Raw genomic sequence first — 122,884 nt, 5'->3', positions numbered from 1 at the left:
AATCTAGAAATACTTGTGTTGAAGTTAGTGATTCCCGTAGCATGCACGTATGGTGAACAACTATGTTAGGAAATCGGAGCATAATTGATCTATTGATTGTCATCCTTTGTGTTGAGGTCGGGATCGCGCGATGGTTTACACCTGCCAACCCTTCCCCTCGGAGTATGCGGTTAGCACTTTGTTTCGATTACTAATAAAATCTTTTGCAACAAGTATGTGAGTTCTTTATGACTAATGTTGAGTCCATGGTATAGATGCACTTTCACCTTCCACCATTGCTAGCCTCTCTAGCGCCGCGCAATTCTCGCAGGTGCACAAACCCACCAAATTCCTTCCTCAAAACAGCCACCATACCTACCTACTATGGAATTTTCATAGCCATTCCTAGATATATTGCCATGCAACTACCACCGTTCCGTCTAATGACTTGCGCCGTCACTTTCATATTGCCATTGCATGATCATACTAGATCGTTGCACATCCCGGTACACTGTCGGAGGCATTTTCTATGGAGTCATCATCATTGTGATCTTCGAGCTTTGAGTAACTAAAAGTGTGATGATCATCATTATTAGAGCATTGTTCCATGTGAGGAAATAAAAAAAAGAGAGGCCAAAGAGCCCAAAAACCAAACAAAAAAGAGAAGAGAAAAAAATAGGCCAAAGAGCCCAAATAATAATAATAAAAGAAATGAGAGAAAAAGAGAGAAGGGACAATGCTACTATCTTTTTCCACACTTGTGCTTCATAATAGCACCATGTTCTTCATGATTGAGAGCTTCTTGCTTTGTCAGTACCATATGCTAGTGGGAATCTATATTTTATAACTTGGCTTGTATATTCCAATGATGGGCTTCCTCAAAACTACCCTAGGTCTTCGTGAGCAAGCAACTTGGATGCACACCCACTAGTTTTCCTCTTGAGCTTTCACATACTTACAGCTCTAGTGAATCTCTTGTATGGCAATCCCTACTCATTCACATTGATATCTATTAATGGGTATCTCCATAGCCTATTGATACGCCGAGTCAATGTGACCATCTCCTCCTTTTTGTCTCACAACCACCACCACACTCTATTCCACCTATAATGCTATATCCATGGCTCGCGCTCATGTATTGCGTGATAGTTATAAAAGTTTGAGAAAGTAAGAGTGCGAAAACAATTACTTGGCCAATTCCGGGGTTGTGCATGATTTACATTAGTTGTGTGAGGATGATGGAGCATAGCCAGACTATATGATTTTGTAGGGATAACTTTCTTTGGCCTTGTTATTTTGAAAGTTCATGATTACTTTGCTAGTTTGCTTGAAGTATTATTGTTTTCATGTCAATAGCAAACTATTGTTTTGAATCGTACGGATCTGAATATTCATGCCACGTGAAAGAAGTTGCAAAGGACAACTATGCTAGGTAGCATTCCACATCAAAAATTCATTCTTTATCACTTCCCTACTCGAGGGCGAGCAGGAGTTAAGCTTGTGGATGCTTGATACGTCTCCAATGTATCTATAATTTTTGATGGTTTCATGCTATTATCTTGTCAATCTTTGGATGTTTTGCATGCCTTTTATTTATTTTCTGGGACTAACCTATTAACTCACTTCCAAGTGCCAGTTCCTGTTTTTTCCATGTTTTTGACCCCTTTCAGAGGAGATTTTGAAACAGAGTCCAAACAGAAGAAAATCCCCGAAAAGATTTTTTTCTGGAACGGAAGAAGATCGGAGAGCTTGGGGGCCAAGCCAGAAGAGCCCCAGGGGCCCCACAAGCCCCCACCCCGCGGCCAGGGGGGCGCGCCATGCAGGCTTGTGGGCGCCCTGGAGGTCCCCTGACCTAGATCTTACGCCTATAGATTCCCAAATATTCCCAAAAAAAATCAGGGGAGCATCGTAATCACTTTTCCGCCGCCGCAAGTTTCTCTCTACGCAAGATCCCATCTGGGGACGTCCTGGTGCCCTGCCGGAGGGGGGATTCCGACACGGAAGGCTTCTCCATCAACACCATGACTTCTCCGATGACGCGTGAGTTGTTCACCATAGACCTACGGGTCCATAGCTAGTAACTAGATGGCTTCTTCTCTCTCTTGGATCTTCAATACAAAGTTCTCCATGATCTTCATGGAGATCTATCCGATGTAATCCTCTTTTGTGGTGTGTTTGTCGAGATCCTATGAATTGTGGATTTATGATCAGATTATCTATGAATCTTATTTGAGTTTCTTCTGATCTCTCTTATGCATGATTTCATATCCTTGTAATTTTCTTTGAGTTGTGGGTTTTGGTTGGCCAACTAGATCTATGATTCTTGCAATGGGAGAAGTTCTTGGTTTTGGATTCATACCATGCGGTGACCTCACCCAGTGACAGAAGGGGTAGCGAGGCATGTATCGTGTTGTTGCCATCAAGGGTACAAAGATGGGGTTTTCATCATTGGTTTGAGATTAACCCTCTTCATCATGCCATCTTGCTTAAAGCGTTACTCTGTTCATCATGAACTCAATACACTAGATGCATGCTGGATAGCGGTCGATGTGTGGAGTAATAGTAGTAGATGCAGAAAGTATCGGTCTAGTTGTCTCGGACGTGATGCCCATATGCTAGATCATTGCCTTAGATATCGTCATGAGTTTGCGCGGTTCTATCAATTGCTCGACAGTAATTTGTTCACCCACCGTAATACTTGCTATTTTGAGAGAAGCCTCTAGTGAACACTATGGCCCCCAGGGTCTACTCCACACCATATTTTCAGCCTTACACATTTTACTTCGTTGCACTTTCCGCGTTCAGATCTCACTTTTGCAAACAATCTTGAAGGGATGGACAATCCCTTTGATGCATTGGGTGCAAGTTTGTTTGTGTTTGCGCAGGTACTCTGGAATTGACGAGACCCTCCTTCTGGATCGATACCTTGGTTCTCAAACTGAGGGAAGTACTTGCTGCTTGTGTGCTGCATCACCCTTTCCTCTTCAAGGGAAAAACCAATGCAAGCCCAGTCTCCGTCAATGTGTCAATTTCTGGCGTTGTTGTTTGAGAAGTAGCAGTAATCTAGTGTTTTTCAAAAATTCTCTCGTTCCATGTCATTCGAAAAAAGTTTGTCAATAAGACTTGATAAACCTTATTGATGGATTCTTTTTTACGGGCATGAGATGGATGAATTTACAAAGCACAACCTTCTGTAACCAACCTTTATTTTCTGTTCCTTAGTTTCAATTTAGTAAAAATGCTATTATTTCTCTATTTTCCGTTCTATCTGTGCAATAGAAAAATAACCTGAAAACAAAAGTTCTCGGAACACCCTGAAAAATTAGTATGATTTTTTTGGAATATTTAAAAAATTTGGTACTAAGAACACATCACGGGGCTGCACCACTGGGCCAGAAGCCTGCAAGGCGCGACCACCCCCTTAGGCGCTCCATGGCTTGTTGGTCCCACGTGGGGTTCCTTCACTTGTTCTAGTACCTGATGACCCACAAGTATATGGTGTCAATTTTTGCCTTTTTGATAAGTAAGAGTGTCGAACCCAACGAGGAGCAGAAGGAAATGACAAGTGGTTTTCAGCAAGGTAATGTCTGCAAGTGCTAAAATTGTAAGTAGCGGAGTAGTTTGATAGCAAGATAATTTGTAACGAGCAAGTAACAAAAGTAGTAACAAAAGTGCAGAAAGGTGGCCCAATTCTTTTGAGGCAAAGGACAGGCCAAAACGGTCTTTTATGATAAGCAAAGTGTTCTTGAGGGTACACGGGAATTTCATCTAGTCACTTTCATCATGTTGTCTTAATTCGTGTTCGCTACTTTGATAATTTGGCATGTCGGTGGACCGGTGCTTAGGTGGTGTTCTTACTTGAACAAACCTCCTACTTATGATTAACCCTCTCGCAAGCATCCGCAACTACGATAAAAGTATTAAGAATAAATTCTAACCATAGCATTAAACTTTTGGATCCAATCTGTCCCTTACGGAATATCACATAAACTAGTTTTTAAGCTTCTGTCACTCTCACAACCCATCATCTAATAACTACTCCACAATGCATTCCCTTAGGCCCAAATATTGTGAAGCGTCATGTAGTCAAGGTTCACATGACACCACTAAGGGAATCACAACATACATATCATCAAAATATCGAACACGTATCAAGTTCACATGATTACTTGCAACATGATTTCTCCCGTGACCTCAGGAACAAAAGTAACTACTCACAAATGATAATCATGCTCAAAATCAAAGGGGTATTAAATAGCATAATGGATCTGAACATATAATCTTCCACCAAATAGACCATATAGTAATCAACTAGAAGATGTAATCAACACTACTAATCACCCACAAGCACCAATCTATAGTTCCGGTACAAAGATTGAACACAAGAGATGAACTAGGGTTTGATAGGAGTTGGTGTTGCTGAAGATGTTGGTGAAGATAGCCCTCCCCAAGATGGGAGAGTTGTTGCTGATGATGATGACGCTGATTTCCCCCTCCGGGAGGGAAGTTCCCCCGGCGGAATCGCTCCGCCGGAGGGCAAAAGTGCTCCTGCCCAAGTTCCGCCTCGAGACGGCGGAGCTTCATCCTGAAAGTCCCCTCCTTCTTTTTTCTAGTACAAAATGACTTATATACCAGAAGAGGAGCACCGGAGGTGGGCCTGGGTGAGCGGTGACACCCTCGGTTTAATCGTATGCTAATCATACACGCAAATGCGTACGATCAAACCCAAGGACTCACGGGAAGATATCACAACACAACTCTAGACACAAATAAAATAATACAAGCTTTATATTACAAGCCAGGGGCCTCGAGGGCTAGAATCTAGAAGCTCGATAAGCACACGAGTGAGCGGAAGCAACAAATATCTGAGTACAGACATAAAACATGGGGTGCGTTAGAGAAGGCTAGCATGAAAGAAACACGATCGAACAAGGCGAGGCCTCCTGCGTGGGATCCTCCTAACTACTCCTATCTTCGGCGGCCTCCATGAAGAAGACACCATCGGGTCGGCAGGAAACTCCATCTCTTGGGCTCCATCATCTGGTCGCAACAACGGATCAAGGGGACAAAAGGGGGGGGGAGCAAAGCAATGGTGAGTACTCATCCAAAGTACTCACAAGTCTTACATTAGAACTATTCTAAGTATGCATCAGTATCAAAGAAGGGGGTTTTATATGTGGACTGACTGCAGCAATGCGAGAAATAGAGAGAGAAGGCCTACTCCTATCGAATACTAGCATCTTCAGGGTCTTGCAGCAATAGACGAGAGTAGAACAGGTGTAACACAATTAATAGTCATATTGTTGCAGCAATATTAAAGTGAGGTCACGCCCAGAGATCCTCCCTCGACTCCCTGCAAGGAAGCAATCCTGAGGAAACTAATTCCATTTAAGTAACAATTGTAGTTGTATAAGATAAGGGCACAACTCCAAGTCGTCCTGTAACCGTGGACACGGTTATCCGAATAGTTAATTTTCATCCCTACAGGGGTGCACCACATTTCCCGTCATGCTCGATAACACTTTGGACAGACACACTTTTCTAGGTCCTGCCCGACCTCGGAATATCGACACGTCGCAGCCCCACCTAAGACTCAACAAAGAGGCCAGCCCGTCGGTCTAACTCCTAAGGACAAATGGTTCGTGGGCCCAGTTCCCCTTCGCGCTCCTGCATGATGTGTGGGTGGCCGACGTCAGTCCTAGCATCCCTTAATCACAAGCGTGATGCATCTCGGGCCCACTCGGGCGCGTGCCGCTCCATTGCTGACATCTGAAAAGCTTCGGCTCATACCGCGACATCGAGTACCCATAATTCTTCTCGTGTAGCTAGTTAGTGCGAAAAGGTCTCCAACCAACCCAGATCAAATACCCAAATCCATTATCATTTTAATTAGGCCATCGACACAATCTCGCGGGAATCCACCCGTCTAACAACTAATCACCAACGATCCCAGTAACATGGTCGAGTAACTGTGTGGTTGTAACATCGGGGGGAATCCGAGGTATCACCCTCGTTGGATTCCGAACGATGTATCCGTCAAGGTGGGCTTAAAGGAATCACCCTCGGGGGTCCCACACTTGAGGGGTTGCACGACAGAGGCATCGTTGGGAATGGTGAAAGAGGAACCACCCTCGATAAACACGACCAACTAGCTATACTATAGAGATATCATCAGGAGTGCTTAGCGAGGTGTCACCCTTGGTACCCGATAATATCTATTTAGCATCGTACTACTAAGGGGGGGTGTATCTGTTGTGTCGGGTCTGGCTCGTCGATCAGGGACTGAGATTTGAAAGCAAAGCGGAGCAACTGGACTACGGGGTCAGAAGGGATGACTGCTCCACCAATACTAAGAAGATTAGAGGTATAGTACTGAAAGTAGAAGTTCATCAAAAACAGGCTATGCATCACACATAGGAACTATCTACAACAGTAGTAAAATACTAATGCAAGCAAGAGGGAGAAAGACATAGGCAATATAGGGATGATCAAGGGGGTTTGCTTGCCTTGCTGCTCTGCGGCAAAAGGCTGGTCGGCAGGGTCGTAGATGTACCCGGCAGCAGCGTCAGTCTCGGGGTCTACCGGTAAGAAGAGGGGCAAGAAACAATAAATAATAGCAACGGTGCAACACAATGCATGACATGGCAAGATGCAGGCTAGACATGAGCTAACGCAGCAACATCCATCATAGACGGGTCTCGGGCTACTACCGGTCGGACGGAAAACGAAGGAAAAGTTCCATGTTTGCTATGCTAGGGACGCGTGACACACGAATGGACTGTGTATCCAGGTTCGTCTTGTTGTGGTGATCATCTTTCATGTTGAAAATATTTTGATGTGACTTACGGTTTATTTAATATTAATTTTTAAAGTTTTATTAATTATTTAGCAATTAAAAACATATTTAATTAATTTAATTATAAGCTATTACGACATGAGCATGATGTCATGCTGACATCAACAGTTGACTGGTCAATTGACGAGTGGGCCCCATGCGTCATAGACACAAGTTTTTAATCTATTATATACTTAAATCGATAGAAAACGAACGGTGACGATTCTACATTCTAAAAACTAAGACGCATCAACGGTGTAGATTAGGCAACTACTAGACATAAGAATTTTTTTTGAAGCAGATTGATGTACTACGGCAGCTAATCATGGAAGAGTCCACGCATAATTAAATATAGTACCGACATTACCTGGGACTTAAGCAAATCAGTCTATCCGGAATCATGCTATAGTCGTTTACGTGTGGCTAGCAAACTTGCTCTACTCCGGTTATAACAAGAAACGAAAAATAGATGTGTGCCCACGTACTATATAGCAGTGGGCCATGGAGAACACTTTTTACTTTCTCCGGCCAACCTAATTCACATGCTACTCATAGATGTTTGTCTATTGCTATTTTCAATTGTCTACTTCACGTGTTATAGAATAGTTTAGAAAATCACGTAGATGTTTGTGCCCTGAAGTTCATACCAGGGTAAATATGGCATAAAATCTTCTACTATTATATTATACTAGCAAAAGGGTCCGTGCGTTGCAACGGGAGAAAAAAACCACCATCTTCAATGACGATGACCACATTATGTTCATATCTCATCGCAAGAAAATATTTCTTCTTTTAATTTTATTCACAATTCACAAGTTGAAACAAGGTTCATATTTTTGAAAAAATATCATGGTTGTCAAAAAACTTGGTAACTCAAAGAATTATTCCGAATTTCAAGAAACATTTTTTTAAAATATAGCAAAAGGACCGGTGCGTTGCAACGGAAGAAAAAAACCACCATCTTCAATGACGATGACCAAATTATGTTCATATCTCATCGCATGATCTCAAAAATTTGTTCACAAATGCAAGAAAATATTTCTTCTTTTAATTTTATTCACAATTTACAAGCTGAAACAATATTCATATTTTTTTTAAAAATATCATGGTTATCAAAAAACTTGATAACTCAAAGAATTATTCTGAATTTCAAGAAACATTTTTTTAAATATACTATAATATTCTGATCCACGCTGACAATTAATTCTTCAAAATTCACTCAAGTATATAATCTGAAAGACTCAGAAGCATTACTGTTGAACTGCATACACTCGATCATTCGTGAACATTTTTACAAATTTGGGAACATTTTTAAAATCAAGAACATTTTATACTATTTATAAAAAATCCAAACAATATTTATATTACGAACTGTTTTCAAGTATTTTCTTGTGAATTGGCGAATAATTCATTTTTTAATTATCAAACATTTTTTAATTGCATTAAAGAAATTTCGCAAAATGATGGACTTTGTTTTATTCACGAATGTTTTCTCCAAAATTACTATTTTTATAATATGTAAACATTTTTAGATAAATCCCAAACAAATTTTGAATTTGCAAACATTTTATGTTTTATCAAACATTTATTTAAATCTAATGTTTTGAATTTCGAAAGTTTATTTCTGATTTATTTGAATTAGAAAAAATAAAAAGGAACAGATAAATAATAGTAACTAAAAAACTAAAAAAATAGGCCCCTCCCATGGGCTGGCCCAAATGCGCGTGCTGTGTATTTTCCAGCGAGCAGAACATAATATAGCTGGTCCCAATGCTTGGGCTGGCTCCCAGCTCAAATGTGGTATTTTCTGTAGTACCCCTTGAACAATAACATGTTCTCCTTTCACCCAGTGACTTTGGAAGTGAGTTAGATCATCTGCTTTCTCTTTATCTGATTTTGGACAGTATAGGCAGTTATCTGTTGAATTATCTCTCGTGGCAGCATGCCTTGCATTTTCATGTTTAGTACAGCATGGACATTCATGTGTATATCCGCTTACAATATCAGAAGGTTCAAGCTGCTTACTCAACTGTAGAGCATCCCTTTCGAGATTATTTAACCAATCTTTTGGAAACATCTGCCTCAACTTAAGGGCAATATCACCACAACCACCAAGTTCAGGTGGGGCGCAATTTATAGTCCCATCAGTATTAGCACACCACTTGGTAGTCTTAGGCTGGCAACTAGAAAAGTCTGGTTGTACATAGTTTATCAACTCTGGCGATGGATCACCACCATGCATATAGTCGATTCCTCTATTAGGATAAGACACCAGCTCTTCTCGACAAGAGCCCTCTAGATTATTTCCACGAAGCTCCTTATAGCATGCAATGCATAATTCATATGAGCAGTTTGGACAGCTTCTATGCAGATCAAAGATCGAAGTTCTGCAATTGTCACTTGACAAATAGAAAAAAATCATCAGTACAAAGTATAAAATAACAACAGGAAGTGAAAAAAAAACTCCAAAGTTGAATGAATGGAGCAGTCAGTACCAGAACATCCTCTCATCATTCCGGCAATCAGCCTGTTCAACACCCAGTTCAGACAATTCCAATCCTGTTTGGCAGAAAATAGGGTAAGTACTAACAATTAGTTGCAAGGCACAACTCTGTTTAGTTTCCACATGTTTTGGAGAATTGAGTTTACCTTGAATTTTGGCCTCAATTTCTCTCTCAACCATCTGATCCCTGTTCAGGTCACTCAAACAAGGCACCAGGTACTGCAACAGATATCTAGCATGTTTTACTTTAGTTTCACAAGCAATCTCATCAGCTCTTGCATCCAATGTATCTACCTTGTCTAATTTGACAGATGTGCTATTAATCTCATCGGAGCTTAGGAAGGAGTTGTCATTTGCTTCCGCCTGCGCCACCTCATCCTGTTGTTCAAGTGTGAGCTTGGTGCTGGACACTTCTCCAAGTCCAGGAGGTAAATAGATAGCATAGGAGAGAATTACTTCTTTCGGTTGGTTTCATGTTTGATGTTGCATGCTGTTATAGTCCCAAAAGGAACAAGTAACACTGGATCTTCGGCCTAACTATTCTTGTTTTAACTTGCAGATTCGAGAAACTCCGAGAAGACGCCTTCACTTGCGCGTTCATACTCAAGGCGTTGGGCATGACCCCTCCAACAACGGCTTCTTCCCAATCACGCACGCACATATTCACAGCCATGATGTGTAAGGTCTCTACTCCAGGAAAGCATCTCAAGAAACAGAGCAAAGTTCAGACTTTTTTAGGCACTCTGAAACGGACCTTGAGAGCTAGCACCTTGACGCTTGGAAGCACTGTATTCGGGCAAACATTTGTCACCCCAGCCTGCACGTCATCGCAACATCAATCAGACAATCATGCAAATGCAGCAAATCAAACCAGATATATAGGATAAAGCTCAAAGATTTGTAAGAATAGGATGGACTACCTTGATGATGGTGTTGCCGATCTCAAGCTGGTGGGTGGCCGTGTTCAAGTAGCCGAGCACGACGAGCTAGGGAGCATGCCCTATCTTGACCTTGGTGACCCCGTCAGCCTCACTGGTGTGCGTGCAGTAGATAATGAGGCGCTGCAGGCTTGGGGCGGACACGACGGCGACCTCGTCCGCCAGGGAATGCCAGAGCAGCACGCAGCGGAGGCTGCGGCTGCCAACGCGAACACGGTCGGGGTAGCCGTAGTTGGAGACGAGCGCCAGGGTCTCCAGCTGGGGACTGCAGGCCAGCACGTACTCGAGGTCGCGCTCCTCCGTGATGCCGTGGCAGAGGCCGAGCTCCTGGAGGTTGGGGAAGACGTCGGGGCCGCGCGGCAGGTCGGTGGTGAAGGGGAAGAGCCATACGCAGAGGTAGAGGCGGCGGAGCGAGGCCCCGCAGCGGAGGAGGGTCGCGGGATGTTGCACAAGCACGTCGAAGGAGAAGGGGCGGTTGCCGAGGGTCAGGTCCTCCACGCCCTTGTCGGCGAGGTAGCCGAGCCACTCCGCGAGCGCGAGGAAAGTCGTCCTCGCTGGACCCGCCGATGGGGATCTCGGCAATGCGGACGGCGCAGAAGGGGCTGGGTGGGAGGCGAGGACGCGGGACACCAGTGCGGCGGCGGGGATCGGAGACGGGAGGAGGTGGGCGTCGTCGAGGGCGAGCGGGGTGGCGCGCCAGAGCCCGCGCCGGTGCGGGCGGCATCCTTGACGGGGAGGTGGGAGACGACGTTGCAGAGGAGGGTGTCGGGGAGCGCGCTGATGCGGTCCTCGTCATCGTCGGAGGAGGTGATGGCTGCGGAGAGGTGGGCGTCGAGGGACAAGTTTATCGCGAAGCTGCGCGGGGCGAGGCCATCACCACAATCGGAGACGGGAGCGGCGTCCAGCGGCGGCGGCGATGCTAGTGCGCCCCCGTCCTGGTCGTCCGCGCCACCACTCGGCGGCCCTCTGTGAAGGACAAGAATGGATAAGCCATGGTGCCCGATGGTGATTGCAAGGGGGTTTACGTAAAAACAAAACGTTTTTTAACTCACAAAAGGACCGCGGGTTGAATACCCGAAAACAGAAGGACTTTTATGCAAAACCACCAGCGACGTACGGCAGAAGCGATCCGTGGTTTATTATTAAGGGAGAAAACAATAGACAAACAAACCATCACGTGCACCCACATGTGCTAAGAATATAAGCATTGTTGATTCTAATTTCAACAATTAAGATTAAAAGATAGAAAAATCACGTACAACTATAATGATCTAATTATTAGACACATCCAAGTGTAGAACCAGACCATGCTCATACAACCAAGAGTAAATCCATAATCAATCACGTATCTTGGTACATGGAAATAAACAAAACCCAGTCCTTCTAAGGCACGTATGTGGACTCATAAAAAATAATTGTAGGCGTTAGGTAGCAGTAGCACGTACATAATCTGCCCGAGTCCAATATCCAAACCTAAGTCATTCCTGCATGTTCTGATTGGAAAATAGGAGGCACATAAAATGGAACATCCTAGGGGCTGGAACCAGCCCTTTTACCATCCAAATTCGCCATGAAAGATAATCTTTTTATCCTTGCAAAGACAATATGGCTGCTTCCACTCCCGGGTATCATCACTAATGTTATCAGTGATTTTTATTTTTTTGCAAGAGGATGTCTTCAGTTAATTACCTGATGATATATTAGATAAAATCATAACTACCATAAATACATGGTTAAATATTTAGTAAAATAATTAGGTGGGTAGTTAAAATAAAAACTTATACTAAAAGTTTAAATAGAAATAAAATAAAATTAATGTAATTCATATATACTTAACATGTAGTAAAAAATACATAAACTCATGAATACTATTTGTACGCATGACTATTTGATTTATCGTATAAATTCGGCTTCATGCATGCAATACCATCATCATTGATGTCATCGGTTAATTATCTGATGGTATCGCTTTTTCATCTCATCCGCTCCATCAAATTGGAATCGTATATTCATACATTTCTCTAGATGTAGTTGAAAATAGGTCAACTCAAGAACACATGGAGGAATTTGATTTATGTACAAATTGAACCTTAACTAGAATGTAGAATTATAATTAAAATGAACAATCTGCATAGGACCATTCAATATCACAAAGCATGCAGCGACAATTGTATATATTAAACTTATAGTGTCACATACAAATATGCTTGAGTATATTAGATATATTGACGTATGGATTCATTTGTACAAACATGAGTTGTGTAAAAAATACTCGATCTAAGGTACTATTTGCATTAGTCATGATACCCGGGAGTGGAAGCAGCCAGATTGGTGATCATGAGCGTAGTTTTGGTCACCTATAAATGACGAGCAATGGTAGATTATGAAGACATGAATAGATTACAGATGTACTAAGGTTGGATGCAAGACAAAAAAATAGTCAAACCTATTTGCATATGGTATGCACATAACATAATAAATATTATTTTGGTAGAATGAGACAAGAGCTTATAAAAATAAAAATAATTTCAAGGATGCAATAAGTTGTTTCAGTCATGCTTAAAGATATAATTATCAGAAAAACACATAGGAGAAAGTGAAATGACATGTTTATAATTTATCAGCAAATGTTGTCCAATAATTTATGTGGTTCCATGAAAGTATACTAACAATGAAATTGTCATGAGTACGTGAGCCACAATGATGTGATTGTACATATATTCTCGACCCTAGAGATTTAGGATGTGTCTTATTGATAACATATAAGCAAGAAAGATAGTTAAATTACATATATTGTGCAGCATCATAACGAAAAGCAATAATTGGAGAGAAATATTTCAACAAAAGTCTGTAAACAACACATATCCTAGGCAAGTAGTACGATTTTTTTAATTATTTGTATCAGTCATGAAATAGTGAGATGGGATAAAAAATATTATAAGATTGGAGTTATAAACAAAAGGAAATAAGCAATTGGATTCACACATACTCCATCTGAAGTTTAGAATATTGTCATGATTTTCATCATGATCGAGAAATAATTTTTTTCTAAGTTCAGAATATCGACATGATTTTCTATATTATAGTCATTACTAATTTTAGATAAACCTATCAATACCGCATAATATCTCAAATGTAAAACAACTTTTATATTAATAGAAAACTCTAGCCGCTAGTGGGGGACCCACATGTCATACTCTAATTATTCTAATTACCTATTTAGTTAATTAACTAACTAATTAAATAATATATCTATTTATTTATTTAATAAAAGCATATTTTTATTTTTATATTTTCATTTTTATTTTTCTTTATAGCGTGTGGGGCCTCCCTGTAAGTAGGTGTGGAGGTTTGGCCCCACCGGTAAGTGGGAATAGCCACATACACAATTTTTACCTACCTACATTAATCATAATGTATTCCTCTCTATACATGATATTATATACATACATATATACATATAAAACATACGAGCATCTAATACATACATACATCTTTTTAGGTTTATTTTTCTCACTTCTCATCTCGTACCTCTGTGGCATCTCTTTGTTCATCTCAACAAAGAGAGAGAGAGAGGGGGCTATCTACACCTACACCTACATGATCTCAACGACGCCGGAATGGCACGCCGGTTGCCGGAATGGAACCGGGATGGCGCAAGAAAGGAGGCGGTGGGAGGAGCCCGAAAAGGGGCTCACCGGCGTTGATGAGAGGGCCCGGTGTAGCCGGAGTTCTCGGAAGGTGCGGAGGAGACGGCGTCGGATCCGGTGTGGAGGAGAACGAGGTGGTGGCGGTGGCGTTTCCGGCGAGGTTGTTGACGAAGGGGCCGGCCGGTTGGTGGAGCGGGGAGACGAGGATAACGCCTCGGTTGAGGCCGGCGGGGAGAGGGCGACTGATACGTCTCAAACATATCTATAATTTTTGATGGTTTCATGCTGTTATCTTGTCATGTTTGGATGTTTTATGTACCTTTTATATCTTTTTGGGACTAATTTATTAATTCAGTGCCAAGTGCCAGTTCTTGTTTTTTCTGTGTTTTTGGCTCTTTTCAGATCTGATTTTGGAACAGAGTCCAAACGGAATAAAATCCCCGAAATAAATTTTTCCTGAACGGAAGAAGATCAGGGGGCTTGTGGGCCAAGCTAGGAGAGCTACAGGGAGCCCACAAACCCTGTAGCCGCCACCAGGGGGCGACGGCTAGAAGGCTTGTGGCCTCCCTAGCGCCCCCTGACCTGGCTCCTTCGCCTATATATTCCCTAAAATACAGAAAAAATTAGGGAATCCACGAAAACACTTTTCCGCCGCCGCAAGCTTCCGTTTCCGCGAGATCTCATCTGGAGACACTTCCCGGTGCCCTGTCGGAGGGGACTTTGGAGTTGGAGGGCTTCTACATCAACATCATCGCCTCTCCAATGAATCGTGAGTAGTTCACTTCAGACCTACGGGTCCGTAGTTAGTAGCTAGACAGCTTCTTCTATCTCTTGGATCTTCAATACAAAGTTCTCCATGATCTTCATGGAGATCTATCCAATGTAATCCTCTTCGGCGGTGTGTTTGTCGAGATCCAATGAATTGTGGATTTGTGATCAGATTATCTATGATATATATTTGAGTCTTTGCTGAATTCTTATATGCATGATTTGATATCCTTGTAAGTCTCTCCGAGTCTTGGGTTTTGTTTGGCCAACTAGATCTATGATTCTTGCAATAGGAGAAGTGCTTGGTTTTGGGTTCTTACCGTGTGGCGACCTTTCCCAGTGATAGTAGGGGTGGCAAGGCACACATCGTGTAGTTGCCATCAAGGGTAACAAGGTGGGCTTTGTCGTAGATATGAGATTGTCCATCTACATCATGTCATCTTGCTTAAGGCGTTACTCTGTTCTTTTGGACTTAATACACTAGATGCATGATGGATAGCGGTCGACGTGTGGAGTAATAATAGTAGATGCAGAAAGTATCGGTCTACTTGTTTTGGAGGGTGATGCCTATAGATATAATCATTGCCATAGATGACGTCACGACTTTGCGCGGTTCTATCAATTGCTCGACAGTAATTTGTTCACCCACCGTCTACTTGCTTTCATGAGAGAAGCCACTAGTAAACACTACGGCCCCCGGGTCTATTCACACCTATCGTTTCCACTTCGCTTTTACTTCACTTTGTTACTTTGTTGCTTTCAGTTCTAACTTGGCAAACAATCTATAAGGGATTGACAACCCCTTCGTAGCGTTGGCAGCAAGCTTTTGTGTTTGTGCAGGCACTTGTGATACTCCTTCACTGGATCGATACCTTGGTTCTCAAAACTGAGGGAAATACTTACCACCACTGCGCTACATCACCCTTTCCTCTTCGAGGGAACACGAACGCAAGGCTCCAAGGCCATGGGGGAAATCCTTTGCATATTTGCCTAGGAAGTCCCTTAAGGCGTAGCCATAGCACAAGGATTCCTGGTGCCGTTGCTGAGGAGAATCAAGACAAGAATAGTCTCCCGTCAGCACGTGTTTCTGGCGCCATTGGAAGGTCTTTTGTTGCAGTAGCAGATGTATTTCTGGCGCTGTTGGCGGGGAAGGAGAGATCTATCCAAGTAGGTCTCACAAACTCATCTCGTGCATTTACTTTTTTGCCAGTTGCCTCTCGTTTTCCTCTCCCCCACTTCACATTTGCCCTTTTCATGTGCCTTTCTCCTTTGCCTTTTTCTTTTGCCTTTTGCCTTTTTGCCTTTTTCCGTTCCCTTTCGCCCGTTTAACTCGCCTGCTCTTAGGCTTGTTCGTGAGAGACCTTTTCTCATGGCCAAACCAAACTATTTCAGAAAATTGGAGGAGATTGAAGCTAATGTCAAAGGTTTCATGTCTTCTCAGTTTGACCAAAATAGTTACTTCCGTAGGGAACTAAAGGAGCATAATTCCTTTTTGGTCTGTTTGAATAAAGAAGTTGATGATATGGCCAATGATTTCCTTGCACTTAATTCTCAGATTGCTCACCTTGAAAAATTGGTGGGCCAAATTTCTGATAAGCAGGCTACCTTAGTCAATAAGATGGCAGCTAAACCTGAAATTTGTGATACAAATCATGAAGATCTTAAAGTGCTTGGTGTGACTCCTCTTGAATCTTTTTTCGCGTGTCAAACCTATTGCTGAAGGGGCTGGATATGAATCCACTTTGGTTGAAAAACGTCCCAATGATTCGGAGTCCACCCATCTTGATAAAGGTGTGGATAGTGTAGTAGGAGAAATCGAAATTTTGGGTAGTAATGGAACTCCCACTTTGGATTTGAAGGAATTCAATTATGATAGTTTCTCCTTGTTTGAATGCATTTCTTTGATGCAATCCATTGCAAACTCTCCACATGCTTATAGCCAAAGCAAAGCCTTTACCACGCATATCGTAGATGCTATGATGAAATCTCTTGAAGAGAAGCTCGAACTAGAAGTCTCTATACCTAGAAAACTTCATGATGAGTGGGAACCTACTAACAAAATCAAGATAAAAAACTATGAGTGCAATGCTTTGTGTGATTTGGGTGCTAGTGTTTCCGCGATTCCAAAGTCTTTATGTGATATTCTTGGTTTTCATGAGATTGAAGAGTGTTCTCTTAATTTGCATCTTGCGGATTCTACTATCAAGAAACCCATGGGCAGGATCGATGATGTTCTTATTGTTGCAAATAAGAACTATGTACCCATGGATTTTATTTTACTTGACATAGATTGCAATCCTTCATGTCCCATTATTATTGGTAGACCTTTCCTAAGGACTATTGGTGCTATCATCGATATGAAGGAAGCGAATATTAGATTTCAATTTCCTTTAAAGAAGGGCATGGAGCACTTTCCTAGAAAGAAAATAAGATTGCCTTATGAATCTATGATGAGGGCTACTTATGGTTTGAGCACCAAAGATGACTATACGTGATTCCATCACCTTTTGTCTAGCTAAGGGCGTTAAACAAAAGCGCTTGTTGGGAGGCAACCCAACGAATCTATCATTTTTCTTTCTGTCTTGTGTGTTCCACACTTTCATGATTCTGTTATGATTGTGTTTTTTGTGTTTCTTTTTGCGTTTGTGCCAAGCAAAACCGTTATGATTAGTCTTGGGGATGATCTATCGGTCATGCTGGAAAAGACAGAAACTTTCTACTCACGAAAAGAATTTTCAATTTTGTTTCTGTAAGAGCTTTTGAGTTGATTCTTTTTTCTGCTGATTCCTACACAAATTATTCAGACTGTCGTGATTGTTCAGAATTTTTGAAGTACCAGAAGTATACGAAGTATACAAATTACTACAGACCGGTCTGCTGTTAACAGATTCCGTTTCTGTTATGTTGGCTGCTTATTTTGATGAAACTATGGATAGTATCAGGGGGTATTAGCCATGGAAGATTGAAAATACAGTAACCCAACATCAGCACAAGTAGAATTTAAGTTTGCTACAGTACCTAAGGAAGTGGTGGTTTGCTTTCTTATACTAATGTTATCACGAGTTTCTGTTTAAGTTTCGTGTTGTGAAGTTTTCATGTTTTGGGTGAAGTTCTTATGGACAAAAAGATAAAGATTGGCAAGACCTCAATCTTGGGGATGCCCAAGGCACCCGAAGAGATTCAAGGATGTCGTAAAAGCCCAAGCTTGGGGAAGCCCCGGGAAGGCATCCCCTCTCTCATCTTCAATCAATCGATAACGTAACTTGGGGCTATATTTTTATTCACCACATGTTATGTGTTTTGCTTGGAGCGTCATGTATCGTAGTTGTCTTTTATTTTTGTTGTGTCACAATCATCCTTGCTGCACACCTAGAGAGAGAGACATGCACTCACCGTGATTTTTTCGAGCTTCACTTATATCCTTTGGTAGACAATTCAGCTCACATGTGCTTCACTTATATCTTTTGAGCTAGATACTTTTGCTCTATGTGCTTCACTTATATCTTTTAGAGCACAGGGGTGCGTGGCTTAGTAGTTGATCTATGCTTTGAAAGTAGTCTCAAAAGGGGTAGTTATCGAAAGGGATACGAAAGCTTCCACCTTCATGTGCATTGAATAATTACAGAAGTTTGATTCATCTCAATTAGTTTTGAGTTGTGGTTTTGGTAATATTGAAGTTATGCTAGTAAGGTGTTGTGGATCTAGAAATACTTGTGTTGAAGTTAGTGATTCCCGTAGCATGCACGTATGGTGAACCGCTATCTGATGAAGTCTGAGCATGATTAGTCTTTTGATTGTCATCCTTTGTGTGGCGGTCGGGATCGCGCGATGGTTTATACCTACCAACCCTTCCCCTAGGAGTATGCGTTGAATGCTTTGTTTCGATTACTAATAAAACTTTTGCAACAAGTATATGACTTCTTCATGACTAATGTTGAGTCCATGGTTTAGATGCACTTTCACCTTCCACCATCACTATCTTCTTAGTGCCGTGCAACTTTCGCCGGTGCACAAAACCCACCATTAGCCTCCCTCAAAACAGCCACCATACCTACCTACTATGGATTTTTCAAAATCATTCCGAGATATATTGCCATGCAACTACCACCATGACATGTGCCACTACTTCTACATTGCCATTGCATGATCATAAGATAGCTAGCATGATGTTTCCACTAATGTCTATGCCATGCTAAATCATTGTCACGGTACACTACCGGAGGCATTCCATATAGAGTCATCGTTGCTCTAAGTTTTGAGTTGAAAGTGTGATGATCATTACTGATGGAGCATTGTCCCATGCGAGGAAATAAAAGAGGCCAAATATGCCCACCAAAATAAAAAAAATAAAAAAAATAAGAGGCCAAAGAACCCACACAAAAAAATGATGAGAGAAAAAGAGAGAAGGGACAATGCTACCACCTTTCCACACTTGTGCATATTAAGCACCATGATCTTCATGACTAATAGTCTCTCGTTTTGTCACCACCATATACCTAGTGGGAAATTTTCATTATATAACTTGGCTTGTATATTCCAATGATAGGCTTCCTCAAAATTGCCTTAGGTCTTCGTGAGCAAGCAAGTTGGATGCACACCCACTAGTTTTCTTTAAGAGCTTTCACATACTCTTACCTCTAGTGCATCATTTGTATGGCAATCCCTACTCATTCACATTGATATCTATTGATGAGCATCTCCATAGCTCATTGATATACCTAGTTAATGTGACCATCTTCTCCTTGTTTTTCATGCAACCTCCACCACACTCCACACCACTTATAGTGCTAAAAGCATGGCTCACGCTCATGTATTGCGTGACACTTGAAAAGGTTTGAGAAAGTAAAGGTGTGAAAACAATTACTTGGCCAATACCGGGGTTGTGCATGATTTAAATTCTTTTTGCAATGATGATAGATCATAGCCAGACTATATGCTTTTGTAGGGATAACTTTCTTTTGGCCTTGTTATTTTGAAAGTTCATGATTACCTTGCTAGTTTGCTGGAAGTATTATTGTTTCCAAGTCAATAGCAAACCATTGTTTTGAATCTAATGGATCTGAACATTCACGTCACATAAGAGGAGTTACAAAGGACATATATGCTAGGTAGCATGAAAGCATGAAAAATTCATTCTTTATCACTTCCCTACTCGAGGACGAGCAGGTGTTCAGCTTGGGGATGCTTGATACGTCTGAAACGTATCTATAATTTTTGATGGTGTCATGTTGTTATCTTGTCATCTTTGGATGTTTTATGTACCTTTTATATCTTTTTTGGGACTAACTTATTAATTCAGTGCCAAGTGCTAGTTCCTGTTTTTTCTGTGTTTTTGGCTCTTTTCAGATCTGATTTTGGAACGGAGTCCAAATGGAATAAAATCCCCGAAATTAATTTTTCCCGAACGGAAGAAGATTAGGGGGCTTGTGGGCCAAGCCAGGAGAGCTACAGGTAGCCCACAAGCCCTGTAGCCGCCACCAGGGGGGAGGGGGGCGGCGGCTAGCAGGCTTGTGGCCTCCCTGGAGCCCCCCTGACCTAGCTCCTTCGCCTATATATTGCCTAAAATATAGAAAAAAAATCAGGGAATCCACGAAAACACTTTTCCGCCGCCGCAAGCTTCCGTTTCCGCGAGATCTCATCTGGAGACCCTTCCCGGTGCCCTGCCGGAGGGGACTTTGGAGTTGGAGGGCTTCTACATCAACATCATCGCCTCTCCAATGACTCATGAGTAGTTCACTTCATACCTACGGGTTTGTAGTTAGTAGCTAGATGGCTTCTTCTCTCTCTTGAATCTTCAATACAAAGTTTTCCATGATCTTCATGGAGATCTATCCGATGTAATCCTCTTTGGCGGTGTGTTTGTCGAGATCCGATGAATTGTGGATTTGTGATCAGATTATCTATGATATATATTTGAGTCTTTGCTGAATTCTTATATGCATGATTTGATATCCTTGTAAGTCTCTCCGAGTCTTGGGTTTTGTTTGGCCAACTAGATCTATGATTCTTGCAATGGTAGAAGTGCTTGGTTTTGGGTTCTTACCATGCGGTGACCTTTCCCAGTGACAGTAGGGGCAGCAAGGCACACATCGTGTAGTTGCCATCAAGGGTAACAAGGTTGGCTTTGTCGTAGATACGAGATTGTCCATCTACTTCATGTCATCTTTCTTAAGGCGTTACTCTATTCTTTGGGACTTAATACACTAGATGCATGCTGGATAGCGGTCGACGTGTGGAGTAATAGTAGTAGATGCAGAAAGTATCGGTCTACTTGTTTTGGACGTGATGCCTATAGATTTAATCATTGCCATAGATGACGTCACGACTTTGCACGGCTCTATAAATTACTTGACTGTAATTTGTTCATCCACCGTCTACTTGCTTTCATGAGAGAAGCCACTAGTAAACACTACGGCCCCCGAGTCTATTCACACCTATCGTTTCCACTTTGCTTTTACTTCGCTTTGTTACTTTGTTGCTTTCAGTGCTCACTTGGCAAACAATCTATAAGGGATTGACATCCCCTTCATAGCGTTGGGAGCAAGCTTTTATGTTTGTGCGGGCTCTTGTGATACTCCTTCACTGGATCGATACCTTGGTTCTCAAAACTGAGGGAAATACTTACCACCGCTGCGCTACATCACCCTTTCCGCTTCGAGGGAACACCAACGCAACGCTCCAAGGCCACGAGGGAAATCCTTCGCTATTTGCCTAGGAAGTCCCACACGTTTTTATTTTAACAACATAAAACCTTTCTTGTTCGACTTTAATTTTAGGTTTTGAATTTTGATTCGGTTTCAACTAACACGAGATCATTGATATAATTAACACTGACGTGGCATCATTAGCGCGGGATCACTGTTGCTTAATTACATGCATTACATAGAAAAAGGTGAGGATGTCACAATTCTCCCCTACTAACAAGAATTCTCGTCCCAAGAATTAAGAGGTAGAAGGAAAGAGCTCGGGGTAAGATGATCCTCGCATTCCTGATACGTCCCCAACATATCTATAATTTTTGATGGTTTCATGCTATTATCTTGTCAAACTTTGGATGTTTTGCATGCCTTTATATATTTTTTGGGACTAACTTATTAACTCAGTGCCAAGTGCCAATTCCTGTTTTTTCCATGTTTTTTACCCCTTTCAGAGGAGGATTTTGAACGGAGTCCGAACGGAATAAACTGTCAAAAAGATTTTTTCCGAAACAGAAAAAGATTGGCAAGCCGGAGAATCAGGGCAGGGGCCTGTAGGGAACCCACAAGCCCTCATGGCGCGGCCAGGGAGGCCCACGCCTCCCTAAAATCCTAGAAAAAATCAGGAGATCATCGAAAGTACTTTTCTGCCGCCGCAGGCTTTTGTCTCCGCAAGATCCCATCTGGGGCACGTTCTGGTGCCCAGCCGGAGGGGGGATTCGGACACGGAGGGCTTCGTCATCAACACCATGACCTCTCCGATGATGCGCGAGTAGTTCACCATAGACCTACGGGTCCATAGCTAGTAGCTAGATGGCTTCTTCTCTCTCTTCGATCTTCAATACAAAGTTCTCCATGATCTTCATGGACATCTATCCGATGTAACCTTCTTTTGTGGTGTGTTTGTCGAGATCCGATGAATTGTGGATTTATGATCAGATTATCTATGAATCTTATTTGAGTTTCTTCTGATCTCTCTTATGCATGATTTCATATCCTTGTAATTCTCTTCGAGTTGTGGGTTTTGTTTGGCCAACTAGATCTATTATTCTTACAATGGGAGAAGTGCTTGGTTTTGGGTTCATACCGTGCGGTGACATCACCCAGTGACAGAAGGGGTAGAGAGGCACGCATCGTGTTGTTTCCATCAAGGGTAAAAAGATGGGGTTTTCATCATTGGTTTGAGATTATCCCTCTACATCATGTCATCTTGCTTAAGGCGTCACTCTGTTCGTCATGAACTCAATACACTAGATGTATGCTGGATAGCGGTCTATGTGTGGAGTAATAGTAGTAGATACAGAAAGTATCTGTCTACTTGTCTCGGACGTGATGCCTATATGTATGATCATTTCCTTAGATATCATCATGACTTTGCGCGGTTCTATCAATTGCTCGACAATAATTTGTTCACCCACAGTAATATTTGCTATTTTGAGAGAAGCCTCTAGTGAACACTATGGCCCCCGGGTCTACTCCACACCATATTTTCAGCCTTACACTTTTCCTTCGTTGCACTTTCCGCCTTGAGATCTCACTTCGCAATCAATCTTGAAGGGATTGACAACCCCTTTATAGCGTTGGGTGGAAGCTCTTTGTGTTTGTGGAGGTACTCTGGACTTGACGAGATTCTCCAACTGCATTGATACCTTGGTTCTCAAACTGAGGGAAATACTTACTGCTCCTGTGCTGCATCACCCTTTCCTCTTCAAGGGAAAAACCGACGCAATCAAGAGAAGTAGCAAGAAGAATTCCTGGCGTTGCCGGGGAAGGACTTTTGTTACCGTAGCAGTGCCCAAGTGGCTTCATCTTCAGAATGGTTTGACCACTACACTTTAAGGAACTTGGTGACTTTGCGACGAGTTTTACGTTCAGCTTGGTCGAGAATGCAGACCAGATGCTCTTTATGGGAGAGGTCTTGTTCCAGCTCAAGTATATCCATGATCCACTTCTCGAATAAAATCTTTGAATCAGCGACAGAGCTGAGACACATGGAAGACACCGTGAACCTGAGGAAGGTTTGCCGGCAGTTCCAATTGATAAGGTATTTTTCCACACCCTTCGAGAATAGTGAAAGGACCAATATAGCGAGGAGCTAACTTTCCCTTGATCACAAAACGGTGTGCGCCTCTTATTGTTGTGACACGGAGATAAGCCTTTTCGTCAGATTGCTAGACCATATCTTGATGATGACGATCATACTGACTCTTCTGACGAGACTGAGGAGCCTTGAGATTTTCGTAATTAATTGCGGACTTGATCTTTAGCATGTCGGATAACATATGGACTGAAGAGTGATCGGTCCATTGAACGGTGGCCCTGGAATTTCATACGAAGCCAAGTGCAAAGGGTACCTTGGAGTCAAAAGATGTACATGAGAGTTAGGTTTCAATCCTATATAACTTTGGGTTATGGGTACGCCATGTGGGCCGAGAGTAGGCACATGGGTGACATAATATACGGTCTTGGTAGCAAGACATGTTAGGGGATAACCTGTCAGTTATGTTGGCAACAACATCGGTACCAAGGGCGGGGGACGAATAGAACCATTTTCCTGCACGTTGAAATGAGGCGGACCAATATGCAAGGTTCTCGTCCACCGGCGGCTACCGGGATGTTATCCACAATAGTAACAGGGTCTTACTGACAGAGTTTTATACCGAGAATCTTACCTAAGCAGGGAATTAACACTACTTAGATAAGTTATACCACAAGAAAGGTCAAAGAGACCAATGGGAAGGAAAATGTGTTCACACACACAAGTATTAAAGTATACCATTCCCGAGGAAAACATAGGGTATGGTATACATGATAGGTCAGCAAGTACATAACAATTTAGACAAAGAGGCAAGAAGAATCATGATGTTCACCCATACCAAGCGGTCTGGATAATTGATCAGGAACAATTTAGCATTGCGCTTCCAATGTTCCTGTTGAAACTTGAAGTACCACATCCGTGCTTCGGGGTAGTATCGACATGGTCATCCGATAAAGGTCGGACCAATGGGTACACAAAGAGGATTTATGAGGAACAACTTATGAAATAAGTCATATATTTTCCGCATGGTAGAATGGCTAATCTTACGTACGGAAGAATTTATAACAATAGGTCATGCGGCCCGGTGTGCCAGTCAACACATCACCGTACTGGTTTATATGAGACCAACGTTATAATTATTGGAAAATGTTCCAACCATCATGTATCTGCCCGAGATTCAAATCTGATTGGTGTCAGGGGTACCTCAGGCTCAGGATGCCTGAGAAGAAAGATGAAAAGCATAATTGCAATGGTTGCACTATAAATTCTATTAGTGACAATCATGCTAAAAATATGCAAAACCCTAAGCTTGGGGATGCTAGTTTTGCTATGTCCACTACTTGTTGCAATGATCGTGATTGGGGTGACAATTTTTCTTATGATCTTGAAAATTTGTTTAAGCCTCATGATGAATATGATATTTGCAATATTATTGAAATTGGGTTTGGAGAAGTCATGACTTTAGTTGATGATAATCCCACTATTTTTGAAGAGCGTCAACTTTGCATGCATGTGGATCATGAAAAGAATATCCTTTGTGATAGCTATATTCTTGAATTTGATTATGATCCCACATGCAATTGCTATGAGAGAGGAAAATATTGTGGTAGAAACTTTCGTGTTGCTAAATCACCTCTCGTTATGTTGAGATTGCTATTTTCTCGTTCTTCTTCCTTGCATATGGTAACTATTGGTTGTCTTGACAATCTGTTTTCCTATAAAATGCCTATGCATAGGAAGTACTCCCTCCGTCCCAAAATAAGTGTCTCAACTTTGTACTAGCTCTAGTACAAAGTTGTACTAAGCTTGAGACATTTATTTTGGGACGGAGGGAGTATGTTAGACTTAGATGTGATTTTCACATGCTTTATGATGCACTCGTTGTGCTTCAATTCTTGTCTTTTGTGTGAGCATCATTGAATTATCAATGCCTAGCTAAGGGTGTTAAAAAATAGTGCTTGTTGGGAGGCAACCCAATGAATTTATCTTTTTCTTTCTGTTTTGTTGCATCCACACTATCATAATTCTGTTGTGATTGTGTTTTTTGTGTTTCTTTTTGTGTTTGATCCAAGAAAAACCTTTATGACTAGTCTTGGTAATGGTTGTTTGATCGTGCTGGAAAAAGACAGAAACTTTTTGCTCACGAGATGATTTTTCATTTTTATTCAGAAAAAGCTTTTTGAGTTGATTCTTTTTGCTTCTGGTTGATATGACTTTTCTGAGGCAGTCGTAATTGTTCAGAATTTTTGAGGTACCAGAAGTATATGAAGTATACATATTGCTACAGACTTGTCTGTTTTTGACAGATTCAGTTTATGTTGAGTATGTTGCTTGTTTTGATGAAACTATAATTAGTATCGGGGGGTACTAGCCATGGAAAAGTGAGAATACAGTAGCCCAGCACCAATATAGATAGAATTCAACATTGCTACAGTACCAAAAGAGGAGGTAGTTTATTTCTTGTGCTAATGTTATCACGAGTTTCTGTTTAAGTTTTGTGTTGTGAAGTTTTCAAGTTTTGGGTGATGTTCTCATGGACAAAGAGATAAGGAGTGGAAAGGGCTCAAGCTTGGGGAATCCAAGGCATCCCGATCCAAATTCAAGGACACCAACAAGCCTAATCTTGGGGATGCCCCGAGAAGGCATCCCCTCTTTCGTCATCAATCCATCGGTAACATTACTTGGAGCTATATTTTTATTCACGACATGACATGTGTTTTGCTTGGAGCGTCTTGTATCTTAGGAGTCTTTTCTTTTTGTTGTGTCACAATCATCCTTGCTGCACACCCTTTTGAGAGAGAGAGACATGCACTCATCGTGATTTTGCTAGAATGCTCATAGTGCTTCACTTATATCTTTTGAGCTAGATAATTTTGCTCTATGTGCTTCACTTATATCTTTTAGAGCACGGCGGTGCGTGACTTGGTAGTTGGCTTATGCTATAAAATTAGTCCCGAAGGTGATAGGTACCCAAAAAGGATACAAAAACCTCCATCTTCATGTGCATTGAGTAGAAAGAGAAGTTTTGATTCCTCTCAATTCGTTTTGATACGTGGATTTGGTAAAATTATGAGTTACGTTAGTGGGGTGTTGTGAATCTAGAAATACTTGTTTTGAATTCAGTGATTCCCGTAGCATGCACGTATGGTGAACCGCTATGTTAGGAAGTCGGAGCATAATTGATCTATTGATTGTCATCCTTTGTGTTGAGGTCGGGATCACGCCATAGTTAACACCTACCAACCCTTCCCCTAGGAGTATGCGTTTAGCACTTTGTTTCGATTACTAATAAAAACTTTCGCAACAAGTATGTGAGTTCTTTATGACTAATGTGAGTCCATGGTATAGATGCACTTTCACCTTCCACCATTGCTAGCCTCTCTAATGCCGTGCAATTCTCGCCGGTACACAAACCCACCAAATGCCTCCCTCAAAACAGCCACCATATCTACCTACTATGGCATTTTCATAGCCATTCCGAGATATATTGCCATGCAACTCCCAGCCTTCCGTCTCATGACTTGTGCCGTCACTCTCATATTGCCATTGCATGATTGTAAGATAGCTAGCGAGATGTTTCAACATCATACGCCAAGCTAGATCGTTGCACATCCCGGTACACTGCTCGAGGCATTTCCTATAGAGTCATTTCTAAGCTTTGAGCTGTGAGTAAATAAAAGTGTGATTATCATCATTATTAGAGCATTGTGCCATGTGAGGAATAAAAAAATGGCCAAAGTGCCCAATAAAAAAAGGAGAAAATAGAAAAAAGAGGCCCAAGAGCCCAAATAAAAAAAGGAAAAAAAAGAGAAGAGACAAAAAGAGAGAAGGGACAATGCTACTATCTTTTTCCACACTTGTGCTTTGTAATAGCACCATGTTCTTCATGATTGAGAGCCTCTCGTTTCGTCACCACTATATGCTAGTGGGAATCTTCATTATATAACTTGGCTTGTATATTCCAATGATGGGCTTCCTCAAAATTGCCCTAGGTCTTCGTGAGCAAGCAAGTTGGATGCACACCCACTAGTTCTACTTTTGAGCTTTCACATACTTATAGCTCTAGTGCATCCTTTGTATGGGAATCCCTACTCATTCACATTGATATCTATTAATGGGCATCTTCATAGCCCTTTGATACGCCGAGTCAATGTGACCATCTCCTCCTTTTTGTCTCACAACCACCACCACACTCTATTCCACTTTTAGTGCTATATCCATGGCTTACACTCATGTATTGCGTGATAGTTATAAAAAGTTTGAGAAAGTAAGAGTGCGAAAACAATTACTTGGCCAATACCGGGTTTGTGCATGATTTACATTCGTTGTGTGAGGATAATGGAGCATAGCCAGACTATATGATTTTGTAGGGATAACTTTCATTGGCCTTGTTATTTTGAAAGTTCATGATTACCTTGCTAGTTTGCTTGAAGTATTATTGTTTTCATGACAATAGCAAACTATTGTGTTGAATCTTATGGATCTGAACATTCATGTCACGTGAAAAAAGTTACAAAGGACAACTATGCTAGGTAGCATTCCACATCAAAAATTCGTTCTTTATCACTTCCCTACTCGAGGACGAGCAGGAGTTAAGCTTGGGGATGCTTGATACATCTCCAACGTATCTATAATATTTAATGGTTTCATGCTATTATCTTGTCAAACTTTGGATGTTTTGCATGCCTTTTATATATTTTTTGGGACTAACTTATTAACTTAGTGCAAAGTGCGAGTTCCTGTTTTTTCCATGTTTTTGACCCCTTTCACAGGAGGATTTTGAACGGAGTCCAAACGGAATGAAATTGCCAAAAAGATTTTTTCCGAAACATAAAAGATCGGGAAGTCGGAGAATCAGGGCAGGGGGCCTGCAGGGACCCCACAAGCCCTCATGGCGTGGCCAGGGGGGGCGCGCCTCCCTGGCTTGTGGGCTCCCTGGGACACCTCTGCCCTAGGTTTTTCGCCTATATATTCCCTAAAACCCCAGAAAAAATCAGATCATCGAAAGTACTTTTCTGCCGCCGCAAGCTTTTGTCTCCGCAAGATCCCATGTGGGGCACGTTCTCGTGCCCTGCCGTAGGGAGGGTTCGGACACGGAGGGCTTCTTCATCAACACCATGACCTCTCCGATGATGCGTGAGTAGTTCACCATAGACCTACGGGTCCATATCTAGTAGCTAGATGGCTTCTTATCTCTCTTGGATCTTCAATACAAAGTTCTCCATGATCTTCATGGACATCTATCCGATGTAACCTTCTTTTGCGGTGTGTTTGTCGAGATCCGATGAATTGTGGATTTATGATCAGATTATCTATGAATCTTATTTGAGTTTCTTCTGATCTCTGTTATGCATGATTTCATATCCTTGTAATTCTCTTCGAGTTGTGGGTTTTGTTTGGCCAACTAGATTTATTATTCTTACAATGGGAGAAGTGCTTGGTTTTGGGTTCATACCGTGCGGTGACATCACCCAGTGACAGAAGGGGTAGCGAGGCACGCATCGTGTTGTTTCCATCAAGGGTAAAAAGATGGGATTTTCATCATTGGTTTGAGATTATCCCTCTACATCATGTCATCTCGCTTACGGCGTCACTCTGTTCGTCATGTACTCAATACACTAGATGCATGCTGGATAGCGGTCTATGTGTGGAGTAATAGTAGTAGATGCAGAAAGTATCGGTCTACTTGTCTCGAACGTGATGCATCTACTACTATTAATACACACATCTATGGATACTTGTCTGCATCTACTACTATTAATCCACACATCGACCGCTATCCAGCATGCATCTAGTGTATTGAGTTCCTGACAAACAGAGTAACGCTTTAAGCAAGATGACATGATGTAGAGGGATAAACTCAAACCAATGATGAAAACCCCATCTTTTTACCCTTGATGGCAACAACATGATGCGCGCCTCGCTACCCCTTCTGTCACTGGCTGAGGTCACCGCACGGTATGAACCCAAAACCAAGCACTTCTCCCATTGCAAGAATCATAGATCAAGTTGGCCAAACAAAACCCACAACTCGAAGAGAATTACAAGGATTTGAAATCATGCATATAAGAGATCAGAAGAAACTCAAATAAGATTCATAGAAAATCTGATCATTAATCCACAATTCATCGGATCTCGACAAACACACCGCAAAAGAAGGTTACATCGGATAGATCTCCATGAAGATCATGGAGAACTTTGTATTGAAGATCCAAGAGAGAGAAGAAGCCATCTAGCTACTAGCTATGGACCCGAAGGTGTATGGTGAACTACTCACGCACCATCGTAGAGGTCATGGTGTTGATGAAGAATACCTCCATATATGAATCCCCCCTCCGGCAGGGCACCAGAACGTGCCCAGATGGCGTCTTGCGAAGACAGAAGCTTGCGGCGGCAGAAAAGTATTTTCGTGGATCTCTCTCGCAGTTTCGGAATTTTTCTGAATTTATAGGCGGAAGAGGTAGGGCAAACGTGCCACAGGGGGCCGACAAGCCTGCTAGGCGCGGGACCCCCTGGCCGCTCCTAGGGGGCTTGTGGGGTCCCCTGCTGGCCCCTGCCTTGGTTCTCAAGTCTGACGCGTATCTTCTGTTCTGGAAAAAATATTTTCGGAAGTTTTATTCCGTTTGGACACCGTTTAAAATCCTCCTCTGAAAAGGGTCAAAAACACGGAAAAAACAGGAACTTGCACTTGGCACTGAGTTAATAAGTTAGTCCCAAAAAAGATATAAAAGGCATACAAAACATCCAAAGTTTGACAAGATAATAGCATGGAACTATCAAAAATTATAGATACGTTGGAGACGTATCAAGCATCCCCAAGCTGAACTCCTGCTCGTCCTCGAGTAGGGAAGTGATAAAGCCTGAATTTTTTAATGTGGAATGCTACCTAGCATAGTTGTCCTTTGTAACTTCTTTCATGTGACATGAATGTTCAGATCGATAAGATTCAAAACAATAGTTTGCTGTTGACATGAAAACAATAATACTTCAAGCAAACTAGCAAACTAATCATGAACTTTCGAAATAACAAGGCCAAAGAAAGTTATCCCTACAAAATCATATAGTCTGGCTATGCTCCATCGTCCTCACACAACTAATTTAAATCATGTGCAACCCCGGTATTGGCCAAGTAATTATTTTTGCACTCTTACTTTCTCAAACCTTTTACAACTATCACGCAATACATGAGCGTGAGCCATGGATATAGCACTATAGGTGGAATAGAGTGTGGTGGTGGTTGTGAGATAAAAAGGAGGAGATGGTCACATTGACTCGGTGTATCAAAGGGCTATGGAGATGGCCATTAATATATATAAGTGTGAATGAGTAGGGATTGCCATACAAAGTATGCACTAGAGCTATAAGTATGTGAAAGCTCAAAAGGAGAACTAGTGGGTGTGCATCCAACTTGCTTGTTCACGAAGACCTTGAGCAATTTGAGGAAGCCCATCCTTGGAATATACAAGCCAAGTTATATAATAAAGATTCCCACTAGCATATGGTGGTGACAAAGCAAGAAGCTCTCAATCATGAATAATATGGTGCTATTATGAAGCACAAGTGTGGAAAAAGATAGTAGCATTGTCCCTTCTCTCTTTTTCTCTTTTTTTATTAGGGTTCTTTGGCCTCTTTATTTTTATTTCCTCACATGGGAAAACGCTCTGATAATGACGATCATCACACTTTTATTTACTCACAGCTCAAAGCTTAGAACGATGATGACTCTATAGGAAATGCCTCCGGCAGTGTACCGGGATGTGCAACGATCTAGCTTGGCGTATGACGTTGAAACATCTCGCTAGCTATCTTACGATCATGCAATGGCAATATGAGAGTGACAACACAAGTCATGAGACGGAACGGTGGTAGTTGCATGGCAATATATCTCGGAATGGCTATGAAAATGCCATAGTAGGTAGGTATGGTGGCTGTTTTGAGGAAGGCATATGGTGGGTTTGTGCACCGGCGAAAATTGCGCGGTACTAGAGAAGCTAGCAATGGTGGAAGGTGAAAGTGCATCTATACCATGGACTCACATTAGTCATGAAGAACTCACATACTTATTGCGAAAGTTTTTATTAGTAATCGAAACAAAGTGCTAAACGCATACTCCTAGGGGAAGGGTTGGTAGGTGTTAACCATCGCACGATCCCGACCGCAACACAAAGGATGACAATCAATAGATCAATTATGCTGTGACTTCCTAACATAGCGGTTCACCATACGTGCATGTTACGGGAATCACTGACTTCAATACAAGTATTTCTAGATTCACAACACCCTACTAACATAACTCTTAATATTACCAAATCCACGTCTCAAAACTAATTGAGAGGAATGAAACTTCTCTTTCTACTCAACGCACATGAAGATGGAAGTTTTTGTATCCTTTTTGGGTACCTATCACCTTTGGGACTACTTTCATTGCACAAACCAACTACCAAGCCACGCACCGCCATGCTCTAAAAGATCTAAGTGAGGCACATAGAGCAAAATTATCTAGCTCAAAAGATATAAGTGAAGCACAATGAGCATTCTAGCAAATTCATGATGAGTGCATGTCTCTCTCAAAAGGTGTGCAGCAAGGATGATTGTGACACAACAAAAAGAAAAGACTCCTACGATACAAGATGCTCCAAGCAAAACACATATCATGTGGTGAATAAAAATATAGCTCCAAGTAATGTTACCGATGGATTGAAGATGAAAGAGGGGATGCCTTCCCGTGGCATCCCCAAGCTTAGGCTTTTTGGTGTCCTTGAATTTGGCTTGGGATGCCTTGGGAATCCCCAAGCTTGAGCTCTTTCCACTCTTTATCCCTTTTTCCATGAGAACATCACCCCAAACTTGAAAACTTCACAACACAAAACTTAAACAGAAACTCGTGATATCATTAGCACAAGAAAACAAACTACCACCTCTTTAGGTACTGTAGCAATCTTGATTTATATTTATATTGGTGTTAGGTTACTGTATTCTCACTTCTCCATGACTAGTACCCCCCGATACTATCCATAGTTTCATCAAAATAAGCAACCAACTCAACAAAAACAGAACCTGTCAAAAACAGACCAATCTATAGCAATCTGTATACTTCGTATACTTGTATTACCTCAAAAATTCTGAACAATTACGACTGCCTGGGAAAAAGGCATATAAATCATCCGCAAAAGAAATCAACCCAAAAGATCTTTCTGAATAAAAATGAAAAATAATCTCGTGAGCGAAAAGTTTCTGTCTTTTTCCAGCAGGATCAAACAACCATCACCAAAACTAGTCATAAAGGTTTTGCTTGGCTCGAACAAAAAAAGAAACACAAAAGACACTATCATAACAGAATTATGACGGCGTGGACGCAAGAAAACAGAAAGAAGAAGATAAATTCATTGGGTTGCCTCCCAACAAGCGCTATTGTTTAACGCCCTTAGCTAGGCATAAAGCGATAGAATCATGTATCGTCGTCTTTGGTGCTCAAACCATAAGTAGCCCTCATCATAGATTCATAAGGAAATCTTATTTTCTTTCTAGGAAAATGCTCCATGCCCTTCTTTAAAGGAAATTGAAATCTAATATTCCCTTCCTTCCTCTCGATAATAGCACCCATAGTCCTTTGGAAAGGTCTACCAAGAATGATAGGGCATTTAGGATTGCAATCAATGTCAAGCACAATGAAATCCACGGGTACATAGTTCCTATTTGCAATAATAAGAACAGCATTGATCCTTCCCATGGGTTTCTTGACAGTAGAATCCGCAAGACGCAAATTAAGAGAACACTCCTCTATCTCATTAAAACCCAGAACATCACATATAGACTTTGGAATCGCAGAAACACTAGCACCCAAATCACACAAAGCACTGCATTCATAGTTTTTGATTTTGATTTTTATAGTAGGCTCCCACTCATCATGAAGCTTTCTAGGGATAGAAACTTCCAATTCAAGTTTCTCTTCAAGAGATTTTATCATAGCTTCGACGATATGATCGGTAAAGGCCTTGTTTTGGCTATAAGCGTGTGGAGAGTTTAGCATGGATTGCATCAAGGAAATGCATTCAATCAAGGAGCAACTATCATAATTGAATTTCTTGAAATCCAAAGTAGTAATTTCATTACTACTCAAGGTTTTAATATCTTCTACTCCACTTTCAATGCTTTTAGCATCAAGATAGATGGACTCCGAATCATTGGGGGCGTTTTTCAACCAAAGTGGATTCATATCCAGCCCCATAATTATTAGGTTTGACACAATAAAACAAAGATTCAATGGGAGTCACACCAAGCACTTTAAGATCTTCGTGATTCTTATCACGAGAACACGCCTTTTTAAGCCATTCATGTCTAGCACGAATTTGGGCGGTTCTTTCTTTGCTCTCACTCATGGAAACACGCATAGCTTTCAAAGTTTCATCCATATTGATCTTGGGAGGAGCACATCTAACTTTCAAAGCATTAATATAACTAGACATTCTATCAACGCTCCTAGACAAATTGTCAATTTTGAGTAGTTTTTCCTCTATGTACACATTGAAAATCTTCTATGCGTTGATAAACTCTTTGATATTACTCTCTATATCAGAGGGTAATCTATTGTAATTTCCATGAGTATTGTTGTAGGAGTTGCCAAAGTTATTAGAGGGGTTACTAGGAAAAGGCCTATGAACGTAGTTTCCTCTAAAAGCATTGTTGTTGCCAAAATTATTCCTACCAACAAAATTAACGTCCAAGCTAGCGTTGCTACTCTCAATCAAGGAAGACAAGGGCATATCATTAGGATCTAAAGGAGCACTTCTACTAGCAACCAAATTCATTAACTCATCCATCTTAGCACTCAACGAGTTAATTTCTTCTATAGCATGTACCTTTTTACCAGTAGGTGACCTTTCAGTGTGCCACTCAGAGTAGTTCGTCATGATATTGTCTAGGAGTTTTGTGGCTTCTCCTAACGTGATTTCCATGAACGTTCCACTTGAGGCGGAGTCCAAGATATTTCTAGAAGCGAAATTGAAGCCAATGTATAAGATTTGTATAATCATCCAATGACTCAAGCCATGAGCGGGACAATTTCTAATCATCAATTTCATTATCTCCCAAGATTGTGCAACATGTTCATGATCAAGTTGCTTAAAATTCATAATATCATTACGAAGAGAGATAACCTTAGCCAGTGTAAAATACTTGGATATATAAGCATCTTTGCACTTGTTCCAAGAATCAATACTATTTTTGGGCAAAGACGAAAACCAAGTTTTTGCTCGATCTCGCAACGAGAAAGGAAAAAAGCTTAAATTTAATCACATCATTATCCACATCTTTATTCTTTTGCATATCGCAAAGCTCAGTGAAGGTATTAAGATGGGATGCAGCATCTTCACTAGGAAGGTCGGAGAATTGCTCTTTCATAACAAGATTCAGCAAAGCAACATTTATTTCGTATGATTCTGCACTAGTGGCGGGAGCAATCAGAGTACTAATAAAGTCATTATTATTATTATTCGAGAAGTCACAAAGTTTGGTGTTTTTAGTCATGGTGACTTCAGCAAGCAAGCAACCACACAAGCGAACAGAAAGCAAGCGAGAGAAAAGGGCGAACGAAAAAGGCAAGCGAACAAGGCAAATATTTTTGTAAATTTTTGTTTTTCAGAAGTGGGGGAGAGGAAAACGAGAGGCAAAAAAGTAAATGCAAGAGATGAGTTTGCGACAGTTACTTGGATGAGTTCTTGACTTGATCCTCCTCCGCAATGGCGCCAGAAATCCTTCTGCTGCCTCTTGAGAATGCGTTGGTTTTCCCCTTGAAGAGGAAAGGGTGATGCAGCACAAGAGCAGTAAGTATTTCCCTAAGTTTGAGAACCAAGGTATCAATCCAGTAGGAGAATCGCGTCAAGTCTAGAGTACCTGCGCAAACACAAAAGAGCTTGCACCCAACGCTATAAAGGGGTTATCAATCCCTTCAAGATTGATTGCAAAGTGAGATCTGAAGGCGGAAAGTGCAACGAAGTAAAAGAGTAAGGCTGAAAATATGGTGTGAAGTAGACCCGGAGGCCATAGTGTTCACTAGAGGTTTCTCTCAAAATAGCAAATATTACGGTGGGTGAACAAATTACTGTCTAGCAATTGATAGAACCGCGCAAAGTCATGACGATATCTAAGGCAGTGATCATACATATAAGCATCACGTCCGAGACAAGTAGATTGATACTTTCTGCATCTACTACTATTACTCCACACATCGACCGCTATCCAGCATGCATCTAGTGTATTGAGTTCATGACAAATAGAGTAACGCTTTAAGAAAGATGACATGATGTAGAGGGATAAAATCAAACCAATGATGAAAACCCCATCTTTTTACCCTTGATGGCAACAACATGATGCGTGCCTCGCTACCCCTTCTGTCACTGGGTGAGGTCATCGCACGGTATGAACCCAAAACCAAGAACTTCTCCCATTGCAAGAATCATAGATCAAGTTGGCCAAACAGAACCCACAACTCGAAGAGAATTACAAGGATATGAAAACATGCATATAAGAGATCAGAAGAAACTCAAATAAGATTCATAGATAATCTGATCATAAATCCACAATTCATCGGATCTCGACAAACACGCTGCAAAAGAAGATTACATCAAATAGATCTCCATGAATATCAAGGAGAACTTTGTATTGAAGATCCAAGAGAGAGAAGAAGCCATCTAGCTACTAGCTATGGACCCGAAGGTCTATGGTGAATTACTCACGCATCATCGGAGAGGTCATGGTGTTGATGAAGAAGCCCTCCGTATCCAAATCCCCCCTCCAGCAGGGCACCGGAACGTGCCCCAGATGGGATCTTGCGGAGACAGAAGCTTGCAGCGGCGGAAAAGTATTTTCGTGGATCTCTCTCGTAGTTTCGAAATTTTTCTAAATTTATAGGCGGAAGAGGTAGAGAAGACATTCCACAGGGGGCCCACAAGCCTGCTAGGCGTGCCCCCCTGGCCGTGCCTAGGGGGCTTGTGGGGTCCCCTGCTGGCCCCTGCCTTGGTTCTCAAGTCAGACGCATATCTTCTGTTCCGGAAAAAATCTTCTCGGAAGTTTTATTCCGTTTGGACACTGTTTAAAATCCTCCTGTGAAAAGGGTCAAAAACACGGAAAAAAGAGGAACTAGCACTTGGCACTGAGTTAATAAGTTAGTCCCAAAAAAGATATAAAAGGCATACAAAACATCCAAAGTTTGACAAGATAATAGCATGGAACTATCAAAAATTATTGATACGTTGGAGACGTATCAACACCCACTCACTAAGAATGAAACAATCAATTGTTAACCTCAAGGCAACAGGGTTGCCAGAAGTATTGGAATCACACATCAGAGTCCACTTGTTGGTATTTCGGTTTGAAACAACACGGGACCAAGAAATGAATGGTGATGTCGAGAAGTATCACTATATCAAGAATTCTTAAGAGGTGCAATGATGCTCACAACATTCTTGACATAAAAGATAGTAATACTCCAAGGTAGAAGATAACATAAGCTGAATAGCAAGGAAATTAAGGGACAACACAAAATATGAACATGTTTGTGTTGGAGGGAAGGTAAACAATGACGTCAATGATAATACAATCATCGAGGGGCAAGGATGGTATTTGTCAACATGCATTCGATTGATACCCTGCAAGAGCTCAGAATGCTGATGATGATCACAACACATTTGTCGAGAAATTTCATGAAGATGTAATCGTTCAACGACAACATCAAGCAAGGGAATGATGAAGTAAGAGGTTGTCGGAATCACAGATAAGACTGCTAGCTTAGAATTGTGATTGCCTTTAAGGACAACCGACATGATGTGGAAAGCTCGATGCAAGCTTAATGCATAGTTAAAATTGTGTTCCAGGGATGAAGGGTATAGATAGAATGGTCGAGCTCCAACATGACGATGATTATGTAGCTTAACAGCTTGCAATTACATGATTGAGTACAAACTCGTAAACAAGGAAGATTACTAAAAGTTGTTGAATCGCAATGCGTACTCGATTTAGTTATCAATGTACTCGCGTGTCCAACAACTCAAACACGAGGAAACTGGAATTAAAGAAAATATGATAGTTGATGAAGAGCTCACAAGAGGTTATATAGCTCTGTGATATCCTCCGGCTACACGGGATAACACTCGGAGGTAGATCAACATTAAGGCTTAGACCGATGTATTGATCTGAAGAAGACAAGTACTTTAACTCGTCTGAGAATGAAATCAAGGTAGGACAACATGGTCGGAACCACCATTGCAAAGTACCCAATCATGGACACAAGATCAAAGCATACGATGAATGATTATTGATATGAGAAGTTTCTATGGTAAGAACAACGTCGTTTCCATGGGCATGAACACAAGGTTCAAGGTCGACTCCCACTTCATCAATGCATCACCTGCCATTTACTCCTCGACTTTGATCAGGTTGTAGCATTGAAAGGATATTCGGAAAAGCACTAGAAGAGTAATACTCATGAAAACTCGTTGGATCATATTGATTTAGGAGGGCATAGGTTCAACCCATCGGGGCATCTTAGGAACATTTACCACAAACTGGAAGAGTAAATAGCACATGCTTGACAACAGAGCATGGCCGGCAAAGGCATAGGATGCAATTTATCAGATGGAGAAGACACAATTTACCAAGGGCACTATGTATCAGGGGAAAAATATGACAAGAATTTTCTTTTTAAAAAAAGTAAAGGACTCCGTTGGATAATAACACAGCAATGGGTCTGACCATCCACAACGACCTCATGTGAGTATTTGGTACCCAATCAGAGGAAGATAGGATGCAATGCATCGGGTTATAGAACATCTGGAAAATATCAATAATTAATTACAAAAGGAAATATGATTTCCAGCTTGGTGTATCGTAATCAGATGCTCCGGTCAAATGCAAGTAAGTTGAATGAACTTAGATGGACAATCAATCAAAGTTGATTTGTTGAGAACGAGCTCCGTCTCGAAGGACGTTGGAGCTGGAAGATAATTTATGAGTCACAACAGATGATTGTGTGAATTCACACCAAGGTAGAATCAATAAGATCATAGGAAAATCAGAAAGGATTTTAATGAATGCTGCTAGACATATGGATTTAACCATAGTGCAAGCAAGTGAGAAAGGTCAAGAGTAATAGGCTACTGGGGATTCCAAAAGATCGAATAGTAATTCGAAGAACTCTCGAAATCCATGACAACTGATGATGGACGAATCCCCGATAAGATAATTCGTTGCCTCTCGTAAAACAAGAGCAATTGGAAAAGAAAGTATGGACGACATTTGTATGTCGTCATCCATAGGGGTTGACGGAGGAAGGAAAATCGCAGAAGCGATGAGCACAAGTTCTCAAGAGAAACATCGGAGAGTATCATCGGAGTCTTCTGACGGATCAAGCCATCGTCTGGAATACGGGGCTCTCCGGGAGGAAGTATTTACGAGAACCTAATGTTAGAGTTAGCAAAATCTTTAACCCGAAAGAGAAGAGAGAGTAGAACACAGAGTATAGAAAAGGAGTAAAAGATACTAATACCACCCAATTGAGATGTGGGCACGTAAGCCACAACATCAGTGTTAGTAAAGTTTTTCAAACACTAGACTCAACTTCGGGCAAGGAGTTGGAAAGGGGGCTACCTACAGGCAGTCGGCTCTGATACCAACTTGTGACGCCCTCGGTTTAATCGTACGCTAATCATACACGCAAATGCGTACGATCAAACCCAAGGACTCATGGGAAGATATCACAACACAACTCTAGACACAAATAAAATAATAGAAGCTTCATATTACAAGCCAGGGGCCTCGAGGGCTAGAATACAAAATCTCGATAAGCACACGAGTCAGCAGAAGCAACAAATATCTGAGTACAAACATAAAACATGGGGTGCCTTAGAGAAGGCTAGCACGAAAGAAACATGATCGAACGAGGCGAGGCCTCCTGCCTGGGAACCTCCTAACTACTCCCATCTTCGGCGGCCTCCACGAAGAAGACACCATCGAGGCGGCATGCGTCGATAGGAAACTCCATCTCCTGGGCTGCATCATCTAGTCGCAGCAACGGATCAAGGGGACAAAGGGGGGAGCAAAGCAACGGTGAGTACTCATCCAAAGTACTCACAAGTCTTACATTAGAACTATTCTAAGTATGCATCAGTATCAAAGAAGGGGGTTTTATATGTGGACTGACTGCAGCAATGCGAGAAATAGAGAGAGAAGGCCTAGTCCTATTGAAGACTAGCATCTTCAGGGTCTTGCAGCAATAGACAAGGGTAGAACAGGTGTAACACAATTAATAGTCATATTGTTGCAGCAATATTAAAGTGAGGTCATGCCCAGATATCCTCCCTCGACTCCCTACGAGGAAGCAATCATGAGGCAACTAATTCCAGTTAAGTAACAATTGTAGTTGTATAAGATCAGGGCACAACTCCAAGTTATCCTGTAACCGTGGATACGGCTATCCGAATAGTTAATTTTCATCCCTGCAGGGGTGCACCACATTTCCCGTCACGCTCGATAACACTCTGGCCGGACACACTTTTCTGGGTCCTACCCGGCCTCGGAATATCGACGCGTCGCAGCCCCTCCTAAGACTCAATAGAGAGGCCAGCCCGCCGGTCTAACTCCTAAGCACAAAGGATTCGTGGGCCCAGTTCCCCTTCGCGCTCCTGCATGATGCGTGGGCGGCCGACGTCAGTCCTAGCATCCCTTAATCAGAAGCGCGATGCATCTCAGGACCACTCGGGCGCGCGCCGCTCCATTGCTGACATCTGAAAAGCTTCGGCTGATACCACGACGTCGAGTACCCATAATTCTTCCCGCGTAGCCGGTTAGTGCGAAAAGGTCTCCAACCAACCCAGATCAAATACCCAAATCCATTATCATTTTAATTTGGCCATCGACACAATCTCGCGTGAATCCACCCGTCTAACAACTAATCATCAATGATCCCACTAACATGGTCGAGTAACTGTGTGGTTGTAACATCGGGGGGAATCCGAGGTATCACCCTCGTTGGGTTCCGAACAATGTATCCGTCAAGGTGGGCTTAAAGGAATCACCCTCGGGGTCCCGCACTTGAGGGGTTGCACGACAGAGGCATCGTAGGGAATGGTGAAAGAGGAATCACCCTCGATAACCATGACCGACTAGCTATACTATAGAGATATCATCAGGAGTCCTTAGCGAGGTATCACCGTCGGTACCCGATAGTATCTCTGTAGCGTCGTACAACTAAGGGGGTGTATGTGTTGTGTCGGTTCAGGCTCGTCGATCTGGGATCGAGATTTGAAAGCAAAGCAGAGCAACAGGACTACGGGGTCAGAAGGGATGACTGCTGCACCTATACTAAGCAGATTAAAGGTACAATACTGAAGGTAGCAATTCATCAAAAACAGGCTATGCATCAAATATAGGAACTATCTACAACAGTAGCAAAATACTAATGCAAGCAAGAGGGAGAAAGACATAGGCGATATAGGGATGATCAAGGGGGTTTGCTTGCCTTGCTGCTCTGCGGCAAAAGGCTGGTCGGCACGGTCGTAGATGTACCTGGCAGCAGCGTCAGACTCGCATTCTACCGGTAAGAAGATGGGGAAGAAACAATAAATAATAGCAACGGTGCAATACAATGCATGACATGGCAAGATGCCGGCTAGACATGTGCTAACGCAGCAACATCCGTCATAGATGGGTCGGAAGAATATCTGACGATATTTTCCAGGTCTCGGGCTACTACTGGTCGGACGGAAAACGATGGAAAATTTCCATATTTGCTATGCTAGGGACGCATGACACGCGAATGGACCATGTATCCGGGTTCGTCTCGTTCTGCTCATCAACTTTCATGTTGAAAATATTTTGATCTGACTTACGGTTTATTTAATATTAATTTTTAAAGTTTTATTAATTATTTAGCAATTTAAAATAGATTTAATTAATTTAATTATATTCTATTATGACAACAACATGATGTCACGCTGACATCAACAGTTGACTAGTAAACTAACCAGTGGGCCCCATGCATCATAGACACAAGTTTTTAATTAAGATTAAATAGTAATGAATCAAATTAATTTAGCGGGGGACCCACGTGTCATACTCTAATTATTCTAATTACCTATTTAATTAATTAACTAATTAATTAAATAATATATATATTTATTTATTTAATAGAAACATATTTTAATTTTTATATTTTCATTTTCATTTTTCTTAATAGCGTGTGGGGCCTCCCTGTAAGTGGTTGTGGAGGTTTGGCCCCACCGGGAAATGGCAGTAGCCACATACACAATTTTTACCTACATACATTAATCGTAATGTATTCCTCTCTATACATGATATTACATACATACATATATACATAGAAAATACATACGTGCATCTCATACATACATACATACATACAGGCATCTAATACATACATACATACATCTTTTTATTTTTATTTTTCTCACATCTCATCTCCAACCTTTCTGGCATCTCTCTGTTCATCTCTCTCATCTCAACACAGACATAGAGGAGGCTATCTACACCACACCTACATGATCTCAACGGCGCCGGAACGGAGCGCCGATTGCCGGAATGGAACCGGGACGGTGCAAGAAAGGAGATGGTGGGAGGAGCCTGAAAAGGGGCTCAGAGGCGTTGATGAGAGGGCTCGGTGTAGTCGGAGTTCGCGGAAGGTGCGGAGGAGACGGCGTCGGATCCGACATGGAGGAGAACGAGGTGGTGGCGGTGGCGGTTCTGGCGAGGTTGTTGACGAAGCGGCCGGTCGGTTGCTGGAGCGGGGTGATGGGGACGGGGACGACGCCTCGGAGGGCGACCTCCGTGCCCGATCCCTCCTGGACCGAGCGGGAGGGAGGGAGCCCGGTGGAGAGAGGCTCGACCGGTGCAGGGGTGTAGGGGCCGAGCGGGGTGAGAGGCGGTGCCAGGCTCTGCGAGGGGAGGCAGTGAGGCCGGCGCGGTGGGCGAGGGGACGCAGACGAGGATGGGAGGAGAGGGAGGTCGGGTGGGAGATGGGGAGCGCTGGGGAGGGGCGAGCTCGATGGGGGATCTGGGGCGACGGGAGTGGTGGTGCAACGGGGAGATCTAGGCCTCTCGGTGGGGAGGGGGGTGTCGGTCTGGGAGGAGGAGGGAGACCCAGAGAAGGGGTTCTCGATAGGTGGGTGCTCTCGTGGGGAGGGAGGGACCTCGCGCGTGGGGTTAGGTGGGAGTGGGGCTCTTGGTAGGTGGGGAGGGATCCGAGAGGGCAGGCTCTCGTGAGGAGAGCGGTAGGTGGGGGGGGGGGGGGAGGTGGCGGCGGCCAAGGGAGTGGGGAGTGAGGCGGGCACCGGTTAGGGTTAGCCCCGTGCGGGGCTTTATACGCGAGGGGGGGTGGGCTGAATGGGAGTGGCTGGCTGGGCCATTTTCGGCCCAGTTGGGCCAGGGGGATTTCTGTTTTTTTTAATATTCTTTTATTATTATGTTTAATTACTTTCTTTCCTTTATTTATTTTACACAAAGCTTAGCTTTTAAATATATAGGGATTACCTAATAATTTCAAAAGTGCCTGATTCACATTTATAATTCGTTAGAGATTTTTTACAACTCCCCGACGTTTTTTTAACAACATAAAACCTTTCTCGTTCGACTTTACTTTTAAGTTTCGAACTTTGATTCGGTTTCAACTAACACGAGATCATTGATATAATTAACGGTGACGTGGCATCATTAGCGCCGGATCACTGTCGCTTAATTACATGCATTACTGTAGCAAAAGCTGAGGATGTCACATGAGCACAACCCACCGGGGCATGCGTCGGCTCCCTGGCTCGCCTAGGTGGGTTGTGCCCAACTGGTGGCCCCCTCTAATACTTATTTGCTCAAATATTCCTCGAATATTCCATAAAAATTCCTTGTAAAGTTTTAGCTCATTTGAGTTGTGCAGAATAGGTAGCCTCACGTAGCTTTTTCACGTCCAGATTTCCAGCTGCCAGAATTCTCCCCCTTTGCCTTTCATATTATGAGAGAAAATGCATTAGAATTACTCCAAAGAGCATTATTATACAATAAAACAACATAAATAACAGTAGGAAAACATGATGCAAAATGTCCTCAAGCGAAAACCAAAATCGAGAAACATGTCCACATGCTGAGAGAGAGAGGTGTCGATAAAAACAAAACACGGACATAGCAGCATCATGTAACTTATTATAACAACAACAAACTTTAACATAAAACTTTGATCATAGAACTTTTATCATAGGCTTCTCATGAACAAGTGACAATTCATCAGAACATCGAAGTATAAAGCATAAACTCTATTGGAAACCAGCAAATTATGTTCTCAGTCAACTTTGCAACTACAATTGATCATCCTTTCACGAAGGGTCACATATCGGAGCCTTTAGGCCAGTCCACATACTCAACCATCATTTAGTCTTCTATGATTTCTAACACTCATCGCGTAGACATGAGCAGAACGTTTCAACCGGACACATAGAAAGATAGGGCTTATAGTTTCGCCTCCCAACAAATTCACCTCAAGGGTGATGTCAACAATAATAACTCATGCTACCCATATTCAACTGGATATATGTGCCTAGATATTTCCTCACCACATGATGCTTGCCAAAGAAGAAAATAAAAAGGAATAGATAGAAAAACTTTGACTCTTGCATGAAAGTAAATACATAAAAGTAAAAGATAGGCCCTTCGCACAGGGAAGCAGAGGTTGCCATGCACTTTTTGTTTGTATGCTCAACTCCTTAGTGCAAGAGAACGTCACGTTATATTTCCCCTTGTGATGGCAACCTTTATTATGCAGTTTGTCGCTTTTATTCTTCACCATCACAAGTTCGTACAACACTCATTTTTCCCTTACACTAAATGATCTTACACTTTTAGAAGCAATTTTTATTGCCCTTTTTGCATCGATGACAACTTACTTGAAGGATCTTACTCAATCCATAGGTAGGTATGGTGGACTCTCAAACAAGATTTGTGTTTAAGGGTTTTGGATGCACAAGTAGTATCTGTACTTAGTGCGGAGTTTTTGGCTAGCAAAGATAGGGGCAAGCACCTCATGTTGAAGGATCCATGACAATATAACTTCTATGTGAATATGAACAAACATAATTCATTACGTTGTCTTCCTTGTACAACTTTAACAATTTTGGCATATAATATTTTGATCGGTGCTCACAATCACAAAATATTTCCAGGATAGTTTATTTGCATGTGAATCTTCTCTTCCCTTATTAATTCTTTCATTAGTTGCATCATGAACCAATGCTATGTTTGTCAGTATTCAATAAAATTTTGTACTTGTACTTTTCCTTGTGTAATGTCATCACTTACCATAGGATTAGCATATGACCTTTTTCATTTATTTCCTTTCTTTTTATTAAAACAAGAAAGTAAAGAAGTCAAAACTCAAACTAAACTTTATTATATATCTCGCACACGATTGCATAGATTGATCACTAAGAAAACTCTTGGAAAGAAAGGATTGAACTAAACTTTTATTCATCTAAAGAAAAAGGTAACCATGGATCGAACTAATAAAAGTAAAGGAAAAAGATAGTGGAGATGATTCGATACCGGGGCACCTACCCAAGCTTGGCGAAAGCCAATGGGAGTGCCCATACCCGATACTCAATATTCTTTTGGTGATGAAGAAGGAGGTGATGGTTATGAAGTAGAAAGTTTATCTTTCTTCCTTAGCTTACACTTGAGGACGGAATTCTCATCTTTCAATTCGCGGATCGCCCACTCAAGCTCCAACACCCTTTTGGATAAATCTTGCTTGTTTTCCTGCAAAAGACGAAAGGGGATAAACTGGATCTTAGGTTTCTTTAATTTGTTGGGGAGACTTGATTTCTTAAATTCAACATGCATGTCCCCAGGTTGGGGCAATGAACCACATATTCCTTTGAGATCGTCCCCTCTTTCCTCTTAGGATCATAGTATTCTTCTTCCTCCGAAGTCCAGCCATAGTGCTCCACATCCCCATAGACCTTGGGGTTTGCGATATAATCTGCAACGTAGCTCTGACCCTCCGAGTCTTGGGAAAACATAATTTTAGATCTGTCAGGAAAACAACGAGAAAAGAAAAAATGAGATTTCTCCGTGATACGGAGGTCAACAGGTTCGGGAGGTATATAAAGATTTATTTATCTTGGGGAACAAGCAGAAGAGAAGAAAACGGAGTCCGGAAAGTAGCCGAGGTGGGCACAACCCATCGGGGCGCGCTTATCGTGCCCACCAGTGTCACTTTTCAGGAAGTTTCTTATTTTCCTAATTTTTTAAATATTGCAAAACTGACAAAAAATAATTTTGCGGATTTTTCGGAGTCCGTTTACTTACCGTATCACGTACCTCCCTTTTTTCACGATTATGGAGTGTTCCGGAAGGTTTTTTTATATGTTCTTTCGGTGTCATAGTTTGGATAATATTGCTTCCAATATTAATGGGCGTACTTGAGATATAATGTTTTATTCGTTCCCATTGACAACCTTTGGGTTAGTACCTTCGACATTATTTATTTTGATAGCTTTGGATCGATATACCTTCTCGGTAACATAGGGTCCTTCCCATTTGGAGATGAGTTTTCCTACAAAGAATATGAAACGAGAGTTCTACGAAAGAACATATTCTCCAACTTTGAACTCACACTTACGGATTCTTTTGTGAGGCCATCTTTTAACTTTTTCTTTAAATAACTTTGCTTTTTCGCAAGCTTGGGTTCTCCATTGATCTAATGAGCTAATATCAAATAACCTCTTTTCACCAGCAAGTTTGAAATCATAGTTGAGTTCTTTGATTGCCCAATATGCTTTATGTTCTAACTCAAGAGGCAAATGACTAGCTTTTCCATAAACCATTTTATAAGGAGACATACCCATAGAATTTTTATATGTTGTTCTATAAGCCCAAAGTGCAACATCAAATTTCTTAGACCAATTCTTTCGGGACCTATTAATAGTCTTTTGTAAGATTACTTTTGTTTCTCTATTGCTAAGTTCAACTTGACCACTAGACTGAGGATGATAAGGTGATGCAATTCTATGGTTAACATCATATTAGCAAGCACTTTACGGAAAGCACCATGAATAAAGTGTGAACCACCATCGGTCATTAAGTTTCTTGGGACTCCAAACCTTGGGTAAATAACTTCCTTCAACATTTTAATAGAGGTGTTGTGATCAGCACTACTAGTTGGAATAGCTTCTACCCACTTAGTAACATAATCAACAACAACCAAAATATCTGTATACCCATTAGAGGAAGGAAAAGGTCCCATGAAATCAAATCCCCAAACATCAAATCGTTCAACAACAATTGAATAATTCATAGGCATTTCTTGACGACAGTAGGCCAATAAAAACCAGATTGCAATACCTTATGAGCTCCATAAGCTTCAGAGTGACATTTCCATAGGATTTGTTCCTGTTCATGTTCAGGTACATAACATCTAATAATACCATCTACTCCTTCTTTTTAAACATGTGGGTCATCCCAAAAGTAATGTCTTACATCATAGAAGAATTTTTTCTTTTGTTGGTATGTGAAGCTAGGTGGTATGTATTTAGCAACAATATAATTAGCATAATCAACATACCAAGGTGTACCATTAGAAACATTTATTGTAGCTAATTGTTCATCAGGAAAGCTATCATTAATAGGTTGTGGGTCATCAAGAATATTTTCAAGCCTAGACAAGTAATCAGCTATGGGGTTCTCTGCTCCTTTCCTATCAGTGATATGCAAATCAAATTCTTGTAACAAAAGAACCCACCTAATGAGTCTAGGTTTAGCATATTTCTTTTCCATAAGATATTTAATGGCAGCTTGTTCGATGTGAACAATAACTTTGGAATCAACAATGTAAGATCCGAATTTATCACAAGCAAATAATACTGCTAAGAATTCTTTTTCAATAGTAGCATAATTTCGTTGAGCACTGTCGAGAGTTTTACTAGCATAATGGATACCATTCAATTTCTTATCAACTCTTTGTCCTAGAACATCACCAACAACATAATCACTAGCATCACACATAATCTCAAAAGGAAAGTTTCAATCACGTGGTTGAACAACAAGTGTAGTAATTAAGGCTTTCTTTAGTGTTTCGAAGTCTTCCAAACAATCATCATCAAACACAAAAGGGATATCCTTTTGCAAAAGATTTGTAAGAGGCCTAGGAATTTTCGAAAAGTCTTTTATAAACCTCCTATAGAAACGAGCATGACCAGTGAAACTACGAATACCTTTGATATCTTTAGGGCATGTCATTTTCTCAATTGCATCAACCTTGGCTTTGTCCACCTCAATGCCTCTTTCAAAAATTTTATGGCCCAAAACAATACCTTCGTTTACCATAAAGTGTCACTTCTCCCAATTCAAGACAAGATTTGTTTGTTCACATCTCTCCAAAACTCGATCAAGATTGGTTAAACAATCATCAAAAGACTTCCCATAAACAGAAAAGTCATCCATGAAAATCTCGATAATCTTTTCACACAAATCAGAGAATATAGCAGTCATACATCTTTGAAAGGTAGCACATGCATTACATAAACCAAAAGGCGTATGTCTATAAGCATAAGATCCAAAAGGACAAGTAAAAATGGTCTTTTCTTGATTAGGTTGTGAAACAGGTATTTGTGAAAAAACAGGATATCCATCAAGAAAGCAAAAATGTGAGTGCTTAGATAGTCTTTCTAACATTTGATGAATAAAAGGGAGAGGGTAATGATCTTTTCTAGTTGCTGTGTTTAATTTTCTAAAATCAATTAGCATTCTATAGCCTGTGACAGTTCTTTCAGGAATAAGTTCATTCTTATCATTAGGAACAAAAGTAATACCTCCCTTCTTAGGGACACAATGAACAAGACTTACACATCTACTATCAACTATAGGATAGATTTTACCTGCTTCCAGAAGTTTCAATATTTCCGTTTTTACCACTTCTTTCATCTTCGGTTTTAACCGACGTTGGTGATCAACTACGGGTTTAGCATCAGGTTCCATATTAATCTTGTGCTGACATAGAGTGAGACTAATGCCCTTAAGATCATCAAGAGTATATCCAATAGAAGCTGGGTGCTTCCTTAGAACTTTCAATAACCTTTCTTCTTCATGTTCTGTAAGGTTAGCAGTAATAATAACATGATATATCTTTTTGTCATCAAGATAAGCATATTTCAAAGTGTCTGGCAATTGTTTTAATTCAAACATAGGATCACTTTTAGGTGGAGGGGGACTTTCTAGATTTTCAATAGGAAAATTGTGCTTAAGGAAAGGTAGTTGATCAAAAAAGATTCTATCTATTTCAGTTCTTTCACGCATATGCAAATCATTTTCATGGTCTAGCAAATATTGTTCTAAAGGATCAGTAGGAGGTACATCAATAGAAGCAAGACCAATAATTTCATCCTTACTAGGCAAATCTTTCTTATGAAGTTGTCTACTAAACTTGGAGAAGTTAAATTCATGAGATTCATCACCAAATCTAACACCGACAGTTTGTTTCTTACAATCTATTTTGGCATTGACGGTGTTCAAGAAAGTTCTACCAAAGATAATGGGACAAAAGTCATCTTTTGGGGAGCCAAGAACAAGAAAATCAGTAGGGTATTTTATCTTCCCACACAAGACTTCAACATCTGTGAGAATCCCAATTGGTGATATAGTATCTCTATTGGCAAGTTTAATAGTAACATCTATATATTTTATTTCAGCAGGTGCTATTTTATTCTTAATTTCTTCATATAAGGAAAAATGAATAGCACTCACAGTAGCACCTAGGTCACATAACCCATGATAACAGTGATCTCCTATCTCAACTGAGACAACATGCATGCCAACCACTGGTCTATGTTTATCTTTTTTTATCCAGTTTGGCAATTCAAGAAGCTTCATCACAAAAGTAAATAACATGCCCATCGATATTATCGACCAAGAGATCTTTAATCATAGCAACACTAGGTTCAACTCTGATTTGTTTAGCTGGTTTGGGTGTTCTAACATAAGTTTTGTTAACACAGTTGAAGCTTTAGTATGTTCCTTCATCCTAATAGGGAAAGGTGATTTTTCAATATAAGCAGTGGGAACAACTGGATCAACATTGTAAATGATAGTTCCTTCTTTAGCTCTTACTCATTCTTTAATTTCTTCTTTAATAGGTGGGTGATATTTAAACCACTTCTCCTTAGGGAGATCAACATGAGAAGCAAAATATTCACACAAGGAAGCTACTATCTCAGAGTCAAGTCCATATTTAGTGCTAAACTTTTGAAAAGCATCCGTATTCGTAAAAGTTTTAACACAATCAAACTTAGGTTCAATACCTGATTCTGTACCTTTGTCGAGTTCTCAATCTTCAGAGTTGCGTTTAGTTCTTTCTAAAAGATCCCATCGGAACAATAGTCTTTTTCATAAAAGAACAAGTACAAGAAGTATCGAGCATGGATTCATCATTACGAGAAAGCCGAGCATAAAAATTCTGAATAGTAATTTATCTTGAGAGCTCATGATTGGGGCATGAATATAAAATTTTCTTAAGCCTCCCCCAAGCTAGAGAAATACTTTCTCCTTAACGAGGCCCAAAAATTATATATATAATTCCGATCAAGATGAACTAGATGCATAGGATATTTTTTTGATGGAATTCCAATTTCAACCGATTCTATAGTTCCAAGATCCAATCATCGCATAGCCTATACCATTTCAATGATTTTACCTTCAAATATAAAGGGAAAACCTTCTTCTTAGCTTCATCTCCGGGTAAACCTGCAAGCTTAAACAATCCACAAATTTCATCCACATATATCAAATGCATATCAGGATGTTCGGTTCCATTTTCTGCATAAGGATTAGCTAGCAGATGTTCTGCCATACGCGAAGAAATTTCATATTCAATATCTTCAGTAGGTGCAGTAGGTTGAGGGGCAACTAATTGTGGTTCCGGTCGAGGTGAAGATACCCCGAACAAACCCCTCAAAGGATTGTTTTCCATAGTAGCAAGTGACAATAAATTTCAGCATGTAGTAATAATGTTTCCTTACCAAGAGCACTTCACCCTTCGACAACGGCACCAGAAAATAGCCTTGATGACACACAAGTATATGGGGTCAATTTTAGCCTTTTGGATAAGTAAGAGTGTCGAACCCAACGAGGAGCGGAAGGAAATGACAAGTGGTTTTCAGCAAGGTAATGTGTGGAAGTGCTAAATTTGTAAGTAGCGGAGTAGTTTGATAGCAAGATAATTTGTAACGAGAAAGTAACAAAAGTAGTAAAAAAGTGCAGTAAGGTAGCCCAATCCTTTTTAGGCAAAGGATTGGCGAAAATGGTCTCTTATGATAAACAAAGTGTTCTTGAGGGTACAAGGGAATTTGATCTAGTCACTTTCATCATGTTGGCTTAATTCGTGTTCGCTTCTTTGATAATTTGGCATGTGGGTGGACCTATGCTTAGCTATTGTTCTTAATTTAACAAACATCCTACTTATGATAAACCCTCTCGCAAGCATCCGCAACTACGAGAAAAGTATTAATAATAAATTCTAGCCATATCATTAAGCTTTTGGATCCAATCGGTCCCTTACGGAATAGCGCATAAACTAGGGTCTAAGCTTCTGTCACTCTCGCAACCCATCATCTCATAACTACTCCAAAATGCATTCCGTTAGGCCCAAATATGGTGAAGTGTCATGTAGTCAACGTTCACATGACACAACTAAGGGAATCACAACATACATATCATCAAAATATTGAACACATATCAAGTTCTCATGATTACTTGCAACATGATTTCTCCCGTGACCTCAAGAACAAAATTAACTACTCACAAATGATAATCATGATCAAGATCAAAGGGGTATTAAATATCATAATTACTCTGAACATATAATCTTCCACCAAATAAACCATATAGTAATCAACTACAAGATGTAATCAACACTACTAGTCACCCACAAGCACGAATCTATAGTTCCGGTACAAAGATTGAACACAAGAGATGAACTAGGGTTTGAGAGGAGTTGGTGTTGTTTAAGATGTTGATGAAGATAGCCCTCCCTAAGATGAGAGAGTTGTTGGTGATGATGATGACGATGATTTCCCCCTCCAGGAGGAAAGTTCCCCTAGTGGAATCACTCCGCCGGAGGGCAAAAGTGCTCCTGCCCAAGTTCCGCCTTGAGACGGCGGCACTTCGTCCCGAAAGTCCGCTCCTGCTTTTTTCTAGGTCAAAATGACTTATATACCAGAAGAGGGGCACCGGAGGTGGGCCTGGGTGAGCACAACAAACCGGGGCTCGCTTGGGCTCCCTGGCTCGCCTAGGTGGGTTGTGCCCACATGGTGGGCCCACTCTGGTACTTTTTGCTCCAATATTCCTCAAATATTCCATAAAAATTGCTCGTAAATTTTCAACTCATTTGGAGTTGTGCAAAATAGGTAGCCTGGCGTAGCTTTTTCAGGTCCAGATTTCCAGCTCCCAAAATTCTCCCCCTTTGTGTATACCTTGCATATTATGAGAGAAAAGGCATTAGAATTACTCCAAAAAGCATTATTATACAATAAAACAACATAAATAACAGTAGGTGAACATGATGCAAAATGGACGTATCAGTACCCATCCTCTCCTTCGTCCTCCAGAAAAAAATCCCACCATTGCTAAAACCCTTGTTTAGCTCGTCTTATTACCATTTTCGATCTCCTTGCTCAAAGCTCCATTTGCAAAACTATTTTAGGGGATTGTTCATCGGTATGTGACTCCTCTGATGGTCCAATTAGTTTTTTCTCTAGTGCTTTATATGTTGCAATTTTTTTCTGCTGTGGTAACCTCGTTCTTGAGCTTGAATGTCAAATTTGTAGGGTCCCAAGTAGTTTTGATGCATGCTATAGATTCTTGGCACTTGTGGGAGTAGTTGCTATAAGTTTTGATTGAGATTTGTTCATTTTTATGTCGAGTCACAAAAAAATTCAGATTTATTTTTCAGAGAAAGAAAAGATGAGGAGATTGTTGAGAAGCTCTTCAAGCCTATGTTTTAAAGAAAATGAAAATGAGAAGCCTAGATACATTATTCCTTGCACGGCGGAAGTACGACCATGTGAATGGCCAAGTGAGGCATTCTTGAGGGCGACTGGAATTTATGAAGATTTCTACTATCTAGCAGAAAATGCAGGCATCACCGAATTCCTCAACAATAAGTGTGACCAGTATCTCCTAGTTACTAATACTTCCGTGCAAAATTTTCACTTTTATCCTAGGAAGAATCCTCCCATGGTAGAATTTGTGATTTTTGCCTAAGGAAATGTCACTTTGTGATTTTTGCAATGTTTGCAAAATACCTTTTTAGGGCAGCATCAGTGAACCAAGTCATAGAGACATGGATGATTTCATTTCCGTAATCAGTGTAGGGGAAGAGAGAGGGGTGTCAAAGGCAAGAGCGGCCATCGTACATTTTACTGGTCTATGTTATTATTCATTATTTGCAGGGAGATGTTTAGTTGGTCGCGGTGAGAGTGGAAGCCTGAGTGCTCCCGACCTCACTATTCTGCACCATGCTTTATTTGTTGATAGAACCTTTAGTCTAGGCGCTATAGTGGCCCAACGGTTGAACTTAAACCATTTGAAGGGACCTATATTCGAAGGTATCTATGCATATCATTTCGCTAAACACTTTGAGATACATATTAGGCTTGACGAGGAAGAGGAAATGCTACTTCCTATAAGATATCTAGATTATGATATGATGGTAGCACATGATTTTATTAAGAAATACAGTAATAAGAGGCTGCTTTATAACTTAGTATTTAGTGAGGGTTCTTGTGAGATTATTGCTTTGCTTGCTTCTTCCTTGTTCGATATCCATTCAAACAGGTACACTATTATGCCCGAGGACATTTAAAAATATTGGGGCCTCTCGCAACCCCCAGCACCTGAGCGTGCACCATCCCTTGATCCGTATCAGGTTCCAGTCTTTCAGTCGGATCAGCGGGAGCTCGCAAACCAATGGAACCCTCAGTATCCTCAAGAGTATCCAGGAGAGGGTTATTTCAAGCCATGGCCTTAGACCAACTTAGGCCAAAAGCCTAAGCTTGGGGGAGTTTGTATTTCTCACCGACATTACATTCATGTTCATACACTCATTCAAGTTCTCAGTGTTCATACTTTTTCGTTGTACCATCCATGATAGTTTATTTTTTCTTTTTTGTTTTCTTCTTGTGTGTTTCACTAACCTTGAGAAAAAAACTAGTTCTAGCTTTACCTTCTAGTTTGTTTAGTTGTAATGTTAAAATAAAACCCAAAAATATTTTGTGTTCTTATTTTTGCTTGTTGGGGGCTTTCCCGTGTAAATAGTTTTTCTTTTTTTCTTTGGGTCCTAAGGAGAAGACCATGATGACATGCTGAGTGACTCTCATATTCATTATCGTTTATCTATCAGAGAGTCAATACTACCTTGTCTTCTCCTTTGAGTTATTACTTGCAGATTCTATCTTAGTCCAATGCACGTGCACTCTCATTATTATTTTTCACACCAGTCAGTTGTGCAAGTGAAAGGCAATAATGACGATATATGACGAAGTGACGGAGATGGAGAAAAGCATGTATGAACTCGGCCTATTTTGTTTTTGTAAATATGATTAGCTCATTGTTCTCGATTCAGCTCGTTATGAATTGAACATGTTTGCAATGACAATTCGAGATTATAGCTACTTATGCCATGCTTAATTAGCTAGGAGTGAATAATGGTTTCTCTTGAGTGCCAACATGCATATTAAAATGGTTGTGATGTAGTATGATAGAATGGTATCCTCCTCCGGATGATTCGAGTGGCTTGACTTGGCACATGTTCACGCATGTTGTTGAAACAAAACCAACATAGCCTCTACGATGTTTATGTCCATGCTGATTTATATCCTACTCATGCTTGCATTCAATGTTAGTTAACCTCAAAGCATGTTTATGGCTGTTGTCGCTCCGTAGTTGGTCGCTTCCCAGTCTCTCGCTAGCCTCCACTTGTACTAAGTGGGAATACTGCTTGTGCATCCATTTCCATAAACCCAAAGTTGTTCCATGTGAGTCCACCATACCTACCTATATGCGGTATTTACGTGCCGTCCCAAGTAAATTTGGATGTGCCATACTCTAAACCTTCAAATAAATATTCTGTTTTGTATGCCCGAATCGCTCATGTAGTGACTAGGGGCTGTCAGTATCTTCCATGCTAGTTGGGTAATTCTCAAGATATGTGTTGATTCACTATCATTCACGAGAAAGTCCAGTTTCATCCACAAAAGTCAAATAAAAATTTAATAAAAGAAAACTCCTCGAGGATTGTTGTTTGTATGGACGGTACCCGTGGATTCGGCCCACCGTGGAGTGTGATCGATTGGTGGAAGGGGAGTAAAAGCTTTACTATTCTGTTTGGGAACCACCTATAATGTATCTAACATGGAAGATATTGAGAACTCTTAGTTGTTATGTTGACAATGAAAGCATGTCACTGAAAATTTTGTTTCATCCCTGTTTTAAAATCTCGAGCTCTGGGGCCTCTGTAAATCAATGCTTCCCTCTGCAAAGGGCCTATCTATTTTACTTTACTGTTGAGTCATCCTCTTCTTATAAAAGGGCACCAGTTAGAGAGCACCTCAGTCATTTGTATGCTTTGTTATTAATTGGTATTGAGTATGGGTATCACCGGATCTCTTTTACCATGAATTACAATGTCTAGTCAGTCCTTGTTCTTCGGAGGTGCTCTGCATTTATGTTTTGCGGTCTCAGAAAGGGCTAGCGAGATACCAGTTTATCATATTGTATTATGATTGTTTTGATAAAATTGTTGTCATCCGAGACTTATTATTATTCCTCTCTAGTTGATTATGCCATTGGTATAAGTAAATATGAGACCTAAATATTATTGTGAATGTGGTTAGGCTATAATCTTATCTGAAGATCTGAACATAAGTTTGACATATTTACAACAGCAAGATCAAAGAGAGTTTGTAAAAGTTTTCTTTATCACTTTCAGTTTATCAACTGAATTGCTATAGGACAATCAAGGGTTTAAGCTTGGTGGAGTTGATACGTGTCGGTGCACTAAAGACTGGGGTCTCTAGTGCCCAGACTTGTGCACGAGCGCAAAGAGCCCCTGACGGTAGGGCGCGGCAGAATCCAGACAAGAAGCACCCCCAAGGTATCCAAGGCCCCAGCAAGCCTGGCTTGCCGAGAAGACGCCCAAGGCCACGTCCGTCTAGTGGATGTGATGAACGTGCCTAGCACAAGGCCCCGGAGAGCCCCCCCCCTCGCCAGGAAGATAGCCGAAGACGAAGTACCAAGGCCCCGGCGAGCACCCTTGCCGGGATGACGTGGCAAGGCACTAGAGGGCGACGGCCCATGCCACAGTGCCACCGCCCCCCGGTTTCCAGCGCATTCCGCATGCGCCAGCGGGGCATCCAGGTGTCGAAGCACCTGGACACATGTCTTCACCAGCACTTAGCTGACATGGATGAGACGTGCATTTAATGCACCTAACAGCGGTAGATAGATAAGCGCCCCTGTAGGTTCACTATAACATCTCGTGAACCTACGATCAAGTACTGTAGGTGACCTCTTTGCCTATAAAAGATGGCCCTTAGCTCATTCACAAGGGGTTAGACTTTCTGTAGATTGGCCAAGAAGACAGTTATCATCATTGTAACGAAAGAACGCTTAATACGATCAGACGAGCCGGACGTAGGGTTTTACCCGTAAGCGGCCCGAACCTGGGTAAAAAGGTTTGCCGGGTGTTGATCGTTAGGTCTGCTCTTGACGTTGCTTTTCCCCTCCCTACGATCACAAGGGTATCACGTTGATCCCCATAGGTGTCGACCTATCATCACCGACAATATGTCTCCAAGGTATCTACTTTTCCAAACTATTTTGCCCTTATTTTGGACGATAATTTGCATGATTTGAATGGAACTAAACCGGAGTGACGCTGTTTTTAGCAGAATTTCCTTGATGTTATTTTTGTGCAGAAATAAAAGTTCTTGGATTGACCTAAAAATTTAGAGAACATTTTTGGAATTAATAAAAAATATTGGCGAAAGAATCAACCGGAGAGGGGCCACCACATACGTGGCCACAAGCCTGTAGGGCGCCCCCCTAGGGCACGCCCGTGGCTTGTGGGGCCCCTGTGGATGCACCGACCACGTTTCCACTCCTATATATTCCTATCCAGGGAGAAAAAAATCAAAGAGGATAGTTCATCGCGTTCTAGGATACAGAGCCACCGCCACCTCCTGTTCTTCCTTGGGATGGCAGATGTCGAGTCTGATTTGGGCTCCAGAGAGGGGAAATCAACACCGTCGTCATCACCAACCATCCTTCATCACCAATTTCATGATGCTCTCCGTCGTTCATGAGTAATTCGATCGTAGGCTTGCTGGACGGTGATGGATTGGATGATATCAATCATGTAATCAAGTTAGTTTGTTAGGGTTTGATCCCTAGTATCCATTATGTTCTGATATTGATGTTGCTATGACTTTGCTATGCTTAATGGTTGTCACTAGGGCCCGAGTGCCATGATTTCAGATCTGAACTTATTATGTTTTCATGAATATATATGTGTTCTTGATCCTATCTTGCAAGTTATAGACACCTATTACGAGTCATGATTCGCATCCCCCAGGGTGACAATAACTCGGATTCATTCCAATGATTACCGTAGTTTGAAGAGTTCATGTATTCACTAAGTGCTAATGCTTTGGTCTGGTTCTCTATTAAAATGAGGCCTTAATATCCCCTAGTTTCCATTAGGACCTGATACGTCTTCGTCGTATCTATAATTTTTGATTGTTTCATGCCAATATTCTACAACTTTCATATACTTTTGGCAACTTTTTATACTATTTTTGGGACTAACATATTGATCCAGTGCCCAGTGCCAGTTCCTGTTTGTTGCGCAGAATATCCATACCAAATGAAGTCCAAACATAACAAAAACTTACGGGGATTTTTTTTGGAATATTTATGATTTTTGGAAAGAAGAATCAACGCGAGGCGATGCACGGAGTGCCCACAAGCCGTGTCGCCGCGGCCAGGGTGTGGGCCCGCGGTAGGGGGGCTGTGGACACCCCTTAAGGCTGTTGGATCCCTTCTTTCGGCGGAAGAAATATAATATCCAGAAGAAAATCGTGTTAAAATTTCAGCCCAATCGGAGTTACGGATCTCCGGAACTTTAAGAAACGGTGAAACGCAGAATCTGGGAGCGCAGAAACAGAATGACACACAGAGAGAGATCCAATCTCGGAGGGGCTCTCGCCCCTCCGCCGCCATGGAGACCATGGACCAGAGGGGAAACCCTTCTCCCATCTAGGGAGGAGCTCAAGGAAGAAGAAGAAGGAGGGGGGCTCTCTCCCCCTCTCTCCCGCGGCGCCGGAACGCCTCCCCGGACATCATCGTGTGACAGCGATCTACACCAACACCTCCGTCATCTTCATCAACATCTCCATCATCTTCGCCCATCTATATTCAGCGGTTCACTCTCCCGCAACCCTCTGTACCCTCTACTTGAACATGGTGCTTTATGCTACATATTATTATCCAATGATGTGTTGCTACCCTATGATGTCTTAGTAGATTATCGTTGTCCTATCGGTGATTGATGAATTGCTATGAGTGGTTTAATTTGCTTGTGGTTATGTTGCTGTCCTTTGGTGCCCATCATATGATCGTGCGTGTGGATCACACCATAGGGTTAGTTGTATGTTGATAGGACTATATATTGGTAGGCTAGAGTGACAGAAGCTTCAAACCTAGCATAGAAATTGATGCATATGGGATTGAAGGGGGACCAATATAACTTATTGCTATGGTTTGGTTTTACCTTAATGAACGTTAGTAGTTGCGGACGCTTGCCAATAGTTCCAATAATAAGTGCATAGAATTACAAGTAAGGGATGACATGCTAGCAGAGGCCTCTCCCACATGATACTTGCTATCGATCTAGTAACGTAGTCAATTGCTTAGGGACAATTCCGCAACTCCTACCACCACTTTTCCACACTCGTTAGACACTCGTAGTTGTTTCTTTATCTAACCAGCCCCTAGTTTTGTTTACGTGTTCTTTACTTTCTTACAAGCCTAGCCTATCACTCCTACAAAGTACTTCTAGTTTCATAATTTTTCTAGGTAAAGGGAGCGTAAAGTGTGCGTAGAGTTGCATCGATGGTCGATAGAACTTGAGAGAATATTTGTCCTACCTTTAGCTCCTCGTTGGGTTCGACACTCTTACTTATCGACAAAGGCTACAATTGATCCCCTATACTTGTGGGTTATCAGGACCCCGCTGCCACGGGAGGGTAGGACAAAATATGTCATGCAACTTCTTTTCCATAAGCACGTATGACCATATATGGAATACATGCCTACATTACATTGATGAATTGGAGATAGTTCTATATCACCCCATGTTATGACTGTTTCTTGATGAATGCCATCCAACATAATTATCCATTGCCTACGAGCTTTCCACATATTGGTCTTTGCTAAGTTAATTTTCCATTGCTATTGTTACAATTACTAAAAAACTGCTACTACCACGTTTACCACCGTTACCGTTAATTCCATACTGTAACATCCCAAATTTCCAACTTGGAATGTTATTGCATTAGAGCATCTTGCATATCATATTTTATTTGCATAATTGCTGATCCAAAAAAAATTCTAAGCAACTCAAGGACCCTTGGAGAGAGTTGGGAATTTATTTATTTTCATATTGGGATTTTCTCAAATAATGAAAAGAGGATCATTGGTTTTTAATTATTTTTCTCTTCAAATATTTCATATATAAAAATTTAAGAGAGGGGATAAAATGACTTTCCCAAAATTTTGAAATATTTGAGAGGAAATATTAAAGCCAAATAATAATTTTTATTTGGATTTTATTTGCTATTTTATTAGATTTACAAAAATACGCGTTTTTTCAAAATATTATTTCGGCCTTTTAAAAATATCCACGTTGTAGAGCTCATTTTGATGAGTCCGGCAAAATTTGTTTCATCGAAATCGGAGTTCGTATGGACTTCCTTTTTAATTTTCTATCTCGTCCGATTCAAAAATACATTTTTTGCAGATTTTTTTTGGTTTGTTTAATTAACGGACGTTCGTCCGTACGTTCGTTTTAATGAACACTGTTCGTTAATTAATTTCAGATGACGAACGTTCATTCGTCTGTCTGTTCGTCAGATTTATTTTCTAGGATTTTTCCGCAATTAATTTCGATCGCGATTCCTCATCCGAATTTCGTTTTAGTATACCTTTCTGCTCGTTTATCGGAATCAGGTGATTCAAACACCCAGATTTTCGTCAAAAAAATCTCTTTTCGATTAATCCACTTGCACAAGATTTTTATAAATGAAAATTTTACTTTAGTCCAGATTAGTAAACGAATCTCGTTTCTTTCGCAGTTTGAGTTACGTTGATCCGTTTGATTTGATTCTTTTTGCATACCGGAGTTCTTTACTTGACCTTTCTGGTTAGATCTTATTCGATTTTACCCGTGCATCTATATTGTTTTCTTATGTGTGCCATTGTTTGTTGCCATAGAATACCCGGATTGTGAAGCGTGCTACCATGAGTCCCTAGGTTTTGTGGATCATCAGCAAGGCAAGTAACACTTTGATCATATCCCTTATTACCCAGTTTTATTGCGTTAGATCCACCTTCACACATTGCATGGTTTGGATCTAATTAACATGTGGGTATTGGGAAGTAGATACTGAGGTAGAACCTATTACCTGTTTACTATTCAAACTTTTGGGAGTTACTTCTACGTTACGCTACTATTGCTATGCTATGCTCGTAGACGATTATTTGGGTGAGTGATTTTCATGACAGATGTGAGTATTGTTAATTAAAGGTTAACTTATGGTGGATACTTAAATACACATCTGGGTGGATTGCTTGAGGCACCCTGGAATCCCTAGTGGCTGTCAGGATATCCCGGGGGAACCGTGTGATCATCCAAAGGTCCGCCACCCAGCTTCAAAGGGATCATAAGACTATTCATACCTGAAACTTACGTGTGCAGCCGCAAGCTATTATGGGCTCTAGCATAGTTGAGTAAGTTGTGTGAAGCTCTCGAAGTGGTAGACTAGCAGATCTAGAGGGTATAGGTGGTACGGTCTACCCAGAAGTAGAGAGTTAATGCTTCATAAAGACCGTGTCTCGAATCTCCGACCATGGATGTATTTCGAGTCTTGTGGGAAAAGTGCACAACCTCTGCAGAGTGTACAAACTAATCATGTTTAGCCGTGTCCCCGGTTATGGACATCTTGAGTATCTGGTTCTTGGATTTTCATGTGTATCTCAACACTCTAAATTAATTTGCGGGTTAATGATGATTATTTTTGGGTGTGAGTTGGAGGAACCTTCTCATTGTTCAATAACTAACAACGTAGTTAAATAAACTTTGTTCCACTAATATAATAAGAAATTTGGCTTCATGCAAAACTATTAACCATAGAGCTTTCCACCAGCCAAATATGCATGTAGATATAGCTTTTATTTCTGTTCACTCTCTATGTGTTACCTTGCCAGCATATTCCATGTGCTAACCCGTTTTCGGCTGCAACGTTCATGTTGCAGACTTTTCAGATATCGAGTAAGCGCCATAGGTCGTTGTTTTGCACTCAGCTATGCCGTTGGAGTTGATGGACCTACTTTTATCTTCCAAGCCTTCCGTTGTTATCATATTTAGATGGCCTTAGGCCATATTATTGTAATAAGTTCTCTTTGAGACATTAGATGTAATATGTGTGTGATTGCTACTCTGTTATAATACCCATCGAAGTACTGTGCATGTCAGCATACCGATCCAGGGATGACACAGATGCATAGAGACTGGACTGATTGAGGTCTCGTCGCTACAGAGGTGGTATCAGAGCACATGTTGACTGTAGGACACGACCACTAAGCTAAAACCATAGGTCGCTCCTCTCTTCTCATTTTCTGACTCCTCTCCCCTTTCAAATCTATAGGATGGTGGATAAAAGGAGCAAGTTTACTCAACCGGATGAGGACACACCTTTTGGAAGACACTTGAAGGAATCCACTAAGTACCTTAACATCGGACTACCAAGCTTCACCGGGACCTTCATCGCCACCCTACCAGAAGAGGAGCGTTGGAAGATTCGAGTTCAAGTTCCAGGAAGGACGTTCATGCCACTCACTAAGCCCATAGAGTTTTCCTTTAATGCACCAATGTGGGGCATATGAAAGAGCATGGCAGCCCAAATTGCCATGGGACGCATTGGAGAAGTTTATCACCAGGATCTCGAAGATACTATCTACCAGATTTTTGGACGCCGAGACGACCAGGGTGAGATAGTCATCACGAGGAGGGACAGATCCATTGCCTCTTACATCCAGGAATTGAACCAGCACATTCGACTCCAAGAGAATCAGATGTATGAGAGTATGGATACTTTACAGAAGGCAATGACGAGGATCAAGGAGCTGGAGGAAGAACTCAAGTCTACACGAGATGGCTACAAGGAGGAGATGGTGACACTTGTGGAGAAGAATGAAGATTTGATTAAGAAGCTAGAAGTCTTCATGACGGAGCCAACGATAGGAGGAGATGAAGATGTTACCCCTAGTCCAAAGAGCTTCATCATCATCGACGACACCGACTCTGACCCTGATGAAAATGATGATGACTACATTGATGAAGCTGGAGCAGATATCATGGAGTCTTCCGCCGATCAAAACTTCTAGTCGACCACCATATCAGTAGCAGTATTTCCCCATGTAAATATTACTTGAGCACTTTTGTGAACGTTAGATAGATCGTTTGTATGCTCTTGTTTGGAATTGATTGAGTGATATGATTGTGTTTGTCTCATGAGCATATGGGTAGTGTTTTCTCTTTAGACCTCACTCTATTCTATTTTCTCATCTTTTCTAAACCCCTCATATGGCACCTTCGAGACGTGAACCCGAATTTGCTTTCCCGCCAGAGATCACCCAATTGATCTAGCAGTAGAATGCCCTGATGCAGATCCTAGTCCAGAATCAGAATCAAGGGAACAACAACAACAACCCTCCGTCACCACCACCACCTGTTGATCACTTAGCCTGTTTCTTAAGGCTAAATCCGCCGGTGTTCTCTAGTAGCACCGAGCCGATTGTTGCAGATGATTGGCTCCGCAAGATTGGAAGGGAGTTAACCACTGCAGGATGCTCAGATGCGGAAAGAGTGCGTTTTGTCGCACATCAGCTAGATGGACCCGCAGCATCATGGTGGGAGAATTTCACAAACACTTACCCCGTTGACACTGTCACATGGGAGCAGTTTCAGCAAGCTTTTCGCACCGCCCATGTTTCAGCAGGAGCTATGTCCATGAAGAAGCGTGAGTTTCGCAACTTACGCCAAGGAGGGCGCCCAGTTGGCCAGTATGTGAAGGAATTTAGCAAGCTAGCACGTTATGCCCCTGATGACATTGCTACAGATGCCGCTAAACAGGAGAAGTTCCTGGAAGGACTAAATGATGAGCTAAGCATGTAGTTGATGGTGGCAACCTTCAACAACTACTAGGAGTTAGTAGACAAAGCTCTCAAGATTGAAGGGAAGCAGCAGCAGATTGACAATTGCAAGAGAAAGTATGGACAAGGGAGGTTCAATTCTGGAGCTCTGTAGAAGCCCCGTTTTACCCCGAACTCGGGAGGGCACATTCACCACAACCATGGGGGAAATCATTCCCATGGAGGTGGCTCGCATAATCATAGTGGCCCCAGGAATGCAAATGGTAATGGAGGAAGCAATGGACAGAACCATTCCACCCCAGCAACGCCCGCCAAGAAGGATCTAAGTCACATTACTTGTTTCAAGTGCGGGAAGATGGGGCATTACGCCACCGAGTGTCCCGAAGCAAAGAATGGGAATGGCAATGACAACTCTAGGAAGAAGCCCAACCCCTTCAACAGGGAACAAGTGAACCACGTTAGCGTGGAGGAGGTTGAAGCACAACCTGATGCAGTAGTAGGTAAGTTTCTGGTTAATTCATTTACTGCAATTGTTCTTTTCGATACTGGTGCAACGTATTCATACATATGAAGCGGATTTGTGGATAAGTATAACCTGCCAACCCAAGCCCTTAGGTCACCCATGTTAGTAACCTCGCCAGGAGCAGAATATATGGCTAGCCTAAGGTGTGATCGGATACCTTTGAGGATGGGTAATTACGTGTTTCCCTTAGACCTAATAGTATTGGAGTCACAAGGACTGGATGTAATATAAGGTATGGATTGGTTATCGAAGTATGGAGGGAACATTGACTGCGCGAGTAAGTCGGTTTTACTCACCACCCCGGAAGGAAGAAGGATTAAATATGTATCCTAGCATATACCGAAGAGAACTCGAGTAAATTCCTTATCAGGAGTTGTACAGGAGGAAGTACCAGTGGTGAAGGATTTCCCTAATGTATTTCCACAGGAGTTGCCAGGCATGCCACCGGACAGAGACCTTGAGTTTTTGATTGAGCTTTTGCCAGGCACATGACCAATATGCAAGAGACCATATCGGATGCCTGCAAAGGATTTGGAAGAAATTAAGAAGCAGATTAAGGAGTTACTGGATAAAGGCTATAGTCGCCCAAGTTCGTCACCTTGGGGATCACCAGTACTTCTAGTGGAGAAGAAGGATGGATCATTGAGGATGGTTGGTGATTATCGAGGGCTGAATGAAGTGACAATTAAGAACAAGTATCCACTACCGATGATCAATGATTTGCTTGATCGTTTGCAAGGAGCTAAGGTATTTTCAAAGATCGATCTGCGATCAGGATACCACCAGCTGAAGATTCGAGAGCAGGATATACCTAAAACAGCTTTTACCACGAGGTATGGGCTATATGAGTATACTGTTATGTCATTTGGTCTGACCAATGCACCTGCCTATTTCATGAACATGATGAACAAGGTATTTATGGAGTTCTTGGACAAGTTCGTCGTGGTGTTCATTGATGATATTCTGGTCTTCTTGAAGAATGAAGAGGAGCATGAAGAGCATTTGCGTTTGGTACTTGAGAAACTCAGAGAACATCAGTTATATGCCAAGTTCAGCAAGTGTGAGTTTTGGTTGAAGGAAGTTGGTTTCCTCGGACATGTTATATCCGGAGAAGTAATAGCAGTAGACCCCGCCAAAGTTGACACTGTGACAACTTGGGAATCCCCCACAACAGTTGGAGAGATCCGGAGTTTTCTTGGACTCGTAGGATACTACCGGAGGTTCATTGAGAATTTCTCAAAGATTGCAAAGCCCATGACGGAGTTGCTGAAGAAGGACACCAAGTTCAACTGGACTGAGGAATATGAAGCCAGTTTTCAGGAGTTGAAGAAACGCTTGGTTACAGCCCCAGTGTTGATTCTTCCAGATCAACGCAATGATTATCAAGTGTATTGCGACGCTTCTCGTCGAGGACTTGGAGCAGTGCTGATGCAGGAGGGAAGACTTGTTTCGTATGCTTCACGACAACTTAAACCCCATGAGTTGAACTATGCTACTCATGATCTGGAGTTAGCAGCCGTAGTGCATGCACTGAAGACGTGGAGACACTTCCTCATTGGAAACCATTGTGAAGTATACACGGATCACAAGAGTTTGAAGTATATCTTCACTCAGAAGGAGTTGAATCTCAGACAAAGGAGATGGTTGGAACTCATCAAGGATTATGATATGAGATTGCACTATCATCCCGAAAAGGCAAATGTAGTAGCTGATGCGTTAAGCCGCAAGAGTCATGTCAATACACTCATAACCAAAGGATTTCCCGAGGAGTTGGCCGAAGATCTTCGCGAGCTATGATTGGAGATAGTTCCGAAGGGTTATGTAGCAGCATTGGAAATTCAGTCTACCCTGATGAGTAAGATCAAAGAAGCTCAGCAGTCTGACACAAAGGTTTTCGAGATAAAGGAAAGAATGAGCAAGGGAAAGGACAAAGGATTTCGTGAGGATGAGCACGATACCTTATGGTTTGAGGATCGCGTATATGTGCCCAATGACCCTGAGATCAGGAAGTTGATTCTGCAGGAGGCACATGATTCGCCGTATTCGATTCAGCCAGGAAATACCAAGATGTATCCGGATTTGAAAGTCAGTTTCTGGTGGACTGGAATGAAGAAGGATATTGCGGAGTGTGTGGCAGTTTGTGATGTTTGTCAGAGAGTGAAGGCAGAGCATTGGAAGCCAGCAGGATTGCTACAGCCATTGCCGATACCCGAATGGAAGTGGGACAAGCTAGGCATGGATTTCATCACGGGATTACCCCGAACGCATTCAGGCTATGACTCGATTTGGGTTGTAGTCGACCATTTGACGAAGGTATCTCATTTCATCCCAGTAAAGACTACTTACAACAGTGCTAAGTTGGCGAAGATATACATGACCAGGATCGTATGTCTGCATGGAGTTCCGAGAGCCATTGTATCAGATAGAGGAACCCAGTTTACCTCAAAGTTCTGGAATCAGTTGCATGAAACCTTGGGAACCAGGCTAGAGTTCAGTACAGCCTTTCATCCACAGACAGATGGAGAGACCGAGAGAGTTAACCAGATTCTGGAGGACATGCTGAGAGCTTGTGCACTAGATTATGGATCTAGTTGGGACGACAATTTGCCGTACGCAGAGTTCTCCTACAACAACAGCTATCAAGCCAGTTTAAAGATGGCCCCTTTCGAAGCTTTGTACGGGAGAAGGTGCAGAACACCGTTGTTATGGGACGAAGTTGGATACCGTCAGCTGTTCGGACCAGATTTGATTAAGGAATCTGAAGAAAAGGTTAAGTCGATTCGTGATAGACTGAAGATAGCCTAGTCCACACAGAAGAGCTATGCAGATTCAAAACGCAAGGAGACAGTTCATGAAGTCGGAGACAAAGTTTATCTTCGCGTGTCCCCACTTCGAGGAGTTAAGCATTTTGGAGTTAAAGGAAAATTAGCACCACGTTTTGTGGGACCATACGAAGTTCTGGAACGTATGGGAGAAGTTGCTTACAAGTTGGAATTGCCGGAAGGATTGTCGGGAGTTCACGATGTCTTCCATGTTTCCCAGTTGAAAAAGTGCCACGCAGAGATGGCCGTTATTCCTCTAAGAGATACAGTACCACTGGAAGCAATTCAGTTGGATAGTGATTTGACCTACGAGGAGAAACCAGAGAAGATTCTCGAGTATGCCAGCCGAGTCACACGCAGCAAGGTTATCAAGTTCTGCAAAGTTCAATGGAGCCACCATACCAAGGAAGAATCCACCTAGGAACGAGAGGAGGATCTACGGAAAGATCACCTGCACATATTTTCTAGCCAACCCGAATCTCGATGGCGAGATTCATCTTAAGGGGGTAGGTTTGTAACGTCCCAAATTTCCAACTTGGAATGTTATTGCACTAGAGCATCTTGCATATCATATTTTATTTGCATAATTGCTGATCCATAAAAAAAATATCTAAGCAACTCAAGGACCCTTGGAGAGAGTTGGGAATTTATTTATTTTCATATTGGGATTTTCTCAAATAATGAAAAGAGCTCATTGGTTTTTAATTATTTTTCTCTTCAAATATTTCATATATAAAAATATGAGAGAGGGGATAAAATGACTTTCCCAAAATTTAGAAATATTTGAGAGGAAATATTAAAGCCAAATTATAATTTTGATTTGGATTTTATTTGCTATTTTATTTGATTTACGAAAATACGCGTTTTTCAAAATATCATTTCGGCCTATTAAAAATGTCCATGTTATAGAGCTCATTTTAAAGTGTCCGGCAAAATTTGTTTCATCGAAATCGGAGTTCGTATGGACTTCCTTTTTAATTTTCTATCTCGTCCGATTTAAAAAAAATGCAGATTTATTTTTTTATTTTATTTTTTTGGTTTATTTAATTAACGGACGTTCGTCCGTACGTTCGTTTTAACGAACACTGTTCGTTATTTAATTTTAGACGATGAACGTTTGTTCGTCCGATTTATTTTCGGGGATTTTTCCGTGATTAATTTCGATCGTGATTCCTGATCCGAATTTCGTTTTAGTATAACTTTTCGCTCGTTTATCGGAATTAGGTGATTCAAACGCCCAGATTTTCGTTACGAAAATATCTTTGTGATTAATCCACTTGCACAAGATTTTTATAAATGAAATTTTTTACTTTAGTCCAGATTAGTAAACGAATCTAGTTTCTTTCGCAGTTTGAGTTTCGTTGATCCGTTTGATTTGATTCTTATTGCAAACCGGAGTTCTTTACTTGAACTTTCTGGTTAGATCTTATTCTATTTTACTCGTGCATCTATATTGTTTGCTTATGTGTGCTATTGTTTGTTGCGATAGAATACCCGGATTGTGAAGCGTGCTACCACGAGTACCTAGGTTTTGCGGATCATCAGCAAGGCAAGTAACACTTTGATCATATCCCTTATTACCTAGTTTTATTGCATTAGATCCACCCTCACACATTGCATGGTTAGGATCTAATTAACATGTGGGTACTGGGAAGTAGATACTGAGGTAGAACCTATTACCTGTTTACTATTCAAACTTTTGGGAGTTACTTCTACATTACACTATTATTGCTATGCTATGCTCGTAGACGATTATTTGGGTGAGTGATTTCCATGACAGATGTGAGTATTGTTAATTTAAGGTTAACTTATGGTGGCTACTTAAATACACATCTGGGTGGATTGCTTGAGGCACCCTCGAATCCCGAGTGGCTGTCAGGATAACCCGGGGGAACCGTGTGATCATCCTAAGGTCCTCCACCTAGCTTCAAAGGGATCGTAAGACTATTCATACCTGAAACTTACGTGTGCAGCCGCAAGCTATTATGGGCTCTATCATAGTTGAGTAAGTTGTGTGAAGCTCTTGAAGTGGTAGACTAGCAGATGTAGAGGGTATAGGTGGTACGGTCTACCCAGAAGTAGAGAGTTAATGCTTCAGAAAGACTGTGTCCCGAATCTCCGACCATGGATGTATTTCGAGTCTTGTAGGAAAAGTGCACAACCTCTGCAGAGTGTACAGACTAACCATGTTTAGCCGTGTCCCCGGTTATGGACATCTTGAGTATCTGGTTCTTGGATTTTCATGTGTATCTCAACACTCTAAATTAATTTGCGGGTTAATGGTGATTATTTTTGGGTTTGAGTTGGAGGAACCTTCTCATTGTTTAGTAACTAACAACGTAGTTAAATAAACTTTGTTCCACTAATATAGGAAGAAATTTGGCTTTATGCAAAACTGTTAACCATAGAGCTTTCCACCAGCCAAATATGCATGTAGATATAGCTTTTATTTCTGTTCACTGTCTATGTGTTACCTTGCCAGCATATTCCATGTGCTGACCCGTTTATGGCTGCAACGTTCATGTTGCAGACTTTTCCGATATCGAGTAAGTGCCCTAGGTCGTTGTTTTGCACTCAGCTATGCCATTGCAGTTGATGGACCTAATTTATCTTCCAAGCCTTCCGCTGTTATCATATTTAGATGGCCTTAGGCCATATTATTGTAATAAGTTCTCTATGAGAAATTCGATGTAATATGTGTGTGATTGCTACTCTGTTATAATACCCATCGAAGTACTGTGCGTGTCAGCATACCGATCCAGGGATGAAACATATGCATAGAGACTGGACTGATTGAGGTCTGGTCGCTACAGATACTACTTTGCTACTAAATACTTGGCTTTAGATATTAAGTCTTTCAGGTGTGGTTGAATTGACAACTCAGATACTAATACTCGAGAATATTCTTTGGCTCCCATTGAGTCGAATCAATAAATTTGGGTTGAATACTCTACCCTCGAAAAATGTTGCGATCCCCTATACTTGTGGGTTATCAGACACCAACCATTTGGCCACGCTGGTCCTTCGCATTGTTGTGGACGGCTTGCCATTGGCCTATGCACCACTCATCCACTAATGCATCCCAACAATCCATGTTATCCGCACACCATCTCAGGGACACCTATTAGTTAGTAAAGATAAATTTGAGCGCTACGCCTACGAATCAAATCAAGGAAACTAAGTACAAGGCCTTGAGAATAGGTAATTAACTTCATGTACTGCTCCTTCCTCAAAAACTTTTTGTGGCACGGCGACATGGCCTTCTTAATACTATGTGATGCGTAGTAGTCTCGAACAGCCTCGACCCGAGCCTCATGGCATAAGTTCTGTAATAGGCTCTTGCATTCGGTATCGATAATCTTAGCCGCCGCCTCCTGATATCCCTCCTCACACCTGTAGAAGGTCTGCAATCAAACGAGACAACACTAATTAGTATAATAACTAGCTATATTGTTAATTTTAGATTGTGTGTGAAAGGAGAAATTACCCAAAAGTTGTTGATCACCATCTTGGACCTCGTGTAGCACAAGACACCAACGATCATCTCCTTTGATGGGGCTTGGGTAGGCTCGTAGTTCTCCCACCTAAATCCTAGTTGAGGAACTTAACCCTCACCCGGCAACATGAGAAATCCTGGGAAATTTTTCCGGCAAAGCACACCAAGGACGGTGTTCGACTTGTGGACTCCACGGGGGAGATGCTAACCCCTGCAGTATGACAAGGTCAATGCATTAGATATTTGAAGAAAAATGATGGCAAAAGGTACAAAAAGAGTAAATGCACTTACTTATCACCCAGAAGGCCTAATCACCAGCCTCTCCTCGCGGGTCGCCGACACGGCGGGAGACGTGTATCACCACACTAGTACACGGTGACCCCCTCAACAACCTCGCCCTCACTATCTGCACACTCATCCCCGCCACCATTAGCATGGCCACCCGACCCCTCGGTCCGATCCGGCTAGGTACCCCATCCGGACGTCTCCTCGGACATAGTGATGACAAGATGATGTATATACTTCTCGCACCTCGTTTATTACCCCAAGTGGAAGGTTGAGATGGAGCCAGCAGCAAGTTTTCCCATACACGGAGACTCTAAGGTTTATCGAACCAAGAGGACTCCTAGGATCAACAAGTAGGTCTCTTCTACCCTGGCGCTAGCAGAAGAAGTGGACATGAACACACACAAATAACTTTGCTCCCAACAAGTACTGAGAGGTTGTCAATCTCTCCGGCCTTGTAGTTTGCAAAGGATCAAAACACAAGCGGGAAAAAGTAATAGTGATTGCAATGGAAAAGTAAACGAAAACGGTAAATGATGGAGGTGTAAGTAATGATGGTGATATGGACCGGAGTCACATGATGTTCACTAGTGATGTCTCTCTCCCAAAAGATGATAAACAACTATGCTTGGGTAAACAAATTATAGTTGGGCAAATTGACAGAATTATGAACTCACCGCAATGCTAATTACGCTAATTGATAGTTAGAGGTTCAATATTAATGGGGAGTACGCCAACCGGTTAGTCATCGGCATCGACTTACTAATCATCCACCTTGAGATATCTATCCAGAACATCTCGTCGGTATTAAGTTGCGAGCCCCACCCAAAGTGTAAACTCAAAGCAACGGACAACTACATTAATGAACTATGCGTAAGGTAAACAATCCTTGCAACCGTGCTCACAAGCACAGTTGTTTTCTCCCTGGTGGAAACAACACATCCCCTAGTCTCATGTTTTTATCACTCAAGATAGACATCGAGGGGCATGAACCCACAATCGTGCATAACGCTCCCTCTTAGAGTTACAATTTACTACTCGGCCAAAGCAATAAATAGCAACGGAGAACATGCATGAATCACTAAGGAACATAATATAAAAGGATAATCAAATATATAACTCCTAACAATCTGAACATAATCTCATAATCCATCGGATCCCAACAAACCGAGCATAGAAATAGCAAGAGAATGACATAGATGCCTTGATCATGTAGGGCAGCTCACAAGGACTAACCATTGAAGCACAAGATTGGAGAGAAGACATCACATAGCTACTAGTCATGGATTCATGGTCCAAGGAGGACTACTCACGACACGTCCGGGAAGCGTCCATGGCGGTGGAGAATCTCCCGGAGGTCAATCCTCCCTCCGGTAGGGTGCCGGGAAGAGGTCTCCTAACGCTCCCGATCTCGGAAGCGCTGCGGCGGCAGAACGCTGGAGAAATTCGTGATTCCGGAAGTTGTGGAAGGGTTTCCTCTTGGAGGACTAAATATAGGCCAAAGGAGGGCACCGGAGGAGGTGGGGGCCCACCAAGGGGGCCTCCTGGCGTGGCCTAGGGCCTGGCCACGCCAGCAGGTCACCTGGACGGCCCCGAGCCCCCCTCTGGCCCATCTTCGGTGATCTGGAAGCTTCTGTTTCGCATATTTTGATATATTTTTCCTGGAATTTTTTGGGGTTCGGAAAATTGGGTAAAAGCCCCTACAAAATAGACATCAACAGACAGAAACTGGCATTGGGCGCACTGAGTTAGTAGGTTAGTCCAAATATGTGTAAAATGATATAAAAGTGTAGCACAACATATAACAATGTCACCCAAAAGATCATGGAACAAGCACAAATTATAGATACGTTTGGGACATATCTCATAGCCCCTGGATCCCGAGTCTCGTTGGCCGAAGCCTGTGGCCCGGAGTCTCGTGGGAGGTAGCCCCTGGTATAGGAGTCTCGTGGGCCGAAGCCTCTAGAATCGGAGTCTCATGGGCCGAAGGCCCATTGACCCGAGGCTCCTAGTATGGAGTCCCCGTAGGCTCCACCTCAAACGGGTCCACCCTAGTAGTCTTGTGCTCGGGTGAATGAGCTGGGGGTGGCGGCGAGGACAGCATAGAAGTCCACCTAACTCTCCCGTGACCTTGTCCTGTACCTTTCGCCTTCGTCCCTACCTGACCTCCTCCCCCGATGGGCAATGACGCCGATGAAGAAGCGCCCGAGGGTGTCCCCAAACTGTCTTCCAACGCTCTACAAAGAGATTGGGGTGGAATGGAAGTGCCCCTCCCGCGGCCCGCTGAAGAAGAACTACCCGTGGAACGATCTGGACCCGCGCCCACCATCTTTCAACACCTATCGTGATAAAGAGTAAAAGAAGTTAGTACAACATAAAAAAATTGAATACGTGGCATGAATAATAATATGTACATATGTAGTTTAAGTTGGGATGCATACAAACTAATAATAGTGTGGATCATCTATATAAGCTTCGGGATCAGTAAATGCATCAACATCATCACTATCACGCATGTCATCATGAACGACGTGCTCATCGGGCTCAGCGACATCAACATGTGGAAGGGTCTTCTGTATTAGGTCAAGCATTGAAAGGTCATCCACAGTAGTGAGCTCTGCTGGTTCTAGCTTAGGGGTGAAATCGGATTCACTTCGTTGTCTATTTCCATATTCTGGGTGAAGTAGAGCGGTACTTGAAACGTATCTTGGAAAGATATGCTTCTTGGAAGAATTCACCGTCATAAGTGTCAGGGTTAATGTGAGGTTCATAATGCTCTTCATTGTGGGGAGGTGATCTAGCATGTGGCGGCACATCATAAACAACATCCCAACCATTTAGATTCTCATCAGTTTGGCACGCCCACGGTAGATACAAAACTTGGGTCGCATGTTGAGCCATAATATTGATATCGGGAACATCTGAATGGATACTTTGTTTGATATTGACTAGTCCTATATGTTCATGAGTCCTTCAAGTCTTCTTTGGATGTAACTGTTGGGGAACGTTGCATGGGAAACAAAAAAATTCCTACGCACAAGAAGACCTATCATGGTGATGTCCAACTACGAGAGGAGATTTGGATCTACGTACCCTTGTAGATCGCACAGCAGGAAGCATTAAGAAACGCGGTTGATGTAGTGGAACGTCTTCACGTCCCTTGATCCGACCCAGGAACCGTCCCGTGATCCGTCCCACGATCCGTTCCGATCTAGTGCCGAACGGACGACACCTCCGCGTTTAGCACACGTACAGCTCGATGATGATCTCGGCCTTCTTGATCCAGCAAGCAAGACAGAGAAGTAGATGAGTTCTCCGGCAGCGTGACGGCACGCTGGTGGTGGTGACGATCTACTCCCGCAGGGCTCCGTCTGAGCTCCGCAGAAATCCGATCTAGAGGTAGAACTATGTGGTCTAGGGTTCAGTTGCACGTGGCAAAAGTTGTCTCAAATCAGCCCTAAAACACCACTATATATAGGAGGGAGGGGGGGGAGGAGGCTTGCCTTGAAAGCCAAGCCCTCAAGGGGTGCGCCGGCCAAGGAGGAGGAGGACTCCTCCTCCAATTTGGTTTGGGGAAGGAGGAGTCCTCCTCTTCCTTCCCACCTCCCAATTTCCCTTTTCTTTTTCTTTTCTTTCTGGTATTTCTATAAGTGGCGCCATGGGCCCCTTGGGCTGACTCCACCAGCCGACTAGGGACTTGTGGCACCACCCTATGGCCTTGGGCTCACTCTCGGGTGGGTGGTCCCCTCTCGGTGAACTCCCGGAACCCATTCATCACTCCCGGTACACTACTGGAATTGCCCGAAACTTTCCGGTAACCAAATGAAACCATCCTATATATCAATCTTCGTTTCCGGACCATTCCGGAAACCCTCGTGACGTCCTGATCTCATCTGGGACTCCGAACAACATTCAGTAACCACACATATAACTCAACTATACTAAAACATCACCGAACCTTAAGTGTGCAGACCCTGCGGGTTCGAGAACTATGTAGACATGCCCCGAAGCACTCCTCGGTCAATATCCAATAGCAGGACCTAGATGCCCATATTGGATCCTACATATTCTCCGAAGATCTTATCGGTTGAACCTGAGTGTCAAGGATTCATATAATCCTGTATGTCATTCCCTTTATCCTTCGGTATGTTACTTGCCCGAGATTCGATCATCGGTATCCGCATACCTATTTCAATCTCGTTACCGGCAAGTCTCATTACTCGTTCCGTAATACAAGATCACGTGACTTACACTTAGTCACATTGCTTGCAAGGCTTGTGTGTGATGTATTATTACCGAGTGGGCCCCGAGATACCTCTCCGTCACACGGAGTGACAAATCCTGTCTTGATCCATACTAACTCAACGGACACCTTCGGAGATACCTATAGAGCACCTTTATAGTCACCCAGTAACGTTGTGACGTTTGATGCACACAAGGTATTCCTCCGGTGTTAGTGAGTTATATGATCTCATGGTTATAGGAACAAATACTTTACACGCAGAAAACAATAGCAATAAAACGACACGATCAATATGCTACGTTCATAGTTTGGTTCTAGTCCATCACATGATTCTCCTAATGATGTGATCTAGTTATCAAGTGACAACACTTGCACATAGCCAGAAAACCTTGACTATCATTGACCAATTGGCTAGCCAACTAGAGGCTTGCTAGGGACATTGTTTTGTCTATGTATCCACACATGTATCTATGTTTTCATTCAATACAATTATAGCATGGATAATAATCGATTATCTTTAAACAGGAAATATAATAATAACTATTTATCATTGCCTCTAGGGCATATTTCCAACAGTCTCCCACTTGCACTAGAGTCATTAATCTAGTCCTCACATCGCCATGCGATTTACATTGTAATAAATCGAACACCCATATAGTTCTGGTGTTGATCATGTTTTGCCCGTGGAAGAGGTTTAGTCAGCGGGTCTGCTACATTCAGATCCATGTGCACTTTGCAAATATTCATGTCATCTCCTTCGACGTAGTCGCGGATGAGGTTGAAGCGTCGTTTGATGTGTCTGGTCTTCTTCTTAAACCTTGGTTCCTTTGCTCAGGCAATGGACCAGTGTTGTCACATAACAGGGTTAATGGATTTAGTGCGCTCGGCACAACTCCTAGATCTGTCATGAACTGCTTCATCCATACACCCTCCTTTGCTGCCTCCGAGGCAGCCATGTACTCCGCTTCACATGTAGAATCTGCTACGACGCTCTTCTTGGAACTGCACCAGCTTACTGCACCCCCTTTAAGAATAAATACGTATCCGGTTTGCGACTTAGAGTCATCCGGATCGGTGTCAAAACTTGTGTTGACATAACCTTTTACGACGAGCTCTTTGTCACCTCCATAAACGAGAAACATTTCCTTAGTCCTTTTCAGGTACTTCAGAATATTCTTGACCGCCGTCCAGTGATCCACTCGTGGATTACTCTAAAACCTGCCTGCCATACTTATGGCCAAGCTGACATCTCGTCTAGTGCACAACATTGCATACATGATAGAACCTACGGCTGAAACGTAGGGGGCGGAACTCATTTGTTCTCTATCTTCCGCAGTTGCTGGGCACTGAGTCTTACTCAATTTTGTACCTTGTAATACTGGCAAGAACCCTTTCTTGGAGTGATTCATTTTGAACTTCTCAAAAACTTTATCAAGGTATGTGCTTTGTGAAAGTCCTATCAGGCGTCTCGATCTATCCCTATAGATCTTAATGCCTAGAATGTAAGCAGCTTCTCCTAGGTCCTTCATAGAGAAACTTTTATTCAAGTAATCCTTTATGCTCTCCAAAAGCTCCAGGTTGTTTCCAATCAGCAATACGTCATCCACATATAATATTAGAAACGCCACAGAGCCCCCCTCACTTTCTTGTAAATACAAGATTCTCCAACCACTTGTATAAACCCAAATGCTTTGATCACCTCGTCAAAGTGCTTATTCCAGCTCCGAGATGCTTGCACCAGTTCATAAATGGATCGCTGGAGCTTGCACACTATGTTAGCATTCTTTGGATCGACAAAACCTTTGGGTTGCATCATATACAACTCTTGCTTAAGAAAACCGTTAAGGAACGCCGTTTTGACATCCATCTGCCAGATTTCATAATCGTAAAAAGAAGATATTGCTAACATGATTCGGACGGACTTAAGCATCGCTACCGGCGAGAATGTCTCATCGTAGTCAACTTCTTGAACTTGTAAAAAACCCTTTGCCACAAGTCGACCTTTATAAACGGTCACATTACCGTCTGCCTCCGTCTTCTTCTTAAAGATCCATTTGTTCTGAATAGCCTTCCGGCCTTCAGGTAGTACTTCCAAAGTCTAGACTTTGTTCTCGTACATGGATCCTATCTCGGATTTCATGGCCACCAGCCATTTGTTGGAATCCGGGCACACCATTGCTTCCTCATAATTCGCAGGTTCATTGTTGTCCAACAACATAATTGATAAGACAGGATTACCGTACAACTCAGGAGCAGTACGTGATCTTGTCGACCTGCGAGGTCCGATAGGAACTTGATCCAAAGTTTCATGATCATCATCATCAACTTCCTCCTCAACGGCGCCATAGCAACAGGGGTTTCCCCTTGCCCTGCGCCACCATCTAGAGGGATTAGAGGTTCGACAACCTCATCAAGTTCTGTCTTCCTCCCACTCAATTCTTTCTTGAGAAACCGCTTCTGAAGAAAAGCTCTGTTTTTAGCAACAAACACTTTGCCCTCGGATTTGAGATAGAATGTATACCCAACTGTCTCTTTTGGGTAACCTATGAAGACACACTTTTCCGCTTTGGGTTCCAGCTTTTCACGTTGAAGCTTTTTGACATAAGCATCATATCTCCAAACTTTAAGAAACGACAACTTTGGTCTTTTGCCATACCACAGATCGTAAGGTGTCGTCTCAACGGACTTTGATGGTGCCCTATTTAAAGTGAATGCAGCTGTCTCTAATGCATAACCCCAAAACGATAACGACAAATCGGTAAGAGACATCATAGATCGCACCATCTCTAATAAAGTACGATTACGACGTTCGGACACACCATTACGTTGTGGTGTTCCACGTGGTGTCAACAGTGAAACAATTCCACATTGTCTTAAGTGCACACCAAACTCGAAACTCAGATATTCACCCCCACGATCAGACCGTAGGAACTTGATCTTCTTGTTATGATGATTTCAACTTCACTCTGAAATTGCTTGAACTTCTCAAACATTTTAGACTTGTGCTTCATCAAGTAGACATAACCATATCTACTCAAATCTTCAGTGAAGGTGAGAAAATAATGATATCCAATGCGCGCCTCCACACTCATCGGACCACATACATCGGTATATATGATTTCCAACAAGTCACTTGCACACTCCATTGTTCCGGAGAACGGTGTCTTAGTCATCTTGCCCATGAGGCATGGTTCGCACGTGTCAAGTGAATAAAAGTCAAGTGACTCCAAAAGTCCATCGGAATGGAGTTTCTTCATGTGCTTTACACCCTTACGACCTAAGCGGTAGTGCCACAAAAACATGGCGCTATCATTGTTAACTCTTACTCTTTTGGTCTCAATGTTATGTATATGTGTATCATCGCTATCAAGATTCAATATGAATAATCCTCTCACATTGGGTGCATGACCATAAAAGATATTACTCATATAAATATAACAACCTTTATTCTCTGACTTAAACGAGTAACCGTCTCGCAATAAACAAGATCCAGATATAATGTTCATGCTTAACGCAGGCACTAAATAACAATTATTTAAGTTCATAACTAATCATGATGGTAACTGAAGTGAAACTGTGCCGACGGCGATTACATCAACCTTGGAACCATTTCCCACGCGCATCGTCACTTCATCCTTCGCCAGCCTTCACTTATTCCACAGTTCTTGTTTCAAGTTGCAAATATGAGAAACAGAATCGGTATCAAATACCCACGCACTACTACGAGAGCTGGTTAAGTACACATCAATAACATGTATATCGAATATACCTGATTTTTCCTTGGCCGCCTTCTTATCAGCCAAATACTTGAGGCAGTTGCGCTTCTAGTGACAACACTCCGTTTCAGGCTTAGGTCCAACTTTGGGTTTCTTCGTCGGATTGGCAACAGGCTTGCCGCTCTTCTTGGAATTACCCTTCTTTCCTTTGTCGTCTCTCTTGAAACTAGTGGTCTTATTCACCATCAACACTTGATGCTCTTTACGGAGTTCTGACTCTGCAACTTTCAGCATCGCGAATAACTCGCCGGGTGACTCTTTCATCCCTTGCATGTTATTGTTCAACAGAAAGCCCTTGTAGCTTGGTGGAAGTGATTGAAGAATTCTGTCAGAGATAGCCTCTTGCGGGAGTTCAATCCCTAGCTCAGCTAGACGATTTGAGTACCCAGACATTTTGAGCACATGTTCACTGACAGACGAATTCTCCTCCATCTTGCAAGCATAGAATTTATTGGAGGTCTCATACCTCTCGATCCGGGCGTTCTTCTGAAAGGTAAACTTCAACTCCTGGAACATCTCGAATACTCCATGACACTCAAAGCGACGTTGAAGTCCCGGCTCTAATCCATACAAGGTTGCACATGTAACTACTGAGTAGTCCTCCCTACGTGTTAACCAAGCGTTCTTAACATCTTGGTCAGCCGTAGCGGGTGGTTCATCTCCTAGCGCAGCATTAAGGACATAATCCTTCTTCCCAGCTTGCAGGACCAACTTAAGATTAGGAGCCGAGTCTACAAAGTTGCTTCCATCATCTTTCAACTTAGCTTTCTCTTGGAACATATTAAAATTCAGGGTGACTGTCGTGTGAGCCATTCATCTACAATACAAATATTTCAAAGTGGACTTAGACTATGTTCAAGATAATTAGAGTTTAACTAATCAAATTGCTTGCTAAACTCCCACTCAAAAAATACATATCTCTAGTCATTTGAGTGGTATATGATCCAAATTCACTAACTCAAGTCCGATCATCACGTGAGTTGAGAATAGTTTCAGTGGTAAGCATCTCTATGCTAATCATATCAACTATAGGATTCATGCTCGACCTTTCAGTCTCATGTGTTCCGAGGCCATGTCTACACATGTTAGGCTCGTAAAGCTTAACCCGAGTGTTCCGCGTGTGCAACTGTTTTGCACCCGTTGTATGTGAACGTTGAGTCTGTCACACCCGTTCATCACGTGGTGTCTCGTAACGATGAACTATAGCAACGGTGCACAGTCGGGGAGAACACAATTTTGTGTCGCAATTCTTGTGAGAGATCACCTCATAATGCTACCGTCGTTCTAAGCAAAATAAGGTGCATAAAAGGATTAACATCACATGTAATTCGTAAGTGACATGATATGGCCATCATCATGTGCTTCTTGATCTCCATCACTAAAGCACCGACACGATCTTCTTGTCACCGGCGCCACACCATGATCTCCATCATCATAATCTCCATCAATGTGTCGCCATCGAGGTTGTCGTGCTACTTATGCTATTACTACTAAAGCTACGTCCTAGCAATATAGTAAACACATCTGCAAGCACAAACCTTAGTTTAAAGACAACCCTATGGCTCCTGCCGGTTGCCGTAGCATCGACGTGTAAGTCGATATTAACTATTACAACATGATCATCTCATACATCCAATATATCACATCACGTCATTGGCCATATCATATCACAAGCATACCCTACAAAAACAAGTTAGACGTCCTCTAATTTGTTGTTGCATGTTTAACGTGGCTGCTATGGGTATCTATTATGATTGCATCGTACTTACGCAAAAACCACAACGGAGATGCGCAAATTGCTATTTAACCTCTCCAAGGACTGCCTCGGTCAAAACCAATTCAACTAAAGTTGAAGAAACCGACACCCGCCAGTCGTCTTTATGCAACGAGGTTGCATGTTAGTCGATGAAACGAGTCTCCCGTAAGCATACGAGTAGTGTCGGTCCAGGCCGCTTCAATCCAACAATATCGCCGAACCGAGAAAAGACTAAGGAGGGCAGCAAATCAAACATCACCATCCACAAAACCTTTTGTGTTCTACTCGAGATAACATCTACGCATGAACCTAGCTCATGATGCCACTGTTGGGGAACGTTGCATGGGAAACAAAAAATTTCCTACGCACACGAAGACCTATCATGGTGATGTCCATCTACGAGAGGAGATTTGGATCTACGTACCCTTGTAGATCACACAATAGGAAGCGTTAAGAAACGCAGTTGATGTAGTGGAACGTCTTCACGTCCCTCGATCCGCCCCATGAACCATCCCATGAACCGTCCAGCGATCCGTCCCACGATCCATTCCGATCTAGCGCCGAATGGACGACACCTCCGCGTTCAGCACACGTACAACTCAACAATGATCTCGGCCTTCTTGATCCAGCAAGCAAGACGAAGAAGTAGATGAGTTCTCCGGCAGCGTGACGGCGCACCGGTGGTGGTGAAAATCTACTCCTGCACGACTCCGCTCGAGCTCCGCAGAAATCCGATCTAGAGGTAGAACTATGTGGTCTAGGGTTGAGTTGCACTTGGCAAAAGTTGTCTCAAATCAGCCCTAAAACACCACTATATATAGGAGGGAGGGGGAGGAGGCTTGACTTGAGGGACAAGCCCTCAAGGTGTGCGCCGGCCAAGTAGGAGGAGGACTCCTCTTCCAATTCGGTTTGGGGAAGGAGGAGTCCTCCTCTTCCTTCCCACTTCCCAATTTCCCTTTTATTTTTCTTTTCTTTTTGGTATTTCTATAAGTGGCACCATGGGCCCCTTGGGATGACTCCACCTGCCCACTAGGGACTTTTGGCGCCACCCTATGGCCTTGGGCTCACTCCTGGGTGGGTGGGCCCCTCCCGGTGAACTCCCGGAACCCATTCGTCACTCCCGGTACACTGCCGAAATTGCCCGAAACTTTGCGGCAACCAAATGAAACCATCCTATATATCAATCTTCCTTTCCGGACCATTCCAAAAATACTCGTGACGTCCGTGATCTCATCCGGGACTCCAAACATCATTCGGCAACCACACATATAACTCAACTATACTAAAACATCGCCGAACCTTAAGTGTGCAGACCCTACGAGTTCGAGAACTATGTAGACATGCCCCGAGGCACTCCTCGGTCAATATCCAATAGCGGGATCTGGATGCCCATATTGGATCCCACATATTCCCCGAAGATCTTATTGGTTGAACCTCAATGTCAAGGATTCATATAATCCCATATGTCATTCCCTTTGTCCTTTGGTATGTTACTTGCCCGAGATTCGATCGTCGGTATCCGCATACCTATTTCAATCTCGTTACCGGCAAGTCTCTTTACTCGTTCCGTAAGACAAGATCCCGTGACTTACACTTAGTCACATTGCTTGCAAGGCTTGTGTGTGATGTTGTATTACCGAGTGGGCCCTGAGATACCTCTTCGTCACACGGAGTGACAAATCCCAGTCTTGATCCATACTAACTCAACGTACACCTTCGGAGATACCTGTAGATCACCTTTATAGTCACCCAGTTACGTTGTGACGTTTTATGCACACAAGGTATTCCTCCGGTGTCAGTGAGTTAGATGATCTCATGGTGATAGGAACAAATACTTGACACGCAGAAAACAATAGCAATAAAACAACACGATCAATATGCTACGTTCATAGTTTGGGTCTAGTCCATCACATGATTCTCCTAATGATGTGATCTAGTTATCTAGTGACAACACTTGCACATAGCCAAAAAACCTTGACTATCATTGATCAACTGGCTAGCTAACTAGAGGCTTGCTAGGGACATTGTTTTGTCTATGTATCCACACATGTATCTATGTTTTCATCCAATACAATTATAGCATGGATAATAAAGGATTATCTTTAAACAGGAAATATAATAATAACTATTTATCATTGACTCTAGGGCATATTTCCAACAGGAACCAATATCATTTGAAAACTACGATGTCCGGTGGGTTTTCACCATAGAATTGAAGTTCATAAATTGGTTCAACTCTTACATAATATTCGGTACCTCCTTCACTGACAACACAGACACCAATATTTTTAGATTTCTGGTTGGGCATAGATAGCTCTTTGCAAAGGTATGAAAGTAATACCCGTTTATGTTGTATTTCTCAAATGAGCGGACCTTAGATTCAAAACCATTAGCAGCTTGTCTTAATTCGGCGTCCATAGACTCTGAATTAGCCTACAAGTTTTCTACGAAAGGAATGTTGCATTAGCCGCAAGTTAGACCAAGAAATGAAATGGTCCATTATTGATTGTTACCCTTTGTCTGAACAAAGAGATGAAACCGGGATAGCCAACTCCATGCTTTGCATAATCTTCCCGGATAGTTGGGCCCTGGAATTATCAATGTCAGGAGTATGTTCTTTCTTTGCATAATCTGTCTGGGGGGAGATTGAGTGGAATGATAAATATAGGCCAACTACTATATTGGGTTGCCTCCATACCAAAGGGATTGAACCCATCCGTGCCGACACAGACTCGAGGTTGCCTTCGATCTACCGCTTTATCCGGATATAATGCATCGAAGTGCTTCCACGCTTCGGCATCCGATGTGTGTACCAACATCTTATTCCCATATGCATCTAGTTTGGTTCTTTTGCCCAATTTGTACCATGTCATCTCTTTGCCCGTTTCTTCGACCATGAAAAGATGTTGAAGTCTTGGTATGATTGGCATTTACCGAAGAACATTAACTAGTATTTTTGTCTGCCTCTTCTCACCCATACCATTGTCGTCCACAACATACCTGGAAGACTTGCAAATGGGACAATAATTCAAGTCCGCATACTCAGGCCTAAATAAGGCACATCTATTCTCACATGCATCTATCTTCTCACAGGGCATCTTAAGTAAATGGAGTATTTTGTCTGACTGGTACAGGTTTGCAGCCATGATGTGTCCTTTGGGTAGAAAGCGTCCAAATAGTGTCATCATCACGAAGTAGCATTCTCTGCCCAAGTTTAATTGAGCCTTTAGAGACATTACTTGTGTGATGGCATCCAGCTGACAATGCTCAGTGTGCTCGTGGAGAGGATGTTTTGAAGACCCCATCATTTCATAGAAGGGCTTTGCAGATTTCTCCATCTCATCATCCGAATCTCGAGCATCATCGATTTCTTGCACCATGTTTTCGATCCCCGTGCCAAGCTCATCGGTGCGACGACAAACCACCTCAACTCTGGTACGTTGGGCAGACTCACCATGAAATGTCCAACCGTATAATCAGACGTAAAACCCCTCTTCTGCAGGTGTTTACCCATTTCATCATGTGTCCTCTTTTTAAAGTTGTCGGACCTAGGATAGGGGCACCATGTTTTTCTCTGGCCATTGGCAAATGCAGCTTTTACAAACTCCTTGGTTTTGGTTAACCATTATTTGGTTATCTCTTTGTGACTAGTGTGACCGGTGTACATCCACGCACGATCATTCATCTTTCCTAGCTACTAAACACACATGAAATATATATATATATATGATTCAACATATATTCTCATCAGTTAATCAAGTTTGTCAGTTTTATTACGTCCATGCAACCTCCACGCTATTAGGTAAAGATAGGTCATAATTCCACTAGAGTATGTGTAGATTGGGTTCGTTTTCCAATGCTCTGCTCTGGATCTGACGCAACATTTTGGTAGCACCTCTCTGCTATTCTCCTGATACATGTCTCGACAATAAACAAAGACGATGTTTACCCAGAGAACAACAAGGAAGCAGTGATGAAATTATGCATCGGATCTAGAGCAGAGCATATGGGAAAACGAACGCAATCTACACATACCCGGGCTGTCCATCTATAAAGTTGGGCAATTCGAAAGAATCATGGTTATAAATATATGCAAAGGAATGCATATTTATAACTGTAACGCTTTCAAACGAGAGACACATACTGATGATTTAATGTACCTATACGTGGCAAGTTTCATCGGCACGAAGACCGTAACAGAGAAAATGAAGGGGGGAGGAGGAGATGTCATTTGTGCTCACCCACGAACACATGGGCAAAGCTCGTCGAAAACACGAGGAGGTCATTGAACACCATAACCTTGCAGTGACGAAACAACTACACATTTAAATCCACCCGATTAACACAAATATGATCTTTCTATAACAAAATCAGAAAATAAATGACCAAACTCATAGTATACAAAACTATGACCCCGTCGGCCTCTCGAAGGCCGGAGAGCACCTTTTTGGTCAATAAGAGGCCGAAGTGGTGTCAGGGCGGCGTATTAACAGCTGTGATCTATCAGTGACATCTTCTCGTCGCCACACGCATATGCACGTGCCTCGCGTCGTTCCAGGGTGTCGCCGGGGTGTGCCATAGGGGGCTCACGAGAGGATTGGACTAATCAGTGTTTTCCCTCTTCTTCTATTTTTCTTGTTCTCCTCCTCTTCTTATTCTTCTTATTCTTATTCCTCTTATTATTATTATTTTCTTCTCCTCCTCCTCTTCTCCTTCTTCTTCTTCTTCTTCTTCTTCTTCTTCTTCTTCTCCCTTCTTTCCCTTTTTCCTATTATTCTCCTCTTCTTCTTCTCCTCTTCTCCTCTTCTCTTCTTCTTCTTCTTCTTCTTCTTCTTCTTCTTCTTCTTCTTCTTCTTCTTCTTCGTCTTCTTATTCTTATTCTTCTTTTTCTCCTCTTCTTCTTCTCCTCTTCTCCTCATGTCTTCTTTTTCTTCTTCTTCTTATTATTATTATTCTTCTTTTCTTCTCCTCCTCCTCTTTTTCTTCTTCTCCTCCCCTTTTTGTTCTTCTTCTTCTTCCTTCTTTTCCATATTCCTATTCTTGTCCTCTTCTCTTCTTTTTCTTCGTCTTCGCCTTCTCCTTCTCCTCCTCCTCCTCTTCTTCTTTTCTTCTTCTCTTCTTCTTCTTCTTCTTCTTCTTCTTCTTCTTCCTCTTCTTCTTCTTCTTCTTCTTCTTCTTCTTCTTCTTCTTTTTCCTCTTCTTCCTTTTTTGCACTAACCTAATAAACCTAAACTAATAGTAACCTAACTAATACTAACCTAATAAACACTAACAACAACCTAAACTAATAAATGCTATGAAATGAAAAAAAGAAGAAAAGAAAAAAAATCCTTTGAAACTCATCGGAGGAGGGCCGACGCAGGGGAGGGGGCTCATTGCAGTGGGAGGGAGGAGGTGGGGCACCGCGGGGAGGGGGCTCGCCACACGGGAGGGGAAGGCTCCAACGGTGGGGCGCCGCTGCAGAAAGGCCGGTGAGTGGGGGCGGTGGGCAGTGTGCGTCAGGGAGATGCCAGAGGGAGGGAGAGGGAGGGAGTCATGGGAGGAAGAGAGAGGGAGAGAGGGGTGGGGTGGGCTAACGGGGGGGGGGGGGTATTGGTTGTGTGCTTGGCAATTTTCTAGCAGACGAGAAAGAAAGTTTGTCGTCATCGAACGGCCAGAAAAGAAGGCACCCATTTGACCTAATCATGTCCACGGCCAAGTGGGCTTATCTGAGTCCTTCGCCATCTACTGTTGACCTTGTTGTCGTGTGCTAGCGGACGACAAAGAACTGACACTTGGCAAATACCTTATTTGCCATCTATCACTTCTTTACCATCTGTTTTCTTCAAGCTCGCGGCAAAGACCTCCTTTGTCGTCAGCCAGCAGACGACAAAGAACTGGACATGGCAAATTCTCTGATTCCACTAGGGGTGGCTCCTTTGTATTCCTCCTGGTTGTCTGCGTAGACCCTAGAATATGATTTATCACTTCTCTGAAAAATACTTTTGTGTGCACAAGAAACAATCTCCTTTATAATAAATATTTAACTTTGTGCAAATTGAAGAAGAGAATCTCCCTCAAGCTTGGGGGAGGCTTCTACAGCTACTAAGAGCTTTTCGTAATCATTCTTTTAAGAAAAATGATATACTTGATATCTTTTGTAATGGACTAACCGATGCTTCTATGTACTACCTAGATAGGTGTGCTAGTTGTGTTCTCAGGGAAAGAACAGTTGAACAAGCTGAAGAATCATTAAACAATATATTACAAAATGCTGATAATTGGACACTTCCTCAGCCACCGTCGGAAGCTATTCAAAAGAATAGGGGTATTCTATTCTTCAGTCCTGAAGATATTCAAACCAAAATATCTATTAAAGAGAAAGTTACTAAAGCTAAAGATGTTAAGAAATTACCACCTATCAAAGAAATACATGGACTTCGTATCCCCAATACAGATAGTAGAGGTAAATTCTCTCCGTACCTTTAATGAAAGTGATATACCTTATACTAAGACTCCTAGTGAGTGCATGGATGAATTTGATAATTACATTGTTAAGCAAGAACATTTCAATAAGTATGTCAAAGATTAATTAAGAAGTAATGCTATGATGATAGACCTCTTGGGTGACTTGATGTTTACAATTCATAAAAATGTTAAGGGTCTAGATAAATATGCTTCTATGGTTCATACTCAAATAGATCAAGTTGCTAATTCACTAAATGATTTTCTTGCTAAAATTAATGAGAATATGAATGATCATGTTGTTAGAGTAATGAATAGAGGGGGACGAATGACCGAGGAACCCCTTTATCCCGAAGGTCATCCTAAAAGAATTGAACAAGTTTCCCACAGAATTAATGATAGTGCAGCTAGCCCATCTAATAAGAAAAATAAAAATAAAAATGGTAGGACTTTACATGCTTCTAGTGAACATGTTATCGAAAGCCGTGTTGAGCGTCATAATGATGTTTCTATTTGTGATGCTGAGACACAGTCTAATAGTTAACATTCTCCTAGTGCTAATGAAAACAATAATGATAATCATGGTGTTCACGTAGATGCTCAACCAGACATCAATAAATAAAATGATAATTATGTGGAATTAGAACCTGTTGAAGATCTTGATAACCCACATCCCAAAAATGAACGATACGAGAAGAAAGACTTTGTTGCTAGGAAACATGGTAACGTGATAACCCACAAGTATAGGGGATCATTTGTAGCCCTTTTTGATAAATAAGAGTGTTGAACGCAACGAGGACCTAAAGGTAGAATTAATATTTTCTAAAGTTCTATCGACCACCGATACAACTCTACACGCGCAAATGCTTACTTTACTTAGAACAAGTATGAAACTATTTTGTAGAAAAATAAATAGCAAGTAAATAAAATTTTGGGGTTCTTTAGTAGAAAGCTTTTTGTGTAACGCAGGAAAAATATTGTCCATAGATAATTGAATATAAGATTATAGATGCTTATCATGTGCAATGAGGGACATGCATACGCTAACACACTTTTCGTACTTGGATCATATGCACTTATGATTGGACCTCTAGCAAGCATCCGCAACTTATATAAACCATTAAGGTAAACCCAACCATAGCATTAAACATCAAGTCCTCTATACTCCCATATGCGCATAACTCCCTTGCACGGGTGTAAGTTTCCGTCATTGTCACCACCCACTATAAACGAATCATAAACATATTGCAAACCCTCCAGCACGCATCCTTCACGTGTGCGCCTCACAGAAGGCACCTTAGGACAACACCATATCAACACACAACTCATATCAATAACATCATATCACAATTAACACGTAGGACAAAATGGATCTACTCAAACATCATAGGATAGCCAAATATTATTGGGAAATAATACGGAGCATTGATCACCATGTTTAAGTAGAGAGTTACAACGGGAAAAGAGGTGTTACACCATTTCATAGAGGGGGAGAGAGTTGGCATTGACGGTGGCAAGATTGTTGATGTAGATCTTCATCATGCTCCTTGCCCCGGCGACACTCCGGTGCCACCGAGGGGGACGGGGAGATATCCCCCCTCCTTCTACTTCTTTGTATTGGAAATATGCCCTAGAGGCAATAATAAATAACTTAATATTATATTTCCTTGTTCATGATAATCGTTTATTATCCATGCTAGAATTATATTGATTGGAAACTCAAATACATGAGTGGCTACATAGACAACACACTGTCCCTAGTGAGGCTCTAGTTGACTAGCTCGTTGATCAAAGATGGTCCAGGTTTCCTAGCCATAGACAAGTGTTGTCACTTGATAACGGGATCAAATCATTAGGAGAATGATGTGGTGGACAAGACCCAAACTATGAACATAGAATATGATTGTGTCAGTTTATTGCTATTGTTTTCCGCATGTCAATGTATCTCATCCTATGACCATGAGATCATGCAACTCCCGGACACCGGAGGAATACCTTGTGTGTATAAAATGTCACAACGTAACTGGGTGACTATGAAGGTGCTCTACAGGTATATGTGAAGGTGTCTGTTGGGTTGGCGTGAATCAAGACTGGGATTTGTCACTCCGTGTGACGGAGAGGTATCTCAGGGCCCACTCGGTAATACAACATCACAATAAGCCTAGCAAGCAATGTGACTAAGGTGTTAGTCACGGGATCTTGTATTATGGAATGAGTAAGGAGACTTACCGGTAATGAGATTGAACTAGGTATAGATATACCGATGATCGAATCTCGGGCATGTAACATACCGAAGGACAAAGGGAACAACATACATGATTAACTAAATCGTTGACATAGAGGTTCAACCGATAAAGATCTTTGTAGAATATGTAGGAGTCAATATGGGTATCTAGGTCCCTCTATTGGTTATTGACCGGAGAGTGTATGAGGTCATGTCTGCATAGTTCTCGAACCCGAAGGGTCGGCACACTTAAGGTCGGTGACGTTTTGGTATTATTGAGTTATGTATGTTGGTTACCAAAAGTTTTTCGGAGTCCCGATTGAGATCCCGGACATCACGAGGAGCTCCAGAATGGTCTGGAGGTAAAGATTGATATATAGGAAGTCCCGTTTTGGTCACCGAAAAAGTTTCGGGTATTTTCGGTAGTATACTGGGAATGTCGGGAGGTCCATCGGGAGGGGTCACCCACATCGGGGTGGCACATCAGCCCTTAGTGGGATGGCCGAGCCATCCCCAAAGGGCACATGCGGCCAAGTGGTGGGGAAAGGAAAAAACCCCAAAGGAATGGAAGGATTCCAAGTAGGAGAGGAATCTTACTTGGAATAGGATTGGAGGTGGACTCTTCCACCTCCTCCAAGTTCGACCGAACCCCTAGAGGGTTTTTTGGCTCCCTCCTCCCTCCCACCCTCCTATATATACTAGATGATTTGAGGGAAACCCTAACCCTAATTAGCCACGTGCTCCCTCTCTCTCTCTCTCTCTCTCTCGGTCGTTTTCTCCTCTAGATTAGTTTAGCACAGCTTGGCGAAGCCCTCCTGGATTAGTTCACCACCACCACCTCCACACCGCTGTGCTGGATAACTCATCTACCTCTCCTCCCCTCTTGCTCGATCAAGAAGGTGGAATTCCTCATCGATCTATACATGTGCTGAACAAGGAGGTGCCGTTCGTTCGGCACTAAATTGGGATGGATCGAGGTGGGATCGCTGGACGGATCGTGATGAGATTGCGGAAGGGCTGCGATTTGGATCGTGAATATGTTCCACTACATCAACGGGCTGCGGGACGGGCTTCCTCTTAGCGATCTACAAGGGTATGTAGATGTACTCTCCCCTCTCGTAGATGGTCATCACCATGGATAGATCTTGTGTGCGCGTAGGAATTTTTTGGTTTCCCATGCGATGTTCCCCAACAGTGGCATCATGAGCTAGGTCTATGCGTATATGACATCTCGAGTAGAACAAACAGGAGTTTGTCGGCGCTGATATTCAGATTGCTGCCCTCCTTAGACTTATCTTGATTCGGCGATATTGTTGGACGAATCGGCCCGGACCAATATTACTCGTACGCTTACGAGAGACTGGTTTCATCGAGTAACATGCAACTTATTGCATAAAGATGACTGGCGGGTGTCTGTTTATCCTACTTTAGTTGAATCAAATTTGATAGAGGCGGTCCATGTAGAAGAATAAATATCACCGTTGTGGTTTTACGTAAGTAAGATGCGATCATACTAGATACCCATAGCAGCCACGTAAAACATGCAACAACAAATTAGAGGACGTCTAACTTGTTTATGCAGGGTATGCATGTGATGTGATATGGCCAAAGACATGATATGATATATTTGATGTATGATATGATCATGTTGTAATAGTTGAATATCGACTTGCACATCGATGCTACGACAACCGGCAGAAGCCATAGGGTTGTCTTTAATTATTTTGTGCTTGGTGATGCTTTGCATTATCACTAGTCAGTAGCTTTAGTAGTAACATCATAGTTAATGCGACAACCTCGATGGCAGTACAATGATGGAGATCATGATGTGGCATCGGTGATCGTGAAGATCATGGTGTGGCATCGGTGATGATGAAGATCATGCCGGTGCTTTGGTGATGGAGATCAAGAAGCACAATGTTCATGGCCATATCATGTCACTTATGATTTGCATGTGATGTTAATCCTTTTATGCACCTTATTTTTCTTAGGATGACGGTAGCATTCTGAGGTGATCCCTCACTAAAAATTTAAGATAAAATTGTGTTCTCTCCGAGTGTGCACCGTTGCGACAGTTCGTCGTTTCGAGACACCACGTGATGATCGGGTGTGATAGTCTCTATGTTCACATACAACGGGTGCAAAATAGTTGCACACGCGGAACACTCGGGTTAAACTTTACAAGCCTAGCATGTACATACATGGCCTCGGAACATAAGAGAACGAAAGGTCGAACATGAGTCATATAGTAGATATGATCAACATAGAGATGTTCACCATTGAAGCTAACTCAACTCATGTGATGATCGGTCTTGAGTTAGTGAATTCGGATCATGTGTCACTCGAATGACTAGAGGGATGTCAATTTGAGTGGGAGTTCTTAAGTAATATGATTAATTGAACTTATTATCATGAACATATTCAATATTTCTTTGCAAATTATGTTGTAGATTGCGTTGTAGTCCACGGTTTTTGATATGTTCCTAGAGAAAACTTAGTTGAAAGATGATAGTAGTAATTATGCGGACTAGGTTTGTAAACTCAGGACTGTCCTCATTGCTGCACAGAAGGCTTATGTCCTTAATGCACTGCTCGGTGTGCTAACCCTGAGCGTCGTCTGTGGATGTTGCGAACATGTGACATACACGTTTTGATGGCTACGTGATAGTTCAGTGCGTAATGATGAACAACTTAGAATTGAGGCGTCCATGAAATTTTTGAACGTCACGGAACATATAAGTTGTTCCAAGCTGAGATTTGGATTTTAGGCTCGTTCCCGTGTTGAGAGGTGTGAGGCCTCTGAAAAGATTCTTTGTCTGCAAAGTAAGGGAGAAAATCTCAATCGTTGAGCATGTATTCAGATTGTCTGGGTACTACAATCGATTGAATCGAGTGGGAGTTGATCTTCCAGAAAAGATAGTGATTGACATAGTTCTCTAAACACACTGCCACCAAGCTATTGGAGCTTTGTGATGAACTATAACATATCAGGGATATAGATTATCTTGAGATATTTGCGATGTTTGACACCGCAAAAGTAGAAATGAAATAGGATTATCAATTGTTGATGGTTATTAAAACCACTAGTTTTGAGAAAGGCAAGGGCAAGAAGGGATACTTCATGAGTGGCAAACCAGTGACCGCTCTAGTGAAGAAACCCAAGGTTGAACCCAAACCCGAGACTAAGTGCTTCTATTATGAGGGAACGATCACTGAAGCGGAACTACCCTAGATACTTGGTAGATAAGAAGGCTGGCAAAGTCGACAAAAGTATATTGGATATACGTGATAATTATGTGTACCTTACAAATGATGAGATGAGTATATACTTCTCGCTCCTCGTTGGTTACCCCAAGTGGAAGGTTGAGATGTAGTCAGCAACAAGTTTTCCCTCACACTAATACAGTAAGGTTTATCGAACCAGGAGGACTCCTAGGATCAACAAGTAGGTGTCCGCTGCCCCTGTCTAGCAGAAGACGTGGACCTGCACACACAACAAATAACTTTGCTCCCAACGAGTACAGAGAGGTTGTCAATCTCTCCGGCCTTGTAGTTTGCAAAGGATCAAAACATAAGCCGGAAAAGTATTAGTGATTGCAACATAAAAGTAAATGAAAACGGTAAATGATGGAGGTGTAAGCAATGATGGTGATATGGACCGGCGTCACATGATGTTCACTAGTGTTGTGTCTCTCCCAAAAGACGATAAACATCTATGCTTGGGTAAACAAATTACAGTTGGGCAATTGACACAATTATGAACACACCGCAGTGCTAATTATGCTACTTGATAGTTAGAGGTTCAATAGTAATGGGTAGTACGCCAAGACAAGTAGACTGTTTATTCATCAACATCTACTTACTAATCATCCACCTTGAGATATCTATCCATAACATCTCCCCGGTATTAAGATGCGAGCCCCACCCAAAGTGTAAACTCAAAGCAAGGGACAACTTCATTAACGAACTATGCATAAAGTAAACAATCCTTGCAACCATGGTCACAAGCACCGTTATTTTTTACCTCGTGGCAACAACACATCCCCTAGTCTCATGTTTCTATCACTCAAGCTAGACACCGATGGGCATGAACCCACAATCAAGCCTAACGCTCCCTCTTGGAGTTACAATCTACTACCCGGCCAAAGCAATAAATATAAAAGGATAATCAAATATATAACTCATAATAATCTGAACATAATCTCATAAACCATCGGATCCCAATAAACCAAGCATAGCAATAGCAAGAGAATTACATAGATGCCTTGATCATGTAGGGCGGCTCCCAAGGACTAACCATTGAAGCACAAGATTGGAGGGAAGACATCACATAGCTACTGGTCATGGACCTATGGTCCAAGGAGGACTACTCACGGCACGTCCGAGATGCGTCCATGGCGGAGGAGAAGCTCCCGGAGGTCAATCCTCCCTCCGGCAGGGTGCTGGGAAGAGGTCTCTTGACGCTCCCGATATCGGAAGCGCTACGACGGCGGAACAACGGAGAAATTCATGATTCTGGAAGTTGTGGAAGGGTTTCCTCTCGGAGGACTAAATATAGGCCAAAGGAGGGCACTGGAGGAGGTGGGGCCCACCCAGGCAGCCTCCTGGCGTGGCCAAGGGGTAGGTGCTACTTCTCAAACAACAGCGCCAGAAATTGACACATTGACGGAGACTTGCTTGCGTTGGTTTTTCCCTTGAAGAGGAAAGGGTGATGCGTCACAAGAGGAGTAAGTATTTCCCTCAGTTTGAGAACCAAGGTATCAATCCAGTAGGAGAATCGCGTCAAGTCCAGAGTACCTGCGCAAACACAAAAGAGCTTGCACCCAACGCTATAAAGGGGTTGTCAATCCCTTCAAGATTGATTGCAAAGTGAGATCTGAAGGCGGTAAGTGCAACGAAGTAAAAGTGTAAGGCTGAAAATATGATGTGAAGTAGAGCCGGGGGCCATAGTGTTCACTAGAGGCTTCTCTCAAAAATAACAAATATCACGGTGGGTGAACAAATTACTGTCGAGCAATTGGTAGAACCGCGCACAGTCATGACGATATCTAAGCAAGTGATCATACATATAGGCATCACGTCCGAGACAAGTAGACCGATACTTTCTGCATCTACTACTATTACTCCACACATCGACCGCTATCCAGCATGCATCTAGTGTATTGAGGTCATGACGAACAGAGTAACGCCTTAAGCAAGATGACATGATGTAGAGGGATAAAGTCAAACCAATTGTGAAAACCCCATCTTTTTACGCTTGATGGCAACAACACGATGCGTGCCTCGCTACCCCTTCTGTCACTGGGTGAGGTCACCGCACGGTATGAACTCAAAACCAAGCACTTCTCCCATTGCAAGAATCATAGATCAAGCTGGCCAAACAAAACCCACAACTCGAAGAGAATTACAAGGATATGAAATCATGCATATAAGAGATCAGAAGAAACTCAAATAAGATACATAGATAATATGATAATAAATCTACAATTCACCGGATCTCGACAAACACACCGCAAAGAAGATTACATCTGATAGATCTCAATGAAGATCTTGGAGAACTTTGTATTGAAGATCCAAGAGAGAGAAGAAGCCATCTAGCTACTAGCTATGGACCCGTAGGTCTATGGTGAACTACTCACGCATCATCGGAGTGGTCATGGTGTTGATGAACAAGCCCTCCGTATCCGAATTCCCCCTTCCACAGGGCACCAGAACATGCCTAGATGGGAACTTGCGGAGACAGAAGCTTGTGGCGGCGGAAAAGTATTTTCGTGACTCTCCTGATTTTTTCTGGGACTTTAGGGAATATATAGGCGAAAGACCTAGGGCAGAGGAGGCCCAGGGAGCCCACAAGCTTGGGAGGCGCGGGCCCCCCTGGCCGCGGCTAGGGGGCTTGTGGGGTCCCTGGTGACCCTCTGCCTTGGTTCTGAAGTCTCCGGATCGTCTTCTGTGTCGGAAAAAAATCGTTTTGGAAGTTTCATTCCGTTTGAACTCCGTTTAAAATCCTCCTCTGAAAAGGGTCAAAAACACGGAAAAAACAGGAACTGGCACTTGGCACTGAGTTAATAAGTTAGTCCCAAAAAACATATAAAAGGCATACAAAACATCCAAAGTTTGACAAGATAATAGCACGAAACCATCAAAAATTATAGATACGTTGGAGACGTATCAAGCATCCCGAAGCTTAACTCCTGCTCGTCCTCGAGTAGGGAAGTGATAAAGACTGAATTTTCTATGTGGAATGCTACTTAGCATAGTTGTCCTTTGTAACTTCTTTCATGTGACATGATGTTCAGATTTGTAAGATTGAAAACAATAGTTTGCTATTGACATGAAAACAATAATACTTCAAGCAAACTAGCAAGGTAATCATGAACTTTCAAAATAACAAGGCCAAAGAAAGTTATCCCTACGAAATTACATAGTCTGGCTATGCTCCATCATCCCCACACAACTAATTTAAATCATGCACAACCCCGATATTGGCCAGGTAATTGTTTTCGCACTCTTACTTTCTCAAACCTTTTACAACTATCATGCAATACATGAGCGTGAGCCATGTATATAGCACTATAGGTGGAATAGAGTGTGGTGGTGGTTGTGAGACAAAAAAGGAGGAGATGGTCACATTGACTCGGTGTATCAAAGGGTTATGGAGATGCCCGTTAATAGATATCAATGTTAATGAGTAGGGATTGTCATACAAAGGATGCACGAGAGCTATAAGTATGTGAAAGCTCAAAAGGAGAACTAGTGGGTGTGCATCCAACTTGCTTGCTCACGAAGACCTAGGATAATTTTGAGGAAGCCCATCATTGGAATATACAAGCCAAGTTATATAATAAAGATTCCCACTAGCATATGGTCGTGACGAAATGAGAGGCTCTCAATCATGAAGAACATGGTGCTATTATGAAGCACAAGTGTGGAAAAAGATAGTAGCATTGTCCCTTCTGTCTTTTTCTCTTTTTTTTATTTGGGATCTTTGGCCTCTTTTTTTTATTTGGGATCTTTGTCCTCTCTTTTTTCCTCACATGGGACAATAATCTAATAATGATGATCATCACACTTTTATTTACTCACAACTCAATACTTAGAGCAATGATGACTCTATAGGACATGCCTCCGGCAGTGTACCGGGATGTGCAACGATCTAGCTTGGCGTATGACGTTGAAACATCTCGCTAGCTATCTTACGATCATGTAATGGCAATATGAGAGTGACGGCACAAGTCTTGAGACAGAACGGTGGGAGTTGCATGGCAATATATCTCGGAATGGCTATGAAAATGCCATAGTAGGTAGGTGTGGTGGCTGTTTTGAGGAAGGCATATGGTGGGTTTCTGCATTGGCGAAAGTTGCGCGGCGCTAGAGAGGCTAGCAATGGTGGAAGGTGAAAGTGTATCTATACCATGGACTCACATTAGTCATGAAGAACTCACATACTTGTTGCGAAAGTTTTTATTAGTAATCAAAACAAAGTGCTAAACGCATACTCCTAGGGGAAGGGTTGGGAGGTGTTAATCATCGCGCAATCCCGACCGCAACACAAAGGATGACAATCAATAGATCAATTATGCTCCGACTTCCTAACATAGCGGTTCACCATACATGCATGTTACGGGAATCACTAACTTCAACACAAGTATTTCTAGATTCACAACACCCTACTAACATAACTCTTAATATTACCAAATCCATGTCTCAAAACTAATTGAGAGGAATCAAAACTTCTCTTTCTACTCAATGCACATGAAGATGGAGGTTTTTGTATCCTCTTTGGGTACCTATCACCTTTGGGACTACTTTCATATCATAAGCCAACAACCCAGTCACGCACCGCCGTGCTCTAAAAGATCTAAGTGAAGCACATAGAGCAAAATTATCTAGCTCAAAAGATATAAGTGAAGCACGATGAGCATTCTAGCAAAATCATGATGAGTGCATGTCTCTCTCAAAAGGTGTGAAGCAAGGATGATTGTGGCAAAACAAAAAGAAAAGACTCCTACGATACACGACGCTCCAATTAAAACACATATCATGTGGTGAATAAAAATATAGCTCCAAGTAATGTTACCGATGGATTGAAGAAGAAAGAGGGGATGCCTTCCCGGGGCATCCCAAAGCTTAGGCTTTTTGGTGTCCTTGAATTTCGCTTGGGATGCCTTGGGAATACCCAAGCTTGAGCTCTTTCCACTCTATCCATTTGTCCATGAGAACATCACCCAAAACTTGAAAACTTCACAACAGAAAAACTTAAACAGAAACTCGTGATATCATTAGCACAAGAAAACAAACTACCACCTCCTTAGGTACTGTAGCAATCTTGATTTCTATTTATATTGGTGTTAGATTACTGTATTCTCACTTTTCCATGGCTAGTACCCCTCGATACTATCCATAGTTTCATCAAAACAAGCAACCAACTCACCAAAAAACAGAATCTATCAAAAAAGAGACCAGTATGTAGAAATCTGTATACTTCGTATACTTCTGGTACCTCAAAAATTCTGAAAAATTACGACTTCCTGGGAAAAAGGCAGATAAACTAGTAGAAAAAAGAATCAACTCAAAAGCTAATTCTGAATAAAAACGAAAAATAATTTCGTGAGCGAAAAGTTTCTATCTTTTCCAGCAGGATAAAAAAACCATCACCAAAACTAGTCATAAAGGTTTTGCTTGGCTCAAACACAAAAAAAACACAAAAAAACACAATCATAACATAATTATGATGGTTTGGACACAACATAACAGAAATAAGAAAGATAAATCAATTGGGTTGCCTCCCAACAAGCGCTATTGTTTAACGCCCTTAGCTAGGCATTGATAATTAAATGATGCTCACAGAAAAGACAAGAACTGAAGAACAACGAGAGCATCACAAAGCATGTGAAAATCACATCTAAGTATAACATACTTCCTATCCGGAATTTCATAGGAAAACAAATTGGCAAGACAACCAATAGTTACCAAATGCAAGGAAGAAGAAAGAGACAATAGCCATCTCAACATAACGAGAGGTAATTTGGTAACATGAAAGTTTCTACCACAATATTTCCCTCTCTCATAGCAATTGCATGTGGGATCATAATCAAATTCAACAATATAGCTATCACATAGGATATTATTTTCATGACCCACATGCATGCAAAGTTGACACTCTTCAAAAATAGTGGGATTATCATCAACTAAAGTCATGACTTCTCCAAACCCACTTTCAATATTATTGCAAATATCATATTCATAATGAGGCTTAAACAAATTTTCAAGATCACAAGAAAAATCATTACCCCAATCATGATCATTGTAACAAGTAGAGGACAAAGCAAAACTAGCATCCCCAAGCTTAGGGTTTTGCATATTTTTGGCATGATTGTGACTAATAGAATTCATAGTGAAACCATTGCAATCATGATTTTCATTCAAGGAGCCCTGGTGAATCACTTCATAAATTTCTTCATCACGATTTTCAGATTCACGCATCTCAAGCAAAACTCCATAGAGAAAGTCAAGTGCACTCAACTCACTAGCAATTGGATCAACATAATTGGATCTCTTAAAGAGATTAGCAAGTGGATGAGGATCCATATCAATAGATTTTTAGCAAGCGAAGATGCAAGCATATTGAAGGCACATAGCACACAAGCGAACAGAAGGCAAGCGAAAGAAAGGGCGAACAAAAAAAGGCAAATAGTTTTGTAAATTTTTGTTTTTCAGAAGTGGATGAGAGGAAAACGAGAGGCAAAAAAGTAAATGCAAGAGATGAGTTTGTGACACTTAATTGGATGAGTTCTTGACTTGATCCTCCCCGGCAACGGCCCCAGAAATCCTTCTGCTATTTCTCAAACAACAGTGCCAGAAATTGACACGTTGACGGAGACTTGCTTGCGTTGGTTTTTTCCTTGAAGAGGAAAGGGTGATGCAGCACAAGAGCAGTAAGTATTTCCCTCAGTTTGAGAACCAAGGTATCAATCCAGTAGGAGAATCGCGTCAAGTCCAGAGTACCTGCGCAAACACAAAAGAGCTTGCACCAAACGCTATAAAGGGGTTGCCAATCCCTTCAAGATTGATTGCAAAGTGAGATCTGAAGGCTGAAAGTGCAAAGAAGTAAAAGTGTAAGGCTGAAAATATGATGTGAAGTAGATCCGGGGGCCATAGTGTTCACTAGAGGCTTCTCTCAAAATAGCAAATATCACGGTGGGTGAACAAATTACTGTCGAGCAATTGATAGAACCGCGCAAAGTCATGACGATATCTAAGGCAATGATCATACATATAGGCATCACGTCCGAGACAAGTACACCGATACTTTCTGCATCTACTACTATTACTCCACACATCGACTACTATCCAGCATGCATCTAGTGTATTGACTTCATGACGAAAAGAGTAACACCTTAAGCAAGATGACATGATGTAGAGGGATAAACTCAAACCAATGATGAAAACCCCATCTTTTTACCCTTGATGGCAACAACACGATGCGTGCCTCGCTACCCCTTGTGTCACTGGGTGAGGTCACCCATGGTATGTACCAAAAACAAAGCACTTCTCCCATTCCAAGAATCATAGATCAAGCTGGCCAAACAAAACCCACAACTCGAAAAGAATTACAAGGATATGAAATCATGCATATAAGAGATCAGAAGAAACTCAAATAAGATTCATAGTTAATCTGATCATAAATCCACAATTCATCGGATCTCGACAAACACACCGCAAAGAAGATTACATCTGATAGACCTCCATGAAGATCATGGAGAACTATGTATTGAAGATCCAAGCGAAAGATGAAGCCATCTAGCTACTAGCTATGGACCCGTAGGTCTATGGTGAACTACTCATGCATCATCGGAGAGGTCATGGTGTTGATCAAGAAACCCTCCGTATCCGAATCCCACCTCCGGCAGGGCACCAGAACGTGCCCCAGTTGGGATCTTGCGGAGACAGAAGCTTGCGGCGGTGGAAAAGTATTTTCGTGGCTCTCCTGATTTTTTCTCGGATTTTAGGGAATATATAGGCGAAAGACCTAGGGCAGAGGAGGCCCAGGGAGCCCACAAACCTGGGAGGCGCGGGCCCCCCTGGCCGTGGCTAGGGGTCTTGTGGGGTCCCTGGTGACCCTCTGCCTTGGTTCTGAAGTCTCCAGATCATCTTCTGTTTCGGAAAAAATATTTTTGAAAGTTTCATTCTGTTTGGACTCCGTTTAAAACCCTCCTCTGAAAAGGGTCAAAACACGGAAAAAACAGGAACTGACACTTGGCACTGAGTTAATAAGTTAGTCCCAAAAAAGATATAAAAGGCATACAAAACATCCAAAGTTTGACAAGATAATAGCATGAAACCATCCAAAATTATAGATACGTTGGAGATGTATCAGTAGGCCACGCCAGCAGGTCGCCAGGACGGCCCGTGGCCCCCCTGTGGCCCATCTTCGGTGATATGGAAGCTTCCGTCTCGCTGATTTTTATATATGTTTCCTGGATTTTTTCGGGCTTCGGAAAATAGGGTAAGAGCCCGTGCAAAATAGACATGAGTAGACAGAAACTGGCACTGGGTGCACTGAGTTAGTAGGTTAGTCCAAATATGTGTAAAATGATATAAAACTGTAGCAAAACATATAACAATGTCACCCAAAAGATCATGGAACAAGCAGAAGTAATAGACACGTTTGGGACGTATCACTTACTAATACTCCTAGTAGCACCGGGGTATAAGATACCGGTTCAGTTGCTAAATGTTAGTAACTCGAAGTTATAGCTACGGAATAAAGGATACTAGCAAGGGTGAGGTGACAATGTGTGTTGGAAGTAATTCCAAGGTTGATGTGATCAAACATCACATGCTCCCTCTACCATTGCGATTAGTGTTGAACCTAAATAAATGTTATTTGGTATTTTGCGCTCAACATGGACATGATTAGATTGTGTTTATTTCAATACGATTATTCATTTAAAGAGAATAATGGTTACTCTGTTTACTTGAATAATACCTTGAATGGTCATGCGCCTAATATGAATGGTTTATTAAATCCCGATCGTAGTGATACACATGCTCATAATATGGATGCCAAAAGATACAAAATAGTAATGGTAGTACCACTTACTTGTGGCACTGCCGCTTGAGTCATATTGGTATAAAACGCATGAAGAAGCTCCATGCTAATGGATCTTTGGACTCACTCATTTTTGAATCGTTTGAGACATACGAACCATGCCTATTGGTGTAAACACATGAAGAAACTCCATGTAGATGGATCGTTTGGACTCACTTTATTTTGAATAACTTGAGGCATGCAAATCATGCCACATGGGCAAGATGATTGTAGACCTCGTTTTGCTGTGATGGAACAAGCAGGAAACTTATTGGAAATAATACATTTTGATTTATCTATTGCAATGAGTGGTGAGGCATGTAGTAGATATCATTATGTTCTTACTTCACTGATGATTTGAGTAGATACGGGTGTATTTGCTTGATGAATGAGAAATCTGAAATATTGAAAAGTTCAAACAATTTCAGAGTGGAGTTGAAGATCGTCATGACAAGAGGATAATATGTCTACAATGTGATTTTGGAGGTAAAGATATATCTGAGTTGCGAGTTTGGTGTACATTTAAGACAATATGAAAATTGTTTCACAACTCATGCCACCTGGAACACCATAGTGTGATGGTGTGCTCAAACATCATGGCCGCGCCCTATTGGATATGGTGCATACTGTGATATGTCTTATCGAAATACCACTATCATTTTGGGGTTAGGCAGTAGAAACAACCACATTTACTTTAAAATAGGGCACACCGTAATTCTGTTGAGATGACACCGTATGAACTATGGTTTGGAGAAACCAAAGTTGTCGTTTCTTAAAGTTTGGGGCTATGAAGCTTATGTCAAGAGGCTTCAGCCTGATAAGCTCGAACCCAAAGTGGATAAATGCATCTTCATAGGATACGCAAAACAGTTGGGTATACCTCCTATCTCATATCCGAAAGCAAAGAGTTTGTTTCTAGAAACAAGTCCTTTCTCGAGAAAGAGTTTCTCTCGAAAGAATAGAGTGGGAGGATGGTGGAACTTGATGAGGTCATTGAACCATCACTTCAACCAGAGAGTAGAAGGGCATAGTAAATTGTTCCTATGGCGCCTACACCAATCGAAGTGGAAGCCGATGATGGTGATCATGAATATTCGGATCAAGTTACTACCAAACCTCGTAGGTCGACAAGGACATGTACTACTCCAGAGTGGTACTGTAATCTTGTCTTGGAGGTCATCTTCCTAGAAATTAATGAACCTACGAGCTATGGATAAGAAATGGTGGCCCCGAATTCCGACGAATGGGTGAAGGCCATGAAATTAGAGATAGGATCCATGTATGAAAACAACTTGTAGACTTTGGAAGAACTACTTAATGGTCGCATGGCTGTTAGGTACAGATGGATCTTTAAAAGGAAGACGGATGATGTTGCTAGATGTAACCATTAAGAAAGCTCGACTTGTCGCAAATATGTTTCAGTCAAGTTCAAAGAGTTGACTATGATGAGACTTTCTCATTCGTAGTGATGCTAAAACTCTGTTGGAATTATGTTAGCACTTGCTGCATTATTTCTGAAATCTTGCAGATAGGATGTCAAAACATTGTTTCCACGACGGTTTGCTTAAGGAAAGGTTGTATGTGATGCAACCAGAAGATTTCGTCGATCCTAAGGATGCTAACAAGTATGCAAGCTCCACCGATCCTTCTATGGACTCGAGCAAGCATCTCGGAGTTGAAATATACGCTTTGATAAGATGATCAAAGTTTTTGGGTTTATACTATGTTTATGAGAAACTTGTATTTCCAAGAGCGTGGGTGGGAGCACTATAGAATTTCTTATTAGTATATGTCATCGACATATTGTTGATCGGAAATAATGTAGAATTTCTGGAAAGCATAAAGGGTTGTTTGAAAGGGGTTTTTCAAGAGAAAACCTTGATTAAGCTACTTGAACACTAAGCATGAAGATCTATAGAGATAAATCAAAATGCTTGATAAAACTTTCAATGAATACATAACGTGACAATATTTTGAAGGAGTTCAAAATAGATCAATCAAAGAAGGAGTTATTGGCTATGTTGTAAGGTATGAATTTGAGTAAGACTCAAAGATTGGCCACGACAGAAGAAAGAGAAAGGACCATGGTCGTCCCCTATGCCTTAGCCATAGGCTCTATAGTATGCTATGTTGTGTACCGCACCTGATGTGTGCTTTGCCATGAATCTATCAAAGGGTACAAGAGTGATCCAGGAACGGATTACTGGACAATGGTCAAATTATCCTTAGTAACTTCAGGACTAAGGAAATGTTTCTCTATAATGGAGGTGATAAAACAGTTCGTCGTAAAGGGTTACATCGATGCAATCTTTGACACCAATCCGGTTGACTCTCAGTAGCAAACCGGATTCGTATAATGGAGCAGAGGTTTGGAATTGTTCAAAATGGCGTGTGGTAGAAGCACCTACAGGATGACATAGAGATTTGTGAAGCACACTTGGATTTGAAAAGTTCAGATTCGTTGACTAAAACCTCTCTCACAAGCAAAACATGATAAACCCCAGAACTTATTGGGTGTGAATCACATAGTGATGTGAACTAGATTATTGACTCCAGTGCAAGTGCGAGACTGTTGGAAATATGCCCTAGAGGAAGTAATAAATAAGTTATTATTATATTTCCTTGTTCATCATAATCGTTTATTATCCATGCTAGAATTGTGTTGATTGGAAGCTCAAATACATGTGTGGATACATAGACAACACACTATCCCTAGTGAGTCTCTAGTTGACTAGCTCGTTGATAAAAGATGGCCAAGGTTTCCTGGCCATAGACAAGTGTTGTCACTTGATAACGGGATCATATCATTCGGACAAGACCCAAACTATGAACTTAGCATATGATCGTGTCAGTTTATTGCTACTATTTTCTGCATGTCAATGTAACTGTTCCCATGACCACGAGATCGTGCAACTCCTATACACCAGAGGAATACTTTGTGTGTATCAAATGTCATAACGTAACTGGGTGACTATAAAGGTGCTCTACAGGTATCTCCGAAGGTGTCTGTTGGGTTGTCATGAATCAAGACTATGATTTCTCACTTCGTGTGACCGAGTGGTATCTCACGGCCCACTCAGTAATACAACATCACAATAAGCCTTGCAAAAATGTGACTAAGGAGTTAGTCACGGGATCTTGTATTATGGAACGAGTAAAGAGACTTGCCAATAACGAGATTAAACTAGGTATAGAGATACCGACGATCGAATCTCCGACAAGTAACATATCGAAGGACAAAGGGAACAACATACGGGATTAACTCAATCCTTGACATAGAGTTTCAACCGATAAAGATCTTTGTAGAATATGTAGGAGCCAATATGGGCATCCAGGTCCCGCTATTGGTTATTGACCGGAGAGTGGATCAGGTCATGTCCGCATGGTTCTCGAACCCACAGGGTCTGCACACTTAAGGTTTGATGACGTTTCGGTATTATTGAGTTATATATCTTGGTGACCGAAAGTTGTTTGGAGTCTCGGATGAGATCTAGGACGTCACGAGGAGCTCCGGAATGGTCCGGAGTTAAAGACTGATATATAGGAAGTCCTATTTTGGTCACCGGAAAAGTTTCGGGTATTTTCGGTAGTGTACTGGGAATGCCGGGAGGGCCATCGAGAGGGGTCACCCACACCGGGAGGACATATGGGCCTTAGGGGTGGCACGCCAGCCCTTAGTAGGCTGGCCGAGCCAGCCCCAAGGGGGCCATGCATCGAAGAGGTGGGCAAAGGAAAAAAAACCCAAAAGGAAGGGAAGGATTCCAAGTAGGAGAGGAATCCTACTTGGAGTAGGATTGGAGGTGGACTCTTCCACCTCCTCCTAGTTTGGCCGGATACCTAGAGGGTTTTTTTGGATGCCTCCTCCCCTCTCTCCCTCCTACATATATTAGAGGATTTGAGGGCAGCGCTAACCCTAAGTAGCTACATGCTTGGCGAAGCCCTCCTAGATTAGTTCACAACCACTACCACCATGCCGTCGTGCTGGAAAACTCATCTACCTCTCCCCCCTCTTGCTGGATCAAGAAGGCGGAGATCGTCATCGAGCTGTATGTGTGCTGAACGCGGAGGTGTCATCCATTCGGCACTAGATCGAGATGGATCGTGATGGGATCGCGGGACGGATCGTGATGAGATCGCAGGACAGGCTATGATTTGGATCGTGAAGACGTTCCACTACATCAACCACATTATATATGCTTCCGCTTAGCGATCTACAAGGGTATGTAGATGCACTCTCCCCTCTCATAGATGCTCATCGCCACGGGTAGATATTGTGTGCGCGTAGGATTTTTTTTGTTTCCCATGCGATATTCCCCAACACTTCCTTAGCCTCCCCCATAGATGGGAGGAGAATTTACCCTCTGGTCCTTGGCCTCCATGTCGGCGGAGGGGCAAGAGCCCCTCCAAGATTGGATATCCCTCTCTGTTCTCTTCGATTTCACGTTCCTGATTTTTGGCCCTTCACCATTTCTTAAATTCTCACAGATCCTTAAATCCGATTGTGCAGAAATTTTGAGGGGATTTTTATCCATAAATTAGCTTTCTTGCACCAGATGAAGGGTGCCAACCGACTTACGAGGTGTCCAATAGGCACCACCCCGCGCCAGGGGGTATGGGCCCAACCCTCGTACATAGTGGAGGTCGTGGGCCTCCATTTGCGTTGATTCCACCTCCCAAAAATCACATATATTCCAAAATAATTCTCCATAAATTTTTATTATGTTTGAACTTTGTTTGATATGGATATTCTGCGAAACAAAAACATGCAACAAACAGGTGTTAGCACTTGGCACTGGATCAATAAGTTAGTCCAATAAATCATATAAATTGTTGCGAAAATTTGTGAAAGTTGTATAATATTGGCATGGAACAATAAAAAATTATACATATGACGGAGACGTATCAGCATACCCAAGATTAATTCCGGCTCATCCTTAAGTAGGTAAATCATAAGAAGATAATTGTTGTTCTGCAATGCAACCTAGCATAATCTTGATCATATATATAATCATGGCATGAATATTAAGATAGAGGTGATTCAAGACAATAGTCTATCATTTGACTAGAAGACATCTATACTCAGGTTTACTAGCAAACTATCATGTCCTTTCAAAATAACAATGCTAAATAAAGCTATCCCTGCAAAATCATATAGCCTGTCATATTGGTCTTCCTAGCATAAGGTATAAATCACGAGCACCCCGGTGTCAAATTAAGCAATTGGATCATACTTTTTAACACGCTTCAGCTTTTTATTATTCAGTCAATGCATGAGCGTGAACCATGGATATAGCATGAAGGTGGAATAGAATATGGTGGTAGGTTTCAAAGGGGTAAAAGTGAAGAAGCAAGTCTTGCATCAACTAGCCATATCAATGGGCTATAGAGATGCCCATAAATAGATAGTAATGCGCGGAGTAGGGATTGCCATGCAATGGATACACTAAGAGTTGTAAGTGTATGAATGCTCAACATGAAAAATAAATGGGTGTGCATAAAACTCTATAATGAAAAATTCCAACTAGTGTATGAAAGTGACAAGATAGGAGACTCTCCATATGGAAAACATGGTGCTACTTTGAAGCACAAGTGTGGAATTAGCATGCCCCTTCTCTATTTTCTCAAATTTTTTTCTTCCTCTTTTTTTCCTTTTTTTGTGGTGGGCTCATTTGGCCTCCCCCATTTCTCATTCTTCGTCCAGAGTCTCATCCCCACTTGTGAGGGAATCATAGTCTCCATCATCTTTTCTTCACTAGGACAATGCTCTAATAATGATGATCATCACACTTGTATTTACTTACAACTCGATACCTAGAACAAAGTATGACTCTACATGAATGCCTCTAGCACTGCACCAGGATGTGAAATTTTCTAGCGTATCACAAAAAAAATGTACAAGCCATGGAAATATCATGCTAGCTATCTAACGATCATGCAAAGCAATATGACAATGAATGCTCGAGCCATCGAAACGGAAGTGGTGGAAGTTGCATGGCAATATATCTCGGAATGGCTATGGAAATGCCATAATAGGTAGGTATGGTGTGATGTTTTGAGGAACATATAATAAGGCTTATGTGAAAAAGAGCATATCATGTCACAGGGTTTGGATGGACCTGCGAAGTTTGTACCGAGTCTCGAGGTGAGAAAGGGCAATGCACGGTACCGTAGAGGTTAGAAAATTGCGAAAAGGTAAGAGTGTGTATAATCCATGGCCTCACATTAGTCACAAAGAACTCATATATTTATTGCAAGATTTTATTATCTCTCCCAAAGCAAAGCACTAGTCGCATGCCCCTAGGGAGAAGCTTGGGAGGAGTTAACCATCGCACGACTCCGATTATAACATCACAAATGATTTCAATAAAGGATAAGTTATGCTCCAACTTCATCGCATAACGAGAGACTATATGTGCATGCTTCAGGAATCACAAACCGTAAATTCAATATTCTTACTAATCCACAATCATCAACTAGTTCACCCACATACTACTACCTTAAAGTTGTAAAACTATTGTAGGGAATCAAACTTATCATACTCAGTGATCTACAAGTTTCATGTAGGATTTTATGAATAACCATGTAAATGATAAATTCCTTTTTAACTCTCTGAATATGTATAAGTGAAGCATGAGACTTTAAATCTTTCTACAAAACACCATGCTCTCATAAATATAAGTGAAGCAAAAGAGCATTCTTCAAATAACGGTTTTCTGTGTGAGGAGAAATAGGCAATCCAAACTTCAAATGATATAAGTGAAGCACATGAAGCAATCTATAAAGCCGTACTCAAAAGATATAAGTGAAGTGCAATGAGAATTCTATAAATCAAACATGGACTATATCATACCAACATGGTTCATAAAATAAAAGTGAAAACTAAACACAAAATACCCTCCAAGATTTATGCGTATCATGTGAACGAAACGAAGACGAAAACATACTATTAATTGTTGAAGAAAGATGGGATGCCTTCTGGGGCATTCCCAAGCTTAGATACCTGAGTCTCCTTGAATATTTACTAGCAAAAGGACCCATGCGTTGCAACGGGAGAAAGAAATACCACAGCTCTTAATTTATAAAAAATGTTCTATAATCCGAGAATTTACAGTTACGACACAAACAAAGATGGTCTTATCCTACAAAAATGCAGTTCAAAATTTCAGAGGTCTTCTATTTTAACACGGCTTGCATGTAGATTTAATACGTACAAAGAATCAGTCAAGTGACCTTCAGTTTCATCTCCAATCCTGATTTTGTTGACGTGTTCATCCCCAACCCGGATGAGTACTGGTATGAAAGAAAGACGAATAATGACTTATGTATTAAGATTGCACCCTAGATAGTATTTTTATTGAACGTTTAACAGATAAAATAACATCATATTTAGATTCTACATATTTTTCTAATCAAATTCCATATATAATATGTTAAATTTGGAGTTACGGTTTAAAAGATATGAGTATTTTAAAAAACATTTAATATATACTACGAGTTTAATATCATAAGCAGCAAGGGCCTTTTTGTAAAATCACCTTGGTGGTTTTTCCGACAGAAGCAATAGCCTCTTTATTATTAGGTAAAGACTTGGGACGCCTTGGGCATCCCCAAGCTTTAAATCTTGCCTCTCTTCCATCTCCTCATATTGAGACCTCCTCGAACTTCGAACACTTCATTCACACAAAACTTAACAGAAAACTCGTGAGATCCATTAGTATAACAGTGCAAACTACTACCTTAGGTACTATTGAAAACCCATTAATATTTTGTTTTTGCATTATATATATTGTAATATAACTTCTCCATGGCTTATACCATCGATACAATCGATAGTGTCATCAAAACGAGCAAAACAATGCATCACAAACAGAATCTATCAAAAACAAGACAATTTGTAGTAACATGAACATTGACCATACTAATGTTACTTAAATTCTGAAGAATTAGGATGAAATAAAATAATTGCATAACATTAGTGTGTAAAATTTTCAAAAACTTTTGACATACCAATATAAAATGTAAATTCAAGCACTACAATCAAAGTTTCCGTTTTTGCACCGCACATACCAACAAGCAATCTAATCATCCTAAAGGCAAGTCTTCGCACTGTATTTTTATAATAAAATGTTATTTATACAAGGGGATAATTATTTTTGTGAAAAGTTTCTGTAATCAAGATTCACAATGTTTCCATGGGATGAACAAAGTTCAAGGCTAGCCCCACTTCAATGGTGCTCGTCCTTCTCACTTTCACTTTTCTTTGTGAAAAAGTTTTAAGTTACCCACTTTATTTTTTTGTCTTATAATATTTTAAAAGCACACAAGAGAACTAAATGACTCTCTAAAACTTACGGGTTGTCTCCGTGGCAACGCTTTCTTTAAATCCATTAAGCTAGGCATAAAGTGCTCAAGTAACGGATCCACCCAGATCCCAACGTATATCAAAGCCAATTCTAATTAACAATGATTTGTAATTTAGTAGTGAGCAGAAAGGAACATATGTCATGCAATGATGCAGTCTAACTGTCTTCCTATGTATCGGCATGTCATAAAATAACAATTCATGCACATCAAGTAAAGGCCAATACATACCATAAGCAGTTTCTTGCAATTTTATCGTGTTGGAAACATAAAGAGGCGGAGATGTAGTTCGTCTCTCATAATAATTGAAAGTAGGAGAAGAAAACAAATGCATATTTTATCCATCAAAATCATCATGTGAAGTGGTAAAATGCAACCCATCAATATAATCCTTAATAAGAGCATACTTCTCCGAAATAGTATAGTTGGGAGAATTCAAAAAGATAACAGGACTATCATGTGTGGGTGCAATAGCAACAGCTTCATTCTTAACATAAGGTACTATAGCAAGTTCATTTTCACAAGCATAATTAATATTGGCATCTTGGTCACAAGCATAGCAAGCATCAATTTCATCAAAAAGGGATATTTCAAAAGAATCAACGGGATCATAGCAGTTATCATCGCATTCATCCTTCGATAAGCACGAAGGGAAATTAAACAATGTATGAGTTGAAAAGTTACTCTCATTAGAAGGTGGGAATGGGTAGCTAATCCGCTCTTCCTCCTTTGTTCTTCACTCTCCTCATCATCTATTTCATCCAATGAACTCACGGTTTCATAAATTTCTTCTTCCATAGATTCCTGAAAAATATTAGTCTCTTCTTGGACAGCGGAGACTTTCTGAAGAAATGCATCAATATCGTAATTGTATTATAATTCTCTTTCCTTGGGTATACCCGGGGGTAGTATCCGTTTCAGTAGCCCCTGAAACCGCTGGGATCCACAGGCCTTCAGACAATGGAGGCTAACAGTTCCCCTGCCCCCCCCCCCCCCCCCCGCGCCCAAAGTTCTTTTCGATGTTGATATGATTACCAGAGCGGCGGACAGTGACACATGTCTTTAGCCAGCTGGGGCGACAGTCGGCCGCGGTCCAGCTGGACATAGTGGCGCCTCGGGCCCCGCAACGATGCTTCGAGCTTGGCGCCGGCTGGCGTGCGCCATGTTTGGGTCGGTGGTAGATGGCGGGGCCGCCACTAATCGTGTGACGGGCTTGGTGTCAGTTGGGGTTCCCCGCGTGGGATCGTGGGATAGTGGGGGGCGTGGATGTAACCAATCCCACGCCCCTACGGCTCCCTTGGGCTTTAAAAGGGGGAGGTAGGGAAGCCGGTTCTCCATTGCCTTCCCGTGCTCCCACTTCCATCGCCGAGCAAGGTCTTCATTTCCACTTCCCATGGGCGAGAGCCACGAGCCGGTCGGTCTGTCACCGCTCCTAGGCGATGATGAGGAACTCGTCCAGCTTGGACCCGGCCACAGCGCACTCGGATGATTTCTTGTAGTTGCCTGTGATGGTGATGATTCCGTGCGGCCCCAACAGGTTCATCTTCAGGTAGGCGCAGTGCGGGACCGCCATGAATTTTACCAAGGCAGGTTGGCCCAAGATGGCCTGGTAGGAGCTGGAGAGCTTGACGACCTCAAACCAGATCGGCTCACGGCGGAAGTTCTTCAACAATCCGAACATCACGTCCATCCAGACCTGGCCGATCGGGGAGCAAGACTGGCCAGGAACGATGTCATGGAACACTTCCAAGTCGGCTGGAGCTCGGACTCCAGAATACCAAGCTTCTCCTTGGTGTCGCGGTAGAGGATGTTGATGCTGCTACCGCCATCAACGAGCACCCGCATAAAGCGGCATGTGCACCGTTGGGAGATGAAGGTGGAGTCAAGGACCAGCATGTAGCTACCTAGTGTCGGCATCACAATCGGTTGATCCTCGCGGACCCATGTGATGGGCTTGTCCGACCAATGCATGTACTGGGGGACCGGTGGGACGATGGCGTTGACCTCCAGCGCATGCTTGCGCTGGCTATGCTTGTCGTCGTCCTCAATGGTGAAGATGACGTAGGTCGCGTCCTACTAGGGGTAGTCGTCACGAGCACCGCCGACTCCCGACGCAGGAGGTGATGGCGGCAGTTGTGGCGCAGGCGACCGAGCGTCTCCCCGCACGATCTTGGTGAACCAGCTGCATTAGCGGGTTGTGTGCGTTGCTGGCTTTACCCACAGTGGAATATACAGGGCCTGTTGAGCATGGCCTCGAAGGAATACTTGGCTTGCCACGACTTTTGCCGTCATTGGTGCGCTAGTGCCGACTAGAGCCTTGACCACCGGCCATCCGGCCATCCTCGACGGCCGCAACCTGCCGGGCGCCCTGGCGGGCGTCCTGCTGGTCAGTCTTGCTCTTACCGTGATCCTGCTGGGATCGTCCGGCTGCATGGGCGGTAGCCGGCTTTGCCACGGTTGGCTTGTCGGCCGCGTCGACGAGTATCGGGAGCTTCATAGAAGACTCGGCCATGGCGTAGTCATCGACGAGGGTCGTCAGTTGGGCCAGGGTTGATGGCTCCCAGTGCATGAGCTTGAGCTTGAGGAGGGTGTCATCTCGGAACCCGTCGATGAAGTACGGAATACCATGCACTTAATCGCCGCCCTCGCAGGAGTTGCGAAGGTCGATTCATCGCGCGAGGTAGTCGCGGAGTAACTTGGTCGGGACCTATACGCATAGGGCGAGTTGTCGGGGCCAACCAGGGCGCTTGTATGTGTCGGAGAAGTTGCGCACGAAAGCCACCTGGAAGTCCAGCCAACCATTGATGCTGCCAGCCGGCAAGCTGTTAAGCTAGGTACGGGCCGAGCAGAGCAGCATGAGGGGCGTGTAGCGCACTGCTACGCCCTTGTTTCCACTGGCGTTGCCGACGATGGTGTTGTAGTCGGTTCGGGCTTGGTTGAGCCGTTGTACTTGGGGGTGTCGCACGCCAAGGTGAATCCATTGGGGAACAGCTCCTTGAGGATGCGCGGCCCGAAGCATGGTGGGCCGACAATGCTCTCTTCGTTGGTGGTTAGGTATTTCGCGAGGCGCTCCAAGCGAAAATGGGTGTCCTGGTCGTTGAGCTGACGCATGTCGATGTGCTCGGACACTGGTTGACTGGGTGGCTGCGGCGCAGCCGTCTGGTCACGCTCCTCACGATAGTTGCTTGATACCTCTCCATCGTATCTACGTTTCCAAACTCTTTTGCCCTTATATTTTGGACTCTAATTTGCATGATTTGAATGGAACTAACCCGGACAAATGTTGTTTTCAGCAGAATTTCCATGGTGTTGTTTTTGCACAGAAATAGAAGTTCTCGAATGACCTGGAAATTTACGGAGAATTTTTGTGAAATATATAAAAAATACTGGCGCAAGAATCAACGGAGGAAGTGGAGCGTGGAGCCCACAAGCCCACCAGGCACGAGCCCCCCTGGCCGCGCTTGGCACGCTTGTAGGGCCCACAAAGTTCCACCGCCTCCAATCTCAGCTCTATTTAGCCTCTTTCATCCGGAAAAAATCAAGGAGAAGAGTTCATCGCGTTTTACGATACGGAGGTGCCGCCACCTCCTGTTCTTCCTCCGGAGGACAGGTCTGGAGTCCATTCTGGGCTCCGGAGAGGGGATATCATCGCCATCGTCATCACCATCCTTCCTTCATTGCCAATTCCAGGATGCTCTTCACCGTTCGTGAGTAATCTCATCGTAGGCTTGCTGGACGGTGATGGGTTGGATGAGATATATCATGTAATCGAGTTAGTTTTGACGGGGATTGATCCCTAGTATCCACTATGTTCTGAGATTGATGTTGCTACTACTTTGCCATGCTTAATGCTTGTCACTAGGGCCCGAGTGCCATGATTTCAGATCTGAACCTATTATGTTGTCGCCAATATATGTGTGTTCTTGATCCTATCTTGCAAGTTGTAGTCACCTATTTGTGTTATGACCCGACAACCCCGGAGTGACGATAGCCAGAACCACTCCCGGAGATGACCATAGTATGAGGAGTTCATGTATTCACCATGTGTTAATGCGTTGGTCCAGTTCTTTATTAAAAGGAGAACCTTAATATCCCGTAGTTTCCTTTAGGCCCCACTGCCACGGGAGGGATGGACAATAGATGTCATGCAAGTTCTTTTCCCTAAGCATGTATGACTACATACGGAATACATGCCTACATTACATTGACGAACTGGAGCTAGTTACATATCTCTCCGTGTTATAACTGGTGCATGATGAATACCATCCGGCATAATCATCCATCACCGATCCAATGCTTACGAGTTTTTCCTACTGGTCCTTGCGACGTTACTTTCCTGCTACTGCTGTCACTACTGCTACTGGTTACTGTTGCTACTGTTGCTATCACACTACTTTGCTACTGATACTTTGTTGTAGATACTAAATCTTTCAGGTGTGGTTGAATTGACAACTCAACTGCTAATACTTGAGAATATTCTTTGGCTTCCCATTGTGTTGAAACAATAAATTTGGGTTGAATACTCTACCCTCGAAAACTGTTGCGATCCCCTATACTTGTGGGTTATCACTGCTTCGCGCCGGCTGACCCCTCGAGTCACTCCAGCTCGTTGAGGGCGGCATGCATAGCTCGCATGTTCTTTACGAGTGTGTCGTAGACGGGACGACCGATAGCCAGCTCCTGGCCGACGGCGCCGCCACGACGCCGCACGTGTACTAGGCGGCTGGGCTCGGGTCCCAGGGCAGCCGACATGAGGCCGTGGGCCGCGTTGAACTCACGTCGAGTGACCTCGAACTAGTGTTGGGTTGCCTCAAACGCCTCCAACTCGTGGAATAGCTGTTGGTGGTGGCTGTTGAGCTCTTCGGTGGCGACCGCAGGGTCGGCCACCATAGGGATGGGGGAGCATAGCGTGTCCACCGCCGCATGAAGGGGGTCCGATATCCGGACGCACCGCCTAGCGAGATGGCTGTCAGCACATACACGTGGTTTCAAAGGTCGTCGATGTCACCAGAGAGGTCGCTGTTGTCAGATGGCGGCAGCTCGTCGCAAATGAGCACCTCGGCAGGGTACTTGTTGGCGACGACTGTGCCATAGACGTGGTGCGAGCCAAAGGTGGCGATGGATCCATCGATGGGGAAGTCAGCATCCTTGATACGGCGGGCTTTGTCGTTGACGCAATCGAGTGCGCCGTAGAACACGACCAAGTCGTGTGCCATGCGTTCGCCAAAAGGTTGATGGGTCCCGCCCGGAAAGTTACTCCGACCGACGTCGCTGCCCGCCCCATGGTGAGCGCCAACTACCATGGTATATCCACGGCAGATGCCAAGGGGTCGCTTAGATCGTGATTTGGGACCGACGGGTGCCGGCGACGTGTGGGAACAGGTGTAGGCGCAACACACATGATGCCGATCTACCCAGGTTCACGACCCTCCGATGCGGTAAAACCCCTAGTCCTGCATGTCTGACTATATGAGATAATAGTACAAATGGTGCTCCTTGAGCTGTTTGTGAGGAGGGCCGGAGCTCTTATTGCCATCCTCTCTACCTCAGTGGTGTGTGGATCTTTCTCTACGTGTATTGCCTGTGAATCTATTAAGCCTCCTCCCTCTCTAGGGGCTGATGTGGGGATTTATAGTGCAGCCTCATATTTACAATGGTGGGGGTAAGATAGGAGGTGGGACCCGACTACCAGCATCTTTGCCTGGCCGTGGGGCCCGCCGGCTGTCGGGTCTTGTCCGGCGTGGGGCCCACCGGCTGTGTGTCTCAGCGGATAACGCGTTGGTCGTAAGGGAGTAGGTAGGGGTGAGCGTGGCTACCGGGTCATCTTGCCCGGTCAGCCTCGGCGGCGACCGGGGTCGTGTAGCCACGCTGACCCCTACATAATTGCGCCCGTGGCCACGCCGAGCTTGACAGCGCGTACTGCTGCCACGAGCGCTTGTGTGTCATGCATCGGGTCTTGTCAACGTACGGGCGTACGATCAGATGGGACGAGAGCCGGCCGTCCGGCTGGCGACGGGCCAACCGGCCAAGCCAAATGCCGCCATTCGGCCTCGTCGCATCTACGAGACGGGCCGGCTGCCACCAACCGGCCCGGGGGGCCAGTCGGCCCCAAATGTGTTGGAGATGGATTCTCTCCGCTTGAGTATACCCAGGGGTAGTATCCTCGTCAGGGGGAGAGAGTTGGCGCTGACGGTGGCAAGTTTTTTTATGTAGATCGTCCTCACGCTCCATGCCCCGATGGCACTCCTGCGCCACCGGGAGAGAGGGGGAGAGATCCCCCTCCTTCTTCTTCCTTGGCCTCTCCCTAGATGGGACGCGAGTCCCCCTCGGGAGCATGGCCTACATGGTGGCAGAGGGGAGGAGCCCCTCTGATATTGGATATCCCTCTGTGTTCTCCTCTGTTTCACGTTCTTGTTTACTAGCCCTTCATTGTTTCTTAAAATCCAGGAGATCCGTTACTCCAATTGCAGTGAAATTTTGATGGGATTTTAATCCATAAATTAGCTTTCTTGTTCCCAAAGAAGAGCCCCAACCGAATTACAACGTGGACACTAGGTACCACCCCATGCCTGGGCGTATGGGTCACGCCCTGGTACCTAGTAGAGATCGTGGGCCTTAGTTTGCATTAAATCCACTTCCCAAAAGTAACATATATACCAAAATAATTTTCCATCATTTTTTCGCGTTTGGACTTCGTTTGATATGGATATTCTGTGAAATAAAAAACATGCAACAAACATGAACTGGCACTTCGCACTGGATCAATATGTTAGTCCAATAAATCATATAAAATGTTGCCAAAGATATGTGAAAGTTGTATAATATTGGCATGGAACAATGAAAAATGATAAATATGACGGAAACGTATCACAAGCAAAGGGAGTCATGGGTTCAAAATCCCAAGACATTCCCTCGTAAGCCTTTTAAGAGTATGGATGAGGAAGATTTTGAATGCTTTGCTAAAATGATTAAACCTGTCTTTCTGTGCACTCACTTGACTAAAATTTTGAAAATGCATCTCTATGCTAAGTATATGAAAGATATTATTACCAACAAAAGAAAGATACCTGAAACTGAAATTGCTACTATGGTTGCTAATTATTATTTTGATGGTGGAACGCCTAAAAAGTTGGGAGATCCGGGTATACCCACAATACCTTGTTCCATTAAAATAAATTATTTTAAAATTGTGTTGTGTGATTTAGGAGCTGGTGTTAGTGTTATGCCCATATCTCTATAAAAGAGACTTGATTTGAGTAAGCTTACACCTTCTGAGATATCCTTGCAAATGGCTCATAAATCCACTTCTTTACTTATTTCAATTGGCGAGCATGTTCCCATTGTGGTTGCAAATGTTACTGTCTTAACAGACTTTTTTATTCTTGATATGCCCGAGCATGACAACATGTCCATCATCCTTGGTAGACCTTTTTAAAACACTTTAGGGGCTGTTATTGATTGCAACAAATGCAAAGTCACTTTTCATATCAATGGCAAACAACATACCATGCATTTTCCAAAGAAGAAAACTTTGGTTAATAATATTAATGTCATTGAGCCAACTTCCACAGTCACCATTGGATGTTTTAAAATCCTCTTCCGACTGCCAAGAAGAAATATTATACCTATACCCTTATTGTCGGAGATATGCAAATTCCCATCGAGCTAACCTAGTGCCATATGAAAATTCTTCGGTTTCATGTCAATCAAAAACGATTATTAATAAGACTTGATCAACCTTATTAATGTATCCTTTTTGAAAGACCGGCGGTTGATGAATTTATTAAGCACAACTCTATAATATTAGCTTCCTCTTCGTCATTCTTAGTTAGATAAAATAAAAAGGCATGATTGTTCTATTTTCCGAGTTTCCTGTGCAATAAAAATGACCAAAAAATAAAAAATCTTAGATTGCCACAAAACTTTAACATGATTTTTTTGGAATATTTAAGAATTTTTTGTATTGAAAACACATGAGTAAGGAGCACGTGTGGGCCACAAGCCAACAGGGCGCACCCACGGGGGGTGGGCACGACCTATTAGCTTGTGGGGCCCACAGGGCCCCTGACTTATTTGTTTAGACCATGTCACCCACTATCTCCAGCAAAAATTCAAGCATATTCTCTCTCTCTCTCTCGTTTCTTGCTCCTGAGACTGAAAATTTATATCTCTTTTCTCGGAACTCCGCTTCTGAAACTGTTTTGAGGAATTGCTCCTTGGTATGTGACTCTCCCATTCCTCCAATTAGTTGTTACTCCAGTGGTTTATATTTTGCATATTTTGCGGCACTTTGGGCTATAGAAAATGAGCATGCATGTTTAAATTATTTGGCTTCCAAGTAGTATGAATGTTTTATATGGATTCTAGGCATCTATATGAGTTGTTGATGCCAATATCGCAAAGTTATATAAACATAATCTTGTGGTACAAATATTTCAGAAATTTGTTCGCGGGAAGATGAATTTATTTATGAGAGTTTTGATGACCCACAAGTATAGGGGATCAATCATAGTCCTTTCAATAAGTAAGAGTGTCGAACCCAATGAGGAGCAAAAGGAAATGATGAGTAGTTTTCAGCAAGGAATTCTCTTCAAGTGATGTAAATAACAGTGATAGATAGTTTTGTAACAAGATAATTCATGACAAGTGAAAAGTAACAATATTAGAAAAGGTGCAAGAAGGTAGCCCAGTCCTTTTTATACAAAAAGACAGACATGAGAGTTCTCTTATATAAAACAAGTTCTCCCGAGGACAGATGTGAATTTATGTCTAATCATGTTCATCATATTCAGTTGATTCACGTTCGCTAACTTGATCATTTGATATGTGGGTGGACTAGTTCTTAGGTGTTTTTCTTACTTGAACTAAAATCCTACTTATGATTACCCCCTCTCGCAACCATCTGCAACTACGAAAGAAGAATTAAGAATAATCTAACCATAGCATGAAACATGTGGATCCAAATCAACCCCTTATGAAGGAATGCATAAACTCGGGTTTAGGCTTCTATCACACCCGCAACGCATTATCTATTTGTTACTCCACAATGACTTACCTTAGGCCCATAACATGCTGAAGTGTCATGTAGTCGATGTTCACATGACACCACTAAGAGAGGTAACAACATCCATATCATCAAAATAGGGAACGAATGCCAACATTGCATGATTACTTGTAGCAAGACTTCTCCCATGTCCCCAGGAACAATAATTACTACTCACACAACATCAACATGTTCAAGATTAGAGGTATAATAATAATAATTAAGAATCTGAACATAATGTCTTCCACCAAGTAATCCAACAATCATCAACTACAAGATGTAATCAACGAAACTAGCAACCCACACATACCAATCTGAGGTTTTGAGAGGAAGATTGAATACACGTGACGAACTAGGGTTGGAAATGAGATGGTGCTGGTGAAGATGTTGATGAGAATTGGTCCTCCCACGAAGGAGGAAGTGTTGGTGTTGACGATGGCTTTGCTTTCCCCCTCCCGGAGGGGAATTCCCCCGGTACAATCTCTCAGTCTGAAAACAAAACGGCGTGTGCCCAGGTTTCTGCTTCGAGATGGCGGCGCATCATCCTAAAAGATAAATTATGATTTTCTAGTGTAAAAGACACCGAATAGGAGAAGATGGATGCTAGAAGGCCATCTGGGGCCCCTGGCCGTGCCCTGATGGCTTGTGCCTAGATGGTGGCCCAACTCCTATATATATTTGGCCTAGAAATTCTTAAATATTCTAGAAAATATCTCCATAAAATTTTAGGTCGTTTGTAGGAAGTTGATTTTTCTGCCTTTTCTCGGTTTCTCGGTCGAGAATTCTAGTTTCCATATATTTCCCTCTTAGTGATGTACCTTGCGTATTCACAGAAAAAAGGCGTAAGAATTGTATGATAATAATGGATAATGGAAAAGATCAACACAAATATCAATAATAATTCATGATGCAAAATGAGTGTATCAACTCCCCCAAGTTTAGACCTTGCTTCTCCTCAAGTGAAAGCCGAGCTCGAAAATAATGACCACATGATTTGAGAGAGAAGTGTAGATAAAACATAATACGAGCATGAGAGCATCTTTAATATTAACATAGCAGCAAGTATTTTATCATATAACCTCTCATAAATAAGTAGCAATCCTTTCACAACTCTTGGAGTATGAAGCATAAACTTTATTGAAAATCAAGAAACTATGTTCTCAGTTGTTGGGGCAATCATAATTCATCACAATCCAGAGGAGAGTCTATGTAGGATATTTATTTTTGGCAAGTTCACATAGTGAACTATCATTTAATCTTCTATGATTGCTCACACTCAAGGCATATTTTCGAAGATCACGTTTCTATAGGACACATAGGAAGATCACGTTTCTATGATAGGGTCTTAAATGATTACCCACCCAACTTATTTATATGAAGGATAATCTCAATAATAATAAATCTTGATCATCTACATCCACTTGGATATATAAATCTGAATCTTTCCCCAATACATGATGTTTGCCACTATAGAATTATTAGGTTGGAAAAGGAACAAAGTTTAATTCCTCAAGCACAAAGTTAAAATCATGAAAGTAAAACATAAGCCCTTCCTAGAGGGAAGCACAAGTTGTCATGCACTTTTAATTTATTGGATGTACGAACTCTTAATGCAAGGGAACATCACTTTATATTGCCCCTTATGATAGCAAACTTTATTATGCAACCTGTCGCTTTTATTTCATTGACATCGCAAGCTTGTATAAAGCTTATTTTCCTTTGCAATAATAGATCATACATATTAGGAGCAATTTTTCTTGCTTGGTGCACCGATGACAAATTACTTGAGGGATCTTTCTCAATCCATATGTAGATATTGTGGACTCTCTTGGGGAGAAACTAGGTTTCGGGGTTATGCTTGCAGAAGTAGTTTCTTTGCTTGGTGAGGAATTTTTCGCTAGCAAAGTATCTAAGGCAAGCATCACATGTTGAAGGATCCAAGACCATATAACTTCTATGTGAATATAAACTACCATGATCATTATGCTCTCTTCCATGTCCAACATCATCACTTGATCATTATATAATATTTGATGATGGATCACAATCATAAAACGTATCCATGATAGTGTATTTATATGTGAGTCTCCTCTCCTCTATCATAATCTTTCTTAGATTGCAACAATGTCAAATACTGTGTTTGTTTACTATCAACAACTTTTATCATTTATACCCTTTTTGTGTGATGTCATTACTTCTCATGGGATGAGAATATGATCTCTACCTTTCCTTTTAGGTTTTTTTATTCCTGTGCGCGTGGTTCCTCGATTGTCCTCATTCATCCCCACGCTGTTAACCTTTGCTCACTTTTCCCCACTCCCTTCTCCGAAACCCTCAGAAACGGTCAGAATGGAGGATGTCGTCGGGTCAATGGTTTGACCATTAACTGCTGACGAGTGGGCCCCTGCTGTACTGTGTCGCCCGTTGGACCTACCAAGTCGGGTCGTGTTGGACGGTGGCACTGGTTGGACTGTTGGGCCGTGGTTTCATTGGACTGTTGGGTCGTTGCAATCCATGCGCTGATACACGCCGCCACGATACAGAAGCCCATCATTCATGGATGACATGAGCCAGCTAGACTACCTACATGTTTCGATGCGCATCTACGATGCCCCACGGACCTAGCCTTCCTGGATGTGAGCCTCCTCATACGTAGTGACGGTCGATGTCGTTGGTTCTTATATTCTCGCAAGCCACGTCGTTTCAGCTATTTTTGTCCACTCACATCGATTCAACGTGGCAATTAAAGTCGAGGGCATACTGATCGACGCACCTCGTTTGAACGTTGAAAACATGTGGCCGATGCCCACCCTTATTTAAACCACCCACCCCTCCACATATTCTCCACACATCCATTTTCACCGTCCCCCTTCTTTTCTTCACCCAAATCCATACTTCCATAGAACTCTCGAAGTGAGGGGAAGATGGAGTACTATGGGCCCACCTTCTAGCTGCCATCGACCGTGCAGGAGAGGCGGTACCCCGCCAGCTTCGTCGTGGAGAAAATGCTCCATGTGTGGACGATCTCACGCTGGAGGTCTGCTAGGGATTTGGCCGAGTGTTTCCTCCGTGCGGGCTTTGCCCACCTCCCGGCGAGCTCGCCTGTGTGGTTCCAAGTGGAGGCACTACGTCCAAACTCCAGCTCTTGGGAGACAGGGCTCATCGCCAACTTCGCCAACATATTTGATGCGTACCACCCGGTGCGCAAGGTGTTCTGGTGTGGGTGCAAGTTCATCGCATTCACAACCTACAACAACTTCACATATCTCGATATAATCTTCTCCTCCCTTAATGTCATCTACAACCTCCCATACTACCTCGGCGATAACGACATGGAGGAGGAGAAGTGAAGAGGAGGTGAACATCGTGAAGCTTGTCTTGCGCTGGGGTGTTAGGGTTTTATATATATATTTGTATATTATGTCGTTTGTTGTACTATGAGCCTTTTATATATGTCGTGTTTTATGTAAGACTATATTATGCTTTGTACTATTTGTATTATGGGTACCCTTTGCTATGCGTGTGCACTATATTCTAGGCTTGAGCACTATTAAGTTATAAAAGCTACGCTTTGCCTCAAAATAAAACTGATTTTGGGGTAATATATTTGTTGACTTATTTTAGCAACAATTGTTGACGTTGTAGGTGCAAACAGGGCATCCAAACATGTTTTGTTTCTAAGATCTAGGAGTTCTAGATGTGCTAAAAGTATCAAATACATATTACAATGCAGGTTTTAAAAAGGAAACAGTGCCACCACTCAGCGACTGCAAAACTAGCTTAAAGGGAAGCAGATAACGGCAGTCTTGACGTCTGGACAAGGCTTTGTAGGTTTTTTTTGAGAAATACAAGGCTTTGTAGGTGCAATCAAGTTAATAAAGAACAAAAAAATAGAATCAATGTGTACACTACATTCTAGGCCTCTTTTATCTTTGTGGGCATTCGACAATCAACGCCTTGCGCAGGCCCAACCAGGATTGGTTTCATTTTGGGCAGACGAGTGGGCGAGCATAACCAACCTCCCACGGATCGCCCTATGATCTAACGGTGTGGAGCCTTCCATGTGATCCAACGACACGGAGACAGCATGCACTCTGCCCCGAAATTTCTTGTAGAAGACCGTATCTAAGGGTGTCACTCATGACCATGCCATATTTCTCATGACTATGCAGATACATCCGATTGATCATCTAACATGTGTAATAATTCAAAATCATTGCAACATCACATCACAGAGCAATGGATTTTGAATGTTTCTTATAATTCAAAGGTTAGTTCAAATTCAAATTTCATGCCTAAGCATGTCATAGTTATTCAAAATGATCTCATATTAGGCATGGACCCTATATTTAACATGAATATGCCTAACATTTGAGAAGGATCTAATTTGTTTTTCATTTTTCAAATTTTAAACGATTCTTATCATGATTTTTATTAAAAATGGTCTGCGATTGGATTACATCAACAATAAGTGCTTGTATTTCTATCACATCACATCACACTCAAACATCACATCACCCTGCATTAACTTTAATTAAACATTAATGCCGGCCACAGAGGCCGACGATAGCTCACAAGTCTGTCACGCATTAACTAAAAGGATATCTAACTAAAAAAGAAAAACTAAAATGAAAACAAGGAGGCGCGCTGCCCTCGGTGTCCTCGTCATCGTTTTGGGGGCCGGTGAGGTCGACGAGGGAGCCGGCCAGCCCAAGGGAACATCGTATCCTAGGCGGTGGCGACATGATCCGCTAGTCGCTGCACCGCTGCTGCCTGGGCTTCGACACGGTGCTCCTCCTCCTCTGCCTCGGCGTCCTTCTCCCACTCCGCGAGCCGCTTACCCTCTTCACGCTCCACCCGTAGGTGCTGCTGTCGCCGGTGCTCCA

The 122,884-nt window shown here is 42.3% G+C and overlaps 1 pseudogene; it reads right to left on the bottom strand.

The window, feature by feature from the left end:
- Window positions 1–9,336: 9,336 nt before the first annotated feature.
- On the bottom strand, window positions 9,337–61,547 carry LOC123396745 (annotated as a pseudogene).
- Window positions 61,548–122,884: the final 61,337 nt, after the last annotated feature.

Source organism: Hordeum vulgare, chromosome 5H (assembly GCF_904849725.1).
Source record: "Hordeum vulgare subsp. vulgare chromosome 5H, MorexV3_pseudomolecules_assembly, whole genome shotgun sequence".
Taxonomy (NCBI): Eukaryota; Viridiplantae; Streptophyta; class Magnoliopsida; order Poales; family Poaceae; genus Hordeum; species Hordeum vulgare.
The sequence above is the reverse complement of the archived record's forward strand: the minus strand, read 5'-3'. Positions and strand labels throughout refer to the sequence as shown.